We start from the raw sequence: 144179 nt of genomic DNA, 5'->3' as shown, positions 1-144179 counted from the left end.
AATGCAGCATTCATAACTGCTGCCAATACGAGTCTGAGTATCAGGTGATTTTACATAATCCCAAGTTATAGCTGGTTAGTTAATATAGTCGCAAGCTGCTGCTAATATGAAATTACAGATAACCGCAGATATTAATGGTAATACATTTGCTTTTGATTGCCTGCGCCCAGTTTGTTGTGGGTTTTTATTTGTTCACTTGTTTGTTTTTTATCAGAAAATTCACAGCTTATCCAATATGAAAATGATTATGTAATACATACCAAGTTAAAGACGAATAAATAATAAAATATTCTACACTTAGTGCAATGGAGATCGAGAGATGTGCAAAAGCTAACTGCTTACTTTTTCAATTCAATTGCCAATGTCAATGTGGTCAATGTCAAACGTCCAAAAATATCGCCGATATAAGAGGTTACGTGTATTAAATAACTGGTGCTGCAAAATATTTAATGTAGCTTTCGTAAATATTTTTATGTTATCAACATCAGTATTACGAGTGTCAATTTCATCGTACATTGCTCGAAACAATGCTGACAGTCTAACTCTGTCAGGTTGGTGCCGGTTTTTCATTCACAGCTTCACCCAAGGACCTCCACTCTATTTTCATGATACTTAGAAAAATTTAAATTTTAAGGCGCAAGATCCGGTGACTAAGTTGGCTTCACGGCTACAATAGTGCCTTTCAGGCTGAATCGATGGCTATAATGAAAGCCGTGGCACTGGTACAATGTGATGCGATACCTAAAGATGACATCTACATTTTCATTGATAGCCATTTGTGACCGACTATCAATGTTAAACACGCACAGCATCTCTGCTAAGTCAAAATAACGCAATCTTAGCACACTGATTTCTATTACAACGGAGCACTGCCTAATAGGCAGACAGATAGACAAAACTGACTGTCATGTCCGACCGACAATCGCAGATCTTCTTGTCATTAACCAGAAGGGACTGTAGGCAGCTGGTTGGACTTATGATGGGCTACTTTCTATGGGCGTAGCACTTGGAAAAGGTAGGTATCTCACACAGTGGACTCTGTCCCTTTTGTGGAAAAAGGTTTTATCGCAAATGGCACTCACAATCGTCGCTCGATTTAACCATTTTCGATTGGGAATATTAAAAATTCTTTTACTTATGCATTCTACACCAAGCCCATATTGATGTAATCTACGGGAAAAAAACGATTTTTCGAACCGTTCCATACGTCTGCTATGCAAGGTGGCGCAAAATAAATCATCTAATTTCGTTTTTATTTCTATTTTATTTTAAGATCTTTGAATGCTGGTGGAGAAAAAATTCAACCAATTTAGAATATGCGCATACATAGTTGATGGTGACAGGACACAGAGGCACAAGCCGATATCAGAAGATGTCGGGCAAAGCCTCATAAAGCGTTTTTCAGTAAGAGCGCTTCAATTTTTTTTTTTTGAATAAAACACAAACGGTTTGACTTTTTTAACTAATTTTTTTTTTATTATCGAGTTTGAACATATACATTTAAGTATGAAATTCGATTTCTTTTGCATGACCACCGCGTGCACGTTTTACGAAGTCCAATCGTTGAACCGAATTTTCGGCCACTCTTTTGCATAAATCGGCCGAAATTCCAGCAATTCCGCGTTCAATATTGGCTCTGAGCTCACAAATCGTCGCCGGCTTGTTACTGTAGACCAATGACTTCACATAACCCCAAAGAAAATAGTGTAGAGGCGTCAAATCACACGAGCGCAGCGGCCATTCGACCGGTCCATTTCTGGAAATAATGCGGTCATCGAACTTACTCTTCAACAAATCAATTGTAGCGTGTGCTGTGTGTCTTGTGGCCCCGTCCTGTTGAAACCACATGTCGTCTAAGTCCATACCATTCAATTGCGGCCAAAAATAATCGTTTATCATGTCGCGGTATCGATTTAGATCACAGTAACGTGGCGATCGTTCTCGTCAACGAAAAAATATGGGCCAATTACGCCGCCGGCATGTAAACCGCACCAAACAGTGATTTCGGGATGCAACGGTGCCTCATGAATCACGTGTGGACTGCTTTCTGCCCAGTAACGCATATTTTGCTTGTTGACAAAGCCATTGAGCCAAAAGTGAGCTTCATCACTGAAGATGATTTTTTGGAAAATTTATAAATTTTCATAAAAAATTTGCACGATGTGCAATCGTTGCTCAAGTGTGTAGCGTTCCATGATGAAATGTATACTAATGAAGTTTACAAATGACAAGCGAAAAATAAAAAATATTGCGTCGTTCGCCCTCCCTATCGGAAAAAAGTTGAAGCGCTCCTATTGAAAAACGCCTTACTTTCCACTCCTCTTTAATATTTACTCCGAAAGAATATTCCACGAAGCATTGGGAAACATTGAGGATGGTATCAAAGTAAATAGCGACATTAGAAACAACATCCAGCCGACAAAACAACTCTATTGTGGGATAGTATGGCTGGCCTTCGAAAACAGGGCGAGAATGTGGCAATGTGCGGTCGACTAAACGGCCTCAAAATCAACATCAGCAAAACTAAATACATGGTTGTTTAGCCGCAGAAATATATACAACACTACTTATGCAATAATAAAAAGTCCTCCTATAGGAAAATTAAATAAATTTAGATACCTTAGTGGCCTGTTCAACGAAAACTGTGATGCCTCAACAGAAATATTGGGTTGGGGAAAAAGAAATGTCGTATTTGTGATCGAAATTTGACGCTTTATTTAACGTACTTGGAATTATCCGATTCATGTTAAATATGCCCCGTTTTGTTCGCAAACTTGTTGCCATTTAGAAGGCAACTTCATTATCCCCCCTTTATAAAACCCCCCTCCTTATTTGCAAAAAACTCAGACAACCAGTTTTCGCAAGCCTCTTTTGAAGCCAACTTGGTATCACCAAGGGTGTTTTGCATGGACCGGAAGAGATGATAGTCACTTGGTGCCAGATCCGGACTATATGGTGGGTGCGATAGGACATCGCATCCGAGCTCCTGTAGCTTCTGGCGGGTCATCAAAGATGTGTGAGGACGAGCGTTGTCCCGGTGGAACACAACACCATTCCTATTGACCAATTCTGGCCGCTTTTTTTCAATGGCCTGCTTCAAACGGTCAAGTTGCTCACAGTAGAGGACCGAATTAAGGGTCAATCCGGGATTGGCGATGGTTTGGGCCTGCTCGCCGCTTCTCGACCACGATCTTTTTCTCTTGGCGTTGTTGTACGTGATCCACTTTTCATCGCCAGTCACCATCCGCTTCAAAAATGGGTCAAGTTCGTTCCGATTTAGCAGAGAATCGCAAGCGTTGATTCGGTCTAAGAGATTTTTTTGTGTCAACACGTGTGGCATCCAAACATCCAGCTTTTTTTGGAATCCAATCTTCTGCAAATGGTTCCAAACGGTTTTGTGGTCTACCCCTAGTTCCTGACTAATCGAGCGAATGCTCACATGCCGGTCTCTTTGGATAATTTCAACGATTTTATCAGTCTCTACGACGATTGGCCTACCAGTACGGGGTGCATCTTCGACATCTACTACACCAGAACGAAATCCATCGAAACAACGCTGTGCTGTGCGAACCGTTACAGTATCATGCCCATAAACTTCACAAATTTTTGCCGCCGCCTTCGTTGCATTTTTACCTCTAAGGTAGTAAAAACGTAAAATATGACGAATTTCTTGCTTGGTGGACTCCATCTTTGACGCGCTATAACATAAGACTGAAACGTACGATCACAACACTGTCAAAGAGACACTGGTAGTACAGATTGTCATCTTCAAATCGCCGTTTAGTGTGACCCGATGCAATAAATACAACGCAAGATATGTTAAAATGTCCCGCTCAATTGTCAAAATACGACATTACTTTTTCCCCAACCCAATAAAAAGCTCCATTAGAAATGGCAAAGCCGACATTTCTCAATTATAGCAAGGTCCTAAAAAATATCACCACTTTAATCTGCTACTAAAAATACGCTTCATAAAATGCTATGTATCTATAGTCAGTTCTGCTATATGGCATGGAAATATGGGCAATCAAATTGTCAGACATGAACAGACTGGAAGCGTTTGAAATGTGGCTTCTCCGGAATTTACTTACAGCACCCGGAATCGAACAAGTTTTTAACAAAGAAATGCTCCGAAACATTCACGGAGACTCACAACTACTCAGGTGTATCAAACGTAGAAAAACATCGCACCTGGGTCAGATTCTGCGAAATAGAAACTGCTATAGCTCATCCAGAGAACAAATTACCTGTTAGAATGCTCTCGTCATCTTTCATATCACTCCAACCCTATCAGGTCACTGGAAGGTAGGGAATCATGGAGGCCGACTTAACCTTCCTTTCAATCGCATCTGCCGAAGCTGTCCGGCGGAGGGGGTGAAAGAAAGTCGTTTACGCTATTTATGCAAGACTTCGCTCCTTCAGTAAGCCTTTCTTGCACCAAACTAATAAAATATCAGATAAAGAGATAAAAAGTGTGATGCTACACTTGGATCTCACGAAATGGATCCGAACCAAACACAAAAACAAAATAAATATTGTAAAACAGCAAGTTATCACACGAAACCCGTGATAGTAAAACGGTGCTAGTAGCTAATTAGAATTATTTCAACAGAAATACTCTACCACTCAACAACAACAACAGCTCATATTACAGGGCAAGATCGTAGGAAGAAGAGGTATAGGGCGGAAGCAGTTTTCTTGGTTGAGGAACATAAGACAGTCGGCTGGTGTGCAACGTGTGGGCCACCTCATGGAAGCAGCTAGAGATCGCGAATTTCTTTCAAATACGATTAGAGCTAAACAATTTTTTCCTTGTTAAATTTAATAATTAATTTTTTTTAATTGTACAATCGCTTAAATTCCAATACAAAAAGAAAAATAGCTTTCCTTCTGAATAATTTTTTTACTAAAACCAAATAAAAAGTTTTATTAAAAGAAAAATTACTAAAAAAAGTTTTACTAAAAAAAATTTACTAAAAAAAATTTACTACAAAATTTGCTAAAAAAACTGTCGAAAGAAATCTTTACTTTGTCCATTGCGCACTCCGCAGCTTGCCTGTTTGTATACTGCAGCTACCTAGTTCACAAGTGTCAAATTCAATTGATGTACGATACCATGCAAAAATTATAATTCTTCCCATAGGGTGATTCCTTTTGCGCCACCTTGTAGATACTAAATCCGCACCTACGTAAGGCGTATGGTTATGGATTTTAACTTTTCATTCGTCACTCTTAAATATTTCCTACAGGGCTGCTTCTATTAGACATATTTATATCATATTTTCGTGTTTGTGATTTAGTATTGGAAATGTAGGACGTTGTGCCACTGCTAGCACATTACTAGTCGAATAAGAGCCACAAACGATTCGATTTATTAATTGTTTTGTTTTGTTTTTTTTCATAGCGAGACTTTACTCTGTCATTAGAGTGGTAATTTAGAACTAAATATTGAAATGCATGCACGCGCAACACGAGACCTCCTCAATGCCGTAGCATAAATGAAGAATCGAACAATAATTTACACCGAAAGTGTAAAAAAGTGGTTTGTTTTGAAATAAAAAAAAGCAAAAAAAAGAAGAAAAAAAAATATAAAAAAAATAAAAAACTAAATAAAAAAAAAAAATAAAAAAAAATAAAGGAAAATGTTCTGCAACTAAACATTAATTGCATGCCAGATTTGCATACTTTTCATTTATTTCATGAATATTTAAGCTGGCAATCAAAGCTTGATTTATTTGCTCAACACTTGGTAGCGACCATTTAATGTTTCTATTAAAAACAAGCAATGACTTAAGCTATAAGAAAAACATAGTTAATAAAAAAATAAAAGCAAAAATATTTTGCAGCAAGCAGACGTGAACTAATTAGCGGCATACGAGCAAACACTTTACATAGTTCTATGTTGCCGCTTATGTATTTAGAAAAAAAAAAAAACATTCCAATAGCCTCATGGAGGCCTGAAGCATTTTACGCCGCTAGCAAAGTCTGCGTGGGTTGTTTTGGCATCCGTTGCAAAATTGAGTTTAACGGCAATTAATGTTGGTGACAACAGCCACAAATGCGACATGCGACTCGCGCAGCAACATCTACTCTACCATCTACCATCCACCGTCAGCTGCCAATCAGTTGCCCGTACGAAAATGAAATACGCTCACTTGTGGCTTTGCCGTTTCCAGGGTTCTCGCTTTGAACCGGTTATCAATCAAATTACGGCAATTAATCATTCGGAAGTGGTAATCATTTTTAATGAATTCCAATTTATTAAATAAAATGTTGATTTCATTTTCTCAGCGACAAAATGAAACGTCCAACGAACAGACAAATGGTGTCAATGCAGCAGAGTTGGGGAATTTAGATTTTTCTTTTAATCACTGGGCATTACATATGCAGATGTGTGTTGAGAAGTGAATGTGTGACTGTTTGTAAATATCTACCACTTCTGGAACTTTCATGCCAAGCAGCCAATTATTTAACACAACGAATTAATTGTCTGAATACTATTTAAATAATGCGAGATTTTAATTCCAGAACTTATGTATTGATTTGCAGTTTGTAAATTAGTAACAAAGTAGCATTATTATGAATTTCATTATTACCTCATAATAAAATTAGAATACAGGGTTGGCCATATTAAGCTGACCCATGTGATTATTAAAAAAATATGGAAAAAGAAACATTTTTTTGTGTTTCATTGTGAAAAACATTTAATTTAGTTCAAGGAGATTCGTTTACATCACTTTTTGAATATGATATCGCGCAAGTGGTCGCCCTTAGCTCGTATAGCGTAATGTGCCCGTTTTTCGGCGTTTTCCATAGTTTTGGCCAGCGTCTCGGCCGATATGGCGGCTATTTCCCGTCGGATATTGGCCTTAAGTGTGCCTAGTGTCTTTGGCTTGTTGACGTAAACCTTAGATTTCAAATTACAGTAAAAAGTTATAGGGTTACTCAATGGGTCAGTTTAATATGGCCAACCCTGTACACATAAATTGAATAACCAGTCGATAGTAATAGCGTAGACCGAGCTTTCAAAACTCAAAGACTCTTAGCTGTGTTTTTGAAATGAGAGTCAGATTACGTCAAAAAAGCGAGATTTTGGAAGTACATTTTCAATTTGTTTTGTACTTTTGGTGCAGAACAATAGTCTTATACGAGTATGAGACACTGAGAAATTTGGGAAGATTTTTAAATTTTTCTTAATGATGCTAGCTTCGCCATATGAAAATCAGTGAAGCCAAATTTAATATCATAATAAAAATCCCTGAAGTGAGAAACTGGACGCGGCCCGGCTTCAAAGCTTGTACCACCATGTTTAAATTCAGCAACCCAATTGATGAGGAAAAGTCACTTCAACACACTTTCAACATTCTTTCATAAATTTCCTTTGCTTTTGTTTCCAAAAATATCAATCACTGCATGATAATTGATTTTTCTTCATCTTCATCTTCTTGACCTCTATTTGGATTATTATCCTGTTTCTAACAAAGGCTTCTATCTGATCCTATGATCAGGAAGTACCGGGAATGTTTAAATAAAGGGTGGCTAAGTTTCAAAGGCCGGTGTTGATTTTGAATAAAATACAATTTTTTTAGGAAATTACTGTCATTTCTCTTTATTATGATAATATTGGTATGGCTTAATTACGCGGCCTCGGCACACCTCCATCCGATGGTCCAAATTTTCGATGACGTTGAGGCATAATTGAGATTCTATGCCGTTAATGTGCCGAACTATCTCATCCTTTAACTCTTGAATTGTTGTTGGCTTATCGACGTCCACCTTTTCTTTGAAATAACCCCAAAAAAAAGTCCAACGGTGTCAAATCACATGATCTTGGCGACCAATTGACATCGCTGCGACGTGAGATTATTCGGCCATCAAATTTTTCGCGCGAAAGAGCCATTGTTTCGTTAGCTGTGTGACAAGTGGCACCGTCCTGTTGAAATCTTGAAACCACATATCGTCCACATCCATATCTTCCAATTCGGGCCATAAAAAGTTCGTTATCATCTCACGATAGCGAACACTATTCACAGTAACTGCCTGACCGGCCTCATTTTGGAAAAAATACGGCCCCATGATGCCGCTGGCCCATAAACCGCACCAAACAGTCACTCTTTGTGGGTGCATTGGTTTTTCGGCAATCATTGACGATGCTTGAAATGGTCAAGAGGCTTTAGTTCTTGAGTCAATTGCACCTTGTAAGCGTGTAAATGCAAGTCTTTATGGGCACGACGACGTGTTGAGGTGGACGGCTCTTCAACCACACTATCGCGAACAGCAGCAATATTTTCTGCAGTACGAGCTGCACGAGCATGCACTGGTATTTTCACATCTCCTACAGATCCAGACCGGGTTTGCTCAAACTTTTGCACGATTTTTCCGATTGTACGCACATTTGGACGATGAAATTGACCGAAAAAATCACGAAGTGCGCGATATGCATTTGATTTGAACGCCCGTTTTCATAATGAGCCTGAATAACTTTAACGCGTTGCTCGATTATGTATCTTTCCATGGTTCAAATTGAATTAGTCTGAAATTGAAAAATGTCAAATGAAATGAAAACTTGACGTTTAGGTGTGGCTTACATTCCACATCGGCCCTTAAAATTTAACCACCCTTTAAAACAAAACAGAGTTAAATTTCTGGCAAATTTATTTTATCTCCTTCAAAATATGACCCGTATGAAGCAATACATATCTGCCAACGTTTAATACCGTCCTCCATGCACCCCTGGTAGCCCGTCGAAGGGATGGCCTTCAGCTCCTCCGACGAATTCTCTTTCATCTCCTCTATCGACTGAAATCTCCTTCCAAGAAGTGGTAACTTCAACTTGGGAAACAAAAAGAAGTCGCACGGGGCCATATCAGGTGAATACGGCGCTTGCACGTTGGTATTTACTTGGTGTTTGGTCCAATAATCCAGCAAAGTTTGGGCTCAGTGCGATGGCGCGTTATCATCATGCAAAATCCAAGAATTGTTTGCCCACATTTCCAGCCGGCCAGGCAGCCACAATTGATCTGACGGCGCTAAAAAATGTCAGGTGTGTGTCTTACAGTCCTACCAACATAAAAAAAAAGATGGACCGGTTCTCACGTGCGTGGTTTGTTTAAATTAAACATTCCCCGTACTTTTACAAAGTCAGTGTTATTAATAATCGATTATTGATCCCGATGTCTAACGCTTTTTCCATCTCGTTGGTCTTCCACGCGGGCGTGTAGTGCTTGGTTTCCCGGTTATCGCCAGTTTTGCTAATCGGTCGTCCGTCATTCGGAGGATATGTTGCTTCTAATCTCATCTTCTTTTGCAGCTCTATTATATTTTTTGATTTTTTTCCATTCTAAAAAATACTAGAAACTTGTTACAACAGGTTTAGAGTTATGACAGTCCTACCCGACCAGAGTTTCTGATTTGCGGAAGCAATCGTACAGGAGTCGATTCCGGAACATCTTGGGCGATTTCATCTTCTTTCCAGCAGAACCTGCAAATTCCATTGGAGTATATTTATTTAGTAAGGCTGTGATTCTGATCTACAATATTCTGTTAGAATTTTTGTCATGATTCTAAAAGTATTCTTATTTAATTCCATAGAATCTTTAAATCAAGGTTGGTTAAAGCTACCTACCATTGGTTTGGATTACGATAAATCCGATAGATTGGCCCAGTATAACCTCTTTTTTTACTCTACTTTTTAAATAAAGAAAAAGAAGCTTCCTTCCCTTAAGCTATAAAATGGCTTTGGTCTATAAATGGAGAATCCTTATTTTTCCTGGCCAGTTCATCTGCCATTTCGTTCCCAGTAGTTCCTATGTATTGTGGAACTCATACAATTCGTACCTGATTGCTCTGGCTTAAGATATTTAGCTTTCATAATCCGATAAGAGATTCGGAAAAACTAATTTTGCTTTGCAAAATGACATTGAGCAACATATCCAGCGTTGTAAAGGTAGGAAAAGACCTCTCGAAACCTTTCAATACCGAGTGAGGTTTAAGAAAAGGCGATCCACTATCGTACAACCTCTTCAACTTCTTCATGGAAGGGGTACTGCGGAGAGCCGGTGTTCAACGAAATGGCACTAATTTCTCCAAAAGTGTTCAGCTCTTTGCATAAGCTGATGACATTAACATCATAGCGCACTGCAAGCGAGATGTTGCCGCAGTATTTTTCGCTATCGAAGGAGAGCCGACTAGAGTAGGTCTAGCAGTTAACGAGGGCAAGACGAAGTATATGCTGTCCACTTTCCAATTATACTTTTAAAATTGTCAAGGAATTTATATATCTTGGCACCGCCGTCACCCCTGGAGATAGATCGACGAATCACGCAAGCTAATAGATGCGACTATGGTCTGAGTAAGTGATTGCGTAGCAGCGGCCTCACTCGCCCGACAAAACTAAAACTCTACAAGACGCTCATCTTACCCGTGCTACTCTACAGGTTGTGTCGCAGACTGATGTAGCCGTTCTTGGGGTATTCGAGAAAGAGATACTTCGGGAAATCTTCGGGCTTCTTCTTCTGCGCTGGCTGAATCACGTAGAACGTATAGATGCAGAAGCTCCAGCAAAAAAAGTATTCAGATGCAAGTTAGAGAACAACGATGTAGGGGCAGACCATGCCTCCGATGCAAGGACCAAGTCAAGTAAAACCTATTATCGATTGATCTAACATTTTAGAGAAGGCGCGCGTAAAGCGGAGAGGCATGAAAAGACTTGTTGCAGACGGCCTTAATCCAGTAACGTAAGTAAGAAATATTCTAAAATCCACTTGGTATCTTCGAGCGCATTTTTTTTGTTTCAAAAGTATGTTTAACTAATCTAAAGTATATTCGACGCTTTTTAAAATTCTAATTAATAAGAAACAGCTTATAATTCCAAAGTACATTTGACGCCTTCTTAATAGCATTTGCCTAAAGCCCAAATGATGCTTTCCAAAATCGAATTGAAAGATTAAATTGCAATCAAAAATGTTCGTCACTGTCATTGTCTCTTGCACATGGAACCAAAGAACAATAAAAACTCATTTTTAGAGAAATATAGCTGACCTAAAAAAAAAAATGTTGACGGATTTTGTGTGTTTTTTCGGTTTTTTTATATACATAGTTTTGAAAAAAAAAAAAAAATATTTTGGCATGAAAAAGCATACCGAAAAGAACATTTTTATTTTTATATTTTTTCTCCTTGTTTTACTATTTTTAATCAATATGAAAATCAATTTTGTATGCCTGCAGCAATTTTTAATAAAATTAACCAAACAACTGCAAATTTAAATAATTGGCTAATACACCGTAAAGTGTCATTTTGCGTGTTCCAAGTTTCTCAAATGGTGCAAATTGAATTCATTTGGATGTGTAGTACAACGCAAGCGATATATTTACCTTGTTTAGCGCACATTCTTTGCACTCGTCCCAATTTTGATTGAGCTCAAATTATTTTGACTTTGACTGTGTCCGTTCTTGTGGTTTGCAGTTGCCTGGTATATGTGATTCTGTGTGTAATGCATTGTGTATGTGTGAGTAGGTTCAAATATAAATATGTAGCTGTTTGTAGATAATTTGCAACTAACGTTCTAATTATTTAATTGTTGGTTGTCGGTGTTTGGTTATAGGTCAGCCGAGGCGTATACGTATAATTTTGTGATAATTTTTTTGCATGCTGCTTATTTATTTTATTTGATTTTTTTGGGAGCGGAATCAGCTACCAAGCACCTGCTTAATGTGCTAATTTCAATTGTTGTTTGCTTTATTACGTGTTTGTGTGTAATGAGCGCTTTTTCAATGAATTTGGGTAATTGGTCTGGTTTTTTCAACACAATGCGGTAGATAGGTGTGCTGGTTGTCTTGTTTACTATACAAAACAACTTCATGGAATTACCTTTTGATAAGATTATTTCTCTTTTACCCACCACAGAACCTTTTGGGGATGTACTTCCCTTAGCAGCAGACTAAGACTAAAAAGGTAACACACCTGTTGGAGTCATGCACGCAGCATGGGGTTGGGACTTTGAACTGAAAGAGGATTGATAAACATCTTTTACCTCCATCACCAAAAGGAGCGTGCGATATCAAGTTGTAGAATCATTACACTTATGTGACCAAGATATAGTCCCAAGAGAACGTTTTCTTTTTTACTGGGCATTGTCCTGCTGGCACAGAGAAAAATGAATAAAAAATTAGCTAAAACAGACAATGGAACGGGGTTGGGACGGTGGCACGGGATCGGGAGTGTACTGGGAACAATTATCCTTAAGGGGGGACCCTCATTTATCGGGTCAAAAAAATCGATTTTTTGGAAATAATTTTAATCTATTCTACAACTATTTAAGAATATACTTTCAAAATTTCAAGTCGATATCTGTATTTTTGAAGGAGTGACAAAATTTTTAACAGGACGCGACGGGTGGCCTGATCGCCTGTATCCAAAACTTTAAACGCGTTTTTCTCGAAACATCATTTTTCGATTTTGTGTACACAATTGAGAACGCTGTATTGAACCAATCAGGCTTTACAATAGCTCATTTTAAAGATAATTAAATTGTTTTCAATGTGACATTAAGTGTTTTTTAAAAAAAAAAGATTTTCATATTTTTTTGTAATTTTAAAGTCAATTTTTATGCATGAAAAATCACTTTTAACATAAAACTGGGTAAAAAATATCAGCTTCGACATTTTTTTTTTAAATCAAAATGTCACATCGAAGGTATTATCCTAAAGTTTTAAAAAAAATTTGGTTTTTTTATTTCAGAAAAAAATTCAGAGCGCTAGAATGTACACAGATAGAATGAGGTGCCATGGACGAGGTGTATATTTCCATACTTAAAATGTTTTTTTTCTTCTCCGAAAATTTTTGTAGACAGTCAAGACATTTATTAAAGTACTTTATGAATTACAAAACGTTTGAAGTTATTTTACCTGAGAAAAAAATTCCCAAAAATGATGCATTTTTCGACCGTCTAAATGAGGGTCCCCCCTTAAATTACTTTTTTAGGCTCCCAGACCGGTGAAGCGTCTTCTAAGCTGAGATCTACGCTATAGAAAAAACAGCAAAAACGATAAGACTAATGGACTTACCTCTGGCAAACCTTAAAATTTTTGTTAGTAATCAAGAAGCGATTAAGGCACTGTCAGATCCGGAGCTTGTTCTGCCATTCCCTTCTGCAGCCATCAAAACCGCAGTTAGAGAACGGGCTACTTTAACACACAAGCGAGCTTGGCAGGCTAAACGAGGCTGGGGATGGACAAAACTGTTGTTATCTGTCATGTCCAACCGACTGTCAGCAGATCCTCTTGTCATTAAACAGAAGAGGCTGTAGGCAGCTGCTTGAACTGATGATGTACATTTTCTATGAGGGAAGCACATTGAAGCGGTAGGCATCTCAGAAAGTGCACTCGCACAGTATAGGGAGAGGAGGATGAGACGGCGGACCACTTTCTGTGCGTCTACCCCGCCTTTGCTCGAATCAGACTTGAGATCTTTGGCTCTGATGTGTTAAGAAGCGACTACTTTGCCTTCTGGGCACCACAAGATATACTCAGATTTCTTCGGAGGTTGGGTAGATCTAAAAAAAAAATTAAAAAGGGAACCCGGGTGAAGTACAATGGACTTAATGTTGTCTGATTGCTGTACTTGCTAGTTATCCCGACAAATATAAAGATGTGCTAAAGAATGCAGGAGGTTGCTCTCGCTTATCCAATAACACAAAACCACACTTTGTTTGGCGGTCTCAGTCACTTTGGAGTGGTGGGAAAAGGAAGAGCGGATGAGTGCGCAAGGAAAGGCTCTGCGCTTGAGCTTCAGCGAGTGATAAAGGACATACGCATTCTTATGCGCTGCGATTGACTTGAGTATAATCGTGAAAAGCTATATAAGGTGGTCTCTGACTACTAACTGCAAGGTCTCCAAAGCGCACTGGATAAAACTGAGACTTAAAAGGACAAAAAATGTCTGCTTGGATTCAACAGATCAACTACCAGCGTCCTCACAGGTTTTATAACGGGTCTCTTAGCTATTGACACCCTACCCAGTAGAGTGGGTGTACCTCACAATGACTTCTGCAGCAGTTGTAGAGATGAAGAAGAAATTCAGTCGGTACAACGCCTCCTCTGTGAATGGCCTTTGAAGACCTGGAGAATTTGCAAAATGTCTCACTGGAGGGACTAAATACCTTCTTCTAAAAGATCTATGTGTTTTAAGCAACTTAGTTAAGAGATGTAAATCAAATGCAGGTATTACAGTAGGCCTTAGAGTCACCGAGTGTCTTGCCGTAGACAAACAACCTGGCTTAGTTAAAATAAGATGTCCTGCCTAAATGAGGAGTCTCTAGGACATTTAAGACCAAATTTCTGCATGAAAAATTAAAATTACTCAAAAATGTTTTCGTATTCTTGAAGTTGTTAATAAAAAGATCAACTGTTTAAAATCTACGGGATCTATAACCGCATCCAGTTTCTATATGACGGTGATTTTTAGTGAATGGCGTTTTTCCTCTACTACTACAAGTTCCACCTTTCATCAGTGGCGAGGACTTTATCCAGATATCGTGGGTGGGGCGGAATTCATGCATAACTTCGCATCCCTTCTGTAGTAGGTGCCTGGGAGATGTCGAGGTGGAATCAGCTCAGCATCCGTCCTTTAACGTCTCGACTTTGCAAGGCTAATTTAGACATTTTGGCTTCACACACGCCTAGAAGCTATCAAACTTGGATATTGGCCGTCTGAGGTTCATTATTTTCAGCAAGCAGCGGTGTGCTATTCGTAATTCCTCATAGTCTTGTTTCTAATGAAGAAAGTGATTATTTGATGTTCGAGTTTTTCCAAAAGTTTTTTGGAAGGTAATTGTACGAGTATTTGCGCTATGTTTAGGGCAGCGAAGAAGTTTTGAAACAACACTTCCAGGTACTTACTTAGTACATTATACTTACTTATACATATGTTGAATGGCTTGCCGGGGTGGGAGACTGTTAGTTCTTTCGACAAGTTTGCTTATCAACGATTCCAATTTTTTTAGCATATCCCAAAGAGTTGAATATGGTGGAGGGTCTCCTCATTGCTTGTTTTGTTCCAGCGACATTTCTCACGTTCTTAACAAAGACAGCGTAAAACATAGTTTTGAAATTATGGGAAGGCCTCTAGAGTCGAGTGAAAGGTCCGTGTAGAAATAAAAAACTTCTTAACCTTTTTTATTTACCGACATAGTCTAATTTTATGTTCATACACTTCGCTCAATGCTGTCCCAGTTTGTTGATCCCTTCCGCATAGTAGGATTTGCCCAAGTCTGAAAAATAACCAGTCGTTTCTGATAAAAACTTTTTCTCATGAGCTATTTTTTCCACTTGGAGAAGAAATAGTACACCGGGAGATTGGGGAAGCCAAGTCGGGAGAATAGAGTGGATGTGAAACGAGTGGGAACCCAATTTCCATGAATTTTGCGACCTCAACTGCTGAAGCGTGAGCTGGTGCGTTCTCGTGAGGGAAATGAAAAATTACTCGGCTTGCTCGGTTCATACGAGATGCCGAGATAGGCCGACGGGTCTGAAACTTGGTGTGTGTTCATCCAAGAGATGCTACTAAGTAATGCTAATGGTTGTGCGGATTAGGCTAAGTCCTTTATGCACTGCGACCAGATTGATCTATTGTGCGCCCCTAATTACTTAATTATAATTATTTAGTATACCGAGGAATCGAACCAGCTCGTTAGGAGGGAGCAAATGTAGGTCTTCCTCCTCTAGTAGGTACAAGCCCTGTGTCTCCTGTGACCTAATGCCTCACAGTTGGTGATTAAGTGCTCCAAAGAGGAGCCTCTTCATCACGGCAGAGCATGCATGATCTTGTGTTAGATAATCCTATTGTGTTAAGCTCTTTATTACAGGAAAAGTGACCTGTAAGTGTTCCACAGAGTAATCTGAGGCCATTTTTATCTACGGTTCGAGCAGATTTTGCTTTGTTGGCATTCAAGTTCAAAAGCTTTTTGGAGTGATTAAGGCCGCTTGTGCCGTTCCAGTGTTCCCTGATTTTTGTTTCGATCCAATTTTTGGTTTCCTGTTTTATATTATTTTTGTAAAAGCCGAAAAATGGGGTTGGTCCAATAAATAGCCCTTCTGCCCCTTTTTTGGCATAAAAGTCTGCCTTCTCGTTTTCTTCGTGCCTCTCATGTCCTGGGACCCAAATCAGTGAGACTTGATTATGAGTGGCTAGTTTGTTGAGTGCATTGTTACACTCTATTAGGACTTTTGACTGGAATGTGAAGCTATTCAAGGCTTTGAGAACCGATTGGCTGTCTGAAAGTATTTTCATTTTTCTTTCTCGAATCCTCTTTTTGATCTGATTTCTACTGTTTCGTGGTATCTGTACTTAGGTTAGGGATTTGTGTGTTCCTGGCCCCACTATTCCTACTCCATGGAGCGTTTTGGAACCATCTATGTACCATTTTTGTGAGTCATAAGTTACCCATGTTGGGTTAGTGTTCCACTTTTCCCCAGATGGGGAGATAACCTTGTATCTCTTTATGAAATTGACTACGGTACTAAGTAAGCATAACCTGGATAGGCGCCAGTAGTGACATCTCTCTGATTTTGTACTTACTTTTCAAATGACCCTCGAACTTTAAATGAATCGCTCATCGATAATTGGGAAGCCGGACTTAGTGAAATGATTTTTTATTTAATTTTTTTTTTGTTTTTTTTTTTCATTTTTATTTTGTACTGCTTTAGTCGGAAGAACCATTTTATTAATATTTTAAATTTATTTGAGAGCAAAAAAAAAAACCAAAAGCACCCGCTACATATCGCATTGTGTAACTTCACTTTAAATGTTAATTGTTAACAATTATTCTGAAAAAACGTTTAAAAGCGAAACGGTGCCGCATGAACGCTCCTAAAAAATTGACAAATAAACTATTTTTACCTATTCAAGTTTAAATTGAAAAAAGATGATGCAGAAGCCAAGAAATATGGCAGAAACAAAAGAGCCATAAAGTAAACATTTATACATAAAATATAATTGGCTGGCAAATTGTCTGTCTCATACGAGTGTGCACTCAGATATGTGTATGTATGTATGCCTGTACGTATCATATGAACCACAGTTGACAATAGAAACTGTGACCTATCCTTCGTATTCGCCACGCTAACTACAACGTTTTAGCAAAACAAGCGAAAAATCACTCGTAATAGTAAAAATAAAGTAAATTGTAAAAGCAAAAAACTTAATAAAATTTGTTCTTGAAAAAACAAGCAACATAAAATATCTGCTTCATAACAGTTTTGCAAATCGTTCACCAAAATTGCTCATACACTCGTGTGCCATGAATCATTTGCTAGTTAAAACATAATAAAGCGGTACCTACACATCGTAAGAAAAGTATTGAATGCCAACCACAAATAATTGACAATTCATAAAAGGTAAAGCTACTATACGAGGCGTGTAAGGACCTTGACGAATCATATTTCCACATATTCAAATTGAAAAAAATTGAAAAAATTGAATGCCAAAATGTTGCAACAATGGCTCGAGATTTATGCAGCAGCTACAGAACGAGTGGCGAGTAATAACTGCCGATACAAAATTGTAATTGTGATGAAACCCTATGAGGGGAGTTTTAAATAAATTAATAGTTTTCGGCTTTTTCTTTTAGTAACTCATTCATTCTGCTGTCATAGGTAACTCGGGCGGCGATTAAAAGATGATTATTTTAAGTGTTATTGATACAAGTGCCATAGTACAGACATACATACAAAGGGTTTGGCTTACTGATTTTGTATGAAAAAAGGTGAAGAGGTTCGAGGAATGCAGTTTGGTTTTAAGCAGAATTACCTAATAAGTTTCAATAAGCGAGCTAACGGGGGCAGAAAGCGGTGAAGGCTGTTCATAATTTTTATATTTTATTCTTATTCTTATTTTTCACCGTAACGGCAGCTTCTTCCTCATTTCGAAAATAAGGACCTATGATGCCGCCAATGCTCTATGAACTTCGCGAAGAGATTAATTTTTTTGTTTTGAAGTAAATTTCCACAAATTCGGAGTGTTGTTCTGATGACTTGCCAAACCTTACTCAATAACTAAAATGCCAACTTAGTTGGCCATTCTCAGCTATCAATTTTTTGTTATCGATATCGATAGTCTCATGCAGCTAAAAAATGGCCCGAGATGTATTTCTTTTTTTTTTCTTGTTTACTCCTCTCGGGAGCATAGGGCCTCGACAAGACGCTTCTATTGTACACGGTTCTGTGCTGTTGTTTTCGCATCGTCCCATGAGATGTCAGCGTCACGCAGCATTGACCTTCTCCAAGTGTTTTTTGGTCGACCGCGACCTCTGCTACCTTTCGGGTTCAGGTGCAGTGCCATTCTCGTGATGCTATCTGGTGGTTTTCTTAATGTGTGATCTATCCATCGCCACTTTCAGCGTTTGATTTGCCATAGGATGGGTTCCTCGTTCGTTAATCTCCACAGTTCGTCGTTACTGGTGGTGTTCGGCCAGAATATTCTGCAGATGATGCGGAGGCATTTGTTGATGAAGGATTGTAGCCCTAGTGTAATAGTGTCTTGCGTTATTATGGTTAACTCTCATGGCCTTTGTTTTGGCAAAGTTTACCTCCAGTCCAACAGTGCGTGCCAGCGCGACTAGTCTGTTCGCCTTCGCTTGCATGTCAGTGAGTTTGTGAGAGAGGAGGCACATGTCATCGGCGAAATCTAGGTTCTCAAGATGTCTGGTGAAACTCCATACGATGTCTTTTTTATGCAGGGTTAGTTGGCTCATGACGTCATCAAGGACGATGGCGAAGAGAAGGGGCGACAATGGACAACCTTGCCTTACGCCTGCGTCGGTAGTGAATGGATCGCTGATATCGCCTTTGTGAAGCACTGCCAGTTCGGAGTTCTCGTAGAGGGCTTTGATGAGGTGGACTATCTTGGCAGGAACTCCCTTTCTACTCAGTGCCAGCCATATTGCGTCTCGTTTGATACTGTCGAACGCCTTTTTAAAATCTACGAACAGCAAATAGAGCGGGAGCCTGCTTTGTATGACCACGGCTACAATTTTGTAGATAGTGTTAAGTAGGATTATTCCTCGCCAGTTGCTTTCCATTGTTCCAGATGGCGGTGATGTGGGGATGCGGAATTTCCTCTGATATTTGCGGGTCGGTTGTTCAGGCTGTATGCTATGTTCGCTCGCAGCTTTGTTGAGCTTCAGCTTCTTAATTGCATCGTTAATCTCCGCTAGGCTGGGGCAGGATGTTATTATTTTAATGCTGGTTGTTGTGCTGCCCACTTCCTGCTAAGAGCAATGTTGCTAGTTGCTTCAAAGTGTTCCTTCTATCTGCGGTCATCTGGTCAGATAGATAGAAGCTTGTAAAAGCTTGCACTTCGACGATATGGTCTTGTGTGTCCTCTACTCATTACAGTGCCTCGTCCGGACCCAGTTCCCTTATTATGCTCCGGATTGAGCTGAGTTAGATTTAGCGTATGCGTCTTTCTTCTGGTTGCAGTTGGCCGAGATGTCTCAACCTTCTCCGCGTTATAGCTTGACAGTCGAGTAAGAAGTGTGCTGGAATCTCCGGGGCCTGATGACAGAAACGGCAAGAGTCAGAGAACTATATATGTGGTTAGTTTTCAGTTTTATTTATGAGCTATCAGTTACAGTATCCTGAAGTACAACTACGAAAACTACCGCTTTCCTACATCTGTTCTTCTATTTGTAGAACAACATAAAGGAGCCCACCAAACATTTTAGTAGAAATTGGTCCTGAGTACCTGCGTTCACCAGTCTATAAGTGCAATAAAAGTTAATTCGTGCCAATTTTATTTAATTAGTTTCCTTATCTGTAAGTCTATAAAAAAGGTATAACCCTATTCATTGTCTTCATCTTTTTATCCAAATTTTCAACTAATTTCAGTGATCTAAAGAGTTTAAGGTGAAAAGGAGATTAGCCTACTGCACACGAATCTGGTGCTATGGCTCCCAGCAGATCCTCCAGGCAGGTATCCCGCTATCTAGATAGGGTTCTCTGTTTGTTTCTGGGTTTCTGGGTTATAGGTACCGCCGGTACTCAATCGTCAGAGCCTCGTTTGCTCAGACCGGGAGCACCGCGTGAAAGTGAAGTTAACAATTGAGTGGGTCGCGTCAACAACCCATTTGCTTATGATGATCAAAATTAGAGGCTCCCATCGACCTGATGCTTCTTGAAATTAACCTCTTGTCGTGCTTTAACGAGTTTGACTCGTGAAGAAAATTTTGGCCCAAACGTGAATATGACGAGCCAGGCTCGAGACTCGTCGGGCCAAACATAAACATCTCGAGCCGAGGTCGTGATTAAATGTTAGTTTCTATCTGTACACCACCAGAGTTAGTCGCGAGTCTCACAATTGCTGTCACATCATCTCATGCATCAGTCTGATCTGTTTACCACGCGTTGACGTGTAAACCTTCGGCCCGAGTTTCGTCGAGCTAAACTTAAACATCTCGGCACGGCAAGGGGTTAATATTAATGTCCGGCGAATGTTTTATTCAAATTTTCAATTTCAATTCATTTATCGATATTGTTGATGTCTCAAAGGTGCATGCAATAACAGCAAACTGTTTTCGGACCTATTCGAGGTGTGTAGAAAAAAAAATTATCTTTCAAATGTCGAGCCTGTATATCGGCTTTCCAATTTCTTTCTTAAGTTGTCATTTCAGCTATTTCCATATTTAGTTGATTTTTGGTAGATATAAGGCTTAAACGTGGTGTGATTACTGATTTTTTACTATCAAATCTTGGATACACATTTTTGTTTGACCTGTTCTCAAACTCAATAAATCCATGAAAGGATAAGGATTTCCCCGATTGAGGAGGACCCGGTCGCAGAAAGAGTTTAAGGCCATAATAAAAAGGCTGTGTCAGAAGTGCCTTGAGGCGTAAAGAGTGCTAAGGTATACTACTATATTGTAGGTCTAACAATTGTAGTGCAGCATCAGTGCATAAGAACGGGTGGGAGACCCTTACTGCTTCCAAACATCTTTTTATATGCGTATAAAACATCCATTGCCTTCTCACCTTCTGCTGAACATTGGAGTCCCACGTCAATTTTTTGTCCACTATTACTTCTAATTATTTGCTGCAGGATTTCAATGATAGAGGGACGCCGTTGAGCGAAGGTAAGATCCCTGCTTGAACTTTGTACTTTTTTGTAAAGAGTAGGAAGTCCGCTTTTTCTGTATTGACACTCAGACCAACATTGCTAGTCCAGTTGTATATTGTATTAAGAGCCTCCATGAGTCGTGCCTTTGCATTGAATTTTGGTGATTCGATTTATAGAAGTTTGACTGAGTTCCTCTTAGCTATAAATTTTGGCAAATAAATTTAATTCATCATTAACCTGACATTCTTGCTGACTGAATTTACATGCACTCAACCTGTGATGGAAATGAATTTCGCTTATTTATGGATATATTAACAAAATACTAAAACCAAACTATTTTGAGATCGAAAAAAAAATTGCAATTCAAAATGTTGCTACTTCAGTATGCAAAAAGGTAAAAATAAATGTATAACAAAATTCAGTTACCCAAATGCTGCCTTATCCAAATGACCAAACCCTAAATCACCAACTCCAAGAAAATCTAAAACAAAATGTTCATTGGCGCGCACGCAAATGGGGCGATTGACCGCGCCAAAACTGAGCTAACTACCGCGAAAGCTCAGCAGTAACTGGCTATGTTCTCGTCTCCATATGTACGTGTGTGTGTGTGTGAGTGGGTTTGTCCAGCGGGCCTGCTTGATTTGTCCACTCTTCGATTTGCTACAAAAATTACACAAAGTCACGAAATCTGTAGCTACCATAAATCGTATTGTACGAAAATGAAATTGTTGCTTGTTTAGCGTACGAGTTTAATCGCAGAATCAGCCAAACACAAAACAAACAAAAAACACTCATACGTTATGTGGCACTTGAAAAAAAAAAACAACCTACATACACAAACATATAGGCAAGGATATATAATAAAAGCACAACAACAATGGTCACTAGACGAGTGCTGAAATGTCTTTGTTTTTGGGCGTTTACGTGGAATTTCGATTGTTGGCGATTTACTGAGTTTAGGAAAATCAAAAAGTAAAGAAAAACTTCATAAATGGATACTAAGAAATAATATGCAAAAACAAAACTCTGTGCAAAATGAAAAAAAATCAATTATTAGAGAAGAGATTTTGCAATAGTCTAATGCAAACTGAACAACTGCTCACTCATGCAAAAAAATTATAGTAAACTGGGTATGAACATATAAAACCTTCATACGTCATCAGCAATCATCAACATCTAACTAAGTTGTATGCAAAGCTGCGTTTATAACGCGAAACCTAATATAAAATTTTTCAACTACACATCTCGCATGTAAGTGTGGCCGTGATGGTATAGGGTTTCTCAATGGGTGCGCTCGAACTTTGGCGGTATATATCGGCCATCTTGGTACAGTTGCGGCTTTCATATCTGACGGGAAATGCTAATTAAGATTTGACATTTAAGCATGGAAATCTACGCGAAAACACAAAAAGTTGAAATAGAAAAAAATTTACTTTTAAAATTTGTACTCTGTTCGCCAAGTATTCCATACGCTGACTGCGGTCAGATAATCATTTTACAACAAAATTCTGTACGTATGGAACCCCTTAAGCATCGTTTTAGCTCTCTGAATATTGCACTGTGTTTCAAGCTGAGGTATTTGCTTTAAGGAAAGCAGCAAAGCTTCTACGTACCGGACCAACAATTAACTGCGCAATAAACTTCTATGTGGATAGCCCAGCGGCTGTAAAAGCGACGAAATCATACTGTCTAGTTGCAGCGCATGCTTACAAGCTAAATCTAACCCTTAACGATGCTTGCAGGAAATATAATGAGCCGAGTAGAACAGAAACTCCGTAGTACCTTCTATGCTGCTGTCCGACTCTCTCGAAAACTACACTAGGCTACCTGGGTGCTCTCAGTTCTGAAATAGAATTTATCCGTGAACTGGAGCTTGAGCGACACCTATAATTCGCGAACAGGACGCACGTCTTGAGCGATGCATATTTTCGATAAGAAATATGTACGACTCTGACAAGGGCTGAAAAGGGTCTCCGCGTGGGTTCGGGCCGCCAGTTTAACCTAACCGAAAAATTTACCATTGTGTAAAATGCATCTTAGAATAAATAATACATTTATGCATTATTATGTAACGAATGCTAGTTATTACCAACGTCGGAACCAACGCCGGAACCGAAAAAGTTATAATGAACGGAAATAATCAGATATTAATGATTGAATACCTACTTTATTTTGGCATTTTCAGCGAAAACAGATTATACATAATTTGTTCAAAGCCTTCTAATGATCCCCAACGCCAGTGTTATGTTATTCAAATATATGAAGTAATTTCTTATAGCATCACTGGAAGGCTGATGAGTAATTTGCTCCACTGAACCCTCATCCTTACTCACCATTTCGCTCAAATCCAAATCGGCGGAGTTAATGCGATTAATAGCTGTGAGAAAATCTGCTATTCAAACTGATTAACGAACGGTAATTACTGTACCACCTTAATAAAAAAAATCCCGAATTATATTCAGAAAATTCAAAATACCAGAAAAAATGCATTCCTCAAAAGTAATATTATCGCCTTCAAAGTACGCACCATCGACTGCAACACACTTAGGCCAATGTGGTCCGCTACAAAGTGGCCTAAAATTAATCATCCAATGTTCTTTTTAAATAACTTTTTTACTGAATAAAAAAATGATTTCTGGAAATCTTCAGTTTGACTATTAGGCACTCCATTGCTGGTCTGTTTGTATACTTCAGCTGTCCAATTCACAAGTGTCAAATATGTTTGGCATGCGACACCATTTACAGAAATTTTAAATCTTCAAAGAGGGTGATGGTGATTGCGCCATATTTTACACTCGAGGTGTAGCCAATTAAAAAGGCCATAAATTTAGTTTGGAAAAATACTTTTACTCAATTCAAAGCAAAAAATTTTTGTGAAAAAATACACAATTCAGAATCAATTTACTTTTGCTCGATATGACCACCTTTTGCCTTGACTATGGCTTTGAGGCGGTTCAGAAACGAATCGCAGGCTGCCCAAATGTGTCTAGCAGGTATTTTGGCTCACTTGTGAATCTTTTAGTGTGGAATTTGTTCTCCGAAATGGTCTTAAGAGAATAGTCCATCGGGTTCGCATTTGCTGAATTTGGGCTTCAAAGCAACCTCCAGAATACCTTCGCGATAATATTTAACATTTACTTTGACGTCAGGCTCGATGAAACCGACGGGTCATGGGTGCTGGCTTTTGGTGGCCAATCGATGACTCAAATTCTGGTATGAACGGTTGGTCAAATAAACCCTATCGTTTTGGGAGTTTACGAATTGCACAGTTCGAAAGATTTTCTCGCCAGAAAACACAATGTTCGGAAATTGACCGCTTTCGGCCAAGCGAAGCAACTCCTCTCTCTCAAGTCGGACTTGTTGCTGCTTTGGTGCGAGTTTATGTGCCTTCTGGGTCTTGTAAGGCTTGACTTTGAGATCATTTTTCAGTATGTGGCGAATGCTATGGTCAGATATTTTCTTTAGTTTTGTTCTTTCGCCATTTGATTGAGACTTCGTCGGGATTTAACTTAAGTCGCTTCTTCACTTTTTGAACCATTTCATGTGACGTTGCAGTCTTTTGATGACCACTTCCATGACGTTTCGCGATGCTACCAGTATCGGCGTAAAGTGTAATGGTACGATAAATAAAAACTTAATTTACTTTAAGGCGCTCGAGTTTACGAACAATCGCTAGTTGTGATTTTCCAGCAAAATATAATGCAATCAGACTATTTCACGTTTGAAATCCATTACTGATTTTCTTTTTTTGCGTTTACTCTGGGTAAAATACTTCCGCGCTTGTAAAAAATACTCTGGACTATCATTTAGCCAACTAACAGACAGCTCATGGCAGACATGCCCGAGCATCAGCTGCGCGAGTGGTCTGAAGTTGCTTACACTTGGTGCCGGACCCTGTACATAGGTACGAATTCATTGTGGTCAGGTCAAACACTGTACTTTACGAAATATTGACAGGCCTTGAACGCCATTCATCGCCTTGACTAATTTGCGACTCTAAATGAAATCGAATACCAATCATCACCCCCACTGCAGACCAAGATTTTTAGGTTTTTTTGTTTTTTTTTTTTGTTGTTTACCCCTTTCGAGAGCATAGGGTCTCAACAAGACTCTTCCATCGTACACGGTTCTGTATTGTTGTTTTTGCACTGTCCCATGAGATCTGCTCCCTTGCGGGTTCCAGTCGAGAACAATTCTCATGATGTTATATGGTGGTTTTCCCAATGTGCCACTTTCTGTGTTTGATTTGCCTAAGGATGGGTTCCTCGTTCGTTAAGCGCCACAGTGCGTCGTTACTGATGGATTTGAGGCATGATGGATGAAGTGGAAGCATTTGTTGATGAATGATTGTAGCCTCTGTGTGATGGTGTTAGAGACCAGTCATGTTTCGCTTCCGTACAATAAGACGGACTTCACGCATGAACCGAATACTCGTAGCTTATTGCGCCTGGAGATTTGCGATCTCTCCCATACTGTGTGCATTCGCCCGAACGCCGCCCTTGATTTGTTTAGCCTGCATTTGACACCTTCATAGCGTTACTCTAGAATAATACTTACTGAGTGTTGTAGCAGTGCAAACTCTTATTTATTAACTCCGTGTCTGAGTTTGATTTTATCTCCTTTAAAAAAATAGACATACTCAACATATGCCCAGCTTAGCATATGCACACCTTCACAATCCCACTAAAACCCACTCATATAAAACCCCTCTCGGTTTGGTCTCAACCCTCAAAACAGCTCGTTTCCTGCGCCTACCATTAAAAGGCATCAACGAAGACGACTGATTGACTTATCGTTGTGAATAGGGTGCACTGCTGCAACAACAACCGCATACTTACGCTTTAATGGACTTAAATATTTTTTGTTTGTATGACATAACGAGCCTAATTAATTTTATATATACCTATATTTTTTATATCGAGTTCCTTAAATTTTTTGTGCTGTTGTGTGTTCTATGTGCCTGCAAAATGCGCACAAAAAATGCGCCGCCAAGAGAATTTATTGCCACAACTTAATAAAAATGCTACTAAGCACACCGCAAGAATGCGCCTTACGACGGATGTCAGTTGCGAGACACAAATGTGGCGCACAAAAAGTTGCGTGTCAACAAAAAAGAGCGCATTTGGGCGACGCTGGCAAAAACCAAAAAACAGAAAAACAACAAAAATAAAAATGACTCATACGCACTGTAGTCATGCGGCGAACGAGGATAGTAGTGAGCTTGCCTCTAGTCGCATGTGTGATTTTGTTGTTGTCTGCATTTTTTTAGTTTTTATCTTTATATTTTATTAGTTTTTTTGTGTGTGTGTGTGTTTTTGTTCTTTGTTTTCGTTTTTTTTTGTTTTTTGTTTGTTTTTTTGTTTCTTGCCAGCAATTAATTGTCTCCTATTAAATGCATTGTCGATCGTTGATGAAAAACTCTCAACATTAAATTAAAAAAAAAATTAAAAATGTGAACGCGCTGTGTAAAATACAAATTTGTTTGCACGATTAAGAATGAACAACATAAAAAAAATACAAATAAAATAAAATAACGCAACTGGGAAAATCAGAAGTTGGTTGCGTAGAATGTCTGTATGGGCTACGGACGTAAGGTAGAGACGTTTATTTATTATTATAGCAACTGGCATGTTGTCTCATTCATCAATCTCAGGTTGAATTGGCGCTTTTGTGCGTTACTGTGACTAAAATATTTTTTTTTGCGGCACAGAGTTTTGTGCCACGCAATGAGGCCAGTTTATGTGGATTTGGCAAAGTTTTCTAAACCTGGAAAATTTTAACCAGAATATATACAGACTGATTCAATGAGATCGGAAGTTATAAATAAAATATATCAAAATTTATTTTTCATTTCATAACTTTTTTATTTTATCCTGTTCTTCATTGAAAGAGGATTTGAAAGACCTATTGTTCCTTTTTCATGGATTCAGAGTGTGTTTCATGATGTCTCATTTTGACTTTACTTTATGGTTGTGAAACGTGGAATGTGACGTCAGCTGATACAATCTCATTACAAGTTTTTATAAACAGATGCCTTCGAAAAATTCTCAAATTTTCTAGCCTAATATGCAGAATGCTGACTTATGGGTCGAAACCCAGCAAAATCCAATACTATTAGAGATCCGAAAGAGATAATGGGGCGTGATTGGGCGTAGAGGAAAGAGAGCCGACATTGACTGGAACCCCCTATTCCCATGGCAGCCGGTTCTACTTTACCGGAATGACTCGGGTTTTTCCCGACCAAGGGCTGCCACCCTAATAAACTAGCCCTGTCTAGTGTACCGTACGCCACCCCGAATTTATCGTCACAGGAGCAATTCTACGCAACATGTTTGCTCCAAATACTTCTCTTCAGGGCTGGTATCGAACCCAACCCTGGACCAGAAGTATTCTACTGCTGCATATGCCATAAACGGCTCCACACGAACTCCACCTCGGTTAGGTGCAATAAGTGCAACGGGTGGTGCCAACTTAAGACCTGCCCCGGCCTTAAGACTCACAGGTAGTGGCCCACACGGTATGTGGCCACATATTGTTCCCGCCATCAGGCGGCCCCTGCCTCAACGGCTTCATCACCGAATGTGCCGGCACATCAAACTGCCGGAACTAATCCAACCTCAACAGTTAGGAGCCCACAGGTGCAATACAACTCCCTCACTGACCCGCAACCCTACTGCTCCAATCCCAGTGCGGGGACAAACCAGCAACTCTTGGCCCCCCGCACAGTCTGCTCCTTGAGTCAGACCAGAGTTCCTCGGAACCTGACAACAGTCAAGTGCAATTCGTGCAATGGCTGGTGCCATTATCGGAGGTGCTCTGGCCTGCGCACCACCCGTGAGTGGACACGTGACTACGTTGCCCCTGCTGCAGAGCTTTGCACCCGCAACAATAATGAGAGTTCCCGGTCAGGCTGGAATCAAAGGCAATGAAATCGCTGATGAGCATGCGAATAAAGCACGGATGCAGCCATTGCATTTTTTAACCACCTCACTCCAAAATATGTACGGGTGTATACGTTAAATTACTTGGTCGCCCAACTCACGCAAGATTCTGCCACTTACCAGCACTTCTATAAATTAGATAATCCCCGTGGAACTAAACCGATTTTCGCATCCGACTCTCTTTACAGAGGTATCAGAAGCTTTGTGCATCTAAGGGCAAATTGGGCATTCAATTCCTGCTCCTGGAGCCTCGAAGCCGCCATGCTCATATTGCAATAGATCAAATTTCTCCGTTCAACATCTGCTGTACGATTGCCTTGAACTAAGCCAGATTCGAACAACAGTTTTTGGCAACAGCAAACCCGCTGACCATCTGAAATTAGCAAACTCAAACAATATTAACGTTTTTCTAAAATTTCAGATCTAAGATAAATTATTGGTTATGGGTATCTTTTCCTAGCCAAAGTTAAGAATTATTTAAACAATTAAATTATAAAAGTAAGTGCCATTGGAAACTGCAACTTTACTCCATCTTTCAGGCAGCACGGATTCCTCTGACGAAAGATTCGAGTTTTTTTGACTTGATCCATTCATTGAGCCAGTTTGCGATGCTCTCGTAAGAACCGCAAGTGAACCACTCTCCAATAAGTGAGCCGCTCTCCAATAAGGGCTGACTGCATTGATCGGACAAGATGGTCATCCGAAGGTGCAATGTCTGGGCAATACAGCGGGTGGGGCAAGATTTCCCAATTCAGTCTCTTTAAATATTTCTGGACCGATTTAGTAACGTGTGGCCTGTCGTTGTCATGCAGTAAAATCAGTTTGCCATGTCTACCATCCTATTTCGGCCGCTTTTCTTTGAGAGCCCGATTCAAACGCATTAACTGCAGTCGGTAACGATCGCCAGTGACGGTTTCAGATGGTTTAAGGATTTAATAATAGGTGACATCCTTCTGTCGCTGTCGATGGACTTGGTTCACCTGGCAGTCTCCAACATTTTCAACGCTTAGGGTTACCATAATAGATGCATTTTTCATCGCCAGTTACGATGCAATGCAGAAAAACTTTTCTTTTCTGCCGTTCAAGAAGCGTCTCACAATTCACCAAACGTCTCTTGATATCCCTCGCCTTCAATTGATGTGGCACCCAGTTGGCCCCACCTGCCTTCTGGACTATTCCCATCGCGTGCAAACGTTTACCGACGGTTGCTCTGTCAACATCCAACTCTTTAGACACATCATCAAGGGTTTAACATGCGCCTTCATCCAATAATTGTTGTTTGAGTATCTTCGTTTGAGTTTTTTCGGTGCCCCTTCGCGGTCTTTATCACTCACGTCGAAATTTCTTCTTTGGAAGCGTCGAGACCACTCTTTACAAGTTGTATTTGATGGAGCGACACCTTTCAGCTGCTATTTTCTTTAAGAGGTAATAATGAAGCCCGACTTCCCGCAATTGCTGTTTTTTCGGGACGATCGTAGCCATTTTTGAAATCAGATAAAAACGGATCTGTACGCTTCAAACGAATGTGAACTACTGCGATCGAGATCTTAGTCATATACCTTCAAATCAACAGTATTTTACTAGAGCGAACACAAAAATAGTATCAGCAGCGACATACTTTTTACGACGGATCTCGTTAACTTTTAGTTAATTATAATTATTACTTTTACATATAAATAAATAAATAATTAAATAAATAAAAAAATGAACAGATAAATAAATAAAATAAATAAATGTATAAAAAAATTTTCGCGCATAAGTTCATAGAGAGAAGTGTTGAAAAAGACGCCGAAATGTTGCTTTGTCGTCGTTCTCGACTTGTTGGCCTTTGCTTTACGTCTGACTATGTAGACAATTTTACGTAAGCTCGTGCAAGAATTCAAGCCAAGTGACCATTGTTTGTTTCGCATTTTTACTTACGGAACTCATTTAGATTTGTTGGAAAAAAATAGTTAAAAGTTGGACTAATCGAATGGGCGATGTAACTCGTTGCCTCGGCGGACATATGCCGGATATCATATTTCAAAAATAAAAGCCATGAAATATCGATCGAATTATAATAAACAACTTCATTTCAACAAAATTTCTGATTTTTATTATCATTTGAAATTCTCAAGCTCTTAAAAAAGCAACCTTTATAAAATTACGAATACTCCCACAATGCAGTTGCAGTCGTGGCATTAAAATTAATGTTTACTTACTAGGCCGTGGTAAAGAAATGATTTATATTCAGTTATTCAGAAACACTTCAAAAGTTATTAAAATTTCCATATAAAAAACCAACTACACAAAATCAAAACTAAATGCAACAATAATTGCGAGTGGTCACTCAGCAAAACAAAGCAAAATTTTTCGCAAATTTGACGCACCTTTTTTCTTTGAATGCATAAAAAATTTCGAATTGCAATGATTACAATTTCTTCACCTTTCTGTCACCTTACAATGATTTACAACCACATCAAACTGAGCGCAATCACTCAGAGGCATCTGCAATGTTGGACAAAAACGATGACGCTGAGTTGGTCATTTCACAGAATCCACGCATTAATTAACACACGCCCAGCAAGTCGAGATGAGCTGCGCTTTTTGCCACTAAAATTGCAATGCATTTAATCTTTGGGGTTTTTCAGCAAAAGCAAAAAGCAGCCACGCGACACTGCAGAAAAATGCGCGTAATAAAGGGAGACCTAACGCCGCTACGATGAAAAAGCCTGCTGATGAATGCAGACTTCAAAAAACACACAAAAAAGAGAGCAAACAGCGACGAATGCATAAATATGAATCTAAATAAGTTTGTGTCTGTGGGTTTAAGCGATGCATAAAAATCGCTTGAATGGCCTGAATTAGTTCATGTTGCCAACGCATTGTCGGTGCATTTTCTGTTTTGGGTTTTTTGTTTTGTGGTGGAGCTGCCAAACCCTTTTTTCGCAATCTGATCGGCATCTGGTGCCTGCTGCCTGGCTATTGTCTGATGTGTTTGACTGCAGCCGATTACCACATTGTAGCTTATGTTAATCGCTTTAACTGATTCGCCCCTCTGATGTCAAATATTTTTACATGCGCACATTCTTACATATGTATGTTGATATGTATATGTGTATGCAAAGTTGGATATTTTTTTCATGCAATGCACTCGTTAACAGCTTTTGTTGTGGACCTCTTTGTTCATGGCACGTTATGAAATTTTGCTGGTAGTATTTTTCATGGAAATTTATATCAAAAGTATATCGAATATAATTAATTATATACGCATGAGTTTATTTATTTATTTATTTATTTATTTAGGAGTCTAAAACATTATCAGGTTTTTACAGACTACTTTCAACTAGTGTAAGCTTAAATTAATACAAATACTTAAATTAATAAATTAAAAAAACGAGTTTAGGAACTCATACAATTCATTCTTTGACATCGAAAAGTCAAGCGGAATAGAGCTCTAGATCTCATTGAATTCTCTTAAGGTGCGGGCAAGAGGGGAATTACGTGCATAATTCGGGTTAAGTAATTTAAGGTGAAAGGGGTAAGTGATTCGGAGAGATCTAGTAGGAATATGAAAAGGAATATTGTTTAAGGGGGTCTTCTACCGTCGCGCCTTAATCTCGGGCCTATTTTTGGGAATTAATTACAAAGCAACCACTTGAGATAATGAAATCAGATTTTTTTTATTTAATTTGCACAAGTTTGCACTATTTAAAAATATATTTTTCAAATCGAATTCTTTGGCCCTGTGTCCTTGAACCGTCCTCGAGGTTGCCCTTGTAAAAATGTCCTAGGCGACTTTGTGGCACGCGATCGACCATTTTACTTATCTGAAATCAAAAAAAATTTTTTTTTTATCATAAAGTGTAGCGTTGGCTATGTTTTCCCAGTGGCGATTTTAAATATTTTGAAATTTGTAAAAAATGCGTGATTTTAAAAAAAAAGTTTGAAAATTTCCTCTTTTTTTTACACTTTAGAGGCCCGCAAAATTAAACTAATCAAAAATTGAAAAAAGTGGTCTGGGAAAACATAGCGAGATGTTCACTGAATAACTGGAAAAAAGATGGAATGAATTCGACAAATATTTATAGTAGATGTGTGACCAGAAAGTTGAAAAAAGTCAACTTTCGGGAAAAGGCGTTTAAAGATAAAGAAACGCTCGAAAATGCCACGCGCATGCATGTATTCTCCCCGAAATGCTCATGAAGGAACATGTTTTTCATAAAACCCTCTTTATAGCATACTCTTAACATTAGTAGCTTTTAAAAAATCTAAAAAAAAAAAAATCGATTTTTTCAAACCGTGACGGTAGAAGACCCCCTTAATAAGGATGAACAATCAATATCACCTTTAATTAAACTAAAAACAAAAGACAGCGAGAGTATAGACCTTCTATTTTCTAACGATTTTAAGTTAATTAACATCAAACGGGAGTTATATGAAGGTATGGGATGTGATAATTTTAACGACCTGAGAGAAAACTTAAGGAACACCTTCTGTACACGTTCAAGTCTCTCAATTGCAAATTGGTGGCAATGCCTCCAGATAAATGTTGCATACTCTAATCTAGAGCGAACAAAGGAAGTAAAAAGTAAATTGAGAGTGTAAGGGTCCGAGAATTTCAAGCTGTTACCCTGTATAAAGCCTAAAATTTAGTAAGAGGAGGATACAACAAAATTAATGTGACTATTAAATGAAAATTGGGAGTCAAAGATCACACCTAGATCTTTGAATTCATGAACCGGTTGAAGAAGAGTATCAGAAATGTTATATGTAGGATGATTTTAGAATATTTTGAGTTTTGGCAAAAGTGACATGAAAACATTTCTTGATGTTTAGGGAGACCGCAGAGTTACTGCACCAGCGAACTAGTGCATTAATATCCGCTTGCAACATAGGAATATCCTCAGTTTTCCTAATAGCAGAAAATATTTTCAGGTCATCAGCGTATAAAAGAAAATTTGCAAAAGAAAAACAATTACTAATGTCTTTAATAAACAGAACGAAGAGAAGAGGACCTAAAATACTGCCTTGTGGCACGCCTGAAGAAGCAATGAAAGGTACCGAGCATTCACCCTCAATCATTACCACACATCGTCTATTGGATAAATAAGATTTCAGCCATTGATAGAATATAGAATGAAAACCAAATGAGGCTAATTTGTGCAATAGAATTGCATGAGAAACTCTATCGAAAGCCTTAGAAAAGTCTGTGTAAACACAGTGCACTTGAAAACCATCAGCAAAAGTTGAAAAACAAAATTCCCCAAACGCAGCTAGGTTGGAAACTGTAGACCTACCCATTACAAAACCATGCTGATTGGGCGAGATTAAACTCTTAGTCGCGAAGTACATCTTATCTATTACAATTCCTTGGAAAAGTTTTGATATAATAGAAAGCTTCGAGATTGGTCTGTAATTGCACACATCATTTTTTTTACCTCTTTTAAAAATTGGGGTAATAGTTGTGATTTTCCAATCATTAATAAAAACTCCCGAGGATAAGGATTTATTGAAAATAAATTTGAGAGGAATAATCATAGCCGGACAATTTTTAAGAAAGATTGCGGAAAGCCCATCCTTATCAGTCTTAGTAGAAGTTTTTAAACCTGAGATCCCATTCTCAATGTCACGAGAAACAAGTTTTAAGTATCCGAAATTCAAGGATGAAGGAAGATTAATATGACACGAAGAAAACAAGTCTGCATCATCCTGACTGAAATTAGATTTGAAAAAATCGGCAAACAAGTTAGCTGCACCCGTAGGTGTAGTAGCAGATTTACCATGTAAATGAACGGCAGAGGGGACTCCGGTACTTGACTTTTTAGATTTAACAAATCTCCGAGATGATCCCTTTACACAAATACACAATTGATCTAGGATAGGGTCCTCATTTAAGAGCGAAATATGGAATGCTTTTAGCTTACGGTGTACTGCAATGAGAACTCCACCCCCTAAAGAGCAACCCGTACGTTCAACATTTCGGTCTTTTCGAAAAACGTTGTATAAATTTGAATCAAAGTATTCTTCATCAAAAAAATTATAATTTATGATAATTATCATTCAGCCAGTTTATAAAGGTTTGCTCTGAAAAACGCCTTCCAATTGAAATATTATATAAAATATTATAAAAGACTCTAAAACTAAATGTAAAGATTTAGATTTATAAAATCACTTCTCAGTGCACTCAATTATTTAGTATTTGACTAACATAACGGAGGTGAATAGGTTCTACGAGTTTTTTGTTAAATGGCTTTATTGACTCATTTCTCACTATAGGTATACAGGGTTACCGCAAAAGTCGTCCGTTTACGAGATATTCGATTTTAAAAATTATTTGAAAACAAAAAAATATTTTTTTTCCGCAGGTCCACTTTTTTAAATGACAATTCAAAAGTTGAATTTGTTTCAGACTTTAGTTAAAGGGTATGCAAATTAATAAAAATCATCAACGGAATTTGAATCAACACCTGACAGTTAAAAATTCCTGTTTTTGAAGTTTTGAATTTACGACTTTTCACATCGAACCAGAATTAAAGTATTTATCAGTACCACTGCGACCTCATTTATCCTAAAGGCGTTTGAAAGATTGATTGATTATCATATCCGAGCACATCGAATCCAAATTAATATATCTACAGCGCAGTATGCCTATCCTGAAGGGAAAACCACGGAATCAACCTTACACGACGCTGTAGGGACTGTGGAAAAATCTCTGGAGTGCAAATAATTCACTTAGGCGGCCTTGATAGCTATAGAGGGTGTCTTTAATAACATTAGGGGCGGAGTCAATTGCCATTGTTTAGATAGACTAGAGGTGGAAAGACTTATTGCCTCTGGGCCTCGTCCCTGTTTATGGACGAAGTTCTCAGAATATTAAATAAGGTTGGAGTTAAGGCAGTAGCATACGCCGATGACGTCGTCCTAATGGTATCGAGACCGTTTCCCACAGTCATGGCTTACATATCGGAAAGACCATTGGCAAATCAAACACTAAAGCTTGATATTAAATCAGGCCAAGTTTAACACTAAACTATCAGTTAAGTACATTCCTATGTATGCTTACTAAATTAAAATTGATACAAGTTTTACCGTTAAAGTACAGTCGTGGAAGTACAATGGGTTAACAACAACAAATATATTTTTTTTTACTGAGTAAAGCCATGTCAAGTGATCCTCGAAAATTTCACTAAGTCACGGATTTGAGCGCAAGATGTCTCGTTGTGTAGTCAAAGTCATGTTAACGCTGTTCTATAAATATTTCGCGCAAATTCCAATTTTAGCAATTGTTATTAACAATCAAAGTTTTAAGCAAAATTAAATTGAAAAATTAATTACTCCAAAACTACAATAGATAATGACGTGAAATTTTGCATACCAGTCAAGTATTGTCTGTACTATTTTTTAAGTGTTAATAACTATTTTTATTGTGACAAATAGATAAATAAATAATAACTTTTTGTAATCAGTTGCATTTTTTCATGTTTTCTTCACGCTGTTAAACAATCGGACTTACGAATAATTGTGCGGAAAACGTTTACCTTCAATAATCTGAAATTAGAATTTTGTACTTTTACTCCATTCCCGAGATATTGACAGTTTTGTAACTTGATGCGCTTTTCAGTCCTACTCAAAGTGCAGAAAGTGAGACGTAGTTGTACGCTGCTTCAGTTTGCGCGGTCCCTCAAGCCGCCGCGCGACCGATCAGCCGATGGCAGCAATGCCACCGTCGAGCGCATCAAGTTACAAAACAGTCAATATCTCGGGAATGGAGTAAAAGTACAAAATTCTAATTTCAGATTATTGAAGGTAAACGTTTTCCGCACAATTATTCGTAAGTCCGATTGTTTAACAGCGTGAAGAAAACATGAAAAAATGCAACTGATTACAAAAAGTTATTATTTATTTATCTATTTGTCACAATAAAAATAGTTATTAACACTTAAAAAATAGTACAGACAATACTTGACTGGTATGCAAAATTTCACGTCATTATCTATTGTAGTTTTGGAGTAATTAATTTTTCAATTTAATTTTGCTTAAAACTTTGATTGTTAATAACAATTGCTAAAATTGGAATTTGCGCGAAATATTTATAGAACAGCGTTAACATGACTTTGACTACACAACGAGACATCTTGCGCTCAAATCCGTGACTTAGTGAAATTTTCGGGGATCACTTGACATGGCTTTACTCTACTATTGTCTACCAGAAAGAGAACTGTGAAACCAAAAAAAGGAACTTCCAATGACTCCCAATGAAAAGTGACCTCTGAATCTAATAGAGTGATGGCGAAGCGTGCTTTTATCGTTTATCGTTTGTTGGTGAATTAAAGTGATTGCCTTGTTTGGATTCTTATGACATATCTGCTCATAAACATGCAACAGTGGCAGATTAATCGTTATTTACTTTAGCAAGCCGTTCATAGTTTACACTGTGTCTAAATTTATCTGCTTATAACTTACCTACTTGTATGTATGTATGTATGTACATTAGGGTGCCCAACCAAAAAAAAGTTGCTGATTTGCCACCGGAATTATAAAACTTATTGTATTCTAAGGCTTCTGCCAAAATATTTCTGAAAAGTAGTAGTAGATCCGATGAGAGATGGATCGATTTGAAAAAACCTTGAAAATAGAGTTTTTTTAATAAAGGGTGGTTAAGTTTCCAGGGCCGGTGTTGATTTTGAATAAAATACAAATTTTTTAGGAAATTATTATCATTCCTCGTTATTAAGATAATATTGGTATGGCTCAGTTATGTATGAAACAAAATATCGGCCAAATGGCCGCCGCGGCCTCGGCGGCACACCTCCATCAAATGTCAAAATGGTCAAAATTTTCTATGACGCTGAGGCATCCTTTAGCTCTTGAACTGTTACTGGCTTATCGACGTACACCTTTTCTTTCAAATAACCCCAAAGAAAGAAGTATAACGGTGTCGTTGACGTTTAGGTGTGGTTCACATTCAACATCGGCCTTTGAAATTTAACCACCCTTTATAATAAATAAAATTTGTTTTTTAGCAAATAAGGAGGGATAAATTCGGTCTAGTCGGTATATTTTAGTAAAACTTAATTTGGACTGACTGTTAATTTTTGGAATCATAAACATATTGTCCAATGAGCATTGTAACTTTTAGCATCAGACGGATAGATGGGAGTTAAGTCTTAGCATATAAAAACTGGGGCGTGGTGTTATCTTGATATCTTTGGTTTTTATTTGATCTAAATAAAGTAGGGAGCAATATTTGTACCAAGTTTGGCAGAGTTTTCCTGAGTCAATACAGAGATACACGATTTTAATCAAAAAAGGGCGTGGCCCACCTATTTTTAAAATTCTTCGCATTTCGATTATTTTCCTTGGCTCATCGTTTGCACGAAATGCGAGTATTTTGCATCATTCAAAACAGAGATATAATGTTTTTTTTTAGTTTTCAATGCCAAATTGCCTTGAATAAAAAGTAATATTTTTACCAAGTTTCATACAAATATACTAATTTTTTCTCGAGTTATGGTGCGCTAGGACTAACGGACTGATAAGCGGACAGACGTGTCTAAATCGACTCAGCTGATCAATCTGGGCATTTTTGAGTATATATGTAAAAGCATTTCTAATAAAAGCGAATATTTTGATAAAAGATCAATGGTTTCGTTGCTCGTGTGGCACGTAGCGCCGTCTTGTTGAAAATAAACGTTGTCCAGATCAATACCATCCAATTTCGGCCATAAAAAATGGTAAATCATCTCTCGATAGCGCAATCCATTTACTGTACCTGCTGCTCCAGTAAGGTCCAATGACTGCGTCGGACCATAAACCGCACCAAACAGTCACACGTTGAGGATCGAGAGGCTTTTCAACAATAACTCTTGGATTTTCTGAGCCGCAGATCCGACAATTTTGCTTGTTGACGAAGCCACCGAGGTGGAAATGGGCCTCATCACTCAAGATGATTTTTCGATGGAGTTCCGGATCATTTTCATACATTTCAACGACCCAATCAGCAAAGACACGACGTTGTTGATGATCGGCTTGACTTTATAAGCCTTAATATCCAAATCTTTATGCAAAATACGGTGTAATCACGTTTGGAATTACATTATTTGTGTGTTATATGTGTTATTGGAAAACCCTTTACATATCTGTTATTCTGCTCTGAGCGAATTCCACAGAATCAGCTGGTGGGCTGACGCTACTGGTGTTACAAAGCAGTTTGTGTACGAAAACACTGAGATTGTGTTAGTGATATACGAAATAAATCAACCAATGACAACATTTCGTTGCCATCAACGATTGATTGGACTAATGTATGTGAAATGCTCGTGCAGAGTTCGGATGCAGAATCTCTCAAGTAACGGCGCAGCCAAAGTTCCCCTCACAATTTTTTTGTTCACCGTAGCTAAATAGCAAACCTGGTAATCTATCATCCTTGTGCTTTTACATAAAATTGTTATGGGAGCAAAATTATAATAACATTGGAGGTACTTCCAAATCCACCCAGTTCACGTAAGTCGTAATATTTTTGTGAGAGACTTAAATACATATCAGATTCCCATGGAAGAACACACCGTTTTTTGTTTTTTTTTTGTGTATAGTGTGATACACCCTAATGTACATAAGCTTTTAATTGCATGCATTTTCAGCGAAACTATTCATGCTTCAGATCTTTAGTATCAGCTACTTAGTTCCGCCGGCAGCTACTCATTTTAAAAAAAATTTTAACTATAAAAATTTTCTCGAACAAAAAAATCTGAACTTTGAAAACATCCTATTCCTGTATACAAAAGTTGGTGTGTAGTAAGTCTTTGGCCAATTTGTATTGCATAAATGTACAAAAATAACAACAATACAGTGCGGAGCAATCAACCGCAATAAAAAAGCATATCCATTAAACAAACTTCATGTGTGCAATAAGCCCCAGGCTGGCCGACAACTAACCAAATACGCTTCGCATAAATCTGCGTTCGTCTCATCATCTCGAACGGCCAACAGCGAAGAGGAGTCGCAAGCGTACGTTAGTAGCCAGTCGTTATTGCTGTTTAACGATTTAGTTAATGTCGTTTGTGGATTCCACTTGTTGTACAACTTTTTATTTGGTCTTTAGTTTCTTCACTTGATCAATTGTCCTTTTTGTTTTTCTCGTTTTTGGTTTGGTGTTTTGTGTTTTTACTATGCATTAAATTGCGTTACTCCTCTCAGCTTTGTGCCGCCTGTCACTTATTGTGCTTCCCATTTTTCGTCTTCCTTGTTAAATATTGTGCAATACCGGACTGTAATTATTTACAGTTGTTTCTTGGTTTCCTCGCAGTGACTACAGGCTGTTAAAAAATTTACTGCTACCCGAATTTGGCAGAGACTACACAGCTCTTGTGGTTTTCTTTATTTCTATTGGTAAGATAAATTTTTTTAACACATCCGTAGTTTAGTGAAACGCCTATTGCTAGTTGAGCTTATTTACAGTTGACCAAATTATTATAAAATTGTGGACTTTAAAAAAAAAATAATAATTTTAAAAAGGCATACTTTTCCTTCTATAGCTCAAAATAAGCGGAAACGAATGCTCTTTTAGCCAATCTTTTTACTAAAATTAATTGTGGGGAGAAGTCAAAGTTGTTCGAGAACTATAAATTTTGCCAGAGCGATATTTACCACATGAAATAAAAAGTTGCGAAGGTGCCTATGGCTTGACTATGGCCTTGAGACGGTCCAGAAACAAATCGCAAGCTGTCTAAATGTGCCTTGCTGGTATTTTGGCCCACTCGCGGTCAATGGCTTTTTTCAGCGCCTCAAGACTGGTGAATCATTTAGTTCGGACTTTGCTCTCCAAAATGGCTCAAAGAGAATAATCCATCGGACTTGCGTCTGATGAATTTGAGAGCCATTATGTGGATGTTATGAAGTTCGGAACGTTGTTTTCAGCCATTCTTGGTTCACTTGAGCTTTGTGAGACGGTGCTCACGGTGCCGAGCCCTGTTGCAACGTCCATGGTCTGCTATCCAGATATTTGCTTGCCCCCGGACTCAAAGCAACCTCCGATAATATTTCACATTTACCTTGACGCCAATCTCGATGAAAACGGTTGGCGAGCGCCCATCTGCGGTTACAGTGGCCCAAATTATTACCTGTGGCAGGTGCTGCCTCCTGGTGGCCAATCGATGACTCAAGTTCTCGGATGAACGGTCGGTCAAATAAACCCTATCGTTTTGGGAGTTCACGAATTGCTCAATTTGAAAATTTTTCTCGTTAGAAAACACAATGTTCTTAAATTGACCGCTTTTGATCAAGCAAAGCAACTTCTTCGCTCTCTCAAGTCTGACTTTTTGCTGCTTTGGTGTGAGATCATGCGCCTTGTGGATCTTATTAGGCTTGACTTTAAGATCGTTTTTGAGTATGCGGCGGATGCTACGGTCAGAATTTTTTCTTTAGCTTAGTTCTTTCGCCATTTGATTGGCACTTCGTCGGGGATTTCGCTCATTTCGCTTCTTCACTTTTTGGCCCATTTTGCACGAGCACGAAACTTCGGGCACGAAACACCAAATAATAGGAAAAGGTTTTTCTAATAGTGGGCAATGACAAACCTCCGACTGTACTTCTGCCATAAAAAAGCTCCTCATAAAGAACCATCTGTCACTCGAAATCGGCTTAAAATATTCGGTCAATCCATTTGTGGAACAACATCAAGACGCACGCCACAAATAGAAGCAGGAGCTAGGCATCCACAAAAGCAACTGTTGTAAGCACCAATTATATACATACTGATGTATAAACTTATATATCATGATTCAATTATTAAAGGTTTGCTCACTTATGACATGAGTATTTTGGCACTCCCTTACAAAAGGTCGCATTTAAGAAGGCGAAGAAAGTGGAAAGATTAAATACCTTTTTGATAAAAATGGTAGCAAAAATGTTTTGTTTTTACTTTAATTATAAATGGTACAAACGGAAATTGCTGGGAATGATATTAAAAAAAATGGTTATGAAGTTAAACCAAGATTGACATTTGGTGAATTAATTTTTAAAGTGAAAACTGATCACGAAGTTGGGAAGTTTTGCCAATATAACGCTATTATAATACATAAACATTATGGCCATAATAAGACCCTTTCAGAGGAGAAGCGAACTCATCATAAATTTAGTTGACTAACTACAAGCTGTGAACATACTCACGTCTTGCTTTACTATGCTCTGCCCACGTAAGTTTGGAGTTTTGACTCCCCAGTTATTATTCTTACATTTATATTCTTACATTTCTATCTACTTGAAAAACTAGTCCGGGCATGAAACACCAAATTATAGAAAATGTTGTTTTTAATAGGAGAGGCTCCTCGACAGGCAATGACACACCTCCGAGTGTATTTCTGCCATGAGAAAGCTTCTCATAATCTCTCCTCATAACCTCTCTCCATCTGGCACCAAGAAGCTGTGATTAATTATATATTGCTAAATGGACTCTTATTGGTAACTTATGTACCTAGTACCAGTAAGTACTTTCCCAACCTGTATTTAAAAGGCATCGGATTCAAATTGTCAAAACGTCCATCTTTCACGTTCATTGCCCCAAAAAGACGCGTTATCATATCCTGATTTAAGCTGTATGTCAGGATGTTTTCCATATCGTTTTGGTTATGGACATACCAAGCAAGTGCTAATAGACCCTTTTGAAAATGAAATGTTTTTCCTACAAATTTTACTTTTCCTCCACTTTTGCTAAAAATTTCTAGAGTTAGCAACCCAGTGTTTTGTTAAGGGAGCCGATTTGTCAAAAGGAAATGAGAAAGCTGCTTAAGGAGCAAATATTTTATTATTGAATCATGCTTATATATGTTATATATTCATATATATTTATTTATTTATTTTATTTATTTATTTATTAAGCAAATGAATAAAGTAGATTATTATAGACTAAGTAGACATAGTTTAAGGCTCGTACGCATAAAAAAAAGAAAGCACAAATTAACTACTCATAATAAATAATCAAAAAATTCAATAGGCAAGCTCTTGAATATAAAAAAATCTATGTCAATAAATTTATAGATTTTTTCAACTCAAAAAGGGGTCTAGTAATAGTAGCATTTCGAGCATAAAGAGATTTTGAGAGACCAACATAGAAAATTTCCGAGCTACGAAAAGCTCTGGGCAGAATATTAAAGAAAATCCTGTCAAGTGGAACCGGACAGTCAACTGCCCCACGGATCACATCAAAATGGAAAGAGAAGCTATAATTATTCTCCTGTTCTGCAAAGATTTTAAGTTAATCAATAAGCATCGCGCTTCATAGGTAGGAATAGGTTCCAAAAAGCGTAAAATACGCACCGCAAAATGTAAGAATACTTTCTGGATTCGTTAAATTCAAGCAGCATGGCACATATAATACGGAGACCAAATGAAGGAGGAAGGCTTGGAACGTACACCGTACGTAACACCGTATACAAGAGCTTCAGCGTGTAAGTGTCAGAGAAATCGAACCGTCTTCACTGACGCTTCCAAGATGGAATCGGCAGTCGGAGCAGGGGTTTTCTCTAAATCAGCCAATTTATCTATCTCCTTTAAACTGTCGAACATTGCTAGTGTTTTTCAAGCAGAAGTCTTTGCGATCCTGCAAGCATGCAAAATGCTTAGGGAACGCGGGAGTGAGGGGCTCTGACGACGCCATGGTGTATAACGAAATTAGTAAACTCCTGTAAGGAGGAGATCAAATCTATTGGGTGTGCAGTAGGCCGGGTCGATTTGTGGGGAGGCAAAAAAATTGCCCATTGCTCTGTGAAAACCACATTCTAGGGATCAAAATAAGAAACTTTGCCGAAGGAACCATTGGGGTCGAACTTTTTAGTTTCTTTTCTCATGTAAGGGCCAAAAATGGTGATATTTTGAAATGATTGTATGGGGAACCCCCCAGGAGAGTTCCAGGGGGTGTGCCACTGACATGGGTGGATCGGTCGTCCCAAGTTAGTGGTGGTCGGTCATACATTTGGACTCGATTGGAGCACTCTAAATGGGTCAAAGTGGGATTTTTCGTTCGACCCAAATTGGGGGGCATCAGAATTCGTTTTAGAGGTATGGTTCCTTCGGCAAAGTTTCTTATTTTGATCCCTAGAATACGATTTTCACAGAGCAATGAGCGATGGTAACATTTCTCCGATCTCGGTTCCAAAACATATGAACATATGGAATTGCTGATGGGCTTGCCAGGAAGGGAACTGAATTGGCCTCAGAAACCTCCTAGCCGGTCATCGGCATCCCCCTGACAGTTGTTAAAGGGGAACTGCACAAATTATTTCTCAGGACAGCGCAGAAAAGATGGGGCTCCTTTCCTTCATGCACTATTTCGAAAATCCTTTGGCGCCAATACGATATACGAAGGACTCAGAAAGTTCTTTGGACTCCTCGCCATTCAATATCCAAACTCGTAGCTGTGTTTACCGGTCGCTGGACGATCGGCACTCACGCGGAAAAGCTAGGGTTAGCATACAACTGACATTGCAGAAGCTGTGGGGACCCTTCAGTGAAGGAGACTGTTTAGCACTTTCTCGGTAAATGTTCGGGCTTGGCAGCTGGCGACGGAGGCCATTGGGTGCTCCTTCCTTTGACAGCCTGGGGCAGTGCGCCAACCTAAGTCCCATCAATCTTCTCCATTATATCAACAGCTCTGGCTGGCTGTAGATATCTGCCTGTTGGAGGTCTCTTAATGGCATCAAAACGGCGCTTCAGTGCTACTTGAGGAGTGCCAGACCGGCACTTCAACCACTTTACCTACCTACCTACGACTACCAAAAGCAAGCATGGCGTAAGATTTGGTAATAATATCATAAAATTGGAATTACCAGCAAAAGTAAGCTTCGAATCATATATTACACCCAAGTCTTTAATTTAATTTACAGGGGGCGTGCTAGATATGTGATAAGATATGTCTATAGCAGAGGCATGGGCCCAGGATACTAACTTGGGAATCCCAGAGCAAGCAACGAAAGGACTATACTTAACACTGTCGACGATAACCAAGCAATGTTAGCGAATGCAAGAAGGCTGAGTGGAAGCCAATGCAGGCTAATTTTCTAATTAATATTGCATGGGAAACTATGTCAATCGGGTACTCTGATTGGAAGGCAGCTAACTAAGCTGAATGGTGTACGATGTTTGCATTTCACTGAACTGCCCTAAGGGCTGAATTTCGCAAGTATGGAAGTGCAAGTGCGTAAAATGTGATACATTCGCAAACAAATTTCGAGCTTCTCAAATTTTTCAATTTTCGGTATAACTTTATATAAGACGTTTTTACTCTGCTAACCCTCACACACCGCCCTATTATTATGGTGACGGTTCTGTTCAGGAGTATTAAAGAAAAGGATCAGTTCGGGTGACCTAAGTATTTTCGCTTCCACGAACTTTCGCCACCCTTTTGATACCCACTAAAAACCCCACAAACACCTAATGATTGTTCCTGGGACTTATTTATGGTCATAGCAAAAGCAAGCCGCACTGAAAACTGTAGTCATTTAAATTCAAATGGTACATCAGTCGGAATCATTGAGATGCGTGGTATCAAAACGTCTTCTCCTTTATACTTTCTTTTCGGTATAGTTGCTTCTATCACGTTGTTCAATAATTTTTTTATCGCTAACCGTGTGCCGTAGCAAAGACGCAGTTGGTTGATATTTCTCAACATTATAACTACCGATCCAACCTTTAATTGAAGATTGTGATGTGCAAACCTGGTAAATCCAGCGAGTTTAAAAATTCAGGCGGACAGTTGACGACATCATCTTGATTTGTAGCCAAATCAATTGATTTATATATCCTCAATGCGCCTGTAATTTGTTCTTGAATTTTGAAATTTAATTCATCTACATCTAGGTTTTTTGCATCCAATATAGACCGTTCACTCAACCAATCATGGTTTCTGTAGTTTTGAGCAACATCTGGAAACACCTTTTGAATAAGTTCATCTTTTGATCGACTTAACTGTCAAAAACTTTGAGGAAAGTTAATGCACCCAGTCAAGGTGTCTATAGGAATTTCGCCATTACCAATGTCAATGAGTTGTTTAGAGAATATGTCTCCAGATTGGTCATTTTGCAACTCGACACGCATATTCCTGCTTAAGCGTAATACCTTGACATGTTTCCACAAATTGGAGGACTTTAAACATGCATTGAGTTCATCAGCAGGCGTAGATCCTGGAATCACTGGCAATGTTTGACGAAAATCTCCTGCTAATAAAATCATTGCACCACCAAATGGGTTATGATTGCTCCGTAGATCTTGTAAAATATGTTTATCTTTTGGTATTCTTAAAATATGTTTGGATTTGTTCAGCCCTGCATGATTATTCTTATTCTTATTATTTACATAACTATTTGTATTTATTATTTGTGAATGAAATCATTCCTTAACTTTTTCTGAAACTTAAGCAAAAGAAAGAATATTGCGAGGCCAATCAAATCTATAGCTTTTACATTTTTTGACTTTTTAATTTGGTCGGGTTCACGATATTATCACTTTTGTTTGATAACACCGCGTTACACACATTCTGTCCTATGAACCAAATATACTTTTTCGGAAAGGGGATAAAAAATAAAAATACACGTGTATCGGCGATTTTCATGTACACGTCACAATTTTTTTTTTGTATTTTATAACTTTAAACGAGCAATTCTTGTATGCATATCTGTATAGCCACACGATCTCAGGATTAGCTAAACGGATATGAGTGAAATTGGGCAGACAGATAGTGTATCACATTTCTAGGCTATTCATCTAGGTTTTGCTACTGACAATGTTTCACAGGGTTGCCACCTGTTCGGAATTAAAAAAAAAATTGCATGAGATATGCCGATGTGGGTATCAAAAGAAAGGTATTTCACTCCGCATTACAATAGAGATATAAAACCCCGAATTTTTTTATTAATATTATTATATTAAAATCAAAAATTGTTACATTAAAAATTTCAATGCTTTTAAAGAAACTTAGGCCTTTTATTTTTGCGTTTGTAAACATTTGTGTCAGTATCGCGACAAATAGACCAACAGTATTCGCCAAGCATATGCGTAATGTCTTGTCCTTTAAAGCGCTTTTCAATAGCCGCAATGGCCTGATGGAACCTTTCGCCATGTTCATCGCTACAAGCTCCTAAATCACCAAGGAAACAATCTAAATGATTGTGAAGGAAATGGATCTTTAGCGACATTAATATACCCATTTCGCCATATGCCGAAATCATTTCTCCAACAATATTTTTATAATTGTCAGCTCGTTTGTTGTTTAAAAATTTGGAGTCCCTTCAAGTTATACCGAAAATTTAGAAAATTTTTTTTTTTAGAAAAGAAAAAATTCAAGAAAATCTGAGAATTGATAAAATTTTGTTTTTTTAATTTTACATAATAAAAACATTTCCACGAGTCTGCCTGCAGAAATTCAGCGGAATTGGATCACGGAAAAAGGGTTATAAAATTGATCCAAAGTTTTTCACACAGGCGGACTACGAGCTCTATATTTTATACATAAAAAAAAAATTCTGACGTGTACATGAAAATCGCCGATACACGTGATTTTTATTTTTTCTCCCCTTTCCGAAAAAGTATATTTGGTTCATAGGACAGAAAAAAAGTTCTTTTTTGTAACGCAGTGTAATAACGCAAATGAATCAACTAGAAAGTTACAGGCATCGATAGACGAAGTTGTCGCATGGACTGAAAACTGGAGAAGCAAACTAAATGAAAGCAAGTCTGTTCACGTAGACTTTACAAACAAGAAAATAGCCTATAACCCAGTGAAAATATCATCTGCTACTGTTCCGTATAGTAATACAGCCAAATACTTGGGTATGACATTGGATGCAAAGCTCAAATGGAAAGAGCATGTCAAAATGAAAGCAACTGAAATCAACTTAAAAATTAAAAAAATGAAATGGTTAATTGGCAGAAAGTCTACATTGTCAATACAGAACAAATTATTAATATACAACCAAGTAGTTAGGCCGGTATGGCCATACGGCATTCAATTATGGGGCTGTACTACTAAATCAAATATTGAAGATGTACAACGCCTGCAGAATAAGATTCTCAGAGACATGGTCAACTCACCTTGGTATGTGCGAAATCACGACCTGCTCAATGATCTGTCGGTGAAAAGAGTCGCTGATATAATCCCAATTCTTTCAAATAAGCATGAAACCACAAGAAGACTTCAAAGAAGTAAGCCACAAGATTTAGTCACCAACACTGTATAATTGTTTGTAAAATATTTATAATTGTTTTTATATTTCAATGTTAAGGATAGAATAATGTTATTTGTTAGCTTAAGCTAGGCTTAATACCATGAAATGTATACAAATTTTATAACGTTTCAATAAAAAAAAAAAATTAAAAAAAAAAAACTTTTGTCCTACGCGATCACGCACACCCTCACGGACGCGCAATACTTGTATGTGGAAAAGAAAAGGGCTATTTTAGGGGTTTCCCCGGAAATTATTCGATTTTTTCTCGCCTTAAAAACCATCTTTGGACTTCAAGGAACATTTAAAAAAAAAGAATTGTTAAGTTTGGCCCATGCGTTGTTGAGTTTTGCGCTTACCAACACATTTTGCGATTTATTTTTATATTATAGAAGATTAGAGTCCTATGATCTTAATAGAATTAGAAATATTTATAGATTGCCTTTAGAAGCCAAATTTTTTTTATTGGTGTAATCACTGAGCAAACGAAAAAAAAAAATAATAATATTGTAATAATAATAAAGCAGTGTGCGCGAGTATTAAAACTACCCACAGTATCTTTTGTATTATGAATGTGTACTTTTTTTGAACACTGTGACGAGCATCTCGCCTTGTCATTGAATCCACAATTGATTTTTCAATTTAATTCGATTTACGGGCTGTAAACAATTTTTCACGAGTGCTTCTGTGTGTTGGCTGTTTTCTTGTGCAGGTTTATCATACATATGAACAAACAATACTACTTTGAATTAAATTTTTTTATTTTTTTTGGGCAATTTGACGGCTGACGTACGCCAATGATGCATTCAAACTCCGACAGACGACATCGGACTAAAGCGGCTAACGAAGCTGTGTAAATTTGCCTTTTGTTATCATCCACTGTGCATTTGTGTGGTCGTAGTGGTCTTAGTTTTTTTCTTTATGTCTACTAAGTGGATTCAAAAGAGGTTAAAGTTGTTGATTATACTGTCGTCGACACAGCTTGTTGCACTTGACTAATAATTTGAGTTAAGTCATTGTTACTTTCTATGTAGTGGAAGTCGTGCTTGCTTTTCCTTTCATTTGGCTTGCCATTATAAATTTACGTATGTATGTTTGTATGTATGCACACACTAATAAATATATTGCACATATATGTAAATATATTCACTTGCACTACTGCTGTTGTTATTGTATTGCTTCTAATTTTGTTTGCACGCTTGACTAGTCAAACCGCTGAAGTGGAATTATTTCGGCTTTGATTTTCAGTCGATAGATTGACATGCAATATTTTTAATATTTCCAATTCATGCATAGGCATATACGTATTTATATATGTAGACCGCACTCGTACCCCTTCAATTGTTCAATCGCTCATGTCATACCTACATACAGACATACTTGAATGTTCTTTCGGCTATTGGGCCATTTTTTCCGGTTAGTTTGGTTAGTATTTGGCCTTTGTAGCCGCTGTATCGATTTTCACACCGGTTTGACGTAACTTTTTTCGCCAGCCACAAATGCACTGCACTGGCTATGCATGTGTGTATGTATGTATGTGGGTACGTGTGTAGTAATGTATTGTTGTTTTGTGCTGCAACTGCTGGGCTTATTGTGGGAATATGACATGCAACATGCCGAAGTTATGCCCGGTTGCAATGTAGCGGCGAGGAAATTGCAACACATAACAATTTCCGCTCGACTAGCAGCAGTCTACTGTGTATGTATGTATGTATTGGGTAGGTATGCATGTATTTAAATTTACAAACATTTAGTTCATATATTAGACATTCACAGCTGCACTGAGCTTTATTTTCATCAATTTTCAAAAAGACTTAAGAAAGCAACTTTACTGAGGGAAAAAGAATTTCGGTACATACAAATACTCTATGATTAAAAAGTAAAGTGAAGGTGATGTTGACTGTTTTCTTCGATTGCTAAAGCATAGTGCCCCATGAGTACCTTCCATCGGGCCAGACAGTCAATAAAGAAAGAGCTGAAGGCCATCCCTTCGTTGGCCTACCAGGGGTGCATGGAGGACTGGGTTAAATGTTGGCAGATATGTGTTGCTTCAGACGATTCATATTTTGAAGGAGATAAAATGAATTTGCCTGAAATTTAACTTTTATTTTATGTTTTATTTAAACATTCCCGGTACTTTCTGATCATAGGGATAAGTAAGGCTTTTGTATTTGTAAGAAAGTTTGTGAAAAAGAGCGAACAAAATTTTATTCTTATAAATCTACTATCAGATCGGGAAGACGCTGTCCTGCCGAAGCGTGGGTTCGTCCGCTATTAGAAAATTATTAAGCCCTCGAAAAGTGCAACAACGCCAAGCGCTGGCTTGAATAGTGTCATGGGGACTCCAAACATATTCCAAATCAGAATAAAATTGGACTATAAATACGAGCTTTACCCAATTCAGCGCCACGTAGAATTAAGATTTGAGCGCCACCTACTAGTCCAAATATAAATTTAAATTATCCACGAACCAAAAAACATCAAAATCGGCCCAGTCGCTTAGGACGTCTTCAGTGACAAAGGCTTGCAAAGAATAATTGTATATATAGATTTGAAAATAAAAGCCCTTATCAATTTAAGGGTTATATACAGTTAGAAGGACGAAAAAAACGAAGTTTCCAGAATTTTTTCTGAGAAAACTTTTGAATTTATTGATCTGACAATTTCTACACATATTATATTATCTTTTAACTGTATTTTAAGACTTAGTATTAGTAAAAATATTTATTTGGAAAGGAGCTACAGCTGATCTCCGGGAACTCCTCTCAAAAAAGACGTTTTGCCCCTATATCTCTGAACTGGACTCTCTGAAATTAAAAAGCCAAATAGATTTCGTTAAAGTAATGTTAAATCTAGTAATTAATCGAAGGAATAAGCAAAATACATTTTTTAGCGGTTTCTCAACAAAAAAAAAAATCGATTTTTAACCATGATTTCGGCCTAAAATTGTTTATAAAAAAATATTTATTGGTGAGAAAAAATGTTCGATTAATTACTAAAAAATATATTTAAGAATTTCGTATTGAAATTTGAGACTAATCGGTTTAGCTCTTTTCGAGTAATGTTGGTCGCCGACTTTGAAACACCATTTTGAGAAAAAACGAGTTTAATGTTTGCCTTGTATAGGGTTATTCAATAGGTGCGCTTCAACTTTTTTCCGATAGGAAGGGCGAACGACGCAATATTTTTTATTTTTCGCTTGTCATTTGTAAACTTCATTAGTATACATTTCATCATGGAACGCTACACACTTGAGCAACGATTGCAAATCGTGCAAATTTTTTATGAAAATAATCGTTCTGTTGCTGCTACTTTAAGAGTATTACGGCCATTTTACGGTCCATTTAACAAGCCGTCCCGTTTTGGGGTTATGTGAAGTCATTGGTCTACAGTAACAAGTCGGCGACGATTTGTGAGCTCAGAGCCAATATTGAACGCGAAATTGCTGGAATTTCGGCCGATTTATGCAAAAGAGTGGTCGAAAATTGGGTTCAACGATTGGACTTCGTAAAACGTGCACGCGATGGTCATACAAAAGAAATCGAATTTCATACTTAAATGTATATGTTCAAACTCGATTATAAAAAAAAATTAGTTAAAAAAGTCAAACCGTTTGTGTTTTATTCAAAAAAGTTCAAAAGTTGAAGCGCTCTTACTGAAAAACCCTATACTTTCACGCCCTCTGAAACGCCTTTTCAAATTTGCGTGTAACTTCGAAAATATTCACCGGAACGATATTAAATTTTCTGCGTGTATTTTTAAATATATCTTTTTCTCCTTAATTGGCCTGATAACCGCTTACGCGATTTTGGCCGGGTTTAACAAAGCGCACCAGTCGTTTCTTTCTCGTGCTAACCGGCGCCAACCGGACACACCAAGTGAAACCAAGTCCTTCTCCGCCTGATCTTTCCAACGCAGAGGAAGCCTTCCTCTTCCTCTGCTACCACCAGCTGGTACCGCATCGAATACTATCAAAGCCGGAGCGTTTGTATCCATTCGGACGACATGACCCAGCCAACGAAGCCGCTGGATCTTTAATCGTTGCGCTATGTCTATGTCGTCGTAAAGCTCATACAGCTCATCGTTCCATCGTCTGCGATATTCGCCGTTGCCAACGTACGAAGGTCCAAAAATCTTACGCAGAATCCTTCTATCAAACCCTCCAAGCGTCGCTTCATCCGATGTTGTCATCGTCCACGCTTCTGTGTCATACGTTAGGACGGGCAGGACGAGAGCCTACATTAAGAAAGTAAAATAAAAAAAATCGATTTTTTGAAAATTCTAACTTTATATAACCCTTTAAGAATTGTGTTTGCACTTAGAAAGGACTATTATGCATCCTGATCATAAAAGTATTTATACAAATGGTGTGGTTGGCGAAATGTACCTGCTTCCCGGTTAGTATTTGTGTATTCGCCCGGTTGTCTCAGTATGCACAAATTTAAATACTCATTCATAGTCCGATGCGTTGAAGTGAAGAACTATGAAAGGAGGGAGAGAAATATTAATTTCGCTATTCTAAAATTTTTATAGTCGCACGAAAAAGAGTGTTGTTTGTTCCCATAACGGCTGTATATAGTAATATAAAAGAATCGAGATACATAGATATATATATAACAAAATGCTCAGAATTATGAGCGAAGTCGATCTGTCTGCCGAACAAACACTAATACGTATATTTCGAAGAAATTTAGAAGAAGTCTTTGGATTTTGGTCAAACATTTTTCCTCAGAAAAAAAAAACCATAACATCTCAGCCGATTGAGGGTTTTTAATTTCGTTTAATTTCGTTTAAATCGGATAACTTGTTGTTCTCGTGTTTGTTTCGACAAGAAATGTCTTCTGCGCATAACGTAGGATTTATACCGAAGATCTTCATGTAGGTGCAATTCAACGGGGAAGACCTCCAGAAAATCAAACACCCTCACATGGGCCCTCATTGGTTTCAAAGGGTCGTCGTCAATGATCACTTGCTCTTGTTGTATAAATTCTGTGGATCGAATAGTGTCAGAACTTTCCTCGGGCTTTTTGCTTTTTGCAAGAGATTCTGCATCGCCGCCTGATGCTTCCAATTCACGGCAAAACTTCTGAACGTATCAACTCGCGCACTTAAGAAAATTCGAGATCGATATTAGACGATGTGATTTGCACATATCGCGACGATAACTGCAAGTCTCTTCATTTCTTCAGTTAAATTATAGTCGTCCATTTCTTATTTGAAAAAGAGGAAAAAGAAAAATAAAAGTTTTGGAAAGTTAGAGCCGCATATGAGTAAGGCCGAAATTACCGAACTTACAACGCATATTTAAGGAAATGGCATTAGCTCTGTTTTCTTCTTTGAACTCTCTATGCTATTATATATTATCTTATTTGAACTCTGGCATGTAATCGTATTCATATAAGCATAAGATGAAAAGGTGTAGATTTTATGAAATTATAAAGAATTATAAACAGAAGAACAAGTTTTTTTCTGTTCTGATTGCATTCTTCCCAAAAATAGGAACAATATGATATATAAAAAATGTTCTCATGCTTGGATGCTCCTACTTAAAAACAAAAAAAAAACATTTTTATGTTAAATGCTGTTTTACAAGCAGTAATCTGCCGAATGGCCTATTTTCAACAGAATTAATTCTTCATATGCCGCAGTCTCTTTCGACACTCTTTTGCTTCCGAAGTAACTATCATACAAATATTTAATTGCCGCTGCTTTAACTGAAAGATCTGCGCACCTAAAGTAGTGCTTAAGTTTATGCCTGCTTTTTCACTTCGCTATTACAATAATGAGCGAACGAAAGAAAATTGAAAGTAGTAGTAGAAATAAAAGTCGAAAGAAGGATTTATCCAAAAAGGTTAGCAGCTGTAAAAGCAAACCATACAGACTCTTGGGTCTTTCTTACTAAACCCCACTCATGAGTATATAAATATGTGCGCGTGTCCGCCTTTTGTAAGTGCGTCAATAAAATTCCCTGCAGAAGTTATAATATTACTTATGACAGCTACTACACTTATGTCGCGAAAAATTATTATTTTTTCACAATAATTAAAAGTGTTTAGTAGGCACTTAAGCAACCCAAGTCGTTTATCAGGGGTAAATGATGAGCTGAGTTGGCTGACACCCTGAACAGTTAAGTTGTTAAAGTTATGTGGTTTTAAATGAAATTCAACTCAGCCATATTTGATGTGTTTATATGCAAACTATGTATGTATGTACCTATGTAGGTATGTGAATGAAATTTTAACACGGAAAATAAATTCATTTTTTACTGTTGCAAGTTGCACTTTGTTCAACAGAACGTCCAGTTTTTGGTTTGCCTATCCTTTTTCTATAACAGAATCAGTTTCTTGAAAATCGTTTTTATTCATTAGATGAATTCTTTATTTACAAAATATTTTAATGACAATAATAAAAAAAATTGCTTCCCCTGACGTAACACATGCCACTGGCGTAACTGAGTGGGCTGCTCAGGTAAGTTTGAAAAACAAAATTCGGTCGATTGTTCATCAGGAGATATGTCGCTATGGTGGGTACCAGATTTACAAAAAAAATTTTGATGTTTTTTCACGTTCTCGCTCTTAAAAAAACAACAATTTATTATAAAATTATAATTCTGCTACCCGCAAGAGCCACAGTCTACTCAATAACATATTAAAAATTCAAATAAATCAATTTGAGAAATGACCAATAGTTTCGAAAAAAAAACACGGTTAACGCGCTTATACCTGGGCGTTGTACTCCAAACCGGTCTCGTTTTAAAGGACTGTAACGTCTAAACTACAACGAATTTCATTATAAAAATGTGCAAGTATATTTTTGAAAGCATAAACTATCATAACATGAAAAAAGTCGATTTTGTCGAATTTCTGGACCAGAGTGGTGCCTTAAAGAGCATTTTTATATTACTTTTCAATAATTTTATCGCGTTGTTTTATCGTGTAAGATTGTAAATCTGTCTACTTGACAAATGTCAAAGATGGAATAAGCAAAAGTACTAGCTTGGAATCATTCGTTACCAACATCTAGGCAACACTTTTGAAAGACCCTTTACATCATAAAAAATTCAAAACCAAAAAAAAAAACAAAAAAGAGAAAAATAGTCATTGTCACGGACAATAAAACAGCACCAGCCAGCTTGTACTTTGTATAGAAAAATATTGCCTTTCATATAATTAATATAAAGGGTGCTTAAGTTTTAAGGGCCGGTATTGATTTTGAATAAAATACAATTTTTTTAGGAAATTATTGTCACTTCTCTTTATTATGATAACATTGATATAGCTCAATTACGCATGGAACAAAATATCGGCCAAATGGCCACCGCGGCCTCGGCGGCACACCTCCATCCGATGGTCCAAGTTTTCGATGACGCTAAGGCATAATTGAGGTTCTATGCCGTTAATGTGCCGAATTATCTCATCCTTTAGCTCTTGAATTGTTGCTGGCTTATCAACGTACACATTTTCTTTCAAAGAAAGAAGTCCAACGGTGTCAAATCACATGATCTTGGCCAATTGACATCACCGCCACGTGAGATTATTCGGCCATCAAATTTTTCGCGCAAAAGATCCATTCTTTCGTTAGCTATATGACAAGTAGCACCGTTCTGTTGAAACCATATATCGTCCACATCCATGTCGTCCAATTCGGGCCATAAAAAGTTCGTTATCATGTCACGATGGCGAACACTTTTCATAGTAACTGCCTGACCGGCCTCATTTTGGAAAAAATACGGCCCAATGATGCCGCCGGCCCATAAACCGCACCAAACAGTCACTCTTTGTGGGTTTTTCGCCAACCACTCTTGGATTATCATTCGCCCAAATGCGGCAATTCTGCTTATTGACAAATCCACTGAGGAAAAAATGTGCCTCATTACTGAAGATGATTTTCTTCGAATTGCGCGATAAGCATTTTTATTTGAACGCCCGTTTTCATAATAAGCCTGAATAACTTTAACGCGCTGCTCGTTAATGTATCTTTCCATGATTCAAATTGAGTTAGTCTGAAATTGAAAAATGTCAAATGAAATGCAGAAAAATACTTGAATTTTAGGTGTGGTTCACATTCAACATCGGCTCTTAAAATTTAACCACGCTTTAGTTCGAAAATATATCTAGGCAGGGCACACAGGTTAGATTAAGTTGAATTGGTAGACTTGCAGTTACGCATAGACTGGTTTGGTTCACAGCGATCCCAGATGAAGCTTATTAGTTATGCATTTTGGAATAATCCACCCGTATGATGCCTCTTTCTACTGTGAATTTAAGGAGTCATTTCCAACCCACAAAGGTTGGATGAAAAGTATTGAAAGCGATACCCACGAGTATTAACTTGTAGAGAAGTGAAATTTATACCCCATTTAAAAAATCTTATTTCGATCTGTTAATTCATTCCTCGTTAAAAACTATTTGAATTATACGTGGAAGTGAATTTTTCTCACAATGGCTGCAAATAAATATCGTGCAATAAAAATCTTAGTTTTGAAAGTCAAAAAGTGCAACAGCGCCAGGAATGAGTGAGCAACTGCAGGTATGATATTGCTTCTGAAGATCCAAGTGTGATTAAACGTGAAATTGCTGAGTCAATAGTCACCTAAGACAAACAAGCACTCAATATTCTACATGAAGAACGATGACGCTGAAGGAGACGGATCGATTTGTGTGTGACTAGTATTCGGTGTAGCTCAGATTCCTTACACACTGAAAACATGAAACATGAAATAAAAGAAAACGTGTTTTTCTAATGGAAGCTGCTCTTCGATAGGTCATGGCAAGTTCATTTCTATCATGAAAAGTTTGGTCATAAAGAATCAACTGCCTTTTGAAGGCGGCATAAAACTATAAGTTCTTCCATTTGTGTGACATCAGAAAGCAGTTTGGAAATTTGGTGCCTTATTGGTCAGCAATTCAGCAAAAAATGTATAGAACTGTGTTTTATAATGCTTTCAGAAAGTGAAAAAGCTGATTACATTCGAAAATTCACATTCTTTTACTTTTTATTCTTACTTTTCCACCAACCTATATTATGTTCAAAAAGAGGAAAATTATTTAGTTTATCGAAATATTTCAATTGAAGTGTTTCTTTTGAATAACACCTTTTTAATTTATAGTAGTTTGTGGTAGTAGTTCCTCTTATTCTTGCTTAGCACAGTAATTGCTTAAGAAATTTTTGTGCGAGTTAAACACAGCGCGCGTTTCTTTTTTTTCGTGCTAACTCAGTTCAACTGGAAGTACCAAGCAAAACCAAGCTCTTCACAACTAAGTTTTTCCAATGAAGGAAAGTCCTTCGTTTCATAAAGGGTGTTTTCTGTTTGTCGAAAGATCCATTCATTGCTCAATCGTCTACTTAACTCAAAACAGCACTTTACCTCGTTGCCGCAGGCAGGCAATGGCAAACCTCCGAATGTATTTCTGCCATGAAAAGTTTTCTCATAGAAAACCTGCTATTCTGAGGCGGTGTAAAACTGTAGGACCCTCCATTTGTTGAGCAACATGCAGATTCCCACCACACAAATTGGAAAAGAAGCTTGGAACAAACAATGTAATCGTCAATTATACGTATACGAAGGTCGTTTGAAACGTTCGTGTGAAAATAAAAACTACTGAAACTAAAGTTTGGACTTGTCTTAATTTGAAAAATAGCCATTCGTTTCTGCAATCACCTCCTTCTTTGAATAAAATCTTTTTCCCGCCAGCCATTTCTTCAAATTGGGTAACAAATAGTAGTCCGAGAGAGCCGAGTGAGTCAAAACTGGAGAATAGGTGATATGTTAAACGAGCTGGAATCCCTTTTCCATTAATTTTGCGACCGCAACTGCTAGGGCGTGTGCTGGTGCGTTTTCGTGATGGAAAAGGAAAATCACTCGACTACCTCGATTCAAACGAATGCCAAGCACAAAGTGATAAGCCGATCTGGCTGAAACTTGGTGTGTGTTTTTCCAAGAGATGCTTCTAACTAAACATAACCTCAAAACCCGCCAGTAGTGCCATCCCTCTATATCGTATATTCATAATAAAATTATCCTTCCCTACTCCTGCTCTTCATCTGTTTGCTTGTGATTCTTGTAACTAAAAATTATCAGTTGATTCCTCTTCTTAATTTCCTCTTGCGGTTTTATTTATTTATGAAGATTCAGAAAAAAAATTCACTGCCTCTGAAATCAACATAGGAAGCGTGGCATAAATTTTTCAATCACTCTGCCTTAAATTTTCTCCAAAGCAATTCGTAATTTGATGTAAAGTTCGTGTCGTAAGTCTTTTGTTAATTAATTAAAAATGCTTCTACACTTTGGTGTAAATAAAAAAAGTTATAAATTTTTCATTTTATAACAAAGCTGTGCATCAAATTTCATTTCACATTGCAAATATAATAACAAAACTTTCAAAATGACACATCTGCACCAGGGTTTTATTAGGCTTATGATGGGTTTTATTTTTAGAATTACCCAGTCAGTGACAAAGCACTAGAATACTCGTACAGAAAAAAGCGAAATTCTAAACGGCAGTTAGTCAATATGATTGAATTTCATACCGACATTTGTTAAGAACTGGCGTGGCTTGGAAACCGCAAAATCTGTACCCTAATTAGCACCATTTACAGCAGCATTCACTGATCTGTAGTCGCTTCACTTTCATACTTCTGGTTTGTAGTCCGGCAGCTGGATGATATTTCAACAATTTGTGCAACTACCGGCTAATGTTGAAAATTATAAATTGCTAGCACATCAACTGATGTGGGAGCACCTGAGGTGCTATTGCTGTTACGGGGCCCTCAACTTACGTCAGCACTGCAATCAATACTATTTTAATTGCTTAAATCAGCCTGACAGGGAGGCAGCCACTGCGAATAACATCAAGCCGCCATAGTCACCTCCACCATCGCTGTCAGTTAATCTAGCAGTCTACATGCCACATAGCACACGGGCTCACTTTGGTGCACAATGAGCTGTCGAGAGCGGGCGGCAAGTCGAGTGGTAGGCGTTGTGGATGCCTGCCCATTACATTTGCAATTTTAATTGAAAACCATTGTAAGGAGATCGATCAGCTTCGGAACGTGCGCGCATTTTGCAATTACCTGGGCGAAAGTGACACACACTCGCAATCCCTGGAGCATCGAGCTGGCAAGTACATGGCGGAATAGTTTTCACTTAAAAAGCAGTGCACGCATTCGTGGTAGGGAAGGTGTGCAATAAATTGATAAAAAATATTTGCTCGGCTATCGCTTTGAGCAGGAACGTGATTACGCCAGCGACAATTATAGAATAGTTTGTTCTCGTTGTTTGCCCATTTCATTGATAGCGAATGCCTGATTGTACAAATGTAGAGTAGTGGAAAAGGGAATGCGTTGATTGATTACCCGCGTGAGTGATATTTATTCTGAAGCGAGTGACGTTGTTGGACAAGACCGCCACTTGTTAGCTGGGTGGCAGTAGTGATACTGTCGATCAAAAATAATTATTGTGGGCCAGATTCGTTTAAAAACATCCGGCATAAATTGCTAAGTGAAATAGCGAATGTATGGTACATAAAGGCTTACTATGAAAAACGTTTGGTATGTGAAGTATGTTAATTCGAAAAGATTTTGGAGGAGCATTTCTAATAAAGCTAATAACTACACTGTTCGATAAAATAGAAGGAAAAGGAAAGACAATAATGCGGATAAGGAATTTTGAAAGAGTAAATCTGTAGAATATCACAATGGATTGGCAATGGCCTAAATGAGTTGGTTTGGAGGACCTTACTCTCGCGTCTGGTGAATTTGAGAGCCATTGTGTGGACGTTATGAAGTTCGAAACCTTGTTTTTTAGCCATTCTTGGTTCACTCGAGCTTTGTGAGCCGGTGCTTACGGTGCCGAGTCCTGTTGAAACGTCCATGGTCTGCCACCGAAATGTTTGTCTGCCCACGGCTTCATACAACCTTCAGAATACTTTCCCGATAATATTTCGCATTTACGCATTTCGATGAAAACGAAAAATGAGAGCGCCCATCTGCGGTTCCAGCAGCCCAAACCATTACTTGTGGCGGGTGATGCTTTCTGGCGGCCAATCGATGACCCAAACTCTCGAATTACGAATTGCTCAATTTGAGCGCCAGAGTACATCCTTTGCGACTGTGCAGCTCGCGCAAGACGAAGTTTCGAACATCCAGGTGGTGTTGCTCTAAATCCATTGGTAATATGAATCAAAGATAAAAATTTGATTATTAATTTGGCGCCTCCTTGTGTATAAAATACACAATAAAGATCCTAAAATTCCGCCTTGAGGTAGATTTTCAACACTTAAAGTCATTTTTCGTAGGTAGTAAAAAATGTATTCAAAAAACAAAATCCGATGATTAACGAATGTCCTAAAACGATGCTTGCGGTACACTAGAACTAGAGAAAAATGTATAATAATTCACCCCAAAATAAATGAAAAGTTATTGCATAATGATTAATTTTGCGCCACCTTGTATATAGAGCAACACCGCGCTGTGAGTTGAAATAAAGATTTTCATCACAAAAATCATTTTACTTTTATTTAGTCAAAAAGAACAAAATTGGATGATTAACTTTGCGCCACCTTTATTTAGTAAAAAAGTTATTCAAAAATAAAATTGGATGATTAATTTTGTGCCACCTTTATTTATGTAGTAAAAAATTTATTCAAAATCAAAATTCAATGATTAATTTTGTGCCACCTTTATTTAGTAAAAAAGTTATTCAAAAACAAAATTGGATGATTAATTTTGCGCCACCTTTATTTATGTAAATAGTAAAAAATTTATTCAAAATCAAAATTCAATGATTAATTTTGTGCCACCTTTACTTAGTAAAAAAGTTATTCAAAAACAAAGTTGGATGATTAATCTTGTGCCACCTTGTATATGGAGAAAATGTCCAAAGCGGCGCTGGGAGTCAAAATAAAGATTTTCAACACTTAAAGTCACTTATTTTAGTAAAAAAGTTATTCAAAAATAAAATTGGATGAATAATTTTGTGCCACTTTTACTTAGTAAAAAAGTTGTTCAAAAATAACATTGGATAATTAATCTTGTGCCACTTTTATTTAGTAAAAAAGTTATTCAAAAACTAAATTGGATGATTAATTTTGCGCCACCTTTATTTGGTAAAAAAGTTATTCAAAAACAAAATGGGATAATTAATCTTGTGCCACTTTTATTTAGTTAAAAATTTAGTCAAAATCAAAATGCAATGATTAATTTTGCGCCACCTTGTATATGGAGAAAATGTCCAAAGCGGTGCTGGGAGTCAAAATAAAGATTTTCAACACTTAAAATCATTTTTTTTTTTATTTACTATTAAAATTTTATTTCGTATTACTTAGTATTAGTAGTCAAATTTATTCAAAAACAAAATTGAATGCAAAGTTTGTTAATAATAAACACGGCAGGTGTCTATGGGTTAAAGATAAAATAAAATAAAATGAAATTTTAAAGTAATTTATTATATGGTAATCAACTCTGCATAAATTAACGCAAACGCTATTTTTGTTATAAAGAGCAAAAACTGGTTGGCGGGGATCGCCGCTCTTCACGTGGCGTAGAAAGACACGCTTAGAGTAGTTGGCGCCTTTAACACCATAAATTGGCTATCAAATAAAAATAACGCCAGCTCTTCACCATTATGAAATTAATAATTAAACAATTATCCGCAACGAATCATTTTGCATATCCATTCACACCAGAGGCAAAATAATAAAATATATGTAATTATGCTAAAATGTCAAATTGTCAAAATTTTACTAACTGTTGCTAACTACTTGGTAGTAAATATATCGCAAATCCGCGTTCTTTTGTGAATATATAAAAAAATATATATTATATATGTACGTGCATATTCGCACTTAGTAGGGCATAGCAAATATCTGCACTTATGTAACAGAACAACCATAAAGGCAGAATGAGGCGCGACTAATGCGATTCAACAGTTTTCCAGCTCGTGAACATCCATTCCACTCAACATTCGCTGCTAAGAAACTGCAAGAAAAGAGCACAAAATGGGCACGTACGTACATGAAATTATATGAGTGCCTGTATGTGCATGTAAAAATGTGTAAAATCATAAATTTTGTTAGCCACACTTGTTTTTTTGTTTGTTTTTATGTTTCTTGCTTTTGTGGCAAATGCAATTTGGCAGACGCAAATCTACGGCGACGTAAAGAAGTATAGCGCAAAAAAAATTAGTAATTGCGAGTGACAGCAACGGCAACTGCATTAATGTGCAAAAATGTTACAACAACAATGATTGTAATAATAGTTGCAAACGCAATGCACACACACACACACATAAACACATTTCATAGCACGCACATATACACACAAATATCTACATATATGTTTATCTATATATACATGCATATATACATATATTATATATATATACGCATGTATTTGTGTCCATATGTAGATAGAATACACTTCCACTCACTTTGGTCGTCGTAGGCTACGCTGTGTGTCATTTTGCATTTCCTGCATCCAGGCTGACGCGCATCCAAATCAATTTGAGCAGCAAACAGTGCAACTGGATGCCGACCGACCGGTAGTCCGATTGGCTGAGTGAGTACGAGTAATGACGGAGAAAATTTTGAGTGCGTGCTTTTTGTTTTTGTTTTGTTGTAAATATGAAATGACATACTAGCCGCTTACAGCTTTTGTGTTTGTCGGTGTTTCCGCTGGTGCCATATACCTTGAAAATTTGTTACTTCTTCTCGGCACATGCGTTTTTTTGAAACCTTTATTTGTTTATTTATATTTCTTTTTTTGCTTGGTTTGCGTTTACATTTTTTATATTTTTGAGCAACTAGAAGCAGGTGAAAATCAGAGGTTTAGAGAAATTGGCATAATCTATAGCGCCATTAATATATGCGAGATACCACCACAAAGTTCCCGGAAGTCTCTAAAAGTAACCTCATCGCCTTCAAAATATTCTCCATCACCTGCAACGCAGCTTTTGATCTAGCTCTCGAAAAATTTCTGGAACTCTATTTTTGGTATAACCATCAGAGCTGCCTTCGATTTTTCCTCCACATCCCTTCGGCTGTTAAACGCGTTCCCCGTACTTCGTAGTGGCTTTTTGAGTCGATAAAACAGAAAAAAAAAATCGCAGGGAGCCATGTCAGGAGAATTCGATGGCTGATGGATGGTAATCGTTTCCTTTTTTGTCAAAAATTCAGGGGTAATGTTGGCACTATACAACACGGTATCATCATGGTTCAAAATCCCGGAGTTATTTTCCCTCATTTCCTTTATTTTTTGGCGTATTGCTTCATGTAAAGGTCACTTAAAAAATAAAAGTGCAAATAATAGTCCTTATTAACTGTCTGACCTTCAGGCAAAAATTCGTGGTGTGCAGTACCATACAAACCCTGAGCATCTTGTTCTTCTTTGACTGAAAATGACATGGCTTTTTGTTCTTGGTTCATTCGGAGCTTTTCACTCACTCGCCTAATGTCTGGATTGCGTGTCGTATTTATAAACCTACGCCTGTCTACAGAAATAATGCCTTTGATGAATGTTGCCTCGGATTCTACCTTGGAAATCATGTCTTTGGCGAAATCAACGCGGTCGCTTGTTTGCATGAAATTCAGGTCCTTTGGGACCAACTTTACGGCAACACGGCACGAATCCAAATTACTAACTACAATGTCCTAAAAGGATTCATAAGCAATATTCAAATGCTCTGCCAGCTTGTTGGTGATTAATTTGCGATTATTGATCAACTTTTCTTTCATCCGTTTTCGATAGACTCTCGATCTCTTCTGACGAGTTCATACCACTCGTGAAAACTGTTTTCTTTAGAGTATCATTACCACAACAGTTTCCCAACATTTCTAAGATTTTCACACCATTGACTCCAATTGTAACGCAAAATTTAATACAAATTCTTTGTTACTAACTCAAATCCATTTTAAAACTGTAAAAAATTGAAAACACGTGCAGAGGTCGACTTACTCCAGACGGCGTAACTTTTAGTTCTGTATGGATGTGAAACATGGAACTTAACAATAAGCATATCTCAATCATTGCAAACCTTCCTAAACCGTAATCCGGATATTCTGGCCTAATATTACAAGCAACGATGATCTTTGGGCGCGTACGGGGCAAACACCAGTTCACATAGAAATTATTCGTCGCATGATGACATCCCAAGGACAGCGCTAGATTGGAATCCCCAAGGAAGCCGTAGGTGAGGGAGACCAGCCAACACATGGTGGCGACAAGCAGCAGCAGAGGCGGACAGAGCAGGCCGTTCCTGGAGTCTGTTTAATCTGACTCTAGCTCTAAACAAACGAAAGTGTTACTTGTTTATTGAGGCCCTATGTTTCATCTAGGAACTAGTTTTGTTTTTAAATAACTTTTTTACGAAATAAAAAAAAAGTAATAATTTTGAGTTATGGAAATCTTTATTTTTACCTTACGACAGGGTGATTAATTTTGCACTTACACTAAATGTGCGAATTATGCGAAGCTTCAACAAATCGGAATAAAACTTTCAAATAGTAAAGCAACTATACTTTAGGGTCTTACCCTTGCTTTTATAACCATATATTTATAAGAATAGAATATTAGAATATTACGCATTTACTCAAAGATGTGTATGCTATTGAACAGACTTAATGCAGCTTCATCTACTCATTGCCTTTCAGGGCAAAGCAAACTAACTTTCATCAAATGCTGAAAGCGTTGGGCTAGCCCTTTCAATACATTTTAGCCGCTCAGATAATTACTTTGAATCGGTCACATCATAATTACGCATACTCATCTCCTGCAGGAAATTCAAACCAATTTATACCCATTTTGCGATACCTCAGTCAGTACTAAATTAGATTACATTCTTTTTGGGGCTTGCACTTTGACCTCATGGGTTTTTGTGTCCTCTACTCATCACACCCCAGTCAGTATACTCCACTTATTAGTTTTTTGCCCTGAATTAGAAGTTCATGAGCAGCAAAATTTTATCAAAATTAATCCTTTACAGTTGCTAATGATCCCCCACAGACAATCAACTTGAAAATCTACAAATTCCTTAGGCACTTAGATCTTTTCCGACGTATCTATTGGGCCAAGTACCCAAGGCCACGCAAAAGCCTATGGTGCTAAACGCTACGTTTTCTAGTTTGTATGATAATTTTGATTTTATTATGTAAGCTCTGACAAATTAAAGAATAAAATACAAATTTTTTTAAAGATTTCAAATAATATAGAAAATGCATATACAAAAAGTTGTATTTTTTCTTTTATAAAACTCTTGCTTTTTCTCGAACAACCAGTATAATATAAGCACCAGCAATAATACGATGATAAATAACCAGCCAGAGAACAAAATTGGAATTAGTTGGATTAACTTGATGTTAAAATTTTTCATACTTTAAAACACAATCGTATCATACTTTCCATAAAAAATTTATATGCAAATACCGCCAGTGCCGAAAATCAGCGAATTTTTCCTCGGCCTTTCATTTCGAACATTCCATTTTTGACAAAAAACGTATAAATTTATATTCAATAAGGAAAATCAAACTAAAAGAAAATAAACTTGAATGATAAAAAAACATTTCGAGGCGAATCTATTAAAGGTGGTATCGGAAAATCAGCTGATTTATTTTTTTTTCTTTCGCCGTGTCCATGTGGCTGACAGGTCAGAATGAAACAAGGCGAATTCATTTTTTGTTTTCTACTTTTCCAATACTTTGCTTTGACGATCAAACGTACAAAATATTGTTGTTGGTCTGGTGCTACCACCTTTGATAGATGCGCCTTAGTTCATACCAAACTATGATAGAAGAATATAAAAGTTTTTGTTTTTGTATGAAGTCAGTATGGAGGACATTGTAAAATATGATTAAAATGCCAATTGTCGAAATGCGTATGAATGAGAAAATTTTCTGCTAGATTTAGAAGCATTGTAATTTGTGTTAGATTCTCCTTTGATTATCACCTCTTGAAACCGTCGAGGCATCGATTTGATTAAATTTTTTATATAACATTCTAAGGCGTTTACTGCTCTCAAACTACCTTCCATTTTAGAATACCGATCTATAAAATATTGCCCATACCTTTTCGATTGGGTTAAGCTAGTGATGCAGGCAAAACATTCTGAATTTGATATTTTTTCAGGAACAGGAAAATCCACTCCTTATCGAAAATGACATTTTCTATTATTGCCTTATTAGATATGGTCACAATCATCTTGGTCTTATAATTTTCTTGTGCGGTGTATTTGTGGTGTGCGTCTTGCGGGTATTTCCACAAATGGACGGACTCACAGGAACCTCGATGTTTTTTCCTACAAATGGCGCCGAGTCCGAATGGCTGATGGTTTTTATGAGTAACTTTTTTATGGCAGAAATACACTCGGAGGTTTGGCATTGCCTGCCGAGGGGCGACCGCTATTAGAAAAAACCTTCTCGTACCATTTGAAGTTACACTTAAGAATAATAGGCACTCACCAATCCATTCGGCTACCACCGCCACCATATATTTCCATACATTCATACTCATGCAATATATTCTTATACGTATTTAAGCCCTTTGACCCATACAACACTTGAAAAAGACCGCCCAGCAGTGTGTGAATGGCGCCAAAATATTCATCTGGCTTGTCAAAGCATTCAATTGTCCACCATAAGATGTCAGTGTGACTGTTGCAAGAAAATAAGAAATAACAATTAGCTATTTGCTGGCACAGGTAGACGCAAGAGGGGCGTCTGATAATACCAGGACTCACTTAGTGATGACTTAATAAGTCAAATTTCAAATTTTTTGTGTGATCAACTTGGGGGTAAAGTACCTGAAATAAGCAGTAACCGAAATTGGAAATTATCGCAGTTTGTAACTCAAAGCTATGATTTATTTCTTTCTTTTTAAAAATCGAAACAAATTTGGAGCAATTAGAATTGTTTGCTGAGGATTCTACAACTTCATATACTTTTGCATTGTGATTGGCTACTTCAACAAGGAAGAGAGACTTGTGAAGAAGGCCACCACCCGAGTTGAGGTGAATATCGAAAAATGAGTGCTGACTGATCAAAGATTTTAACTATGGGAGACAGCAGACGAACTACAGATTACCAAAGAACGAGCTGTAGAGACTTAACTTACCTTTAACGAACTTATCAGCCGTCGCTCGTGCTCGTATGTATGAATGTATGTAGATAAATATGTATGGACAAATATGCAACTACAAATGTACCTCCTCGTATGCATTGCGCAGCGGTGGCACTCATTGTTCTTCGGCGCAAGCGTCTTGTCAGTTGACTTGTAGAAACAAATGCACACCGTCGTAAGCCAACAAAAACAATGCGCTCTTCGGCTACAGTGACACACAGCTTAATATACTTAGGAAGCGTTTGTGAGTTGATTTTTCCCCCGTATTCGCAACAATTTATGACATTCAACAAATTTTGTGCTTCTTGCTGCAACAGCAACAACAGCATCAACAATACAAAATGGTGTTGGCAGCGGCAATCGTCATTACGGTGTTGGCAACAAGTGGCGGCATCAACATTACAACAAAGTCTCAAGTATCTAGCAAACAATTGTGTTCTTTTATTTATTATTTGCCACTTTTACTGCCGAGGCGGCTGAGAATGCAGTCTTAATTTTATTGTTTTTACATTTGTTTGTTGTTTCTTGAGTAGCGGCTTGTTTCATTTCGTAGCTGCACCAGTGCACACATATCCACATATGCAGACATAAATACGACGACTGTTTGCCTGGTTGCCGGTAAAGAAGAAATTACACCTATTGACATTGTTGACTCGACTTGAACTGATTCCCAGCTAAATATCACAATGGATGATCTGCTCCGTTCGCTGATTGGTGTGTGTGCAAAATTTCGCAATTGTTTGACAAGTAAAAAAATCATAAATTTTAATGTTGACTTTGTTGATTGTGCGGTTTTCATGCTAAGCAGATCTGAATATTATTGAAGCTGATGGTGTGCCAGAAGGGTGCTTCACAATCACTCAAATCATTAAAGTTTCCTTTCTAGTTATAACTAAGAACGTAAAACCGTTGGAAGGCCATCGTGCGAGGCGTCTTGCGCTCTTTCATTGGTAGCAGATTCTATGTGACGAGTCCAAGCAAACCCAGCACACAATCTCACGTTGGGAGTTTTAATAGGAACACATTTGTATAGCAGGACGCTTGCTCCAAGACAGACGCCAGCCTACAGCCACACCTGTCTCCATAGAATTGACCGTTACATTTCACCAAACTGCCCAATCTGCACGGACAGAGAAGAAGATGTTAATCACGTTTTGCTCCAATGCCGACGCTATGCTCCCGGCATCATCAATGAATCCAAGAGATTTGTGGAAGAGTGACCTCAAACTAATTTATCCATCTTGTCACCCACTTTTTATCTTCCCTATCTCTATTATTTCTACTGAAATCTATCCGGGTGTAGTACAATGGGGTACATCAGAATTCGTTTTAGAGGTATGGTTCCTTCGGCAAAGTTTCTTATTTTGATCCCTAGAATACGATTTTCACAGAGCAATGAGCGATTTTTAAATCGGATCGCTCTAATGTTCCCGTAACCTTTATTATCTAAAACGGAAAAATATTGCAGATTTTATGCTGAAATCAGCTGATAACTGGAAGGGAATCTTTGGGCATGCAAAACATATCCAAAATCATTTAAGATGAGCGGAACTCCATAAGCGTCAGCAATAATTAGCAGCCTATGAGCTAACCAGCCCCGTGAGGCATTGAATGTGGAGAGGTGTTTAGTACTTAGTTGTAGCTGTGATGTTGCAAGTCATGCGTACTGCTATGCCTATACGGCAGTACTCACGAGTGTTTCCTCTTCAATGGCGTCATCCTGAACAAGAAAAGCCACACTTACTGGTGCAGGGATGCTATAGACTGTGGAATGCCCATAAATATGTTGAAGTTGTTCCACTAAAATTTGCCATCTCATATTAGTACACTTCGAAATAGGCATTTGTTTGATAGCCACAGGTTGTTTAAGTAAAGTAAGCGAATATTATGAACTGCTTGAACGATGAGTAAAATAACCGTCAATCACAAATATTCGTCACTTGCTTAGATTTCTTTATAAAGAGGGATCCAGAAGGTCGTATGTATTTTTATTTTTTACCCCTCATTACCCCTTTGATTAGGAAGGCTTTTCAAGCGTACGCGGTTAGATGCTATCGTCTTGGCTTCGCCCAGCTTGTGTTTATGAAGGATATGTCATACAGGATGGATCTTTCCCAGTGGTTCTTTGGCCGGCCGCGACGTTTGCTTTGCTGAGGCTTCCAATCTAGGGCGATTCTCGTGATGCTGTGGAGCGGTTTCTAACAGCGCGACTTGTCCAACTCCATTCCCTCTGTGTTAACTGGCGTAAGATGGACTCCTCGTTCGTTTATCTCAGAGCTCTCCGTTACTTATTATGTTGGGTCAGAATATTCTGCATATTATCGTCAAGCATTTGTTGGTGAAGCAATGAAGTTTCAGCGCCTCGAAACGTTTCGCGTACTTCTCACTCACTTTTGTTTGGTTGCGTTTACGGGAAAGTTTGGAACGAGACTAACCTGAGTTAGCACTGGCGTTGTAGCCCTTGAGTGGGGACTATTAGGCAGCAAAAAGCAGAATGAAATATATCTTGAAGTTACAAGAAAAAAACTGGTTCGCTTCTTCTGACACAGACCGCACTTGCGGCAAACCTTACAATTTTTGTTGATAGTCAAGCAGCGATCAAGGCACTGGCCTCAGCGCGCATCAACTCAAGATGTGTTGAAGAATGCAGGTCGCTCTCGCTGAACTGACAACACAACACCATACTTTGTTGGGTCCCAGGCTACTCTGGAGGGAAATGTAAGAGAAAATCTTACATAAACTCTTGTAGGAATTTGCCTTGAGTAATCGCAGGCGAACGGTCAATTACCCATTTAGTTTCAAGCTTAGTATTTTGAAGGCTATCTAAAAGGTGGCAGAAAATTACTCATACTCGTAATGCATGTATCTCCTTTTAAACAAGCAGATTTAGTTACTCACACTCCCCTAACGCATCGTCACATGGGTTTGCAATCGCTTGCCCATGTGCAGCCGGACTCAAATATCTGCCATTTAAACGGCATGTGAAACAAAGCAAGAACACTTGCTCGCCTACAATTACACGTAGTTTCATCTAATTTACTTTTATAACAAAATATGAGTTAATTTGTTGCTGCCTTCCAGGCATAGACGACTGTAATTTCATACAACGGGCATTTAGGTATTGTGTCTCCAATTCCTTTTCAGCCATTAAAGCTGTTCGCCAGCAAATACCAGCTATAATTAACTGTAACTTTTATATTTTCTTTCCGCAAACGCTAAATACCCACCTATAGAAAATTAAAGATCATTAGGTATGTATACCTGCCTGTGTATGCCATTCAACAAATGGGTGTGCTATGAACTGGGAAATAAAACGAAACAAATGAGAACAAAAAAAACAAATTTAAAACTTGTTCTGAAATATTAAGTAACTTGATTTTGCTGATTTTACGAGTATTACAATAACTTTTTTGTAGCACAGAATTCCCTGTTATATTTTTTATAGTTCATTATTGAATAATAGTTTAGAACGTGGTTTTCTGCCTACGATGGACCCTGCAGGGAAAAGCGCAGTTACTGAAACTAATTTCTGGTGCAGAAGAATTTTGCCTAACAGAGTTTCGCCTAAACACATCCCTGCTATTGCTGCGAGTAGTAATAGCTGCCTTCAGAGGGTGAATGTAGGTTAATATGTACCACAAATTACACAGTGTTTTATCAAATATTTGTATTAGTGATTTCAACTCATTTTATGTCACCTCAAAGTTAGGGATTCTCATTTTATATGAAATTCTGAACTATAATAACTAAAATCGCCCAACAACTTTTTTAACCCTGTGCGGTCGTTTGTCTACTCTCAGCCACCACAGCAAGGAGCCACACTAATTTTATACTGTATTTATAAGTGTATATAAATCTGTATAATCAACAAAGAATTGCAGCGGGGAGCAATTGACACTTGCTAGCGCGTCGACTACAGTGGCCGCCGAAAAGGAATTGATTGCGCACTTTTTCATTTCGTTCTAAATTCATTAGCAGCTAATCAATTCGGCCTCAGTGGAGTTTCCTGCAGGGCAAACTTGACAAGTTTGAAAGTGAAATAATTCACACACAGTTACATGTATGTATGTATGTGCGTGTTATTTGTTCTAAACAAAAGGCCAACAACATCGCAAGTATGCGGTCATTTAGTGTGGAAAAAGAGAGTGTTCAGCTACACCCAGAACTGTCAATCGTGCCGCTGACAGACTACCATTCACCACAAACTTGGACTTTTGCTTTCAACTGTTTTTTCTTGCCTTGCTGCTGTTGTGTTCGCTAATTGCGGATTTTCTATATTTGGCAAAAACATTTTTAGTAAAGTTCTATCATTTAAGTTTTATAAATTTTTCCTTAATGAATGGCATAGGTAAATATGGTTTTCAAATTGAACTACACTTAAAAATGTTCTTGAATAGTTTGGATATTCATTGAATGCTGATTAAAATATTTAAAAACATTTAAACATTTTATTAAAAAAAGTAGTAGTGGAAGCATTTTACATGTGTTTGTACATTTAGTTCCAAAAATAGAAAATTATATTTATTATCTTTTATTCAAAAATGTAATAGTAGAAAGGTTTTAGTACAAAAACTTTTAGTACAAACATTTTTAGTACAAAAAATATCTAATTATATGTATTCATTATATTTTATTAATAAAATGTAGTTGTAGAAAAATTTTATATTAGTACAGACACTTTTAGTACAAATACTTTTAGTACAAAAAATATGAAAATAAATTTATTATCTTTTATTAAAAAAATGTAAAAGTAGAAAGGTTTTAGTACAAAAAATAGTCAATTATATTTATTATCTTTTATTAAAAAAATGTAGTAGTAGAAAAATTTTAGTACAGACACTTTTAGTACAAATACTTTTAGTACAAAAAGTGAAAATTATATTTATTATCTTTTATTAAAGAAATGTAATAATAGAAAGGTTTTAGTAAAAACATTTTTAGTACAAAAAGTAGTCAATTAAATTTATTATCTTTTATTAAAAAATGTAGTAGTAGAAAGGTTTTAGTACAGACATTTTTAGTACAAAAAGTAGTCAATTATATTTATTATCTTTTATTAAAGAAATGTAATAATAGAAAGGTTTTAGTACAAACATTTTTAGTACAAAAAATAGTTAATTAAATTTATTATCTTTTATTAAAAAATGTAGTAGTAGAAAGGTTTTAGTACAGACATTTTTAGTACAAAAAATAGCCAATTATATTTATTATCTTTTATTAAAAAAATGTAGTAGTAGAAAAATTTTAGTACAGACACTTTTAGTACAAATACTTTTAGTAAAAAAAGTGAAAATTATATTTATTATCTTTTATTAAAAAAATGTAATAGTAGAAAGGTTTTAGTACAAACATTTTTAGTACAAAAAATAGTCAATTAAATTTATTATCTTTTATTAAAAAATGTAATGGTAGAAAGGTTTTAGTACAAGCATTTTTAGTACAAAACATAGTCAATTCTATTTCTTATCTTTTATTAAAAAATGTAATAGTAGAAAAATTTGAGTACAAAAACTTTTAATATAGTACAAACACTTTTAGTACAAAAAATAGCAACATATGTAAAAGCATATATTTACTACATCTTATAAGTAAACAGAATTAAATTTCTTATGCAAATTAACTCAACTTTTGCTTTTGTTTCATTTACTTTCAGCAAAAATAACGACGCCCAGAAAAAGCAAGAAAAGCACCAGCAACTGAATTACGATTACAACAATTTTTAGCTTTTAACTACGCTCAAGTTTATTATTACTTCAAAAGCGAAAAAAATATCGAAAGTATTTTACCGCTCCAACAACGCGACTCCCCGCTTCGCAGCTCTGCCATTCACCATGTAAACACAATTGGCTCAAACGCCGCTGTTTCTTTCCAATTTTTACAACTCCATTCATTCAGCCTAAGCAAGCGAAAAAAAATAAAAAATTATATTAAATAAGTAAATGCTTGCCACTTAACATCATTTCGTTTCTTTCCAACTAATGAAAATTATTTCGAATGATCGAAAGTTTAATTTCCAAACCACAAATAACAAAATTACCTACTTATATAATATCTAATTGTTTTCCGGAAAAAGTAAATCACCTGCAATTTCGTTATAAAACAATTTAATCAGAAAATACTGCAATATTTCGAAGCACTTCAATCACTTTCAATCGTTATTAATATCAGAAACTTAGGTGAAGAAGGTGAAAAGAGGTTAAAAATCAGATATTAGAAAACAAAAAATCATAACTCACTTCGAAGTGGCATCCCATTACATCCAACTACTTACAACTTAACAAACAAACAAACAAAAAAAACGTTTTAACTTCATTCATACAACGATTCTGTGATAAAAGAACCAAAAGGTGAGTCGAATACTAAATTTATGCATGCAATTATTTTACTTAGTAACAGTACACCACATCGTGAAAACTATTAGAAAAGTACATAATTAATTTAATTAGGAATTACTGGAATAGGAATGGATTTAACGAATCTAATTTTAGTATAAAATATTGCACATCTATTATTTTTCGCAAAGTAATTTTAACTTTTTCCCTCCGACAGAGTAATTTAACTTTGTGGACTTACGCGATTTTCTTTGCCAAGTATCATCTGTATATTTATACAGCGGGCATGAGTTAGTTAAGCTTCAAGATCTAAAATCGTTCTGTCATAAAAAAAACCAAAAAAAAAAAATCAACAGCTGAATAAAAAGTTAGGGATATACCATCGTCAATATTTAGAGGCATAACATGGAGAAAAAGGAGAGATTAAATTTCTATATAGATGATTCCAGGCAAGACGATAAGGTTGGCTATAGAGTATTTTGGAAGGAATTAGGACTGGAACTATCAGTTCGACTATCAGACAAGTGCACTCTCTATAATGCAGTAGTTCTAGCTATAAAAGAAGTGGCTACATATCTAAATACGCATGCCGTAACAAAAACTACTATAAATATATTCTCGAATTACCAGGCGGTCATCAAATCAATGAATGCGGCTATACTAAGATCAAAAATCAAAGATTGCACAGGAATTCCGGGCAGCCCTAAATTATGTTGCTGTCCTATTCAAGGTCAGCCTTATTTGGGTTGCGGAGCACAGAGATATTGAGGGAAGCTTTACAGTTTACATGAGCTAACCAGAAAAGGTACTACTCTTCAACTTAAGAATAATATTACCCAAGAGACCAATAGGGTATAGAGGGATGAAGACACGTGGGTAACAGTTATGCTACTATGGCCGAAAAGAAACCAAGAAATATACAAAGGAAACTGGTAAGCCTTTCAAGAGGATATCTCGAAGCTCGTGATTTGTATAACCGGTCATTGGCTATGTGTAAGGCATTCCTTGGTACTTCGACTTTTCTCTCATGAATAATGTAGAAGTTGTAGAGATGAGGATGAGGAAGAAATAGCTGAGTACTTATTTTACAATTGTCCAGCCTTAGTTAAGATCCGAGCAGGTTGTCTAGGTAAATATTTTCTAAATTCTCTTACGGAACTGTCTGGCGTGGGGATGGGATCAATCCTGCGCTTCATAAGAGCCACAAAAGAGTTCCATAAAGAAAAATAAATAAGGTTCCGTATCGCACAGTAGTATCACAATGGACCTGTAAGGTCTACATAAGTGAGTTGGTCGCGACTACCTCCATAACCTAACCTAACCTAACCATCGTCAAATAATTATTGATAGCGGATAGTACGAGAATATTTCTGTTTACGGTGAAAAGCGAGTCTTAGAACATCAATGGAATGGAAGCTAAGAATTTATCATATAAACCGACATTTTTCTTTAAGGTTATAATTTGTTTTACATGGTTTAATCCTGAAAGGGTCAAAGGATTAATGCTTTCAAAAGTCCGTGCAAAAATAAAAACTACTTTTTGTTGGGACTATATATTTTCTATTTTTCGACATAGTCTCCTTTTAGGTTTATAGACTTCGTCCAATGTTGCTCTAGTTGGTTTATCCCTTCCGCATAATAAGATTTGACCAAGTCTGAAAAATAGCCATTCGTTTCTGCAATCACGTCCTGCTTTGAATAAAATATTTTTTTCGCCAGCCATTTCTTCAACTTGGGGAACAAATAGTAGTTTGAAGGATCAGAGAGAGCCAAGTCTGGAGAATAGGGTGGATGTAAAACGAGTGGGAACCCTATTTCCATTAATTTTGCGACCATAACTGCTGAGGCGTGAGCTGCTGCGTTGCCGTGGTGGAAAAGGAAAATCATTTGACTTCCTCGATTCAAACGAATGCCAAATACAAAGAGATATGCCGATCTGGCTGAAACTTGGTGAGTGTTCTTCCAAGAGATCCTACTAACTACACATACCCTCGATAGGCGCCAGTAGTGCCATCTATCTGACTTTGCTCTTACTTTTCAAGCGACCCTCGCATATTTATGTATATATGTATATCCCGGGGTTCCAAAAGATCTCAACAAAAAAGATAGATTTGTCTACATGCACAGCCTACCTCTAGCGCTTCTGCTTCAACTAATCACCTCCACAAGTTTGATGGTATCCGGGGTGTTCGACTTCCTTGTAGGCCACAGTCTAAAGCTGCTTTTATAATATCTCCATGAGGCCTTCGAAGTGTATGCTCAATCGGTTTTCATTTTTGTCGCCATATTTCGAGATGAGCAGAATCTAGCTTCATCATGCTCTAGTAATGCTGTTTGGCCAGAAAACGCGCACAACCCTCCGGAGACAGCGATTGATGAATGCTGGCAGAGCTTGCATACCGCACATTATCGTGTTTTATGTCTCGCATTCTTACAGAACGACAGATTTCACGTATGACTCAAAGACCCTTAGCTTCGTGCGTCTGGATATATACGAAGATCTCCAAACTTTGTCTAGTATACCAAACGCTCCAATGTATTATACAATATTCACTGTTGCTGGTATTTCCCTTCTCAAGTTAGTCGATGAATATCTCAAAATATCGAGGCTATAACCTTTCCAGCCGATTATTGTGCTTACGGGCGCTTTGGACGAGGTTCACTAGTTGCTGTCCACTCAGATGACGATCGTTTTGATTCGGAAGTGAAGTGATGGAGCTATGTTGCATGCATTGTCACATATCGACGCAAAAATTCCGGTTTATCACGTTTAAACATGGCCAAATACTGATCAGTATAATCAACACGTTTTTACTTTTGGTCAACCATGCGAAAACGCGGCACACACTTTGAACAGAGTTTTCTCGGAGTCAAATGCGTGTAAAGTAAAGAAACCATCGCTTTACTGTTGTTTCTGATGGAGCGGAGCCATTGTTTCGCTTAACCGGTATTTTTTCCCATCAAGCAGCAGTGTAAAATTGTCGTTGTTGTTGAAGTGGTTGAGTGTTTCTACTGAAATAATCCTAATTAGCGCCCAGCACCATTTCACTACCACTGTCCTCGTGTGATGATGTCTTGTTTTGTGTTTTTTTTGTTTTTTTTTAATTTGCTGTAAGAAAGGCTTACTGAAAGAGCGAGGACGTGCCCTAGCTAGCCCTAGACATTCACATAAGTAGTGGAAAAGGCTTTACTTCACCCCTTCTGCTTGACAGCTTCTGCAGATGGGATTGAAGAGAAGGTTGCAGTGATGCGTCAAATGTTTGACCAAGAGCATCCTAACAGATAATTCGTCCTCTGGATGTTGTACGACGGCCATGTGTTTTTTGTTGTAATACATGAAGTTAATTGCTTCCACCTTCTTTCAGCTAAAGCATGACTTTTATTGCGTTGAGTGGGGTGACGACTGCTACCGCCTCTGCCAGCCAGCTATGTCTAGTGTTGAACGTTTTCTCGCTAGCTCACCCGCTATCTCAATACTTCACATGTTTCTATAACCGGGAACCCATATCAGAGTAATTTATATACTGTAAGATTAGTTTGCCTGAAATGGAGTTGGATACTGTTTGACTGTCTGAAAAGATAGCTACTCTTGCACCAACTTCCTTGTAGAGTTTTAGTGATTTGCATGCTTCTTTGATCGATAATAGTTTTGCCTGGCATAGTGATGCTGGCATAGTCAGGAAGTCGAATTGACTGATATAGGTTGAGCGGCTCCGAATTGGACGCCAGCTCCCACACCACAGTTCATCTTAGAACCGTCAGTGTAGATTTGAATATCGTATCTTCCAATCACCTTCCCTTTGCTCCATTCGGCTCTCGGTGGAAAACGTACCTCTTGAAAACGTCTTTCTTGAAGTTAAGGTCGCGGACTGTGTAGTCTGAACTGTTTTTCAGCAGCGAGGGTCCCTGTAGGAGGATCTTACTGCGACCGTATGACCTTGTTGTCCAGCTTCCTATATCTCTGAGTCTCACCGTGCTGCTACTAGCGACTGTTTTTATATGTAAGTCTAATGGTAATAGATGATTTAGTACATTAAGCGCTTCAGTAGGACTGGTGCTAAGCGCTCCTGTAGTTAACATACGCGCTGTTCTTTGTATCTTATTCAGCTTAGTTTTGTTGTATTTCCTTTCTGTTGCAGGCCACCAAACTAGTGCCGCATATGTTCGTATTGTCCTTACAATGACTGTGTAGGACCAATTGGATAGTTTTGGTTGGAGACCAAAAGTCAAAAGTCAGTGAAAAATGAAAACATGAAATTATTTTTGATTCATTGTTTTGAAAATAACAAAAGTAGCTTTAGCCTTAGCACAACAACTCACTAACAACTAATGAATAGAATTTAGAAAATTTTAACAGCTGTCTTTTTAAGGTTTGTACTAACTGAAAAAGAGGTGAATACAATAAAACTAGGGCCATCGATGTGCTAGACCCTGAGCATTTCTGTCCATGTTTTATGTTGCATAGTTCCATAATAAAGCTCATAGCGCACCTCACTTCCGCAGAGGTGTTGAAAGGCTTTCGTCAACACTCGCAGTTTGGAAAGTTTCGTATCGCGATTTGTATAGCTTTTGCATTTCCTATGCATTGTTTCATCGCCGCTCTTCAACACTTGGCCACACTTACTAAAGTTGTTAAAGATAATTTGGTTGGAGAGGTACTAAACAAGTATGACATAATACAAAATGTCTGATGACTTTGAAACACCTTTTACGGGAGGCAGCAGAGGGAGTGGTAGAACATATTTGAACTAACTGTAAAAAAATTTATGATTTCCGCAATCCAACGCATGCTGGGTATTCAAATACGCAGACCAAAACGAAACACAATAAATTTCCACATACTTTCACGAATGCAACACACAAATTGCATCACCGTAAAACATAGAAATTCCATTATGCTTTTGTAGGCGCCCAAAGTGGGCAGATTTACGAGCGATTTTTACAGCCAATCTATTACAATTTTCATATTTTAATTATCGGGCTACAACATCAAGATGACGATAAAGATTACGGCTTTTGCTGCAGCCGGCCTGCGAAGTCATTATCGCGACGATTAGAACATAAAACTGAAAATTATAGGCTATTAAGCGGCACGCATTGACAAGAGCAATGACAACAATGGCGGCAACAACAGCAATAAAAACAACAACAACACGAACGTGCTGTATGAAAGCGAGTTAAATATGCAAAGGCAAAGAAAAATGGCTTGCGTACAAAACAACAAAAAAAAAAGAAAATGCATATTCAGATACTTGGAAATAAGAAGATAAAAAAGTTCTAAAGTTGGTGGCTGCCTTGCAGGCCTTTCGCATTTTGCGTGCATAGCAATTGGCTTTGATTAAAATACCCATTTATTTATTTATTAACCGCGTAAAGCGATATATTCGCACCAATATAGAGTTTTAGTGTAGCAATTCACGCCTCTTAATTTACGCAACGGCAATGAGGTGCGCGCCAGCCTGCCTCCGAAGCGGAGCTGGTGCTCGTACTCGACTCGATGTGGGTTGCGTCTGCGCCTTTGTGCTTATCGGCGCAATCTAAGCGGCTTATAGAAAACCACAAACGGGTATGTAGCTACGCCTGTATGCGTGTGTGTGTGTGTGTGTAAGTACGCATATGCGTTGAACTTTTAGTTGCTTATATTGAATTTATTGCTAATTGTGAAATAATAAATATTTGTTTTGTCAATATGTCAAACAAAGTACCTGTCGCTGAGGCTGCGCATATCAAAACCGCAAGAAAAATAAATGCATAGATTTCTAATAAATATTAACATTTATGGACTAATATACCCATATTTTACATGTAATTGATAGGATATCCATGAATAGTTGATGTATAATGCAAATGTTTATACGAGGTTTGCCCTTTATGTTTTGTGCCTTTGCAACTCTGTGTATGACGAGGTGTAATTCGATATTTTTAACAAAAAGATGGGTATTTTTTAGCAAAAACTTACTTATAAAGTTTTCACAGACGAGCTTTATTTGTATTTTTTGACGAGGTGAAAAATTCATTCATCGAATTAACCTATGAAAGTTTTCGTGCGATGATTTATTACGCTTTACAAGGTTTATTAAGGATACCGGAGTGCATTGATCAATTTATTTTCACTTTTGACGTTGAAGCACCACACTTAGCCACTGCGGCCGTCGATCCTTGCAGGATGAATTTTGTGAAGTCCGTTCAAAAACGCATATTGCGCCAGAAAGAAACGATATATACATATGTATATATACAAGGTCCGGCACTCGAAGTGTAACCAATTAAAAAGCCCATAAATTTAGTTTGAAAAATTACTTTTATTCAATTCCAAGTAAAAAATGTGCGAAAATAATACAAAATTAAGAATCAATTTACTTTTGCTCGATATAACAACATTTAGCCTTGACTATGGCCTTGAGACGGCCCAGAAACGTATTGCAAGCTGCCCGAATGTGACTAGCAGGTATTTTGGTCCACTCGCGGACAATGGCTTTTTTTAACGCCTCGAGTCTGGTAAATTTTTTAGTACGGACTTTGCTCCCTAAAATGGCCCAAATAGAAGAATCCATCGGGTTTGCGCCTGATGAATTTGAGGGCTATTGTGTGGACGAGATGAAGTTCGGAATGTTGTTTTCAGCCATTCTTGGTTCACTCGAGCTTTGTGAGACGGTGCTCATAGTGCTGAGTCCTGTTGAAACGTCCATGGTCTGCCACCAAAAAGCTTGTCTGCCCACGGCTTTAAATCAACCTCAAGAATACTTTCCCGATAATACCTTGACGCCAGGCTCTATGAAAACGATTAGAGAGCGCCCATCCGCGCTTGGCGCAAACCATTACTTGTGGCGGTTGCTGGCTCCTGGTGGCCAATCCATGACTCAAATTCTCGGTCGGTCAAATAAGTCCTATCGTTTTGGGAGGTTACGAATTGCTCAATTTGAAATATTTTATCGTCACAAAACAAAATTGAAAACGGAAATTTACCGCTTTCGTCCAAGCGGAGCAACTTCTTCGCTCTCTTAAGTCTGACTTGTTGCTGCTTTGGTGAGAGATTATGCGCCTTTTAGGTCTTGTAAGGCTTGAATGATATAATTTTTTAGTATGCGGTGGATTCTACGGTCAGATATTTTCAGTTGTTACAAGTCGATTCTTCACTGACCACCTCCAAGACATTTCACGATGCTACCAGTATCATTGTTACGAGTAATGGTGCGATTAACAAGAACTTTATTTACTTTAAGGTGCTCAAGCTCACGAACAATTGCAGGTCCGGATTTTCCAGTCAAATATAATGCAATCACACTTTTACGTTTGAAACGCATTACTCTTGCAAAATGTTTCCGAGCGCTTGTAAACAATACTCTGGACTGTCATTTAGCCAACTAACAGACAGGTGATGCCCACAAGAATCTTCCTCCATTCGCTTGTGTCGAACGCCAGCCCCTTTGGTTCGTTCCAACTTTTGTTTGTCCTTAGAGATGGCCTGCCTCTTCGTCGGCTACTTTGCGGGTTCCAATCAATCGCATTGCGGGTGAAGTCGGTCTTAAAATGTGTACAAGCCAACCCCACTTTCTTTTGCGTATTCCATTTTGGTTCGTCATAGCCCATAAGTCTTGGGTACTGTAGGAGGCAACGGTTCACAAACACTTGTAAGCGCTGCAAGTCTGTGACTGCAAGATTCCAAGTTTCTTAGACATATAATATGATGGACTTGACATTAGGATTTCCACACATCTTTAAGAGAGCCTGTTTCGCTTGACTTATGCGATTGGCAATATCTTCTTCAAGCTCAGTACCGTCGATTTTAAATTTGTGTGTACAGATCCACTTTAAACGCATTACCTTGGTTTTACCGATATTTATTTCGAGGCCTACATTCGCTGCTGTTTCTTTTACTAGCGTTAGGTTTTTCGACATATCAGCAAAGGTGTGTATTGGGTAAGACTCCGTCAGAAAATATGAGATTTGCAAGTGGTCTTTCGATTTCTTTGAAACTTTGGGAAATATTAGTTCTAGGTAAGATACATTCAAGCCTAAAAGGATTTTGAAAAATTTTCAAAATTGAGTCATCTACGCCATGTTGAATATCGGGACCGTGTTTTTTCAAAAATCAATATTTCTTGAACCGGTGGATGGATTTCAATGCAATTTACAGACAATATAGAAACAAATAAGTAGTTTAAATTAGTATTATGTAAAAAAAAAATTTCGAAATTTTGACCAAAAAAAAGTCAAAAAATTTTTTTGAATCAATTTTTAGTTGATTTGGCCACTTTTTTAGATTTTCTGTTATACACGTAACGATTCCTTATGATTTAACCTTTATTTTGAAAAAAAAAATTTTATGGTGTCTATAATAGTTCTCGAGATATTGCGATTTTAGTGGAAGCGAACACCGTGAATTTCGCGGTTACGCAGCGCCGGAGTAGAAAAACGCGCACAGACCTGCAGCAGTCTGCTCCAGTCACTTCATACAGGAACACATAACGCAGCGCGAACCGTGCGTGCGTACGCGAAAGTGCGTGCGCGCTTCCACTAAAATCGCAATATCTCGAGAACTATTATAGACACCATAAAATTTTTTTTTCAAAATAAAGGTTAAATCATAAGGAATCGTTACGTGTATAACAGAAAATCTAAAAAAGTGGCCAAATCAACTAAAAATTGATTCAAAAAATTTTTTTGACTTTTTTTGGTCAAAATTTCGAAATTTTTTTTTTAACATAATACTAATTTAAACTACTTATTTGTTTCTATATTGTCTGTAAATTGCATTGAAATCCATCCAACGGTTCAAGAAATATTGATTTTTGAAAAAACACGGTCCCGATTTTCAACATGGCGTAGATGACTCAATTTTGAAAATTTTTCAAAATCCTTTTAGGCTTGAATGTATCTTCTTCTTCTTCTTAATTGGCGCGATAACCGCTTACGCGATTTTGGCCGAGATTAACAAAGCGCGCCAGTCGTTTCTTTCTCGTGCTAACCGGCGCCAATTGGACACACCAAGTGAAGCCAAGTCCTTCTCCACCTGATCTTTCCAACGCAGAGGAGGCCTTCCTCTTCCTCTGCTACCACCAGCTGGTACCGCATCGAATACTTTCAAAGCCGGAGCGTTTGTATCCATTCGGACGACATGACCCAGCCAACGAAGCCGCTGGATCTTTATTCGCTGCGCTATGCCTATGTCGTCGTAAAGCTCATACAGCTCATCGTTCCATCGCCTGCGATATTCGCCGTTGCCAACGTGCAAAGGTCCAAAAATCTTACGCAGAATCTTTCTCTCGAACACTCCAAGCGTCGCTTCATCGGATGTTGTCATCGTCCAAGCTTCTGCGCCATACGTTAGGACGGGCATGATGAGAGTCTTGTAGAGTGTTAATTTTGTTCGTCGAGAGAGGACTTTACTGCTCAATTGCCTACTTAGTCCAAAGTAGCACTTGTTGGCAAGAGAGATTCTACGTTGGATTTCAAGGCTGACATTGTTATCGGTGTTAATGCTGGTTCCTAAATAAACGAAGTCTTTTACAACCTCAAAATTATAACTGTCAACAGTGACGTGGGTGCCGATACGCGAGTGCGCCGACTGTTTGTTTGAAGACAGGAGGTACTTCGTTTTGTCCTCGTTCACCACCAAAGCCATTCGCTTTGCCTCTTTATCCAGTTTGGAGAAAGCAGAACTAACAGCGCGGTTGTTAAGGCCGATGATGTCAATATCATCGGCATACGCCAGCAATTGTACGCTCTTATAAAAAATTGTGCCTGAGCGATTAAGTTCTGCGGCTCGTACGATGCTCTCCAACATCAGGTTAAAGAAGTCACACGACAGCGAGTCACCCTGTCTGAAACCTCGCTTGGTATCAAACGGCTCGGAGAGGTCCTTCCCAATTCTGACGGCGCTGCTGGTGTTGAGCAACGTCATCTTACATAGCCGTATTAGTTTTGCGGGGATACCAAATTCAGACATAGCGGCATACAGGTAACTCCTTTCCGTACTGTCGAATGCAGCTTTGAAGTCGACGAAAAGATGGTGTGTGTCGATTCTCCTTTCATGGGTCTTTTCCAAGATTTGGCGTATTGTGAATAGTTGGTCGATGGTAGACTTTCCAGGTCTGAAGCCACACTGATAAGGTCCAATCAGTTGGTTGATGGTGGGCTTCAGCCTTTCACACAATACGCTCGCTAGAACCTTATAGGCGATATTTAGAAGACTTATCCCGCGGTAATTGGCACAAATTGCAGGATCACCCTTCTTATGGATTGGGCAGAGCACACTTAAATTCCAATCGGCAGGCATGCTTTCATCCGACCATATTCTGCATAGGAGCTGATGCATGCACCTTACCAGCTCCTTGCCGCCATGTTTGAATAGCTCAGCCGGCAGTCCGTCGGCGCCCGCGGCTTTGTTGTTCTTTAGCCGCGTTATCGCTATTCTCACCTCGTCATGGTCGGGTAACGGAACGACAACTCCGTCGTCAACGATTGGGGTATCGGGATCTTCACATTCTCTATGACATGCGCAGCTGTCACCGTTTAACAGGTTCGAGAAGTGTTCCCTCCATAATTTAAGATTGCTCTGTACGTCAGTCACCAGATCGCCGTCTTTGTTCTTACAGGACTATTGAATGTATCTTACCTAGAACTAATATTTCCCAAAGTTTCAAAGAAATCGAAAGACCACTTGCAAATCTCATATTTTCTGACGGAGTCTTACCCTATTATAAGGCATACTCGTATGTGGTCGGCATAATCGAAATCTTCGAGACGTCCATTCAGTCCCCATGTTATGCCATCTATTTCGCACGTTGCCTTGCTCACAACACAGTCCAACACAATGCTAAAACGGAGTGGTGACAACATGCAGCCCTGTCGAATGCCGGTCGCGATGTTTATTGGATCACTCACACGGCAACATGCGTTGGTGTACAGGCTGTTGTGAGCTTAGTAAGTGTAGCTGGAAATTCGTTACCCGCCAATGCACTCTAGATTGCATCGTGGTGGACCGTATCGTGGCCCGCATGTTTTTTGAAAGTCGACGAAGATTAGATAGAGAGGGGTTCGTCACTCTATAGAATTCTGCACTATAGCTCGAACCCCTGTTGACGTGGTCGACACATGATCGGCCTGGTCGGAAACCCGCCTGAGTTTCGGTTGACGAGCCGTCGAAAAACGTATATTGATAATTTGGCCGAATATTTTGTTCACCATATTCTGCAGTGTGATTCCCCGCCAGTTTTTGCACTCCGAAAGGTCGCCTTTTTTGGGTAAGTTGAATTTAGCACCCTCATTTAACTCATTATGTGATTATGTGTGCACTGAGTTCGTAATCGGCTTTTAGGAGTTCGGCTGCAATGTTCCCGAAATCTAGCTGATTTGTGGTTTTTCAAGGTTTGTATTGCGTTTAGAATTTTTAGTTCACTTGGACAGCTGTTTTCAATTGAACTAATTAAGGTGTGCGAAAGAAGCGATGCTGTGTGGCAATTGATAATGTGAGATCGTCATGTGATATATCACGAGATAGAACCATCCTTGGGCATTCGTGTGACCAACCTACATTCAATATTCTCGTCCATTGGATTCCACATAATTTGACAATTGCCAAAAGAAAAAAAGAACTGGTGTCGATTAGTGCAAAGAAATGCTACAGAAATTCAGCCGTGGTGATTCGAGGTACGTCTGTGACAGCGTAATAGGTGACAGTTTCAGATCCATGCTTATGAGCCACAACCAAACAGCGAGCGACATTTTGGGTATTCCAAGGCGAGCTTAATGCAACAAAAATAGTTCGTGAAAGAAGCAACTCAAAGCAAATGGTCGTCTGTTTGGGAAGTGTTCGACAAATCTGAACGTGTCGCAACTGTACTACTCTTCTTCTTCTTGATTGGCGCGATAACTGCTTACGCGATTTTAGCCGACTGTAACAACCAAAGAAACCGCTGGATTTTTATTCGCTGCACTATTTCTATGTCATTGTAAAGCTCATTGTTCCATCGCCTACGATACTCGCCATAGCTGGCATGCAAAGGTCCAAAAATCTTCCGCAGAGTCTTTCTCTCGAACACTCCAAGGGACGCTACATCGCATGTAACCATCGTCCAAGCTTCTGCGCCGTACGTTAGGACGGGGATTATGAGAGCCTTACAGAATGTTAGTTTTGTTCGTCGAGAGAAGACTTTATTACTCAATTGCCTACTTAGTCCAAAGTAGCACTTGTTGACAAGAGAGAAAAAAACGTAAGACAGTCAATTCTGAGTAATACACAACCAGAACCTTTCGGAGAATTAAGAAAAATCAACTGCCAAAGACGAATCATCTAACAGAAGAGAATTTTTGAGCACTTAAAAGATCGAATTAATGGATCATCCAGTCCTTACAGTCTTGATTTGGCATCTAATGACTTCTTTTTGTTCTCGAATATCAAAGATAAAATGCGCGGCTAACGTTTTTCGAAGAAGCTGTCGAAGCCTTTAAACAGCACATTTTAGAGATATTCCCTTCTGAGTGGCAAAAGTGCTTTGAAAATTGGTTCAAACGAATGCAGAAGTGCATTGACTTTCAAGGAGAAAATTAAAAAAAAAAAAAATTCATTATTATTTTACTGCGTTTTCATTATTGGGCGCAAAATATAAGAGGCAACCCTCGTATGTATACAAGCGTGTATGTGTAGCATCAAGTGGGTGGGTGGTTTGCCATTTTACAAGCGTAATTGCAGGCGTTAAAGCCATCTCGATAACATGTCTGGCATATCAGCAGTTGTTTTTTCCTTCCTACCTTTAATTGCCGACCTGTCAGCACCTTGCGGGCAACATTCTAAAAATTGTCTATTACTTATTATAATATATATTTACCTATATGTATATGTGCATGTGTGTATTGGCATTGGAGGCAGCTGCTATTTGGTTTAATGAACTGTAAATGTAAAATCGCCGCTGGTCCAGATAAGCCGCGCACAGGTAGAAAAATTATGTTTCAAGTTGACAGTGACAACAGCAATTACGCAGATTTAATGCCGCATATCTCCTTCCGCACTGTCAGCGATACTAGCAGCCACCAACGAATAACTCACATTATTCGCACAACTTTTATTTGTACAGGGTCTTTCAGTGCGAGTATCTATTTTAAACTTTAATATACATTCAGTGTAAAAAGTACCAGGAATTTATCATGAACTGGAAAGTCGCGCGTGATATATCACCAAATTTGGTTTTTCTTCAAGTTAGGGTTACAAGTTTCTTTTTATTGGTTTTTGTTGTCAGAGGAAGTTAAAATCGAATGTGCCACAAACATCATCAAAGATGGCGTCACACCAGTGGTATGTGGGGCATGCTCTCGCTAGAACTATGAAATTCCTTCCTCTCGTCTGATTTCATTCTGGGACTGTTAAAAGCATTTCATCAAGATAGAGCCGCGTTTGTGTTTTTTGAATATACCAGGAACCTGCGTCCTCTCTCCTAGTTGTGTGTGGGGGTTATACGCTATTAATAGCCTTCATTACTACTTTGTGACCAATAAGTTGCAATATTCTTGCTTAATATCGACTTGTCGTCTGTTTGGGTTCATCTTTGTCATCTGTTGGTAAATACAGTCACCCTAATAGGAGATCTGCGTCAACATGGCTTCTTTGGATGATGCATCTGTGAGGTATTCTAGATCGGTCCCATTCGCCTCGCTTCCACTTTGGGCTCCTATTCTATGTTTGGGAGTTTTTTACAATACTTGCTGCATACTTTTTTACTGCTTCCCATTTCTCTTCCGAGTTCAGCATTTGCGTTACAAGGTTACCCGGTGTGAAGATAGCGCTGAGGATATTGCAACATGCGAGCTCGAAGCACTCTTCATAAAATCTAGCATGGTGAAAAGTCACGTGTTTTGCACTCTCATCTTCGCTGTGCCATTCCGGGCGGGCAAAAACGCCACCATGTTCACTGAGAATGTGAGTTAGATAGAAATCTTAGTTTGGGAATCAACTTATATGTCCATCGGCCTTTGGAAGCGTGATCCCATCTGTTTTGCCAATTTGCTATCGAAAATTAGCGCCCGGTTATATTTCCTACAGGCGTCGGCTTGTGTCCACGTAAGTGGTACAGTCGCTAAAGTTCCTCTGCTCGTATATCGAAGGCAATTTTACGCGCTATAACGTAGTTTCGCAATATTGACGTGAAGTTGTTCTTCTCTATTTTAAAATAAATTGGTCGTTTCGCTGGGTATGAGGCATATCACACAATCTATTATAGTTTATCACTAATATCCATACCACTAACCAAATTCTGTTAATCGTTATCGCATTCCCAGCAGCATCGGCAGCAATCGGCCTAAATAGATATGAACTGGCGTTTTTAGATTTTGTACCAAGCCAGTAAATCAAATGTTTCAGACTAACTTATATTCCCAGCTCTGTCGCAAACGACAGAAAATACTAACAATTTGTCAAATATTTTAATTTTCACACATCTTTCAGTAGAGAGAGAAAGCTGGTGCTGCGCTATTTTGGTAGTGAGAGTACCCGCGTTTATAATTCGGAAAATATTTATTTCTATGAATTCTTTAAATATCCAAGTAGATGAGATTCAAGAAGGCATTCGGAGTTTTTCAATGCACATATTCTGCAAGTCTGTCAGGATAGATTTGGTTAGTAGAAGCGCCTCCTGAGGGCCTAGCCGAGGACCAAATTAGCTTGAAAGCTAAGTTAGTTAGAGGGAGCACTTGCATTTCCGTATTAGATTTAGGATTTGACTCTTAGAAGATGCGTAGGTATTTGGTGTCTATTCTGCGTCAATGCCGAGCACTTCACGCGTGGTGAAGCGTTTTTAATTGACCTTGAGTTTGCGTTTAAGGCAAAAAGTGTAATGTATGCCTATTTCGCTGCACATTCCCCAAGGGTCTATGGATCATAAGTGTAGCAATTAGTCTGAAAATATTTCTTTTTGAATTTTCAGAAAGCTTTGTGCGTTTTACTTGAGGTAAGTGGGTTTAATCGATAGACGATGACAATATCCGATGAGGCATCCGTTGGAGTGTTTGAGAGAAAAATTGTGACACAGAGTCTTCGATCTTTAAGCGTTGGCCTCGGCGAGTATCGTAGACGATTTAACAATGACCTGTATCAACTTTACGACAACATAGATATAGTGCAGTGAATAAAGATCCAGCGACTACGTTGGCTAGAACGTATCATCTGTATAGATACAAACACTTCGGCTCTGAAAGTATTCGAAGCGGTACCAGCTGAGGCTAACGACCTCCTCTGCGTTGGAAAAATCAGTTGGACTTGGCTTCACATGGAATGTCTAACCGGCGCCGGTTGGCACGAGAAAGAAACGGCTGGCGCGCTTTGTTAAACTCGGCTAAAAGCGATTAAGTGGTTATCGCGTCAATGAAGTGGAAGAAAAAGCTGGGTTTAATCTCCGTCGTCCTTTGGCTGATGCATATCTTGTTCCTTGCCCTTATTCTATTTTTTTTTTTTGTTTTGTTTTTTTGTCGGGACAACTAGCAAGTACAGCACTCAGACACAATTAAGTCCATTGTACTGCACTCGGATTCCCTTTTACTTTCCTTTAAATCTATCGAAGAAATCTGAGTAAATCTTGGGGTTATCCAGGAGCCAAGGTGGTCGCTTCTTAGCACGTCAGTGTAAAAGACGTCAAGCGTGATTCGAGCGAAGGCGGGGCAGGCACACAGAAAGTGGTTCGGCGTCTCATCCTCCTCTCCACATACTGTGCAGAGTGCACTTTCTGAGATACCTAGAAAGTGGCCCATCATCAGTCCAACCAGCTCTCTACAGTCTCTTCTGCTTAATGACAAGAGGATCTGCGACAGTCGGTCGGACTTGACAGGTAACATCAGTTTAGTCCATCTGCAGCGTCTCTCAGCCTGCCAAGCTCGCTTGTGGGTTGTAGTTACCCATTTGCTAACCGTGGCTTTGATGGCTGTAGAAGGAGAGTCAGTCATTCGTGTAAACTGCAAGTGTAGTCATATCTGTATCACTCCAAATAGACAGCTGAGTAACATTGCTACAGAGTGATTGAGAAAATATTAACCTCTGGCCAATTCATTGCCGTCCCCGTTACCGTGCATATTCCAGTGCCTAAGAACTCTCAGAAAGGGGATTTCTTTGCTTGTGATTCTTGCCATCCCTGCGTATTTCTGAAGTGGTCGATGACTGTTTCATTATTAGCGCATTCGTATTTAGCAGAATTTATATTTTTTATAACTGAACTCTAAGTTTGAATTTCCACGGTCACACTCCGATTAGACGGATAGAAAATTTTCAAAAATCGTACATATAATTGAATATAAATTATATTTAAAAGCTATTTAGTTAGAATAGAAATCTCTACTGATTTTTATTTTACAATGATAAAATATTTTTTCACGCCTCACCGGCGACACACCGACACCAGGCGATCACAGATAATCTAGCAGCGCCTTTGAAAACCATATTTGAACATGCGACATATGAGTTTGTAGCCAAATTATCAGTGCCGCTGCTGGTTCGTGCGACAATTTCGTGTCCATTTTGCTGACAATGAATGGGTTTGCCGTTGCCATTTCATTTTGTCGCACACAAATAATAAATACCATGACAAGACGGACAACATGCATAGCGGGTGACAATTTATCGCTCGCTGCTGCTGCAAGAAACGAGTGTCACTCGCCACTGAATTGATTTTCTTGCAGTCTGCATTAAATGCAACAAAAAAGGTTTCTTAGATTTTCATGCAGTCTTTGTTTTTTCAGCGCCTGCCGCACATATCAGGCGGCATTCCGCAAACGCCGAGCCGAAGGGTTTATATGCCACCATCAAAGTATGCCATTTAGTGTTTTTCCTTACAACCAGCACCAAGAGTGACCAGTAATAGATGTGGGTTAGGTGGGGGAACGGTTTAGTGATTGACACGATTTTACTACTGTAAATGGGCAGGTTAAAGTGGGAGCTTAGTGGCTTGTGAGCTGAGGAGAAAATGCGGCTGCTATTTATTTAAATAATTTTTCACATACTCAGATTTTCCCTGTTGCTGTCGCCGTCGGTGACACGTTGCACGGCCACATATTTACGCAGAGACTTCTAGCACAGATTTTCTTTTAGTTGGAGTTATTTTTTTCTTGTTGTGCTCAAATATTTTCCGAAACAGCGCCGATATTTTACACAAATATGTTGCAATCTGTGCTGATTTTTTGGGGAGATAAACTGGCACAATAAAGACTAAGAGCGGATTTCGGTACAAAAAAAAATTTGTTTGCTCAAAAAAAAAAAATTCATTTTAAGAAGTCTATTTTATCCTTAAAACTGAAAAAGCCAAAAAACAAATATTATAGAAATGTTAAAAAGACCCAAAAATATCACACCGAAATTTTCAGCATTGAATAAATCTGAAAATTATACAAATTTTTACATTTTGTTTTATGGCAAATGTATATGGGAAGTGTCAATGACAGGAAAACATGGAATTTAGAGGTGTACTCGTCCCACGACACATTTTCCCCAAAAGTTAACATAATGACTCTGAATTATGCCACTTTAGCAGCTATCGAATAAAATTCGTTTGTAATTAGAAACAAGTAATGTTATCGTTGTAGACTAGCTTCTTCTTCTTAATTGGCGCGATAACCGCTTACGCGATTTTGTCTGAGCTTAACAAAGCGCGCCAGTCGTTTCTTTCTCATGCTAACCGGCGCCAGTTGGACACACCAATTGAAGTCAAGTCCTTCTCCACCTGATCTTTCCAACGCAGAGGAGGCCTTCCTCTTCCTCTGCTACCACCAGCTGGTACCGCATCGAATACTTTCAAAGCCGGAGCGTTTGTGTCCATTCGGACGACATGACCCAGCCAACGTAGCCGCTGGATCTTTATTCGCTGCGCTATGTCTATGTCGCCGTAAAGCTCATACAGCTCATCGTTCCATCGCCTGCGATATTCGCCGTTGCCAACGTGCAAAGGTCCAAAAATCTTACGCAGAATCTTTCTCTCGAACACTCCAAGCGTCGCTTCATCGGATGTTGTCATCGTCCACGCTTCTGCGCCATACGTTAGAACGGGCATGATGAGAGTCTTGTAGAGTGTTAGTTTTGTTCGTCGAGAGAGGACTTTACTGCTCTATTGCCTACTTAGTCCAAAGTAGCACTTGTTGGCAAGAGAGATTCTACGTTGGATTTCCAGGCTGACATTGTTATCGGTGTTAATGCTGGTTCCTATACGAAGTCTTTTACAACCTCGAAGTCTTTTCCAAGATTTGGCAAATTGTGAATATTTGGTAGATGGTGGACGTTCATGGCTAAAGCCACACTGATAAGGTCCAATCAGTTGGTTGATGGTGGGCTTCAGCCTTTCACACAATACCCTCGCTAGAACCTTATAGGCGATATTTAGAAGACTAGTCCCGCGATAATTGGCACAGATTGCAGGACCACCCTTCTTATTGATTGGGCAGAGCACACTTAAATTCCAATCGGCAGGCATGCTCTCATATTACATAGAACCATATTTTGCATAGAAGCTGATACATGCACTTTACCTGCTCCTCAGCGCCGTGTTTGAATAGCTTAGCCGGAAGTCCGTCGGCGCCCGCGGCTTTGTTGTTCTTTAGGCGCATTATTGCTATTCTCCCCTCATCATGGTCGGGTAGCGGAACGACTGTTCCATCGTCGACGATTGGGGTATCGGGATCTTCACATTCTCTGTGACATGCGCAGCTATCACTATCACAGGTTCGAGAAGTCTTCCCTCCATTATTTAAATATACTCTAGATGTCAAGTCACTAAATCCCCGCCTTTGTTCTTACAGCAAAACGCCCCGATCTTAACACCGCCGAACTTTCTGGTAAAATTTTCGGGCGTTGTTCCCTTTGGCCAGCATCTCAGACTCCTCCCACTCACGTGTTTCGGCCTCTCGTTTCTTCTTTTGGATAATACGTCTCTCTTCCTTTCTTAGGTCTCAGTAGCGATCCCACAGCTACTCGGAGCAAATTTAGCTTTTCGGAGTTATGTCTCTCTTAGTGATTTAAAGCCAATATATGGGTGTTAGAAAACACACAACTCTTTGAAACTGATTTGTTGTGCTTTCTATATAGTTTTCTACTGATTTAAACCCTATTGACCCCGGAAATCTTTCCTTTCTCGTAGTAACATCTTGGCTCCAGACTGGTGGCACCGACTTTTACAACGACTTGAGAATGCCACCACTGTGGCATTGCACTTTCCACTTGAGTCACTTCCTTTATATTTTTCCAAGAGCTTCTTGTCAGGTCAGCTCAAGTAGTAATCACATTTATATTCGCTTCTTTAGGAGAGTTTTATTTAGAGCAGTTTTTCTGTTTCTACGAATATGTCAGGGTTTGAGTCGATTCTTCAAGATTTTCAAAGTTTGGGCTCAATCTTTAAACCTGGTATTCGTAAACTTGCTCAAAGTTGGCATAAGAGTAAAAGAGAGAGAGATGGAAAATGTATTCAAATTAATGCTTTCATTTATAATTTTTAAGAATGCCTTGCATTTCTATAAAATAAAACAAGATGTTATTCCTCAGTATTTCACAGTCCTCAATATTATTCGATAATGTAGCTAATAATTTTCTTCCTAATTTCCTTTCCTGATCTGTTTACCCCTTATTAGTTTTTTTTAGTTTTTTAGTTTCCAACCTCTTTTACATTTAATGTAATGCGTAACTTCCTTCAAACAGTTTTCCTTTCTATGAATACGCCGACATACATACATAACTGTCCAATATCTATACAAGTAGATGTGGAGTTTACTATGCACTTTCAAGAGCTTAAGCGCGTAATCTCTCAATGTTGCAAATCGTAAAATTTCACACTCAACTAACTTTCAAATTTTAAGTGGCTTATGCCCCTAACATAAAATTTAAAAAGCAGAAAACAATTAAATAAAAACAAAAACAGACAACAGAAGTAAATAAAACAAACAACAAATATTGAAACCACTAACAGAGTTCGACACCTCGTTCTCAATAAAGTTGCACTTTTACAGACTCAGAGAGAGAAAGAAAGTAAGTAACGTTAATAAAAGTTGTACATTGAAACAACAAAGGCAGCGCCAATGCGCTCATTACTGTTGATCTGAGCATAAGCATAAATCCATTGGCTCGTTTGCTACCTCATTTGCAAATGCTGACAGCTTGAATGGGTTTTTATTTCCGCAGAACACAGACACAAAATGATTGACTGGTGTAAGGCAAAGGCGAATGCAATTAGATGTGAACAATCACAAAGTTGTAACAATACATTGTAAAATAAAAATATGTGTAGGGCATAAAGTACAATAAAAAAGTGACACGCCACACAACGAACGGCTTGTCATTTGCGAGCTGGAAAAAGATTAGCGTTTAAAGGTTTAGCACGACGCACAGTGGAGCGAGCAGTACAAAATTTAGCAGGACAAAATTATTTCATATGCTTAAACTATGGAAGGAATTAAAATTAGTAAAAAATGTTCGGAAAGGGTGGTTTATAGTGCACCGCATGGGTGGTAGGAGGTTAAAAGCGACATTATTGAGGTTCCGCTACTTATAGGGTTTTCCAAACAGAGTTTTTATTTTGATATTCAAAGAAAAATGCTATTTTTTAATATAAACTAGCATCACCCAGTGGGCTTCGCACCACCATACATAAAATGTTTGTTTTATATCGCAAGAAATTTTTCATATTAAGTTTTCTGTATAGAACTCGTAAAATGTTTAAACAGTTGAATTAGTTGATTTTTTTCATTCAACATACTTTCTAAAGATGTCACAATAGCCTTTTCTGTACTTTTTTAAAATTTGATTGTGGTGGTCACCTATATACAGGTAAGGTACCGGTACAAACACATCCTAGGGTTACCCGGGTCCACGTTTTGGATTATATCTCGAGACCCTGGTATCCGATTCTTAAAATTTTAAAACACAAACCATCTACTGAATAGTCCAAACAAAGCCTTAAAATTTGGTTTGGATAGGTGAGCCCGTTCGCGAGTTTTAAGCTAATATAGGGACAGATTTTCACATTTATATATATAGATGATCGGGTGTTTATTTCATTATAAAGAGGTAGGTATGCCGTTAATAGTGGAAAATAACATCAGGCAAATGACCACCTCGACCACGCTTACAGGACAATATCCTTTTCATGAAATTTTCCATAACCGAATTGCAAAGTGGCTGCCCTATCTATGTCCTCGATAGCCTCACGAATTCCATCTTTGAGGTCTTGAATCGGCACTGGGTAGTTGACGTAGACCTTCTCTTTCACGTGGCTCCAAAGAAAAAAGTCTCAAAGTTAAATTTCAAGATCTCGGTGGCCAATTGTGATCACCTCTTCGAGAGAACACACGGTCGAGAAACTTTTCCCGTAAAAGATCAATGGTTTCATTGCTTGTGTTGAACGAAGCGCCGCCTTGTTGAAAATAAACGCTGTCCAGATCAGTACCATCCAATTCTGGTCATAAAAAATCGTTAATCATCTCTCGATAGCGCAATCCATTCACCAATAGCACCTGTTATTGGAAAACCCTATAGTTCAGTGTGTGTTGCGAACAAATATAATTTATAAATACGTCCTGGAAAGCTCAGTATGTAGACTTTTGCATTTGCAATTAATTTTATAAAAGGGATTTCAATCAGCTTTTTTGATTAATTTACAAAATTGTTATCCCATTTCGTCTCTAAAAATGGAAAAAAATTAAATTAATTTCCGTATTAAAATTTTTTCGTCCTGCTGTCTAAAATCAATAATTTATTTAATCACTTGCGCTGGAAAGGCGTGCAGTGCACGTCGACTTGTCATCGGCTCTAGACTGGCAATGACGTGCAATGTACGCCTGCTGCATTAACTGTAAAAAAGCGTGCCATTTATTTCAACAAGGCAAACAAATTCCAAATTCTAAGAAATAATTATTTTAAAAATTTCGGCTGAGGATTGCAGAAGAAATTCTACAAAATGCTAATAGTCCTGAATACCCAACACGCGTAAGAACTTCTTAAGATTACACCCCATTGCGCTTGCCGGCAAAACAGAGGGGACATTTCGCAAGAAAAATTTCTCCTACATAAAGTATCATATATGTATTATACAATTTTATAACTTCTGCATTAAAAATAATAAATAAAATAGAACGCAAAAAATTCCATCGAAAAAAGAACGGTAAACTCCTCGCATAAATGTAAGCTTAATAACGGTAATAAATGTAAACAAACAAATTTATTTGGACAAAGCAGAGTTCGTATTAAAAACCTAACTTAACATATAAGATTCACATTTGTGCTATTTATCTGTCCATGGCTGTATGTATGTATATATGAATTAAGATGCATATAAAAATCCATATAAAAAATCGGTACTGTTTTTCCATTATACCGTTTTTTCCTAAGAATTATAAAATTCATTAAATTTTGTTTACATTTCCTTCAAAATATTTTCGACAAATATTAAAATTTGTGTACTTGTGCTATACTAAATTGAAAGTAGCTCCAAAAATCTTACTATATTGATGCTGTTGATAACATTTTAAACATTTTTAAGCAGAATTTTTAAATTAAAATTTTTCTCTCATCTGAGGTGATTTTTTTGAACATATTTTTAAGACTCGATTTTTGTAGGTAATTACAATGAGGTCTATCTCACGTAAATCTCAATATTTTTGCGAAATATTAAAGCAGAACTTTTAAACAACAATATATATATATAATATTATATATAATTTCCGTAGAAAAACTTCAACCTTGTTTGGTGGGCCACCCTAATATACAGAAGTATATTCACGAATATGTCTAATTGCGAATCGTTATTTTAGCAATTTTTTTCACTCTTTTACTTTTTATCTCATTGCCTTTATTTCTTCCTGACAATGTTTGTTGTTTTCTAATTATTTCAATTTAGTGATCGTGTTAGCGATCAGCCGTTTGATCCGCTCGGTGGGTGCTGCCAGTGATTGACTGACTGGGGCTTGTAGTTTTTCTTTACACTTTTTTGCAACTTTTGAGTACACAGATGTATATATGTGTGTGTGTGTGTACATGAAATGCAAATTCAACTGCAAACTATGACTGTGGAGCGTTACAACACTTTTGACAGCCGCTATGTCACGCTTTCTATTGATTGCTTTCAGATTGTTTGCGATTGTTTATTGTTTTGCTTTTACTGTTATGCCAGATAGGATACGGTGACAAAACATGATAGATATTTTTAAGCAATACTTAAGCGTAAATATATAAAAGATTTACACACTATGCGGTATATGAATCAGGGTATGTACAGTGTTTGAAAATTGCCTCACATAGAGAATTGGGTAGGGTTGGTGGACTATGCGAGGTTGGAAATTCTGTGAAAGTCATGTGAGTTTTCATGTGCATTTTTGAAGATAATAAATAGGAAATTTTTTTGTCATAAAATGAAGTCGTTCACCAATGCCTGTCAGTGGTCGAAGGCTGAGATCTGAAATTAATCACCCTATCGGAAAATTTGAAGTTTTTTAAAATTACGTGGTACGCCAATCAAATTTGCTACTTTTGAACCAAACAACTGCAGTAAACAAATAGACAAGCAATGAAGTGCATAAAGATCAAACTAAATTTTCATTTCCATTACTCAAAATCTCTTTTTTATTCATTTAGTTATTCAAAAACAAACTCGGATGATTAATTTTGCGCCAGCATTTAGTAATATACCATAAAAAAATGATGATAAGAAATTCAGCACTTGAACGATCATCAGCCATTTGCACTAAAAGAAAATCACATGCACTAATTTTATTTGATTTTTATTTGAAACTTTAATGCCAACGCAACCAACGAAACAACGAAATATTTTACGATATTTTGTTCAAAGCTGAAACATTTCCGCGGTGCCATACAATTAATCAGCCACTTAAATTTGCAAAAACTGCCTGGTCGATGGGCTCTAAAATCGAAATTATTTTCACAAAAGTCATAAAAATCAACTTACAGATAACCAGCTGTGTGAGCAAACAACAGCAACCAGAAAAATAAAAAAACAGAAAAAATAAAAAACAGAAACAGAATAGCCGCTAAATAGTTAAACACGCGCGCATAATTCACAGCGCGTAACTGGGGCATCACTTGCGCTTTCATGCTGCGCAAAATATCTGCAAACTAGCCGAGTAACCGAATAACCGAACGCCAACGACCCATCCAAGTGGCCAACTAGGCAATTCAACATCCATTTAAGCGCTCAACTAAATAAAAGATGTGCAAGTCAAACAAAAGTCAGTTCACGCAAAGCGAAAAACTTAAATTTACCACAACCGGCGCAACTAATCCAGCACTTCGTAGGTGGTTAGGGGTTAGCGGGGTATGCGCGTTATTTGAGGGGCTGACTGACAGAGGAGCGCAACATTTATGTGCGAATATTTTCGAAAAGTCTATTGAGTGTAACGAAAGTGTAGGCATCAAGGGGTGACTTACATAAAATAAGAATTTTTGAAGCGTGAAATGAAATAAATTTTTTTGAATGAAATTTTTGAATAACATGAAAAATTTTAATTTTTAACTAAAAAGAAATGCTCGGTTACTAGTTTGCAAAGGGAATTCATGTACTTAAATTTTTGCTTAGTCAAAAAATAATGAAAAAAAACAAAACAATTTGGGAAATTTAAAAAAGTTATGCAATCGACAAATTCGCTTGTATTGCCGCCAATTTTAAATGTTACACAGTTTATACAATTTATTATCGCATACCACAAGGCAGAGAATGCGAAATGCATGCAACATTTAATGAAATGTACTGCTAGCAACAACAGCAATTACAGCAAATATCAATAAGCAACAACTGAGCAAACAAACAGCCGCCAAACACAGCACAGGCGCGCAAACGAAAGACTCAAGCAACGAACGTGACATACATACACACATACGTGGCTAGGCGAACCACACAACAATGCGATGTAAGCACCGCTTGGCCGAAGCGCAAGTGGACATCAGCAGAATGCTCAATTACTTACTTACTTACTTACAAATGCGCCCAATGCCTGGCCATTACCCATTTATCTACCACCCATTAGCCATTACAGATTGTTGTGAGCATTGGCCATCAGCGCTGGCAGCAGCAAAGGCGCCAACAACAACAAACGAATGGTCTTAACTACATTTCCTATGCTGTGGTATTGGCAGCTCTGTGGCCTATTGAAATGTGCTGCATGTTGACATATCTGTCCGACTGTTTGTTTGTTCGCCTGCAAATGTTTGACTTGATCAGCGCCTTTGCGCACGCGACGCGTCACAGCGCCGAAAAAAGCAGCAGTCAAACAGAAAGACAAAAATCATTTAAGCCGCCGCGTCGTCGTAGCCAAGAAAGGCAAATTCATGGAAAAAGTGAGTGGTGCGCGCACAGTTGTTAGGCAGGGCAGGTACTGTAGTCCGCAGAGTTTGCACCCATTAAAATTGACAAGTGCCGACCACGAAAATGTGGCGCGAAACGAGCGCAAAATAAACAGACACGAAAATTAAAAAAAAATCGCAAGTGTAGCGGAATGTGCGACACATCCGTTTTTGGGTTTGTGAGTGATAATTGGAAATGGCATCGACGATTCTGCGGTTTTCGTAAAAAAGTTGTATGCCATTTGGAGTTAGTCATCAAATTGTAGAAAGAAATTTTTAAAATACCACAAAGTTTAAGGAGGAAAATACCAGACGAAAAATGGAGGCGAAATATCTAACCAAAGAAATTTAACAGCCGGAAAGTTTGAAGAAATTGTTGTAATATCGAAGGCATCATAAGCGACAAACGGAATATAAAAGGCAGAGTTTCCTAAGATGATTTGTGGCTTATGCTTCCAAGGCGTGTGAAACAAGGAAGATTGATTCTAAACGGGTGATTTTTTAACTATTATCTTTTTAAACAGTTGGTTTAAACAGCTGACGCACGTTACGTGTTTTGTTTTACTGTCAACCATCTTCAGTTTGGTCTATAATTTAACCATGAATCGTCTTACAAACGAACAACGCCTGCAAATCATTGAATTTTGTTATAAAATGCGTGTTCTGTTAAGAAAGTTTATCGCGCGCTTGTTCCATTTTATGGTCAGATTAATCTACCCACTGAAGCGGCTATTCGAGCTATTGTGACTAAATTTAGAACCAAATTTACATTATTGGACATCAAACCACCAACGTACGTACGCTTGAGTAGATTGCGAACTGAAGAAAATATCGCAGCTGTATCGGCCAGTGTTAATGTTGCCCATCATTTATCGATTCGTCGCCGTTCGCAGCAATTGAGCCTCTGTTACTCAACAACGTGGAAAATTTTGCGAAAGGATTTAGTTGTAAAGCCTTTCAAAATACAGCTGGTGCAAGAATTGAAGCCGAACGACCTACCGCAACGCAAAATTTTTGGTGAAAGTTGGCCGAAGATCCACTTTTTTATTGAAAAATTGTGTGCAGCGACGAAGCTCACTTTTGGATCAATGGGTACGTAAATAAGCAGAATTGTCGATTTTGGAGTGAAGATCAGCCAGAAGAATTGCAAGAGCTACCAATGTATCCAGAAAAGGTCACAGTTTGGTGTGGTTTATGGGCTGGAGGTATCATTGGACCGTACTTCTTCAAAGATGCTGCGAATCTCAACGTAACTGTGAATGGTGAGCGCTACCGTGAAATGATATCCAACATTTTTTTGTCCAAAATGCAAGAGCTTGACTTGCATGCCATGTGGTTTCAGCAAGACGGTGCCACATGCCACACAGCACGCGTAACAATGGACTTGTTGAGAGGCGAGTTCGGTGAACATTTTATTTCACGTTCGGGACCTGTCAATTGGCCACCCAGATCGCGCAATATAACGCCTTTCGATTATTTTTTGTGGGGCTATGTTAAAGCTCATGTCTATTCAGACAAGCCTGCTTCAATTAACGCATTGGAAGACAACATTAAAGCATTTATAAGTGAGATACCGGCCGAAACATTGGAAAGAGTATGCTAAAATTGGACTAAGCGGATGAACCATTTGAAGCGCAATCGCGGTCAACATTTGCATGAAATAATCTCCAAACATTAAATTATATGGACTGTACTATCGATTTAAATAAAAATGTCGTGCATTTTTCTGAATTTTACGTGTGTTTTTTTGAAAAACTTTCCTATAGCTCCTAAAAAATCACCCTTTAGTTCAAAATTTAAATTAAAAAAAACCAAAAAAAAAGATTTGTAAAAACATTTTTTTTTTAATTGGATATTCGCTTACATTTGATTACGAATAGCAAATAAAGACGCAGAAAACCATGAGTATCGTTAACTTTTTTGACTGAAAACGACGTGGTTTTTTGTTTTTGTCTTGGCTCATTCGGAGCTCGCCACTCACTCGTCTGAAGTCTGGATTGCGTGTCGTACTCATGACCCCACGTCTCTTCTCCAGTAATGATGCGTTCGATGAATGTTGGATGGGACTTAAACTTGGAAATCATGTCTTTGGCGATATTAAAGCAGCCACTGTTGTGCATGAAATTCAGGTATCAACTTTGGGACCAACTTTGCAGCAACAGAGCGCAAACCCAAATCATGAATTGTAATTTCCTGAATGGATCTATAAGCAATGCTTCAGTGTTCTGTCCGTTATGTGATGGTTACTTTGCAGTTATTGATCAACTCTTGTTGTTGTTATTGTTGTAGTAGTAATACAAGCCCTGCCAGTGTAGTTTATATCACCGGTCGTCTTCGTCTAGATGTTTCGACAGGCTGGGTCCAGAGTGAGAGGGGTGATAGATGAGTAGATTTTAGAGGGCATGTGAAAAGGTGGTTAGTGTCGTGCGGGGTGCCATCACATGCCGGACATATGTTTGGTATGTCGGGGTCAATTCTGGATAAGTAGCAGTTAACCTGCTACAGTATTGTGCCAATGTTACACGGGTCTCACGGGGAAGCTGGAGCTCTTCATCTGCTGTAGGTGGCGGTTGGACTCCGATTACGGCAATCGATGGTCGGGAGCTTAAGAAGGTGGTGATGATCTCCCGATGAATGTCGGGAACGCCATTCTCATGCAGCCGGTTCTTCGTTACCGGAATGACTCGGGTTTTTCCCGACCCAGGGCTGCCGCCTCAGTTAACTAGCCCTGTCTATGTATCGTGTATCGACGTTTTGACAGAACTATCACAGGACTTTGTAATAAACCTGCTCTGGGTGCCGGGCCACTGCGACATTGCAGGCAACTGCAAAGCAGATGAACTGGCGAGATTAGGTACCACATTACCGATTCAACCAGACAAAGCAAACATACCTATACCGTTAGCAACTTGCAAGATGCTTATAGAGAAACACACTATCAGAGCTGCCAACAGGCTCTGGACTCAATCCCTGCCTGTGCAACAATTAGAATGACGTGGCCGGAATGGAACATGGGCCGCACAAACCGACTGTTGAAACTGAACAGGAAGAACATGCGAAATCTTCTTGGGGTCCTAACAGGGGCATTGTCTGATTGGCAGGCATGCCAGTAGACTGGGAGTACCCCATAATCACTATTGCAGAAGCTGTAACGACATTGAAGAGGAAGAGACTATAGAACACTTCCTATGCGGGTGCATGGCTCTGGAGAGAAGAAGGTTCAATATTTTAGGAAAAAATTCCCTGAATAACTTGGCTGAAGTGGTCAATATAAAAATAACAAGTCTTGTTAGGTAAACTGAATAACCTAGGATTTCACACTCAGGGCTACTCTGACGGCCTAGTAGTTTATGTATTAGGCTGGCATGAGGTAACCATTTCGGATCGCATGCAGCAAGCCCTTACAATAATAAACAAATGGTGCACGGAAAAAGGGCTTTCCATTAACCCATCCAAAACAGCACTTTTACCGTTAACTAGGAGAAGGAACATACATAAATCTCAAATGTCCGACCCTTAATGGAACAACACTTCAACTCTCGACAGAAGCGAACTACCTTGGCGTCAGTCTTGACAAAACGCTTACATGGAATTCCCATATTGAGAGAGTTACTTCAAAAGCCACAAGGGCATTCTTTGCCTGCACAAGGCTTTTTGGTAATACATGGGGACTAAACCCTAGAATGACCTTCTGGACATTCACCACAGTTGTGAAACCCATAGTCACTTATGCATCCTTGGCATGGTGGCCCAAGAAATGCAGTAAACGAATTAAACAAACTGCATCGCCTGATATGTGTTGGTATTACAGGGGCTATGAAAACATGTCCCACGGATGCATTGGGTGTGCTCCTGAACATACCACCGCTTCCAATTCTAATTTAAAGGGAAGCTCGCTCGAGTGCCTTAAGATTATCTTAGCTTAAAAGTGGGGATATGAAAGGACATTTAAAGATCTTAGAAGACTTCCTACATAGTCCCATTCTTCGTAGGGATGATATACTATAACCCAAACCAATACTCTTCAGGAGCTTCCAAGTTATAATTAATGAACGAACAGACTGGAGAACTAACTCTATCACTTTCAAACCTGACTCTCAGCTATGGTTTACTGATGGGTCCAAATTGGAAAATTGTAGAACAGGGACAGGAATCAATGGGCCTAAATTAAAAAAATCGATTCCGATGGGACTCTACCCAACAATATTCCAGGCAAAAATATATGCCATTGAAATGTGTGAGAGAATGCCTTAGCAGGAAAATGAGAGGTACTCACATGTACATATTTTCAGATAGCCAAGCGGCTCTAAAAGCCCTTCTATCAACAACTATCACCTCTAAATTAGTAAATGATTGCCTAAACCTTCTGAACACGTTAGGGAACCTCAACATAGTAACACTAGGCTGGATTCCGGCACATGAAGGACATGAGGGAAATGAAATGGCTGATGACCTTGCAAAACAAGTAGCAAACATGCAACTTACTGGTCCTGAGCCTTTCTGTGGACTCACAAAAGGCCACATTAATGAATTCCTTAGGAAATGGGAAGAAATAAAACTTGCCGCACACTGGCTAAACTGTGCCGGTCAGCGTCAAGCCGAACTATTCCTAAGTCCCAACAAAGAAATATCTGACAAACTTCTCTCACTAAACAGAGTAGATCTGCGTCTTTTAACCGGATACCTTACAGGTCACTGCAGCCTGAGGTACCATCTAAATAATATTGGTCTATCTGAGACCAATGTCTGCCGCTTTTGCGAAATGGACATAGAAAGCTCAGAACATGTTCTTTGTGCATGTCCTGCGTTGGGCAGATAGAGACTTCATCACCTTGGTGGTATCGTAGTATCTCCATGCAATCTTTGGAACAACAAACCCAAAATTGTGCTAAAATTTTTAAAAAGCCTAAAACTCTAGGGTTACAAAAATAGGCCTTTCACAATAGATCAGCTCTGGTCGCAGTGCGTAATGGCCTTCCAATAATAATAATAATAATAATAATAATAACTGACTCTCTAAGTGACTCTCTAAGTGCTCTTTGGTTTTGCCTCTGTCTGAATCCTCTTTCCAACACCCTCAACAACACAAGATATGGATACAATATAATACACGAAAAGACTACAAAACACACGATAAACCATCTTCTATACATGGACGACATCAAACTATACGCCTCCACACAAACACACTTAAAAGCACTTTTAAAAATAACAGAACAAATAACAAACGATATAAAAATGAGCTTTGGCATCAGTAAATGTAAAGCACAACACATAGAGAAAGGAAAATGGACTAACGCACTGACTGAAACGTTAAACGATCAACTCCTTGAAAACATGGAAGAACATGAAACGTACAAGTATCTCGGATTCCAACAAAGTACAAAAATAGACCACACCTCTATTAAAAACCACCTTTCACTGCAATACAAAAAACGCCTTAACCAGATACTTAAAACACAACTAAATTCCAAAAACCTCTGTAAAGCAATCAACACCTATGCCATACCAATACTCACTTACTCCTTTGGAATAATAAACTGGACCAAAACTGATATTGACAACCTGGAAAGAACAACGAGAAGACAACTTACCAAACATAGAAAACTTCACCCCAACTCATGCACACAAAGACTTACAATACCAAGACTACAAGGAGGAAGAGGACTGATTGATATCCAAAACCTTCACAATAGCCAAATCTCAACATTAAGACAATTTTTCCACACCCACACATCTGATCTACACAAAGCAATAGTCCTTGCAGATAAGCACTACACCCCACTAAACCTACAAAACACTGAAATAACAATCACCCAAACAACTGTTGACGAAAAGAAAACTATTTGGGCACAGAAACAGTTACACGGAAAACACTTACATCTTATGGAAGACCCAAATATTGACAAAATAAATAGCTACACTTGGCTTCAGAGAGGAGAGCTTCATCCTGAAACGGAAGGGTTTATAATTGCCGTTCAAGACCAAGTAATTCTCACCAAAAACTATCAAAAATACATAATCAAAGACCCAAGTATAACTAACGACAAATGTCGAAGATGCCAAATATACCCAGAAACAATAGACCACATAACCGCAGGATGTCAAATTTTAGCAGGCACAGAATATACACTTAGACACAACATAGTTGCAAAAATAATACATCAAGAAATAGCCAATAAACAACATTTACAAGAAAACAAAGATCCATATTACAAATATATCCCTTCAAACATCTTAGACAATGAAGAACATACCCTTTACTGGGACACTACAATACACACCGATAAAACTATAACAAGCAATAGACCGGATATTACTTTAATAAATAAAATAAACAAAATAACATACTTCATAGAAATCAGCACCCCAAATGATACCAACATACACAGAAAATATGTAGAAAAAATTGAAAAATATAGTGAACTAACGCAAGAAATAAAACGAATATGGAAACAAAAAACTGTAAAAACAATTCCATTTGTGATTTCAGCAACTGGAATACTCCACAAAACATTTATTAAAAACTTAAAAGAACTCAACATCAACCCAATTATATATCATAAGATACAAAAAGCAGTCATTTTAAAAACATGCAACATCATTAGAAAAACATTGACATGAATAAATAAACACTGACATAAATATTAATAAAATAATACAAAACATAACACAAAAAAAAAAAAAAGTGCCGACACGACTTGCAGCACGAAACTGCCGTCATGCTCGGTGAAAATGGACCCCGCCTCGCGCGGTATGCGGGGGGGAGAGTGGCGTGGGAAGAAATAATAATAATAATAAAAATAGGTATATCAAAGCCGCAGGATGGTTCAATGAGGATAATGTAGAGTGAGGAGAGGGGACAGCCCCGGTGGTATCACAGTGGGTCTACAGCAGCCCTAACTGTGGCAAACGACAACCACTATACCTACCTACCTGCATTGAATGTTTTCATACACTTTCAAGATTCTTATCTGCAATTCTCACTTCAGCTGCAGTGCATAATTTTACTAAAAACTAAATCTATATAAGAAAGACTATACAAAAGTGTATATAAGTGTAGAGGTGTGCGCGATATTAAACTAAAATTTCTCTTGTCATTTGTGATAACTACCTTGTAATGCCTCAAAATGATATTTGCGTAAAATGTAATAAAAGTAAGTGAAGCTTGACTGCAGTTCCGGTGTGTGGGTGGGTGCACCGCTGCGTGCCAGCTGTGAGCAAAACGAAATGCAAATTAGACACGCACAACTAAGCTATGATTTATTGTTGTATTTTTGTGGTTGTTATTGCTTTTTTTTGCCTTTGTTTTTGTCTTTTCCACACGTGTTTTATGATGCAGTCTTCAGGCGTTTAAGTGCCAAAATGTCAAGCGTTCGCAGTTTGCAGTTTCCGCATGGCTGCGTTTTGGGACTTTCTTTGCGCACAAAATTTTACCAACTCCCAGTGTAGATTCAGCCGCTGGTGGCATGCAGCTTATAACTGCTATTGTTTTACTATGATATTATTAAATTATATTATTTTTTAAGCAAATGCATGCCTATTTTTTTTTTGTTTTAATAAAAAGGTTTATTGTTTTTTGACTAATTTGCATTTACCACTTTTTTGTTATAAATAAATAAATGAAACTCGACGCCCCCTTTCAGGCAGAATTTGCTAATTAGAGCGTGTTGAAAGTGGTCGTTCACATTTTGAAACGAAATCAAAAATATGACAAATATCCAAATAAAAAAATAAAAAAATACAAAAAAAAAAATTCAAAAAAAAAGAATGAAAAAAATATTAAAAAAAAAAATTTAAATGAATATAAAAAAATGAAAAAAAACATAACAGCACAAAATTTAATTAAAAGCCAGAATTCTAACAAAAACTGCGTAAAGCCAAACTAGTTCGGTCAGTTTCGTTAATTAGCTTGTGCAGTGCGGTTAGAATTTTAAATAACACCAGCCAGAAATATTCGAAATACTTTTGGACTTGCATTTGCAGCAAATCAAGATTTTTCTTGTAATATGCGTTTTTTTTCAAAAAATTTTAAATTTTGTCAAAAACATATTCAAGTGCATTGTGAGCCAATCAACTTGCAAAAAGCCAAAGCGACAATTCAATTTAAGCCATTACTTTGAGCAGCGAATTCGTTGGCGCTTTTGACAGTTTTAGCTCTGCGCGTGGCACGAACGGTAAATGGCAAATGGTGACACTTTATGACAGTTCAATTTGACTGCCACTTTAACTTATTCATTATAAATAGCACTTTTAGATTTTTATTTAAGCAAATTGTCATTGGTTGTTTACTGGTTGGTCCACTGGTGCGCCGGTTCATTGGTTATGTCAGCGCCGGTGGTGATTGTGCAAATTCTCCAGGTCATTTGAAAATCATGGCTTGCCCAACTGGTTTGCGCTAATAATTTAGAATAACTGTAATTGTAATGGCAGTAAAATAAAGGTACGTTAATACTTAAAATCAGCTTAAAGTGCACGGTCCACACCCTAACTCGGTTACATAATTCGCTCTAAACGGAAATGCAAAGTAGTTCGTCGATTGGTTCTCAGCCAATTATTTCAAGTGCAAAAGCTGTGAGTAATGCATTTCTACTAGCCATCGATCCACTTTTTATATAGCTCAAAGTGATACTTAATAATCATTTGTCTGGCGTTTAACACATTTGCTACTATGCGCACGTAATCGCTTATGCAACTCTTACTTGAACATTCATTTATGCCATTGAAATCTGATTTAATTTTATATCTTAGCGAATGATTCATTTGGCGGTTGAGTTATAGATTTTTATCTAGCGCTAATTTTATGCATTTCTTGCACTAAGCGAAGCATGAAGAATAATTTCTTTGTTGCAAGGTCAAAGCGATGCTAACTCAAGAATCCCAAAATTAGTAAGTTTAGGATTTTAATATTTATTTTTTTGTAATAGAATAAAAAGCCACAACTGAAAGCATAACAGGCAGTTCTTATGGCAAGCACTCTGTATATAATAGAAGCGTGACCGCCACAATTTGGAAGCTACCTGACCAATTTGATTGTAATAAACTGCGTTATAGGACTTAAAATATTGCTTGGGGAAGTTAGGTTAGTGTTTTGTGGCAGTCGGTTTAGAATAGCCAACTCACTTAAACCAAGTAAGGGTCCGCTGTGGCACCACTGTGTAACACGGGATGTTTATTCATCATTGGAGCCATTTAGATGCTCATATGAAGCGTAGGCTTGGTTTTATCTCAACACCGGATAGTTCCGTAAGAGATTCCAATGGTTAATTCCAGAGCAAACCCCCTAAACAGGCTACAGAGAAGTGTGTGCTTGGGTATCACAGGTGCCATGAGTACGACATCTGGTGATGCCCTTAATGTCATTCTGAACTTACAACCCCTAGATCTTCAAATTCGAAAGGAAGCGATGATGGCGGCGTGCAGGCTCAAGTTAAACGGAGTCTGGGGAAATGAAGAAAGCACTGACCACTGGTCAGATATACCACCAGTTGTTAGAGCGGTGCACACTGTTCTCGATGCCGGTGGACAATCGGGTGCCTGTCGTTAGCTTCGGTAGGAAGTATGACGTTTTGATCCCAGATAGAAATCAATGGTTAAGTCCAGAGAACCTATTAACGGGGCATCAGCACACTTTCTACACCTATATAGACACTAAGTACTCCCATGCCACAGAACAGATGGCCTTACGGAAGTCTATGCCATCTTGAATGTGGCGTACTGGCTAATTGAGAAAAATTGGCGGGGCAACAGTATTGGAATTTGTAGTGATAGTCAAGCTGCACTGAAAGCCCTTGCTAACCCACGCTGCTCTTCGAAGTTAGTCTGTGAATGTAAGACAAAACTAAACAGTGTTGCAAAACACAACAAAGTTAGTCTTATTTGGGAGCCTGGACATTATGGTATAGCAGGGAACGAGTTAGCTGATAAATTGGCTAATGAAGGCTCTGCAAGTATGCCACTAGGCCCTAAACCCTTTCTAGGTGTCAATTCCGCATCGATTCAACTATGGATTAAGGACTTTATTGAGGTCTACCCACAGACGTCGTTGGTCTGAGTTGGACTCGTGCAGAGTTGCCAAGTGCTTTGTGAAAGAACCAAACAGGAAAACAGCGACCTTTCTTCTAAAACTCAGCAGGAAAGACCTGAGAGTACTGGTGGGTGTAATCACAGGACAAAACGTCTGTGCTACCATGGGGGTCGTGGACAGCCCGATATGCCTATCCTGTCTTGAAGATAACGACACTGTAGAGCATTTTCTCTGTAGCTGTCCTGCATTTTCCAGAATCAGACTTAGGATATTGGGTTGGGACACACTGAGTATGGACGAAGTTAATACTCTTCCTCTTCCGGATCTCTTAAAATTCATCAATGAATTTGTGGAAGAGTGACCTCAAACTAATCTATCCGTTTTTTCCATCCACTTTTATCTTTCCTATCTCTATTCTTTCTACTGACATCTATCCGGGCGTAGTACAATGGCCTCCTGACTGAGTGCTTGTACTTGTTCAGCCCCCCACAAATCTAATCTAATCTAATCTAATCTAAGAGATTCCAAATGGTATTTTCTTAACAACTTTGCTCTACTCCTACCTAAGGGTGGACAATTACAGAGGAAGTGTTCTACTATTTCTTCCTCTTTCTCGTCTCCACAACGTCTGCCATATTTATGTGAAACTACTTCTAGCTTAGAAAAGGGCTTATATAATAGCCCATCACTGGTCTCAGAAGCCACGACCTGCGAGATGTTCTCTCTTGAGAGGTTGAGCCATTCTCCTGCCCTTTTCTTAGCTATTTGCGACCAAATTGGCCTGGTTGTAGCACAAGTATTTTCTTCTCTCTGTGACCTATTGGCCTCCTGTAGAATATTATTTTCTATCCTTAATTTGTAAGTTGCCATAGAAATTCCGATATTGCCTCTATTTTCAAGCAGTGGAAGATTAGTATCCTTTCTGGCTGGCTCGTCGGCCTTGCAATTTCCCTCAATATCTCTATTTCCCGGAGCCCATATAAGCCTGCCCTTGAAGACAGTACTAATATCATTTAGAGCTGTCAAGCATTCCTGAGCAACCTTACTTGGTGAAAAAAGAAATCCATTATTTTTGCGAAAAATTAAAAACTTTATTTAAGATGTTTCGGATTGTCTGATTTGGGTCAAATATGCGCCGTTTTGATGCATAATTTGTTGCCATTTTAAAGGTTGCTTCATAATAATTCTTCTCTCATAGAAATCTGAATCTTTATTGGCGAAAAACTCTTGGAATCGATTTTCACAATCTTCTCTTGGTATCATTTTTGTATCCCTCAGGAAGTTTTGAAATGAGAGAAAAATTTGGCTTGGTGCCAGGTCCGGATTATATAGTGGATGCATTAAAACTTCCCAACCAAGTCTTACGTTGTACTGTTGGAACACAACACCTCTTATGACCATTTTTGGTCAATCGCTAGCTTCAAGCGGTCCAGTTGTTGACAGTAGAGATCTGAATTTAGTTTTTGACCATACGGAAGCAACTCCTAATAAATGAGTCCTTTCAAGTTCCATCAAATACACAGTTGTCTTGGCTGGTAGTTCGGGCTTAGCAACCGTTTCAGCTGCTTCATCACGCTTTCACCACGATCGCTTTCGCACAATATTGTCGTATGTGACCCATTTCTCATCCCCAGTAACCATCCGTTTAAAAAATGTGTCAATTTCATTCCGTTTGACCAAAGCTTCGCAGATGGAAATTCGATTAATCATATTTTTTACTGTTAATTGGTGTGAAACTCAAACATCGAACTTCTTTTTGAATGGTTTAACACTTTTATGGCCAATTTTTAGCGGTGGAAAAAGCATATCTCGGCACTACTCAACAACGTACTTGATCCCTCTACCGACCAGTCCGCAGTTTGCATTAAAATATCGGAATAAATTCGAGAATAAAAACATCACCACCAAATCTGGCTTAAATCTCTGCTGCAATAAAACAATTACCGAATGGCAAGACTGCCGGCATATATGGTGTACCTGCGGAGCTCGACAAAAATGGCATCGCTGTCTCCGCGGAAATTCTATCTCCCATTACAACAGTTGTGCGAGAACGAGAATATTTTCCGCGAGATGGAAATGGGAATTATTGTAAAGCTAGCAAAAAAAGGGGACCTTAAAAACTGCAATAATTAAAGAGGCATTTGCGTGCTCCCCGCAGTAGCTAAACTTATTGTGCGTTTAATTTTCAACCGGCTAAAACAGCACCTGGAAGCAACTATTAGCTCTTGCCAAGCCTGTTTTCACAGTGGCTCCTCCTGTATCGAACAAATAAATACCCTCAGAATTGTCATCGAGCAATGTGGTGAATTTAAGTCTAACCTACAGTGTGAGCCGGAGACCATCTGGGCTGGGCTGAAGAGAAGAGGCATCTCTGAAAAACTTGTTACACTTATGAGGGACAGCTACAGTGACGCAAGTTGATACGTACTTCATAAGGGAACACTGTCAGACCCTTTCCACGTGCTAAGTGGTGTACAACAAGGCTGCACCCTGTCACCAATTTCTTTCTTATTGTCAACGAAAAGTGTGTTGAGTGTGTCTGTTTGCATCTGTTTGAGCTGTGTGACCTTAAATTACTGCCACAAGCCATGCAGAGAAATTGAAACCAACCGGCTTCATAGTCAACGTCGGAAAAACGAAAGCGTTGTATCTCAATAACACCATATCGGAACCACTGAGAGTAGGTGCACAACAATTCGAAACCGTTGACAAATTCTGCCACCTTGTTGTTTTTGTAATGTGTGTGTTTATTTATTAACTGTTGGCGCCTAATAGTCGTAGACAAGTACAATAACGGAATGTGTGTATACATTTTTTGTTTGCTTTATTATTTGTTGTTGGAATTCTCGATCAAAGCTAAAATTTTATATTTTTCTTCACTATGCTAAGATATTCTTGACAAACTGTATATCCTATTTCAGTTACCACAAACCAATTGTATCCACTGCTGCTATTGCACCATCAATACAAAATGTACAGACTATTGAAGCACCGACTAATGTACAAATTTCAGAAACAAATGAATAATAATATTATCCACTATTATTGTATGTAATTTTATAAAAAATCACTTCAATTCTCATTAAATATTTTAATTTAATCCAGAAATTAAGAAGTTTCACTTCAAATATGCGCACATAGTGCGGCTGTTTTCTTTTTTTTTAAGTAAAGAAACATCATGTAGTGATTGAATGGGTAAATCATGGCAGATGCCGCTTTTTCAGAAATTGTGACAATACAAGTAACTTTTGCCTCAAGCCCCACTCTTTAAATATATCAGACGGCGATTTTCAATATTTTCAGCTGAATGGTTTGTTTGGTCAAGGAGGGTTTTGGTTGGCAATATCTTGTATTTTTTAATTATAATAATAATGTTGGAAAAAAATGTATGTTGTGACCAAAACAAAAAGGTAGAATGTATTAGAAGTACTGATTTTTTTTTTAAATTTTGGGTAATTACATTAATTCCAAAAAGTAATACCAAAGTTCAGAGTTCGCAATTAAGTGCAACAATGACACCAGCGCAATGCAAATTTCATATATGAAATGAATATGGCGGCAGTCAGCGTTTAAAAATTCCACTATCTAGAAAAATGCTTAACTTAAATCAAGGACAAAGACGTAAATCACTCAATTTTTGAACGCGCCACACCAAAAATGAAAATGCATAAATGCACGTAAATATATTTTAGTGTAACAAAGAAAAGGCAGACCGCTGAAAATATGCGCGCGCTAATAACAGACACATAAACACACACACACAGGCGCATAAATGCATTCAAGCGCTTTAGTATGAATTTGCCACCGCTTTTCAACCAATTAGCCCCTGCAGGCAATAACGGCTAGAGACAAAAACAAAAAAAAAATCCAAAAAAAAAATACAAAAAAAAAAAACAAAAAAAAAAACCATAAACATCAGCATAAAAATGTTGTAATAAATAAATAAAGCAACGAACTTGCATTTGATTAGTGCACACACGAAAAATGAAGTTGAAAAAAATTTATTAGTAAAACAAAAAAAAAACAAAAGAGGTGCTTATCGACTCCGATTACGTTGAAAGAAAAAGTGGAAAAACAACTCGCGTTGTAGGCGAATTATTTTCGTAAGCCGCCTAAACCGGCTGACTAAAGGTGTTGAGGCGCGCACAGGCGTGTGACTGACCGTACCAACTTGGCTAGAACCAGAAGTAACGGTGTGGGCCACTGCACTCGGTTACCAACAGCGGCGTTGCGGCTGCTCTTAATGGTGGTGGCTATAAAATGCCACTAACGGTATCATTAGTAAGCGCTCGCACGCTTTGCAAACTGCCAGCAATAGGGGGGAAAAAAAGCACAGAACAACAACAATGGCAATATTTCGCGACTGCTTTTGGAAATCACTTGATACCTGCCTTAATGCAGCCCGGCTTGGCTGGCGCGCTTTTCCATCGATAGTGACGGCCATTGTACTCACTTGCATTTGAAATTTATTCTTTTCGCGCTGCATGCAGTTCCATAGCTGCGGGTGTGTCACACACCCACTGTGCAACAATTTTATTATTGCAGCACCCAACTGCCGTTAGCTTGCACATGAGTATGTGTGTGTGTGTGTGTGTGCTGGTATATTAATCTATTTTCTTATGGTGGCACTCAGTAAGAGTACAGGTGTGTGTGCGCACTGTGAATTCTACTCACATCTGTATTGTTATTCTAATTAGTTGGTTTAGTTGGTCTAATTAATTTTTTAAGAATTTCAATTAATTGCCAACACCGATTTTAATTAGAAAGGCATTTTATATCTATTCACTTTTTCATTTATTCTAGAAATTCATATGCAACCGAAGCAATTTGAAGGTGCAATATTGATTTATTCTGTTGCTTAGCTACCGCAGCGGCGATATGTGGCGGCTTGTCTTGAACAATTATTTGATTTTGTTTAGCGATAAGTTTTAATTGAAATTCAATATTGAAACGTGTAATTAAGACGTTTAGGTTGGGAACTCAATAACCTGAAAACATTTTAAATGTATCTGCCATATATTTGTATTATTTCTGTAAGATAAGTAAAAACTCGGGGACACACCTTTTTGTAGGTGAAATATTTTTACACCGCATGGGAGGTTTCAAAGGATATGAGTTGGTAGTCATACAATGAATATAAAGGGTGCTTAATAGGGACTAATCGGCGTTTAAAAACGACGGTGGTTATGTTGTATTTTTTTGTAAAGCTTTGTACGAGCTGTGTTTAAAAAGTATCGCGAATTTTGAATTTTCGCAGGTTACGTATATTCGAATTTCGATTTTTTTGTGGTGATATGTTGGTACTCATGTCTCTCACTCATGCCGAAGAGTTCGGCCATTTTGAATGTTCAGTTAATTGTTGACAGCTGCTTTGCTTGCACGTAGGTAAACATCGAAGACTTTCGGCCCGTGACACAGTCAACGGCCCGCCTTCGATGTTTACCTATTCGAAAAGATGGATCAAAGAACCTGTATCAAATTTTCTGTGAAAAAACGAAATTAAGTGCGCCGATGCATTCCGGATGTTGACTGTGTCATACGGAGAAACTACTTTGGACCAAGCAACGTTTATTGGTTTTACAAAATGTTCTCAGAAGGCCGAGAAGATGTGAACGACGATAAGCGTGCCGGTCGCCCGAGCACTTCAACAAAAGACGAAAAAATTGATGAAGTGAAGAAAATGGTATTGGCCAATCACCGTGGTCGAATCACCGTTAGAGAAGTTGCTGAGGACCTAAACATATCGATTGGCTCGTGCCATTCCATTTTTTTCAATGATTTGGGCATGAGATATGTCGCCACAAAATTCGTACCAAAACTGCTCAACTTCGACCAAAAGTAGCATCGTATGAACATTGCTTACGAGATGTTGGACTCTGTCCGGGACGACCCAAATTTGCTCCAGAGGGTCATAACTGGTGACGAAATCAAATAGAAATCAAATAGATAAACGAAACCGACGCAAGACAGGTCTTTTCAAGGCCCTATACTTCTTATAGGAAAAAAAATAAGGAACAAAATCTTCTCGCGACGATTTCATTTTTTGGATGAATGATTATGTCAACAACCAAGGATGCCTCATATATCATATCACAAAAATTATAAGCCGTCTATCATCACTCTTACCTCTATATTTTTTCTTGGGGTACTTTCTGAAGCCATAGAACAACGCTAATAAATTGTAGTAGACTATCAAATGCGTGCTGGACTTAACAAGATAGCCATTGAGGACAGTCGATGGTGTGGCAGGGATATAAAATACTGCGTTGTGTTAACTCTGTCCGTTAAAAATGCTTTGAACACAGCTGGCAGCGTATACTAGAAGCCCTCACTCTCTCGTTGTTGTTTGAAATCCTCTCGAAGCATTGTTCAAAAAGTAAAAGATAGCCTAGAACACATGCATCAGATGGGCCCACCCGTAAAAAAAGTATCCAAAAATGAGAAAATTAAGAAAGTGATAAAAAAACTTAAAGAAAGAGGGTAAAAGAAAAAGTACCAAAACAGCTTCCAGAAGAAGGACTCACTTTCCTTACGCACGAGGTCGGATCAATATTATTATTATTATTATTAGAAGGCCATTACGCACTGCGACCAGAGTTGATCTATTGTGAAAGGCCTATTTTTGTAACCCTAGAGTTTAAGGCTTTTTAAAAATTTTAGCACAATTTTGGGTTTGTTGTCCAAAGATTGCATGGAGATACTACGATACCACCAAGGCGATGAAGTCTCTGTCTGCCCAACGCAGGACATTCACAAAGCACATGTTCTGAACTTTCTATGTCCATTTCGCAAAAGCGGCAGACATTGGTCTCAGATAGACCAATAGATATTATTTAGATGATACCTCAGGCTGCATTGACCTGTAATATATCCTGTGAAAAGACGCCGATCTACTCTGCTTAGTGAGAGAAACTTCATATCCCCACTTTTAAGTTCAGATATGCCTTTAAATCTTAAGGCACTCGAGCGAGCTTCCCTTTCAATCAAAATTGGAAGCGGTGGTATGTTCAGGAGCACACCCAATGCATCCATGGGGCATGTTTTCATAGCCCCTGTAATACCAACATATATTCGGCGATGCAGTTTGTTTAATTCGCTTGCTGCCTTTCTTTGCTTGACCTTGGACCACCATGCCAAGGATGCATAAGTGACTATGGGTTTTACAACTGTTATGAATGTCCAGAAGGTCATTCTAGGGTTTAGTCCCCATGTCTTACCAAAAAGCCTTGTGCAGGCAAAGAATACCCTTGTGGCTTTTGAAGTAACTCTCTAAATATGGGAATTCCACGTAAGCGTTTTGTCAAGACTGACGCCAAGATTGTTCGCTTCTGTCGAGAGTTGAAGTGTTGTTCCATTAAGGGTCGGACATTTGAGATTTATGTATATTCCTTCTCCTAGTTAACGGTAAAAGTACTGTTTTGGATGGGTTAATGGAAAGCCCTTTTTCCGTGCACCATTTGTTTATTATTGTAAGGGCTTGCTGCATGCGATCCGAAATGGTTTCCTCATGCCATCCTAATACATAAACTAATAGGTCATAAGCGTAGCCCTGAGTGTGAAATCCTAGGTTATTCAGTTTGTGGAGAAGTTCATCTATGACTAGAGTCCACAAAAGAGGAAAGAGTACGCCTCCTTGAGGGCAACCTCTTGTGGCTTTAATAGATTTGATTGTGCCTCCTAGTTCGGTGCTGATCGTCCTAGATTTCAGCATGAATATTATCCATCTAGTGATGGGTTCAGGTACCTTCTTTAGGGGCATTATAGATTGCCTCATAGGAAGTGTTATCAAAAGCCCCTGATATGTCAATAAATGCACATAGAGCTTTCTGTTCGGATGGGCGGATCAATAAATACCCGCGTTTGCTGACAGAGGACGTTCTTGAGGGAAGTTGGTGTTAGCATCGTGTACTGCCCATCTATCAACCGGCGGCAAAACAAATTTAAGACTGATTAATAAGTTAGTTTGGATTTGGGAGCTATTCGCGTAAGATGTGTTTTGTGCTTTTCGCTATCGCTCGGTAATTTACTTTTTGTTTTTGGATAGGAAAAATGCGAGAAGTTAAAAGCAAAGCTGGATGCTGTCTATGCGGACGCTTCGCCATCTATGAGCACAGTTATTATAAATATTGGTTGAAGGAATTTAGGTAAACGTGGGCGGGCATCCGCTGAATCTCCTCCAAAGAAGGCGAATACAGTCCCATCGGCCGGAAAGGTCATGGCGACGTTTTTTGGGATGCGAACAGCGTCATTCTCATCGATTTTTTAGAGAAAGGAAGAACGAGCACTGCACAATATTACATCTGGTGAGTTTTTGGACCACTTTCACAAAAACTTGAAGGGGACAATGCCGCTTTTGGCGAAAAAGAAGATGCAGTTTCACCACGATAACGCGCCAGCACATTCATCTCCGTACTCAAACGATCTGCCTTCCTTCGACTTTTTCTTGTTTCTTCCCTTGCATGAAGAAATGGCTTGCGGGAAACAAATTTAGTTCAAACGAGGAGGTCATCGCCGAGACAGAGGCGTATTTTGGAGAGTAAAACAAATACTATTTTTTGGAGGGGTTAAAAAATAACCTTCATGTCTAACACGGGTACTTATTTGTGTTAGTGTTAGTTTTGTTCCTCGAGAGAGGACTTTGCTACTCAGTTGCCTACTTAGTCCAAAGGAGCACTTGTAGGCAAGAGAGATTCTGCGTTGGATTTCAATGCTGACATTGTTATCGGTGTTAATGCTGGTTCCTAAATACACGAAGTCTTTTACAACCTCGAAATTATAACTGTCAACAGTGACGTGGGACCCGATGCGCGAGTGCGCCGACTGTTTGTTCGATGACAGGAGGTACTTCGTTTTGTCCTCGTTCACCACCAGATTCATTCGCTTTGCTTCTTTATCCAGTTTGGCGAAGGCAGTTGTTAAGGTCGATGATACCAAAAAATTGTGCCTGAGCAATTAAGTTCTGTGGCGCGCACATTATTCCAGCATCAGATTAAAGAAGTCACACGACAGCAAGTCAACTCCTCTGAAACCTCGTTGGGTATCAAACGACTCGGATAGGTCCTTCTCAATTCTGACGGCGCTGCTGGTGTTGAGCAACGTCATCTTGCATAGCCGTATTAGTTTTGCGGGGATACCAAATTCAGACATCGCGGCATACAGGTAACTCCTTTCCGTACTGTCGAATGCAGCTTTGAAATCAACGAAAAGGTGGTGTGTGTCGATTCTCCTTTCATGCTCCTTTTCCAAGACTTGGTGTATTGTGAATATCTGGTCGGGGATGGAATTTCCAGGTCTAAAGCCACACTGATAAGGTCCAATCAGTTGGTTTATGGTGGGCTTCAGCCTTTCACACAATACGCTCGCTAAAACTTTATAGGCGATATTTAAAAGACTAATCCCACGATAATTGGAACAGGCCATATATATTTACTTTGAATCATTTTTTTAAATTTTAGGGTCCTCGTTTTGCGTTCAGCGAGTAATGATCAAAACAAACGCAATACTCTGCATTCTTCTAGATTAGTTCACCTACTACTAGCAGGTCTACCTGTAGCTTGTGGAAACTGGAAATCCAGTTTAGCTTGCACATTTGCACTCCATTGGTTGAATCCCACTTCGGCGCCTTTCTTGCCTATGCATCTGATTCTTCATTTCCCAAAACATCACTATATCCGTGACACGAATACAAATTGGCGCTGTATCTCGAAGAAATTCTGCGGATTTTTGACATTATTCACAAAGAAGCCGAGATTTGAAAGCATTTTTATTTGAATTTATTATTTAGTTATTGAAGATTAGCTCGGCCAAACACCTAGCAGCAGGGTGCGCGCCAATTATTTATTTTACTTTTTTTATTATTTTACATCCTTCAAAAACCACCCATCACCATTAAAGCAGTGCTACCAATATTTTTAGTTCCAATAAAATTTTCTTAATTAACACTTAACAATCTTTAAATGCACTTGAAAATTTGTTACCACCTTGAAAATTGATCAAATAAAGTAATGAACACAAATTAGGCCAAAATAAATTGCAGCCAACTCATCTTTTTTCAACACCAGCGTTAACTACAGGCTTCAGGTCTTAATGAGTTTTGCCGCAAGTCACGCTTCTAATTTTCAAAAAACGAAAAAAAAATTACAACACCAACTAAAAATAAGCCACTTTAAGTCCATGCTTCCTATACTGGCGGCTTCACGACGTAGCGACGCCATTGAACTTGGACTGCAGATCGGCCGCCGGAAAAAGCGTTCAAAATAAACTGCCTGATACAATAAGCGCAACGGTAGAATTGAATAAACATTGCTGTGCCTGTGTGTATATTCATTTGTCTGCTAATGCAGGTAATACTGGTATTGCCAAGTTGCCAAGTCACCCCCAAAGCATTCTCGGCAATGCTGACTGCAGCCGCCACAGACCGTCTTCAGAGCTTCCGTCAGCTTGACCGCCAAAAAAAAACAAGCGGATGAATTACAATCGGCTGCATTTAAGAGGAAATAATATAATAAAATTGTAAAGTAAATAAAGTAAGCAAATCGCCAACGAATAGATGGAGTTGTAAGCGTCTGCACGCGCTACTCAATGGCGTTTCAGCAAAATTTGGTAGCAAACTTGAGCAGCCTCCGAGTGAGCAGCCGCAATTGAAAGTTGTGGCGTGCGATGACTGAGCTTGCGCTTCTGTGTATGGTTTTTCGTTGTTGTAATTGTTATTGGCTATGTTTTGTTGTGTATACGTCCATGCGACGACATAAATCGCAAATGTCTTGTTTCACTGTGGTTAACAACTTCATTGTGGGGAATTCACAAGATTCTTTAGAGACTGCGGCTCGGCCGATTCTATTTTGTATTTTGGGGCACGTGCATTCCCTGTTGCTGCAAATGGCAGTAAAATTGGCAATTTAGCGAATTGGCTGTTGCGCACTGTTGCAGGTGACATGATTGACAGCCGAATAGCTGTAACGAAGAACAAAAAAAAAAAACAACAAAATAAATAACTAAGCAAAAATACAAGCAAAAATGCAAGCAATAAAAAAGTTTGTATGATTTTTTTCAAAATTTAGCAAAATCTGATTAAAAATGTTATTGCTGCTTTAGTACCTATGTTGCCGTTATGCAGGCCATTAGGCCAATGCGCACTGCACACACACACATATACGCTCTTGTAAGCGTTCATTGTGGCTACTATTCGTATTCGTTGCTGCTACATACAGGCACCCGAACGGTGAAGCAGTCCATTGAAATTGCAACTACAGACAGCCAAGAGCGATCAGCGAAAAATTTTGCAGTTGCTAAAAACTGGTTTAAATGCAGCTAAGAAAAAACTAAAATTTTCGATCTAATTAATTGCATTCAAGCTGGTTGTTGCATGCCGCTTATTGTGGCAAGCACTGCACTGAACTTTACTGCTTTAATTTGCCTGCAGTCGAGCCACCGCATTGCCACTGTGCTACAAATGCATCTACAATCCACAAAGAAAAAAATTAATAGGTAAATGCACAAGAGAAATATTCGCCGAAAATTATTATCAACAAAAGTGCTTTGAATATAAAAATTTGTACCGAAAAATGGCGTGTTGTATCGGGTGGTTTTTTTTTTAATAAAATAATAATTCGCGCGTCTGTTAGGTATTTGGTCGAGTGTCTGATCCTATTTTTGATGTGCGTCTTGATGTTGTCTATGGTTTGACTGCTCAGAATGGTAAACTGTTTTACATTTCTGTTCAGTAAGGTTTTGCTCTGATGAGACCTATTATTACTTATGCATCAGTGGTCTGGATAAGTACATTTCCTCTCGTGGGAGTCAGGAGGACCTTATCGAGACTACAACGCATTGTGGTCATCTGTTGTGTCAGAGCTTTTTCGACTACATCAGGCTCGGAATTAGATGCTCTGATTAGTTTTCCACCACTAGATATTTTCATCTAAGGAGAGGCCTTGAAGGCCACCTGCAAGCTGAAACGCAATGGGAATTGGTACGGCCCCTGTACGGCACTGGACAACAGAGTAGGCATGGACTTCGATCCAACGATTCTCTCCATGCCCCTTGACTCCATGCCATCCAGAGTCGTACTTGAAAAGAGGTGGAGTGTAGTGCTACCAGAGGCTTAACTATGGTCAAACTCTGAAAATGAGCCCGCCAAACACTGTTTTCGCATTTTCATGGATGGCGCCATGACCGAGCATGGCTCCGGCTCTGGGGCCTACATGGGATCCAGCAGGACAGAGCTGCACTTTGCGCTTGGAATGCATACATCTGTGCTTCAAACGGAGGAGCCACGTTATTCTGCAGGTATTCGGATTAGCGGCCTGCTTCTGGAATAGCGAGCAGATCTCCATTTTGCGCACGCCTTTCTACCCTTTCAGACTTGTTGGATGGCGGTATCTTTTTTCCAGTTCATCAGCTTTCTCATTTCCTTGTATGCTCCTATGGCCAGGTATCCAGATTAAAGTGGTGTTTGTCGTGCACGTAAAGCTCGAAAATGTAGGGTATTTTCAGCAATGTTTTTTTCCAACAAAAAAAATAAAAAACAATATTTAAATTTTTTGGGCTTTTTATTTAACTTCTTTTGCATACAAATATATTTTTTTTAATAATTTAATTTTAATAATTTTAAAAATGGCGATGAAGTTGACCCTCCCGAATAATTGGACTTGGACGGTGTTGTCCATTTCGGTTCTTAAATTTATCTAAAACTCAAAAACTAAAAAAAATTATTAATCAGTAGACCATAGCTATGACCTGCTACTAGAATTAAAAAAATAAAAAATGTGAAAAAATAGCGCGGTTTTGTATTTGACACTAAAAATCGGTTTTTTAATCAAAAAAATTTTAATAATAATCGAAATAATAATATGATTTAGTACGGGCGATAGGCACTGATGTTGTGAGCAACTAGATGATTCGGTTGAATATTGTTTTTTTTTTGTTTTTTGACAACACCAGGCCGAAAAACGACGTTTTGATAAAAAAAAGTTTAAAGTTTGAGGTACAGGTGCGCGCGGGCCGCCAGTTAATCAGCTGTAGAAGCTATAATATTGGGAATTTCCGCATGAAAATTTCACAATATATTCTTAAGATACTATAGTTTTGATATATTGAAAAACCAAAAAAACAATTTGTTGAAATTTCTAGACCACCGGGTCCACTTAAGTTCTGTTTTGCATTATATGAAGATTTTTGAACTGATTGTAGGTGACTTTAAAGCTAGAAGGCTTATTAACTATCTGAAAAAGTATATACTTCCGATAGTTGTTGTGGATGGAGAACTTCGTCTTGAAAGACACTATTCCAATTCCCCAGGTGAAAAGGCTTGGAAGTTTCGAGGTCTCTCGAACACACAGCGACGTCGTCCATGTTGGAGCCGTCAGTGTAAAGTGCAGCTGTATTCTGAACCAGGCAACTAACATTTCAAAAATAAATGCATTGAAATTATCTACCAAATTATAATAAAAAACAATCATTGCAAAAAAATTTGTGATTTATATTATTATTTTAAGCTTTCACGATCTTAAAAAACACCCGATATACTAATATACTTAGCTTCGACATTACGCTAGGTTTGCATTATTCCAACCTCCTTCTATTTACATTTATTTTCTTTGTTGCCAATTTTTTTAATTTTTTAATTTTATCGGAACAATCAAATTATATTTTTATTTGTGTGGTCACTGGGTTGTTGCCACATTGCTTAGCTTGGAAATTGTGGCTTGGTACACATTGCGCCTCAAGTTTCGCTTAAGTTTTAACTGAAATGCATTTTTCAGATCTCTAGAATTGATACAAATTTGGTTATTGGTGAAATCTGATACTTTGTAGAATGGGAATTGTATTTCTAGCAAAAGAAATTTGATATTCAAAATTGGTCCTAATGTCGACAACAGAAATAAATCGAATCTACAATAAAATAAAACTGTGGGAGAGTCGCGAATGTACATTGCAAAAATCAAAAAGTGTTATTATCATTGTAGTAGTAGTGGTAGAGGTAGTGGATTATGTAGGAAGTGTAACAGAGTAGAGTAAGACCATTTTTAAAAAGTTTGTCGGTCTTTGAGTGTCTGTTTAAATGCGCTAATCTCCAGAACGGATAAACCAAATTGGATTAGCCTTGCACTGAAAGGTGAAGGAGACTTCTAAGCAGATTAAAGTCTTCTTTTCGTCTTGTGTTAGAATACTGTTGATGTTGCTGTTGTTTTTGTTATTGTTGTAGAATAATAATTCCCCATACATGATTGGGTCGTTCCGGTAATGAAGAGCCGACTGTTTTGGGAACGAGCGGATATGGGTAGGTGGCATTGGTGGCACTTCAAAAAATTTTATTCATGGTCCAATTCGTCTTCTATTCATACTTACTTACTCATAATCGCGTTTTATGGTTGGAATGATCCAATTTCATATTTGAATAACTTTTTTACTAAATAAAAAACAAGATTTTGAGTGATTTGATGAAATTTCCATCTTTATCTGAGCCTTCACATTTTTTTCTATTAAGTGGCTGTGGCTGATGATACATATTACTGCCCGTTTTATCTCATTTTCAACAATTATAAGTGTTGCGTTTAATGAAGTAAATTATAAAGTAAGAAGTAAATTCAGTTTCGAAAATATCTTCCGAAATTTCATTTGAATATACTTAAGTAGGGGCAATGATAGGTAAGTAGGTCGGTAAGTAAAAGTAGCAGTCGATCTTTAAACCAACTCATTTAGATCGTTACCGATCCATTCAGATACCACAGTAGCAGTTTACCTGCTACGTCGCATTAAACCATTTCGTGCATTTTAAGTGCAAATCCATTGATCTGGGGTCTGGCTGACACTTATATCCCTAAGCTCATCAGTATCATTCAAGAGCGATGAGCCGAAATATCTAAACCTAGTGGCGTACCACGCAGTGCAGTGACAGAGAAGATGTCTGACAGACTCTTCATTCTCCTCATTCATGCAGCTCCGGCAATAGTCGAAGTAAGGTACGTTCAATCTTTGAGCACGTCAACCTGGGAGTTCTTGATGTGGGCCCTTGATCAAAGCAACTAACATAGAGACGTTTTTCCGTGACTGATTAAGTAGCGTCTTTGAGCGCCTGACGTTTCATTCCTTTTTGCAGCGGAGCAATGTGTCTTCATAGATAATGAATGTTAGCAAAGCTCGGGCTCTTCAAAAACTGCGGACTAAACACAATTCACTCGAACCAAAATTCTTGCCTTGAAGAGTGTGGACAAATACGATCGGTTACGGCGTCCACTACTCTATTGAGCGATTTCGTGTCAATCGATCTAAGTATTTTGGACAAGGTTTTTAACTAATATAATTAAAAAATTAAATATTTTGTAGGCTTGAATACGAGTATAACAAGAATTGAGCTGAATAAAGTCTTAAATAAATTCAATAATTTTGAGATTTACTCAATGCTCGAAATTTTGCTTTAGTTTTAAAGCTAAATATCTTCGGTTGCTATCAAATATACTTCTGAAAAACAATGTAAAATTTAAGGAATTAAAACCAAAAAAAATGCTTTTGAACGTTAAAAGAATATATAATATATGTTTTCAAAAATTTAAATATTTTTTGGCTTAAAATTTCTTTTTTTTCAAAAAAATATATTTTTGTTTTTTATTTGTTTTCAATGTTCGAAAACATTTTTTTTTTGTTTTAATATATTTTTAAAAAAGAAAAAAAAAGTATTTAAAAGTTTTGAAAAATGGATTTGGAAAAAATAAAAATAAATAAAAATTTTTTTTTGAAAATTAAAAAAAAAAATATTATATTATATGCAAAAGTTTTTTTTTTGTAAACTTTGGAAAAAATTTTCCAAACAAAATATAAGTTTTTTTATTCAAAATTTAACCATAAATCTGTTTTTTTTCATACTTTAAAAAACATTTTTTTTTAATATTAATTCATTCATACCAAACTTTTCCCTTGTAGGGTCTCGACAAATAAATCGCTTACCGCTTCTACTACTCCATTGAGGAGTTTCACCTCAAGCGATCTAAGTATTTGGGCAAGGTTTTTAACTTATTGCCAATTGAATTACTTACAGGCTTGAGTATATCAAGAAATAAACTGAAAAAAGTGTAACCTAACTTAGTGATTTTGTGATTTATTAATTTTTTTTTGTTTGGTTTTAATGCCAAATATCTTCGATTGTTATAAATAAACTTCTAAAACTCAATTGAAAATTAAAGAAAAAAAAAATGAAACCATAGAAATTGTTTTTGACAAATAAAGAACAAAAATAAAAAAAAATTTAAAAAAATATTTAAAAAAAATTGTTTATAGAAGTTTGGATAACAAAAGAATAACAAAAAAATAAAAAATACATAAAAATTAAAAAAAAAAAAATTTAAATAAATTTTAAAATGTTTATTTCAAAAAAATTTGTTTTTAATTTCATTGTTTTCAAATTAAATTCGAGGGAGATGCTTTCTTTAAATGACAACAAAAAAAAAATGTTTCCCAAAAATTATAATAACAGCCTGTGGTTTCAAATATATGCAAAAATTTTTATTAATATTTAAAAAAAGTGTAATATTAAAAAAAAGTTTTTTTTTAATTTTTTTTAAATTTAACTTAATTAAAAAAAAAAATGTTTTATTTATAATTTGTTTAAATGTTTTTTTAGGTACATTCAAATTTTTAAAAAGTTTAAATTAAAAAAGTTTAAAAATTTTTGTTTAATTTTTTTTGCAAATTAAAAAAAGAAAATTTTTTTTTAATAATTTTTTGATTATAAATTTTGTTTGTTTTTAATTTTATTTTATTTTTTTCAAATTAAATTCTATAAATAACAAACAAAAGACTATGTCTTAAAAAGTTTCAAAAAATTTTGATTAATAATTTAAAAGAACAAAGTGAAGTAAGTAAAAAAAAAATTGTTTTATAATTTGAAAACGAACTTATTAAAAAAAATTTGTTTTTTTAATTTTTTAAAAATTTAACTTAATTTGAAAAAATAGTTTTATAAAAAAATGTGTTTATTTTTTTTTTTAATTACATTAAATTTTAAAAATCTTAAACATTTTTTGTTTTTTCAAATTTCAAAAATAAATAAATACTCTTTTGTAATAATTTTTTTTTAAATTTCAATTTTTTTTTTTAATAATTATCTTAAAAATTTAACTTAATTTGAAAGAAACATTTTGTAAAATTTGTTTAAATTTTAAATTTGTAAAAATTTTATTATAAAATTTGTTTGAATTTTTTAAAATTAAATTAAATTTTTTAAAAGATGAATCATTTTTTGTTCAATGTTTTTTTTTTCAAATTAAAACAAAAAGTTTTTCTGTAATAATTTTTTAATTTTGAAAAAAAAAAATTAAAAATTATTAAATTTAAAACAATTTTTTTTAAACATTTTATAAAACTTTTCTTTTAATTATTTTTTTTTTTTTTTTACACTATTTTCTTTTTAATTTTCCAAACAAGACAGCTTGTTTATTCAATACTTTTTGAAAACAAATTTTTTTTTGTCATTTATAAAAAACTCCGCCTCTATATTTTCTTATTTTATTCATTAATGGCTTTAACTACACTCAGTAATCCCTGAAAGTTTCAAATTATATTTAAGTATAGGGACGTTGTTGTGGCGTCATTTAAAAACTACTTGAACTTCACAACAAAATGTTGGCCCGCACGCTATCGACGTTTTTCGTAACTTCATTATTGAAAAGCCTATAATTTTTCCCGGCATTAAACAAAATAAATTCACTTCCACACAATTTGGAAAGTAATAAACAAAAATGGGTAATAAACTGAGACGTTAAAATTTATGCAGCACGTGCCACACACACACACATATACATACACATAAACGACCAGCCACATTTTACTAAAAGTTGCAGCTGAGTGCAAGAGATGAGCCGCCGCACGAACAGACAGCCATGGAGCGCTGCTTGTCTGAGGCAAACAACAACAAACAAATTTACAAAGTAACAACACTTGCATTGCGGCTGTGCATTTCCAAGTGGTTGCATGATGTGTTAGATAGTGGAATCCATTACCGCTAATTACCATAAATCGCTACGACGCGTTGCACGATCCATACCAGTAGGAGCTGAGCAGAAAATTGTGTGCTGGTAGATGGGCAAGTGGGATGGCCCATGGATATTGTTGTTGCTGCAGGAGTTGGGTTAACACGCGCATAAAGTAGGTAGTTGTTACTGGCAGCGATTTGTTGCAGGAGGTGCATTTAATTAGTGTTAAATAAATTGCATGGCATAAAATATGCGCGTACACATTCATTCACACACACACACAAAAAGCTATTTACAGTAAATTAAGCCCCTAATACAATTAGTTTATATTATTAAATATCCATTGCACTAACATTTCATTTACCCTTTTTTGTTTCTTTTTTTTTTCTCTAATTTTAGATGAAGTCGTTGACCTTGCATTTCACTGCACTACTTCCGCTGCTGTCGCTGTTATTGCTAATATCACAACACGCGCCCGCTGACGCATTGCGGCCAGGCACAATGGCTACGCCAGCGGAGGTGGATAAGTCAACTTCCGCGCCCATCAATAAACGAACCACATCGACAACAACACAACAGCCACCATCGTTGCGTGCACCACGACTTATGCGCACTCCGCGCCCCACCACAGTGATGACGCATCCAACAACAAGAACATCAACAACTAAAACTACAACGGCCAGAACTACTACTAAACCAGTAGCACTGCTCGTGACCAAACTACCACCATTCAAGCAAACAGCGCGCCGTTCAGCACTCGACTCCAAAAACAATGCCGGAACAGCACCTACAACAGCGCGTCTGGCGCGCACCGCCGATAGGAGCGTATCGCCAAATGTACGCCAAAATCGTAGTTTTCTCAGCGCCACAGCGACGCAAAACTCGCAGACCAGCAATGCGGCGGCGGCGGTCGGTAGGAGTGTTGATGCGAACAAGACATACAAACAAATTGACAATCGCCAAATAAAGCGTGTGGCCTACAAAAACAATAACAAACAACAAAATGCCAGCGCTAATGCAACGCGCACGAGCACCACAGCTAAGGCACCACATGCGCCGGCAATTCTATCATCAACAGCTTTATTGTCGCCATCGGTGACGTCTACTACGGCAGCCAACGTGAACACTCATCGTCACGCCGGCGATGCACGTCAGACGACGTCATCAATAGATTGCGCGCCAAACGATGCTGTGACGAATCATAACAATCAACCACTCCTTCAGCGCCAGTCAAAGCAAGTCGCTGCTCTTGCGGCGCATGGTAACGCGGAACGCGCGACGCCACCACGGCAGACATACATCAACGGTGTCGACACGGCGAATTCAACGCGTCTGCCACAAACACCAAAAACGTGAGTTACCATTTTAGACATTTTTATTTAGTAAACAAGCAAACGAACAACCGAAAAGTGATTGGCGATTTACGATTCGCATTTTACGATTTACTACTTGCGTCTGCGGTGGTTTCATTGTTTTTGTTGTGCATGATTCGTAATAAAATTGGGCAGTGGTGGAGCAGCGTTCGCGGGTCAAAGTTTAAACACAAACTTCACGCTTTAATGACCGGCCAAACATAGTTCCGGGCTTTAAGGAGCAATAAAAGGGTCGTTTCGGTTGAAATTGAGGCTAAATAAGCGGGGCGTGGCCGTGTAGTGGAAGTGAGGTTTGATCAGCAATAAAGGAAGTACTTGCGTATATATTGTCGAAAGTGTAGGCGGAATGTGTGTATACGAAAGGTGTCCCATTAGGGGCATAACCAGTTTGTATTTAAATAAAGGGTAGTTAAGTTTTAATGGCCGGTATTGATTTTGAATAAAATACATTTTTTTTTAAATTATTATCATTTCTCTTTATTATGCTAATAGTGGTATGGCTCAATTACGTATAAAATAAAATATCGGCCACATGGCCACCGCGGTCTCGGCGGCACACCTCCATCCGATGGTGCAAATTTTCGATAATGCTGAGGCATAATTGAGGTTCTATGCCGTTAATGTGCCGAATTATCTCATCCTTTAGCTCTTGAATTGTTGCTGGCTTATCGACGTACACCTTTTCTTTCAAATAACCTCAAAGAAAGAAGTCCAACGGTGTCAAATCACATTATCTTGGCGCCCAATTGACATCGCCGCGACGTGAGATTATTCGGCCATCAAATTTTTCGCCATTGTTTCGTTAGCTGTGTGACAAGTGGCACCGTCCTGTTGAAACCGCATATCGTCCACATCCATATCTTCCAATTCGGGTCATAAAAAGTTTGTTATCATCTCACGATAGCGAACACTATTCACAGTAACTGCCTGACCGGCCTCATTTTGGAAAAAATACGGCCCAATGATGCCGCCGGCCCATAAACCGCACCAAAAAGTCACTCTTTGTGAGTGCATTGGTTTTTCGGCACTCTTGGATTATCATTCGCCCAAATGCGGCACTTTTGCTTATTGACGAATCCACTGAGGTGAAAAGGTGCCTCATCCTTGAAGATGATTTTCTTCGAACGCCCGTTTTGATTTGAACGCCCGTTTTCATAATAAGCCTGAATAACTTTAACGCGTTGCTCGATTACGTATTTTTCCTTAGTTTTAATTGAGTGAGTCTGAAATTGAAAAATGTCAAATGAAATGCAGAAAAAAACTTGACATTTAGGTGTGGTTTACATTCAACATCGCCCCTTAAAGTTTAACCAGCCTTTATAACACGGACTTATTGGGATGTCAGGCTAAAATATATAGTGTTACCGAGAAAGTCACCCTAGACACTCCAGAACATTCTTATTTAGGTAATTTCTGATTCATGTGGTTATATGACCTGATGCCCAAAGTTAATCCGTTTTCGAGATATTCGATTTTAAGGTTTTTATTAAAAAATATCTCTTTTTTGGCTTGCACGACCGCCTTTTTAGATGTTAGCTTAAGAGTCCTAGTATATCCATTTTTACTAAAAAGGTAAGCCAACCAATAAAAATTAGCAATCAAATTTGAACCAACCCATGGCAATTAATGCAGATAAGGCTGCAACTAATCAATGACGCGATTTAGGTGTAGGACGCTCGGCCATAACACTCGGTCTGGGTCCAACTAATCCTGTGGACTATTGTTTGAAGGAACCATATTTAGGTTAAGTTGGGTTGAAGCGGTTGTCCACTATGGGACACACTCTCTAAGTGCATATACTGCGAGGCATCGAGCGAAGGACGCTGACCACACGTTTTTTAGTTGTGACAGATGGCTCGCGGAAAGAAATGCTCTGAAGGAGCAGATTGTCGACATCGCACCGAGCAATATAATCAGCAAAATGCTCGAACGTGGGGATAGCTGGAACGCGCTAAAGATATACATCGAGAATATATGATACTACGAAAAAAAAAGATTTACCTCGACACAGTGCAACAAAGTTAAGCCGCACAGATACAGAGACACAAGGAGACGAGCCTACAGCATGAAAGCTGGCTACAAATATGGTGGACCCAGATGTGGGTGAATAGAATTCGTCCTTTATGGATGCCGTTCTGGGCCCTCCCGAAGTAATATTAAAAGCAGTTCCGGGAAGGGTGTCTCCGAAGAAGGCGAGGAGGGATCGTTTTAGTGGCCACATCACACGATGCAGTAGACGACGGTCGCTGTAAGTGCGAAGGCATTTTGAACCCTACCTAACCCACCAAAAAAAAAATGGGACACACTCAGGCTCATGGCCGATTGGGATGCCGCGTGGGGAACTTGCCCTTATCTCTCTTAAACCCAATATGTACTTTTCAAAAATTTCCTTAAAAAAAATCGAAATCTTTAATTCGGACAGAGCCGGGATCTGCCAATTCATTAAAGGATTGTCTACCCAAAAAGGCGAGTCTATGTCTGGATAGAGGAGGACAGTGACACAGAAGGTGCGGGATCGTCTTTCCTCTTCCTAGTTTAGACAACTTCTGCAGAAGTCCTGTGTTTGCATGCCCATTTTCTCGACGTACCTACCGTTTAGGCAGTGTCCCGTAAGAACTGAAATAGTGTGTTAAGACTGTGCATATCTCTTCTTAGTAGAAGTTCTGTGCGTTTAGCATTGAGAGTCGGCCACAGCTGTCGGGCGATTTTGCAAGTGGCTTCATTGCGTCATCTTTCTATCACTACTCTTACAATTTCTTCAAGGATAAGTAGTACATGTTTGCAAGGGTATACATACCTATATCATTGTTTATGTAATAATCATGCAATTTGGTATCGTTTTTCGCTAGTTCATCGGCTCTGCAGTTCCCCTCAATGTCACAATGGCCAGGAATCCATGTGAAATGACTCAGCCATCTCGTTAAGAGATGCACGCATTTCATGGCTACCTTGGGGGTTGTCGATTGTTTTGTGAGGGATTTTATCGCCGCCTGGATATCAGTGAAAATGTAGATATCACCTCGCATCACACTGTACCAGCGTCACTGGCGTCACAATGTCACGGCTTTCATATTTTAATAATGAATCATAATTTGTGTCATAAGAAAGCTCCTCATGAAAAATATCTGCTGTTCGGAGTCGTGTTAAAACTGTAGGTCCCCCATTTGTGAAAAAACACAAAGACGAATAGGAGGAGGAGCTGAGCCAAACACCTAACATAAGCGCCAATTATTATTATTTTTTATTTATATTTAGTACTAGAATGCCAGCTAGACGTGTGTGTGTTGATAGCTCAAAGCTTGACGGTAAAGTTGGCTTGGACGTCCACTGTAAGAAGCCAAAAGTAAGCGTTTCAGCTCCTCTTTCTAATCACTGTAGCGAATTTCAGGCTGAAATGTTTGCCATTAATGAGGAGGTCAGCTAGCTCAGCCTCAGCTGGTTAGACAAAAATGTGAATGCCTTCAGAAAAGTCTATATTTATTCTGATAGCCAAGCGGCGATTACATCTCTTTGCGGGATTGTTATTAATTCCATCATTGCTCGCAAATGCCAGGCAGCTCTTAACGAGATGTCGGATTATTTCCGCATCCATTTGATATAGGTGCAGGAAGAAATTGAAGAAGAAGAAGTTTTTAATAAGTAAAATGACAAAATCTACTTCCAAAGTAGAAAAAAATGTTATTCCATGGGTTCAGCGTGGCCACCATGCAGCCTCTGTAATGGTTTGGTGGGTAGTGTCTGGTAGAGGCGGTAAATCTCTTCATTTCTGTGAAAAAGGGGTGAAGACCGGGGCAAAAGTATAGCAGAAGGATGTCTTTCAAAAAATGGTCAAGTAGTTGAGCAGTACTCTCTTCAAAGTAGACCGTTGGATCTTCCACCAAAGCAAAAACCACAGAACAGTGGCTAAGAAACATATTCCTGGGTTCCTAGCCGCTGAAGATCGGCCGTCAGAAAGCCCAGATCTAAATCCATTGGACTACAGTTTGTGGTAAAAGTTGAAGAACATGGCCTGTCGAAGACCCCACAGAAATTTGGAGAATCTCAAACAATCTTTGGTTCGAGCAGCGACGTCAAATGTCATGGAAACCGAAAAAGTTATTCAAAAGCTAATTGGGATGTTTAATTTTGCGCCACCCTGTTTTAGTGGTGTGTATTAATTGTTTTCGAAAATGTGGTGGCCCACAGTTTTATTTTGCCTCCGAACAGCGGATGGTTTTTTTATGAGTATTAAATGGCAGAAATACGGGGTTTTGAACTTAGAATACAAAAAATAATGTCGTTAAGTATCTATAGCGACTTTCCCGGTAAACCTGCATATCTAGTATAAAGTATGAAATTCAATATCCCTCAAATATCAACGATCGTTGCAGCGAACGATGTATTGGAGCCAACGCTCTATCACTCTTCTATACCAATCGCCCGGAATGCCGACAATTTTCACAACGATATTCTTCTTCAGCTGCCTTATCGCCATCTGTCTTATTGTTACAATTCGAGGACTTTGCGTTACCCCATAAACCGAAATCCAACGGCCTTATATTGGAGATTAGTTAGAGGTGGCCATTCGAGTGACTCATTTAGAGATTACACGATTATCGAATTTCTCTGTCAATAGCTCAATTCTTTTGTCGGCTCTATGGCATGGGACATCATTCTGTTGGCACTAAATATCATTAAGTTAGGTTAGGTAGTGCTAGCTGATCTGTAAAAAGATCTACCATAGACCTCTAGGGTTCATTGTGCTACCAGTGCCAGGGAGCAATTCTTAATGCACGTCTTCGTGAGTCTAAAAACCTGTCAACCTTTTGACAGCAACATTCTTCAAGGATAAAAAATATGTTGATCGTAGACGCATTTGTCGAGGCCTATAAAGAGCAGGGCAGTGGCAAATTAGGTGTTCCAAAGTATCCCTACACTCTCTTCGTTCGTATTACAAGCATCGCTCTGGACTAATCCGATTTTGGCTGCGTGATGTGGGGTGAGACAGTGTCCCGTCAGCACTCCAACCAATATTTTGCAGTATTTTCTAGAGAGTGACAAAATAAAATTTGTAGTAGTAGGTAGGTAGGGTAGATAGAGAGCCTGTCGGAATGACACACTTAGACCTTTCGTAGGCGCGAAACGTTTTACCGATTTTAAAACGAAATTCGATGTTAGCTCTTTGTTCGAAACTCATTTTTGTACCGATGACACAAGCATTCTGACACTTTAGATAATAAGAATAACTTTGCTCCCACTAAAGCGATTGTCACCAAGCTTTGACTGGAAGCCAGCTAGGGATGTAGCTTCCAACGCAGTAGCTCATAAAAAAGATGGCGTCATAAAAAACATTTCTATGATATCAGTCTTGTTTAGTTTAGACTTCACCTTGTAGAACTTTTTTTGCTTCTTTTATTGACTACTCCCTGCATAACTATATTTTTTAGGACCTACTTAAAAAGTTTTTCTTTAAATTTTCCAAAACTCTAAAGCACAATTTTCCTTATCCACCGTTTCAGGCCCCGCATGATACAGCGGCTTGTGGCTGGACATATACAAAACGCCGAGGGCCGTTCCACTTTTCAAGTCTCCGCTGTTACTTCAAATAGCACCACAACGAATTCAGTAACAACTCACAAGCCCTCATACCAGTACGCGCGCTCCAAGGGAGGGCAGTTAGCCATGAGCAGCTCATATCGGTTGGCGAAAGTGAGCACCACTCCTGCAACAACAACGAATACCGCAACAACGACAACAACTGCAGGTCCATTTCATGTAGGCGCCGATCGTGATGATTACGATTATGATGAGGCGCTGCTGGAAGATGCAGGAGATTTTGAAAATTGGGATAATGGCATTTTACGGCTCAGTGCCGGCTCAGGAAAAGAGAATATCGTTAAGCCGAACAAGAACAAAGATGAATCAAAGAAAACGCTTTCGGACCAAGTGCGTGATGGTAAGTATGGATTGATTGAAAAGGAGATATTTCGACGTCCACCCAAACGGCCGGGTGTACTTAGTTATTTGCCAAATAAGGAGACACCCATAGATAATGAACGCACATTTGGTGGCTTGAATGAGGAGGATATTTGGTTGGCGGAAGATCATTTGCTTGTGATCAAGGGCGGTAATCTGAATGAGGGCGAACCAGACGAACCGTGGCCGCCCATCGATGACTATGATGCGCCCGGTCGACAAATCAAGTTGCCGCCGAATCCAAAAGTGCCGCCACCCTTTCCTGTCCAGCTCGAAGAGAATGGCCCGCTACAGTTTATCGGAAATAATAAATTCACGGTCGTCTATCCGGTCGCTAACGAATCGATACAAGTTTATCCCGCCGGCGCGGAAGCCAACTACGCATCGTCCGAAGGTGATAGTGACAACGAGAAGAATCTTCTTACCCGGCCGGGAACGGCTCAAGATGCTGCACAAGGTGAGCCCGGCTACCTCTACCCGGCGCCCTCACCACCATGGCTCTATCACAACCAAACGTTTGTTAATCCATTCCTGAGCAATGCGCGTCCCATTACATTCCCCAATCTGGGCCCATTTCCACTGGGACGTAACAGTTCATTGGAGAATTCCAATGGCACCGATTATTTCGATGAAGATGACCCATCGCTTTACTACCCACCGGCGTATACATTTGTCTACAAAAGTAACTACTCAAATCCTGTGCCACCGGGGCCACTAGTGCCGGGCATTGTCTTACCACCACCAGCCAATCAATTCAGTCGATTGGAAAAAACAAAAAAAGTGCATGCGCTAAGTCGACATCGCGGCTATGGCACGAGCTCTACGAGCACCACAAGTACCACATCTACGACGACTACCACTACTTCGACAACCACTACGTCAACAACCACTGAAGCGCCCTATCGACCACAAGTCATCACGAAAGTACACCAATATGCGCCGAAAACAATTATCATAACGCCAGAGCCACCAGCCGCCATACCGCATGTGGTGCCACCGAGTAAACTGCCACCTCCGCCCGCACCAACACCCACTGCAGCTCCGCCCGAGGTCATCGAAGCTATACCGGTGCCAGTCGCGGTGCACATACCCATCTTCCCCTCCAACAAATATCCGCAAACGCGACCGAATGCCGTGGCCTTTGAACGCACAACGCCGCGTTATAACCAGGATATGCTCTCGAAAACCAATCCGATTTATTATGAGTACTTCGAGGCTAAACGGCAGCCTACCAGTGTTACCACAAATATCATTGACGATTTCCTCGCTACAACAGAGAAGCCGGTGTTGGCTAAGCCAATAAAACTGTACGCGACCAGCAAACGACCATTCAAATCACAACCGCAAAACCAACGTACTTACTTGCCACCACGGATGCAACCGCAACGTCAGTACTTGCCACAAGATGTGGTCTACATCACACCCAAACCGGAGGCGGTGAGATATAAACGGCCGCCACCGGTGCCAGTAGAGGCGCCTGTCTACAAGCCGCGCCCACTGGAGAACTTCGAACAAGAAGTGAATGCCATACGCGAGACGTTGCGCTACTACCAAAATCAACAGTTGCGCGATAATAGCATACCGCGCACACCGAAAGCCAAACCGATATACGAATTCAATTTCGATGCATCAAGGAATCTGGAACCAGCTCAGCCAACGGCGAGCGCAGGGGACTTCCAACCACCTGCAGAATATGACGATGTACCCTTCAAGCCAATGGTCACCTACAGTCCACCGGTTGACGATGAAAACTCATTCCATGCCATCGATGTGGAGAAGGCAAATGTGGAGCGGCAGCAACAGCAACAACGGCTGGACGAGCAATATCCGCAACAACAGCAACAACCACGGTACCAGTCAACCACCACGCTCGTGCCAGTGCAACCCGACGCACCTTACCAACAACCACAGCCAGCTGTGCAAGGTCGTCCCAAGAAGCTGCGGCTGGGCGCCAAGTATTTACAACAAACACCGTTTTTGCCCGAATATCGTGCGGCGCCCGAACCGGAGTTGCCGCCATATCCAAGCACGCCACGCACGTATGTCGCCACACAAACGCCATGGGCTGCGGTCAGCCAACAGCAGGAGCTAAATGAATACGTACCACAACAGCATACACCGCCGTATCAACGTATTGAGCGGCCACCGCAAGCTCCCATTTCCCCCAAACAGCGTGGCTTCACTGGCTACTATTACGGCGGTCCAGTGCTACATGCGCGTCAAAACAATCGCTTCTACGAGGAGCCCTTCCAGCAGATCAATGCGCGGCGCATTGTCAACTATCGGCAGCCACCGTCGCCACTGCCACCACCACAGCCGCAGCCACAGCCTGACTACCAGCAACAACAGCAGCAGCAGCAGCAACCGCCGCAAACCCTGTGGAGTTTGGAGAACGACACTTATGTCAATTACGCGCCCAATCGACCGCCAATCAATCCAGATGCAGAATTTATTAATCCCTATCAGCCAGCATTACCGCTAAACCCCTACGCTGCGCAGCTGCAACGCTATAACGCGCCGCAGTCGGCACCACCGCTTTCGCATCAATCGCAATACTACGCGCCACCTGTGCCGCAACAGCAGCAGCAGCAGTTAGCGCCACAACGGCAATATCAACAACAAATTCCATTGCATCGTGACATACTGGTCAACTACCGACAGCCGCTGCCACCAATCAATCCGGATAGTGAATACATTTCGCATCCACAGGTGGTGCGCCCACAAGTCTACTCGCCAATCTATCGATCAAACGACTATCAGCGGCTGCCGCCACAATTGCCGCAGTTGACCGCAACCGGCGAGCAGGATGGGCTTTACTACATAGCGCCGAAATTTCGACGATCCAATAATGGCAATGGCAATGGTAGCAGTAATAACAACAATAATAACAACAGCAACAACAACAACAACAGCAACAGCAATAAAAATACTAAAAATAGTAATGCTGTTGGCAGTGACGGCAGTCAAAGCCATGGTGGCGGCAAAGCCAATGCAAACACAAATACGCCAACGCGTAGCGGCAACGGCAACAGCAACAGCAACAACAACAGCAGTAATGGCAAAAAATAAGGCGTAGCATAAGCAGCAATGCTAAAAAGGATTGACTAACAGCGTAGGTGGGCAGACAGCTGAGTTGAGTGGCTGTGCGAAAAGGTGTGCGTGGCTGCGAAGGTGTTTGATTGAGTGCTTGTGAATTTCGTGCGTGCAACTATTTTCGGTTATTCGCACTTCTTTAATGGTGTTTGCATGATTTATCTGTATGTGTAAGTATATGCTAAGTACATTTGTCTGCTGCCTGCCCGCTTGCCAAGTGCTCATTAGTACTAAGTAAACTGTACGTTTTTGTTACGTTCAACAACGTCACCAGCCACCAGCCACGAAACCCAGGAAAAGTTTAAGGAATATAGACGCGCTCTTATCCGCTGTATTGTTAAGTGTATGGCATGTGATTACGCTAATAGGCATAAGCAGCACTAAGGTAAATTAATATTATTAAGAAGTTATATTTTTAATCTTATTTTCGGTTATCAGTCATTGCATGTTGGACAAAGCCAAACATAAAGAGTTGGTATATTTGTGAGAAACAAATAAAGATAATCGCTCATTACCAGAATGCCACTCTAATAGGGGTATTCATGAAAAAGCTATTTAATTGGAATACTTTGTATGAGAAAAAAATAATCACTCGCGTGTGCTTTACAGGTGTAACAGCTTCTATAACACAAGTAGGCAAATATCAGGTCAGCCCATAAGTTTGTGCGTTTTTTAAAGGTGGTTTTAAAATTAAGAAAAAAGATGTTTAAAGTATTCATTAATCAATCATATATTTTCCTTCATTATTTACAATGTCTTCCCAACGTTTAGGTAAATTTTTAATTCCCTGCTCAAAATATTGTTTGTCCTTGGAGCCAAAATACGCTTCGATATCTCTTTTTATAGCTTCTTTTGAGGAGTAGTTCTTGTTACTCATATGGGATTGAAGTCCAAGGAAAAGGTGACAATACACATGGTGCAATATTCGGAGAATATGGTGGATGCGGCATTAGCTCCTATCCGAGTTCGTTCAGGTTGCCTAATGTTTGCCTTGCGGTATGAGGTCTTGCGTTGTCATGGTGAAACAAAACTTTGCGTCCATTCACTAAGTGCCTCATTCAGGTTTGATAGCTGAGGGGAATAATAATCAGCAGTTATCGTCTAGTTTGGTTGCAGAAGTCCATAATAAACAATACCGGCCATATCCCACCAAATAGACAGGAGAATCTTCTTGGGGTGAAGGCCATCTCTAGGGGTCGGTTCTGGTGTTTCATCTTTATCTTCCTATTGGCGTTTGCGAACAGGATTATTGTAAAGTACCCATTTTTCATCACCACTAACGATACGGTTCAAAAAACTTTCATTTTCGAGCCATTGCAGCAGCTGAGAACACACATTCATTCTCTGCTGAAGATTGGCGGCGACGGAAAGTCTATGCGGAACCCATTTCCCAGCTTCTAAACCTTTCAAAACTGAACCAGCTGCCTGTGAACTGTTCCATGCGATGAATTTAATCTCTGAGCTATCATATCGGCTGTCAAATTTGCCTCAGCTTCCACGAGTTCGAGCAAGGCGTCGGAGTTAAAGACTTCAGGACGACCAGCGCGCGGGGCATCCTCCATGTCGCAGTTACCACTTCGGAATTTTGAGTGTTTATTTCTGCAGCAGCAGTTGTTGCATTTTTACCACTTTTATAAAAAAAATACAAAATATGCCTCTTATAGGCGTTCGAAGATTCCACTTTATTTTTTAGCAACAGGTGCTTCTATCCGCGATTAAAATCACTTGTTGAATGCATAATATATCAAGGAATATATAAATAGTTCCGTTATATTCCGCGAATAATTTTTTGTATGAAAACATCGTACAAAAGTGAAATTATGGATAAAATACGCATGAACATGAACTGACCTGATATTACAAGCAGTTTGAGGGAAAAAGAAATCCATTATTTTTGCGTCAAATTTTTGGCGCAAATCGTTTAAAACTGTGTTATGATCAATCTTTAGCTCTTGGGCAATGCCACGACTACTAAAACGCCAGTCAACTTCGATTATTGCACATAATTAGCTTGTGGAAGGATCGACTGCACATCCGAGTGTCCACTGCACCTCATATCGTCAACGGTTCGCAATGTACAAATTGCAGCCGTTCGTATATGCACACTCGCGTATACATAACTACATACTCAACAGGATGATCTACGCACATTCATACATACATAGTAGCTGCACTGGCTGAGCTCTTGTTGTCGAGATAACAGACCGCTGCACACAGCGACGCTATTCATTTTGCATGATGGCATTCTCTTCGCTTATCACTCTCTCATTGTGATAATTGCATGGCAGCGGCAACAGAGATGCTCTTATTGATAAGCGAAACTAATATTTTGTCAACTGTTTTATATGGGTCATGGGCCTAACAGATGTAACTATGTATAATTATAACATTTAAATTATAACATGTTAATTTCAAGGCCAAAGCATAGCAGTGCATATCATAGCAAAGTGGTAAGAGCATAAGGGTATACTGAATTATGCATGACACAGTCAACTAAGTACTTGCGCAGACCCACTTGGACTGCACTATCAATAAAATTACAAGTTTAAACATTCGTGTTTTTATTCAAGTAACTTTTACTTGCAATACTTCCGTTGCTAACACCCTGTAACTTACAACTGAATTGAATAAACAAAAAACAGCAGACGCATTTTTTAGTCTGAAATGTCACCTTGACAACGAGCATAAACTTTAAATTATTTGATTGATACTTTACGAGATCTCGACCAATAAAGCCATCTATCATGAAAATAATGGATTTCTTTTTCGCTTTAGCGTTCAAACAGTTCAGCTGGGTTTGGGACAGCAGCCAGTTGCTGCGATGTTGTTAAGGGGTTATGGAGTAGGGTAGGTAGCAAGGAGACCGAGAAAGGCGGTTGCAGAAGTTTTTAATTTATTAATATAAAAATTCATACAGAAATTGTTGTAACTTTTCCTTGGTTTTACAAAAAAAAAACTGTTTCCTGAAAACATACATTTTTTTCCTTGTTCACTCCTCTCGGGAGCATACGGCCTCGACAAGACGTAGTCTTGCGTTGGTTTGGTTAATCTTTTTGATTTATGACAGGGTAGGTGATTAGCTTGCCGCTACCTGTCCTAAATAATGGGAATGCCCGCTTGTCATTGCTTAGGAACAACGCCTTCTCACGGCTTGGAGCGGCATCTGTGTTTCACATTTTTCTGGCAGAAGGATCGCACAGATGTTTGAGGACTTTGCTAAATTTCGTGTGTTAGCGCTTTTACCGCGGTTGCCCGCTTTCCTCTTGCAGGCGCCACTGATGCAATGTGTAACTAACTGTGTGTTTTTCTTTTTTTTAGATGAGAGAACTGAGAGCAGTAATTCAAAATAGTTAGATTTTGTAGAGAAAAATTAAAAATTAGAGGAAGAGAATCAAAAGGATATTAGAAAGCACCACATAATTTTTCCGTGCTGATGTGTTATTTGTACAGATTCTGTTACATTCACTGAGAGCCAAGTTGCAGTATCAAAATATGTAGGTGGCGCAAAATTAATCATTCAGTTTGGTTTTTAAATAACTTTTCGACTAAATAAAACAAAATTATTTTGAAGAGATTTTTATAACTTTATTTATAATTATTTACGCGCTCCATTGCTTGTATGACATACGACACGATTTGCATACATTATAAATTGTCCGATAGGGTGATTAATTTTGCGCCACCTTGTACAAGCCTCTGTGTTCACTTATTAGCTTAGACGGACGATGGCGTCGATCGGGATTACCGACGCAGTTAATTCTGATTAAAATTTTAGTGTGGCGGATGGTTGTAACGCGCATTAGTGAACCGTTGATTTGCTTATTGGATAGTTTTTTCAGTAAAAAATGGATTGCAGGCTACACATACGAGTATTAGCTGCTCTGATACTAGGGAGCATAAGGCCTTGACAAGACTCAGAACTTGCGTTGGTTCCGTTAATCTATTAGATTTGTGACAGGGTAGGTGATTAGCCTACCACAACCAGTTCTAAATAGTGGCAATACCCACCTGCCGTTGCCTTCTTACTGCTTTGAGCGCCATCTGTGTTTCACTTTTTTCTGCCAGAAGGATCGCACAGATGGTTGAAGACTTCGCTAAAGTGGTGTATCTGCGCTATTATCGCGGTTGTCCGCTTCCTCTAGCTGGCGCCACTGATGCAATGTGCAACTGTCTGTTTTTCTTTGTTATTTTGCTTGTTTTAGCAGCCACAATGCAAATAATGCGCTGACTATTCAAGAGTAAGGATAGAAAGGATACGGTTTTGGGGTTGAGGAATAAGATTTTTTTTGTTTTTTCCTCTGGGATGGCAGGCTAGTGCACTAATCCGCGTAAATTATGAGAATTAAGTCTAATCGGCAATTCGCATTAGTTGCACTTAGCTCGTGAGATAGTTCAGAACTAAGTCGTTAATCCCGATTAAGGGTTAGCGGATTAGACTATAACTGAGTGAAATTTTCAAGTTTCGTTTTTTTTTTCAATTTGTAGTAAATTTTTACGACTTGGTTGCATTAGGCATTCATTCATATACTAACAATAAAAATCTTACTAATCGATATTAACCCTAGGCGTTTGCCTCTTTGAAAGTATAAAAGAAAGAAAACTCTTATTGAGACACTGTCTATAATCCCAACTCAAATAAATACTCAAGTTCATAAATTATAATAATAATTTTTTTAATAATAAATTAAATAATATTTTTTTTTTATTTTATTAACGTAAACCTTTTTTTCTGCTTATAAATCACTTTAAATGCATTTCTTGTTTACAGAATTCACGACAAATGTACGTCTAATACCTGAAAATCAACTTCAATGGGTTTGTAAATAATTTAAAAAAAAATTAAGAAACTAATTTTAGATATTCGATGTACTATAATATTAAATGTGCAGAACAAAATTAAATATATGAAAAATATTTAAAAAAGAATTTATTAGAAAATTATTACAAAAAAACAAAAATATTTTCAATTAGCTAGCATTTAATTAACGCTAAGTAGGTAAGAAATTTGTAAACAAGTCCATGAAATATTATAATCAGCCATAACTGTGAAGATTGAAACATTTCAGTTGATGCAACAGAATGAAAAATTGGTCAATTACTACTTAAACATAGCAACTAAATGTAACCGAAAATATAAAATCATAAATGTTTGTATGTATTATTATTAGTGTTAGTGTTAACATTTAAAGTTATATTTGTATCACCAATTTAAACTATTTTTAATTAATCAATAAGTTTATTTATGTTACGAGAAAAACGATATGTGAAAAGTAATTATCCAAAAATGTGTATTTAATCATTTGAAACAGAAATCAATAAAAAATTATTTAAATTTAGCAAAGTGTTGTTTTCTCTTTGGCTGTTAAAGGAAAAGAAGGTAGGTTGTTAAATAAATATGCAGATATAATATAAAAAAACACTCATATATACATTTTAACTCGTACAAAAGGCAGACATCTAAGGCATAACACGAATGGCCTTGCAAGAAGCATTAAATTTAAAATCAATACTATCGATTATTTCGAATGAATTAGGCTCCTGCTGTTTTGATTCCTAAGCTAAAAATAAATCAAATAAATAATACAGACCTTTGTTATTAACGCCATTTAACACTCATTAGCTCAGTGTATTTTATAATTGATTATTTCATAGTGCCAGAATTCACACAAAGAAACGCCGTACCTTAATTATATAACCGGAGAGATACTCGCATAAGAAGTGGCAGTGGGTGTGTTCCAGCTATGCAATAATTACCGCCATGTTGCCGCCTCTGAACGTATTATTTGAAAAAGTTAGCGAGAATAATGGAAATGTTCACCTACTGACAGTATTGCCGACTTTTGAGTTTCAAAAATCACCAACATTGGGAAAAAAGCGTTTCACCATACTAAACGCTGTACATTTTTTAATCCAAACTAAACACAGGGTGGCTGATGAAAGCCGCTACCAAAAAAAAATTGAATAACTTTTTTTCTTTTTAAGTTATCTGTTCCATTTTTGTTTTAATTTGCCGATTGATCTTTAAAATTTATTAAAATGGATAACTGGGACACGCAAACAAGAATTTGGATAGTCCGCCGCTATCACGCACTGGAGTCCGTAGTTTTGGTACAGAGAGAGTACAGGCGGATGTTTGGCGGCGATCCCCCGAGCAGATGGACCATAATGAGACTGGTGAATAATTTTGCTGAGCAAGGAACAGTCGCAAGAAGGCCTTATCATCGAAACCCACCAGTTCGGACGGAGGAAACGATCGCTGCTGTAGCTGCAGCTATACAAAGCAATCCAAGGGTTTCAACAAGAAGTTTATCTGCTCAACTTGGTGTCAGCCGACAGTCTTTGCAAACAATAATGCACAAAGATTTAGACTTATTTCCCTACAAAATTCAAATGGTTAACAAACTGAATGCAGCAGACTTGCCGATTCGCTTGGAATTTTGCCAGAAGATCCTGCAAATGGTGGAAGAAGACCAAAACATGTTAAACTGCCTTTTCATGTCTGATGAGGCCCATTTCGATTTAAACGGCAATGTGAACAAACAAAATTGTCGAATATGGAGTACTTCTAACCCACAGATAATCCACGAGACGGAGTTGCATCCTCTTCGCGTGACAGTGTGGTGTGCGGTTTCTTCACGCTGTATTGTCGGGCCTTATTTTTTTGAAGAAAATGGTCACACCGCTACGGTTACTGGAGACCGTTATTTGAAAATGCTGAAAGAATTTTTCTATCCGGAACTACGCCGAAAGAGAATTCCTTTCAACTCTGTGTGGTTTCAACAAGATGGGGCAACGTCTCACATAGCCCAGACTGTTATGACAGAGTTGCGACGAAAATTTCCCAATAAACTGATTTCAAGAAACTCCGAATTTCGTTGGCCCCCCAGGTCGCCTGACCTTACTGCACCTGACTTTTTCTTGTGGGGTTTATGTAAACAAGAATTTTATAAAACAAAGCCAACAAATTTGGATGAACTAAAACAATCCATTCGGGCAACAATTGCGGCTATTCCTGTCGCAACTCTCAAAGCAGCAATGAACAACTTTTTACTAAGATGCCGCACTTGTGTCAACGAGCATGGGGGGCATTTAAATTCAATTATTTTTAAAACTAGTTAAGCTACATTTAATAAAATTTAATGACCTTCAACTTGAAAAAAAAAAAAAAATAAATGATGTACAGGGTTGGCCATATTAAACTGACCCATGTGATTATTAAAAAAATATGGAAAAAGAAACATTTTTTTGTGTTTCATTGTGAAAAACATTTAATTTAGTTCAAGGAGATTCGTTTACATCACTTTTTGAATATGATATCGCGCAAGTGGTCGCCCTTAGCTCGTATAGCGTAATGTGCCCGTTTTTCGGCGTTTTCCATAGTTTTGGCCAGCGTCTCGGCCGATATGGCGGCTATTTCCCGTCGGATATTGGCCTTAAGTGCGCCTAGTGTCTTTGGCTTGTTGACGTAAACCTTAGATTTCAAATTACAGTAAAAAGTTATAGGGTTACTCAATGGGTCAGTTTAATATGGCCAACCCTGTACTTTCCTCATACCAGCTTACATTTTATTGTGCTGAAAACGCACTCCACTTCTGCATTTGGTTATGGCAATGTCAAGAGCTGAATTGCCAACTCACACACTACACATTTTCAATGCATTCGGACCAGCTGAATCTTTATGGGCCTTCACTTTAACCTAAAATCCTGAATTATAAATAAATATTTCACATTATTCAATGAGAATGTGTGTATGTGTTCAATAGGCTGTTCATCA

General features: G+C 38.4%; 1 protein-coding gene across 2 annotated transcripts; it reads left to right on the top strand.

The window, feature by feature from the left end:
• Positions 1 to 72018: 72018 nt before the first annotated feature.
• LOC129237753 (uncharacterized) lies at positions 72019 to 141706 on the top strand. Of its 2 annotated transcripts, none has more exons than XM_054872680.1 (4): positions 72019 to 72183; positions 126384 to 127336; positions 132856 to 136790; positions 141174 to 141706. In XM_054872680.1, exons 2-3 carry the CDS (start codon positions 126384 to 126386, stop codon positions 136379 to 136381), a joined length of 4479 nt encoding a protein of 1492 aa, XP_054728655.1. In that variant the 5' UTR covers positions 72019 to 72183; the 3' UTR covers positions 136382 to 136790; positions 141174 to 141706. The 2 variants fall into 2 exon arrangements, with proteins under 2 accessions (XP_054728655.1, XP_054728653.1); XM_054872678.1 differs by having other exon boundaries at positions 72019 to 72697.
• Positions 141707 to 144179: the final 2473 nt, after the last annotated feature.

This window comes from Anastrepha obliqua, chromosome 2 (genome assembly GCF_027943255.1).
Source record: "Anastrepha obliqua isolate idAnaObli1 chromosome 2, idAnaObli1_1.0, whole genome shotgun sequence".
NCBI classification, from domain to species: Eukaryota; Metazoa; Arthropoda; class Insecta; order Diptera; family Tephritidae; genus Anastrepha; species Anastrepha obliqua.
Note: the sequence above shows the minus strand (reverse complement) of the source record. Positions and strands in the feature narration are given on the sequence as shown.

Excerpts from the sequence above, each read along its gene's own strand:
- LOC129237753 (XM_054872680.1), top strand. The coding sequence starts at position 126,384 with ATGAAGTCGTTGACCTTGCATTTCACTGCACTACTTCCGCTGCTGTCG. Across the intron at positions 127,337-132,855 it reads CTGCCACAAACACCAAAAAC|GCCCCGCATGATACAGCGGC; the intron begins GTGAGTTACCAT and ends CCACCGTTTCAG.